The 144179-nt window shown below is 40.9% G+C and overlaps 4 protein-coding genes across 7 annotated transcripts in view; 2 read left to right on the top strand and 2 right to left on the bottom strand.

The window, feature by feature from the left end:
- Mrpl39 (mitochondrial ribosomal protein L39) overlaps positions 1-19492 on the bottom strand; it is a 20405-nt gene extending 913 nt beyond the window's left edge. Inside the window, exons 1-9 of the mRNA XM_038346595.2 lie at positions 19379-19492; positions 18644-18850; positions 16983-17122; positions 15564-15663; positions 14715-14782; positions 11622-11734; positions 9019-9084; positions 6942-7095; positions 208-255 (exon numbers count right to left, since the gene is read on the bottom strand). Of these exons, the coding sequence (XP_038202523.1) occupies positions 208-255; positions 6942-7095; positions 9019-9084; positions 11622-11734; positions 14715-14782; positions 15564-15663; positions 16983-17122; positions 18644-18850; positions 19379-19442 (960 nt within the window). The 5' untranslated portion in view covers positions 19443-19492. The remainder of the gene's footprint in view (positions 1-207; positions 256-6941; positions 7096-9018; positions 9085-11621; positions 11735-14714; positions 14783-15563; positions 15664-16982; positions 17123-18643; positions 18851-19378) is intronic.
- Positions 19493-49353: 29861 nt separating this feature from the next.
- Positions 49354-100270, top strand: Jam2 (junctional adhesion molecule 2). The gene is made up of 10 exons (XM_038346235.1): positions 49354-49613; positions 78543-78608; positions 83551-83658; positions 86263-86415; positions 90911-91107; positions 93126-93225; positions 94220-94327; positions 96604-96619; positions 98066-98108; positions 99488-100270. Exons 1-10 carry the CDS (start codon positions 49547-49549, stop codon positions 99518-99520), a joined length of 891 nt encoding a protein of 296 aa, XP_038202163.1. The 5' UTR covers positions 49354-49546; the 3' UTR covers positions 99521-100270.
- Positions 100271-106213: 5943 nt separating this feature from the next.
- On the bottom strand, positions 106214-111735 carry Atp5pf (ATP synthase peripheral stalk subunit F6). Its single transcript, XM_038345074.1, has 4 exons — positions 111561-111735; positions 108020-108198; positions 106867-106991; positions 106214-106334 (listed from the first exon to the last, which is right to left on the bottom strand). The coding sequence occupies exons 2-4, from the start codon at positions 108181-108183 to the stop codon at positions 106297-106299; spliced, it is 327 nt and encodes a 108-aa protein (XP_038201002.1). The 5' UTR covers positions 108184-108198; positions 111561-111735; the 3' UTR covers positions 106214-106296.
- On the top strand, positions 111677-141534 carry Gabpa (GA binding protein transcription factor subunit alpha). Of its 4 annotated transcripts, none has more exons than XM_038345070.1 (10): positions 111677-111775; positions 114447-114549; positions 116151-116295; positions 119294-119378; positions 121418-121663; positions 128571-128765; positions 132146-132199; positions 133338-133478; positions 133693-133885; positions 138317-141533. In XM_038345070.1, exons 2-10 carry the CDS (start codon positions 114473-114475, stop codon positions 138543-138545), a joined length of 1365 nt encoding a protein of 454 aa, XP_038200998.1. In that variant the 5' UTR covers positions 111677-111775; positions 114447-114472; the 3' UTR covers positions 138546-141533. The 4 variants fall into 4 exon arrangements, with proteins under 4 accessions (XP_038200998.1, XP_038201001.1, XP_038200997.1 ...); XM_038345069.1 differs by lacking the exon at positions 111677-111775 and adding an exon at positions 111830-112270; XM_038345072.1 differs by lacking the exon at positions 111677-111775 and adding an exon at positions 112685-112873.
- The last annotated feature ends 2645 nt before the right edge of the window (positions 141535-144179 follow it).

Raw genomic sequence — 144179 nt, 5'->3', positions numbered from 1 at the left:
CACTACTAATAGGACAAGTCAGTACTGTTTTTATTTTGCTTCTCTCCACAGCCACTCGGCCACTACCTCTATTTCGTTGGGGTTTGTTTGTTTGTTTGTTTGTTGGGTTTTTGGTGTTTTGTTTTCTTATTTTTGTTTGGTTTTCGGTTGTTACTTAATTTCTAAGACATCCCTTCACAGAAGAAAATTTTTGCAGTGAAAACTTACCATTTTCCGTGATCTTTCCAATAGCTTGTCCCATATTGTAAAGTGTGCCTGAGAAGAGAGGATCTGCTATGAATGCACACAGGAGGAAGCTGGAGTTTTTAGATTTATTTGTATGTGTTAAGTGCTTCCCCTGCATGTATGTACGTGCACCACATCTGCGCCTGGTGCCCGTGGAGGTCTCAGAGGGCCACCAAATCCCAGGGTTTGTTATGAGCCATCTTATGGGTGCTGTGAGTTGACCCCAGGTCCTCTGCAAGAACAAGTGCTCTTAACCTGAGCATCTCTCCAGGCACTCCCCACACTCACTGTCAAGAAAGTTTGTCAAAGTCCAAATCTTTACATATAGCTTTTTAAAATCATATCTATGTGTCTATCTGTATGCAGGTGTGTGCATGTGGACAGTGTCCATTTGAAATCACATCTATGTGTCTGTACTCAGGCATGTGCATGTGGAAGGTGTCCATTTGAAATCACATCTATGTGTCTGTCTGTACACAGGTGTGTGCATGTGGAAGGTGTCCAAGAAAGCTAGATCTCTCAGACACACTGGAGCTGGAGTTGTGGGTGCCATGACCCCAACTCCGGTCCTCTGCGAGAGCAGTACGTACTATTACCTGTGGAGACATCTCCAGTCCCTTTTATGCAGCTTTTTAAACCAAGTAGGAAGATGTGTAGAACTAGAGTGTGATTATAAAGGTGAACAGAGCCTCCTGTAACAACCCCTCACCCCACCCCCAACCCACGAAAAGGTAACAGCCTAGACAGGAAGCCGTCAGAGAGAACTCTTAAAAAAATGTGACAAGGCCAGGAGGAGGAGGAGGAGAAAATGAAACTCTCTTATAATCACAGGCAGGAGCCTAGCATCAGCATCATCAGAAAGGCTTCTTCCAGCAACTGATGGAAACAGATGCAAAAACCCTCAGCATAACATTAAGAGTTCAGGGAATCCAGTAGAAGAGCAAGAGGGGGGACTGTAGGAGCTGGAGGGGTCAAGGGCACAAGAAATCCCACAGAGTCAACTAACCTCATAGGAGCTCATAGAGACTAAACTGACAACCAGGGAATCTGAATGGGTCTGACACATGCATGTGACGGCTGTATAGTTTTCCTCTAGTGGGACTCCTAACAGTGTGGACTGGGACAGTCTCACCCACTTTTTGAACCCTTTTCCTCTTACTGGGCTGCCTTGCCCACCCTTAATATGAGGAGAGGTGCCTAATCTTATAGCAACTTGATATGTTATGTATGCTTGATATCCCTGGGAGGCCTGCCCTTTCTAAAGGGAAACAGAAGCAGAGAGAATGGGGGACTGAGAGGAGAGGAGGGACAGGAAACTGTGGTCAGGATGGAATATAGGAGAAGAATAAATGTGATAAAGATATTAAAGCGTAGCTCCCCACAACTGATGGATTCTGGTGGGGTACAGGTGGGGAAGGACTCAGTTTTCTTTAAGAAGATGGCCAGTGGGAGTTTGGCCATGCGCCAGTGAATATATGGGCAATACAAATTGGACTTTTTTCTTCCTTCCTTCCTTTCTTTCCTACCTCTCTTTTTATTAGGGGTGGGGGGTCACAAGGTAGGGGATCGACCTGGGAGGACTGGGAAGTATGATCAGGGTGCATTATGTGAAATTCCCAGATAATCAACAAAATATTATGTAGGGAATAAATAAACAAAAGTGACCAGAGGAAGGAAGTACACAGACCTCTCACCTCATGTGGCTGGGATATGCCGTTCTCCCATCTTTGTCCTGCTACTTCATGTATATCACGTCCATCATCGAAATCATTCTCCCTAATGGGAAGTAAAACTGTGCCCCACTTCCCAAAGACTACGGCTCTTTCCCTGACGAGCCCATTTCACCCTCTAGAGGTCATCCTTCCTGTCAGACCACGGCACTCACAGGGCACGTCATTAGGAACCACCTGCACCGCTGGGACACTGAAATGGCAGAGCCGTGGCTCAGAAAATTACACCCCAAAGAATGAGCAGAGAGCTCACTGATGGTGGCAGTGAGGTACGGGGTGGTCAGTGACCATTTCACACAAAAACGAGCTCAGTCTGCAACAAAAGGCAAAACTATTAACTATCTACATGCAAACCCTTCTATAGACAGCATAGTATGCCAAAGAGGAAAACTTAACCCTCCTGAGGCAGAAGGGACAACTGGTGAGAGAACTTAGCCTGTAACCAGGACAGAGCAGACGGAGGAAGGAGTGGCCTGCAGTGAGGTCAGAAGGCAAGCAGGGGAGACACTGCAGGACTTAGCGACACAGAACAGAGTCAGGTTTGTTTCAGGCACACCACTAGAGAGTTGGGGCATGAAGAATTAGATAATCTGTAGATGAAGAATTAGACAATCTGTAGACGAAGAATTAGACAATCTGTAGACGAAGAATTAGACAATCTGTAGATAAAGAATTAGACAATCTGTAGATAAAGAATTAGACAATCTGTAGATGAAGAATTAGACAATCTGTAGATGAAGAATTAGACAATCTGTAGATGAAGAATTAGACAATCTGTAGATGAAGAATTAGACAATCTGTAGATGAAGAATTAGACAATCTGTAGATGGCGCACACCTGTAATCCCAGCCTTAGGTTTGTTTCAGGCAGACCACTGGAAAGTTGGGGCACGAAGAATTAGGCAATTTGTATATGGCTCACACCTGTAATCCCAGCTTTAGGAAGCAAAGGCAGGAGGGTCAGAAGATCAAGGTCACCTAATCTATACAGTGACTTCAAGGTCACTCTGGACTACAGGAGATCCTGTCTCAAAAGAAGGAAACAAACAGTGGGCCATGTCAGTGGCTAGGGGGTGAAAAGCACTAGCTGTTCTAAAGGAGCCAGGTTCAATTCCTAGCACCTACATGCTGGCTCATAGCCATTCTAGTTCCATAGGACCTGATGCCATCTTCTGGCCTCCATTGACCATGTAGTACATAGACATACTTACAGACAAAACACTCATACACATAAAAATAATAATGTATTTAAGTGAACAGTCAGGCAGTGGTGCACACACCTTTAATCCTAGCACTTGGGAGGCAGAGGCAAGCAGATCTCTGAGAATAAGGCCAGCCTGATCTACAGAGCTAGAACCAGGACAGCCAGGGATACACAGAGAAACCCTGTCTCAAAAAACAACAACAACAACAAAAAGTAAGCAAACATGGTTCTGACTACAAATTCAAGGCTACACTATAGAAGGTAAGGAGGTAGAAGGTAAGAAGGCAGGAGGTAGGATGGTGTTATGCAGCAGATGGGTTAGAATCAGACTGTGTTGAGCTAGGAGTCCAAAGGATTTGCTAATAAATGGGAAGAAAAAGAACAAACCAAAGACTATCTATAATAAGTAGAAATGGGACAACTAGGGAAAGAAGCATGTGTGCAGGAAATCCAACATGCAAACATGGGTGTCATCAGACTTGTGAGAGTGGATTCCTGATTCTGTCCTACTGTCTATCCCTTTCAATGCCACAGTCTTGATTGCTGCAGCTATAAACAGGCTGAAGTCAAGACGATGCCTCCCATGTTACAATCTACCAAAATTCTTTGAGCTATTGCAATTCCTCTGTCCTTCATTTCAACTTTAGGCTATGTGCGCTAAAAAATTTTAAATGAAAAAAATATTTAAATAAATGAAAATATTCCGTATTAATTTATTAGAAAACCAAACATATTAAAGGTAACAATTCTTTTGAAACTACAACAGAGGTTAAGAGAAATTCGTTATTTAGTGTAAAAAAGGTTTACACTAAAGTTAAATGAAGCATAAAGGGCCCATCAAAATTCCAGCAAAATTCTTCAAAGACCTCGAAAGAACAGTACTCAATTTCATTTGGAAAAGCAAAAAACCCAGGATAGCCAAAACAATCCTGGGCAATAAAAGAACTTCTGGAGGCATCACAATCCCTAATTTCAAACTCTACTACAGAGCTACAGTACTGAAAACAGCCTGGTACTGGCATAAGAACATACAGGAGGACCAATGGAACCAAATAGAAGACCCGGATATCAATCCACACATCTTCAAAGACCTGATATTTGATAAAGAAGCAAAAAATATCAAATGGAAAAAAGAAAGCATATTTAACAAGTGGTGATGGCATAACTGGATATCAACATGTAAAAAAATGAAAATAGACCCATTTCTATCACCATGCACAAAACTCAAGTCCAAATGGATCAAAGACCTCAACATAAAGCCAGCCACACTGGCTTTGGCACAGGGAACCACTTCCTAAATATAACCCCAGTAGCACAGACACTGAGAGAAACAATTAATAAATGGAACCTCCTGAAACTGAAAAGCTTCTGTAAAGCAAAGGACACGGTCAACAAGACAAAACGACAGCCTACAGAATGGGAAAAGATCTTCACCAACCCCACATCAGACAGAGGTCTGATCTCTAAAATATACAAAGAACTCAAGAAATTGGACACCAAAACATCACATAATCCATAACATAATCCAATAAAAATGGAGTACAGACCTAAACAGAGAACTCTCAACAGAGGAATCTAAAATGGCTGAAAGACACTTAAGGAAATGCTCAACATCCTTAGCCATCAGAGAAATGCAAATCAAAACAACTCTGAGATTCCATCTTACACCTGTAAGAATGGCCAAGATCAAAAACACTGATGACAACTTATGCTGGAAAGGTTGTGCAAAAAAGGGAATACTTCTGCATTGCTGGTGGGAATGCAAGCTGGTACAACCCCTTTAGATGTCAGTATGGCGATTTCTCAGAAAATTAGGAAACAACCTTCCTCAAGACTCAATAATACCACTTTTGGGTATATATCCAAAGGATGCTCAATCGTGCCACAAAGACATGTGCTCAATTATGTTCATAGCAGCATTGTTTGTCATAACGAGAACCTGGAAACAACCTAAATGCCCCTCGAAGAATGGATAAGAAAAATGTGGAAATTTACATAATGGAGTAGTACACAGCAGAAAAAAATAACGACAGCTTGAATTTTGCAGGAAAATGGATGGAACTAGAAAACATTATTTTGAGTGAGGTAACCCAGACCCAGAAAGACAGTTATCACATGTACTCACTCATAAGGTGTTAAACATAAAGCAAAGAAAGCCAGCCTTCAAACCACAGTCCCAGAAAACTTAGGCAACAATACGAACACCAAGAGAGACTTACATAGCTATAATCTACATGGGAAGTAGAAAGTATAAAAAGACAAGATCTCCTGAGTAAATCGGGAACATGGGAACCCTGGGGGAAGACTGAAGGAGGGAGAGGAGAGGCAGGGAGGGGAGCAGAGAAAAATGTAGAGCTAAATAAATATCAATAAAAAAAATAAAACAAAAAAATGAAGCACAAAGGAATTAGAGTAGTTAACTTTTCATATGGATACAATATATATACATAGGAAGTTTATAAAATAATTCCATGTGGCTCTTCCAGATGTCCACAGTTAAGCTGTTCCTCCTCCACTCTACACTCCCATTCCTGTCCCTACTTAACCTACCCTTCCCATTATCTCCTCCTCCTTCCTATCATGTGTTTACAATCCCTGTTCCTTTAAGATCTTGCTTCCCCTCCCACCACTGTCCCCCACTCCTAGCTGAGAGCTGACAGCTGAAGGGGAGGGAGAGTCCGTTTTCTTTAAGGGGGGGGGGGGGTCTCTGGCACTTCCACACACTCTAGTGGATGACCTCACATCCATGAGCACATGGGCACCACAAACTGGACTCCGTGGGAATATAAAAAAGGATGACACAAACTTAGAAAGGAGGAGAAAATAATGGATCTGAGAGGAGTTAGGGGAGAAGGGAGTAAATATGACTAAGATACACTGTATACATGAACTGTTCAGTTACTAAAATTAATTAATAAAAACATATTGGCCAGGCATCATGGCACATGCCTTTAATACCAACACTTTGGAGGCAGAAGTGGGTGGATACCTCTGAGATCAAGGTCAATCTGGTCTACATAGAGAGTTCCAGGATATCTAGGGGTATGTAGAGAGACCCTGTCTCAAACAAATATATTGAAAAAATAAAAATAAAAATGCAATTTTGACAAAGAACAATAAAACGGAGTAAATTATTTACCCTATTCAGTGCCCTATTTATAGCCACAGTAACTAACACCGTGGGATGCAGAGAGAAGGTGACAGATGGAACAGAACTGAAACCCAGAAGCCACCCCACCCACCGGATTCTTCCTATCGCCGCGTCCATACCCCGACAGCCACACTGTATCTGTTTTCTAAGGTATTACCACTGAAGAAACCAGACACGGGTTTCTTGTGTGTCTGCATGACACGTATTATTTCTTATAACTATAATTACCACGAAAACCAATGTTTAAAAAAAGAAGTGAAAGGAAGAGCATTAGTAGGAGGTGGAGGCAATGTGGGAAACAAGAGTCTCCTTGATTTATAAGCGATCCTAACAGTAGAGGAGAGGGCGACTCCCAAGGCCCAGGGCGTTCCAGAGGCCTCACTCACTAGCAGCCACCCCAGGGCCCCTCAATTCGTCATTACCTGTTTCTCCTAGGCTACTTCGGAAAATTAAAAACACTATCTCAATTTGATTCCTTGAATGAACCTTCTGTTTTATATTATGAAAGAGCTTGCAAAATTATTAGTGGACCCCAAGGAAATGAAAATGCTTATTCTTCCAATTTCTATAAAATCAAGTCTAGAATCAGTGCATCCCCGTGCTAGAAGCTGTGGAGCTTAGCTTTTACTTACTCTCAAGTGGGTGGGTAAAGACAGGCCCTGAAACCTCCTTGTGAGGCTCGGCTGAGTGGAGTGGAGATTGTGGACCGCTGACACTTCGTACTGGAAACAAATGCTTGTTCTTGGGATGAGAGGGCCTTCACTCACATCGATGAAGTCACCAATTCTGGTGTGATGTTAGAAAATAAGCAAGGAAAACATTAATATCAAATCACAGTAGTGTGAAAAATCAACTTATTTCTGCTAGATCGCAAGGCAAAAAAAATCTGCCCAATTACCTTTAATAAACCTGATATTCAATGCCCAGAGAACAATCCACCTGTAACAACCCTGACATACAATGCCAAGAGAATAATCCACCCAATCCACCTGTAACAACCCTGACATACAATGCCAAGAATAATCCACCCAATCCACCTGTAACAATTCTGACATACAATGCCCAGAGAACAATCCACCTGTAACAACCCTGATATACAATGCCAAGAGAATAATCCACCCAATACACCTGTAACAACCCTGACATACAATGCCAAGAGAATAATCCACCCAATCCACCTGTAACAACCCTAACATACAATGCCAAGAATAATCCACCCAATCCACCTGTGACAACCCTGGCATACAATGCCAAGAGAATAACTTAGAAATTGTAAAAGAACTCATTTTTTAATTAGGATTCACATAACTATAAAGGATTTTGAGAGTCATGGGACCCATCATATTATCAAACACATCCAACTTGTCTACGATTGACAACCTACAACCATGCAATAACTCACAGTAGCCAAGTCTTCAATTTGGTATGCAGAATAAAAGAACTGTTTCTAGAAGAAAACACCCTGGAACTTTGGAGCTGGGAAAAGCTCAGAGTTATAAGAGGACTTGATGTACAAGCATAAAGACCTGAGTTTGATGCTCAGCAATCACACAAAAGCCAAGCATAGCTAAGTATGCCTGGAACTGCTGTTAAATGAGGGACAGGGACAGATCAATCCCAGAACTTCACTGACTAGCCAGTATAGCTGATGTTATGAGTTTCCTGTTTAGTGAGAGCCTTTTCTCAAGGGATAAGGCAGAGAGCAACAGAGGATACTCAGTATCCGCCTCTGAAAGAGTATGAGCCCATGAGCTCTTGTTCTCTCTCTTTTCCCTCCTTTCCTCCCCCCACCCCCATGCCTGGAACCTGCTCTCTATGGGAAACCATCAATATAAGCAGTGGATTTTCTCCATTTTTGCCTAGAGTACATTCCAATTTAATTTACATGAATAATAAATAACAAATTAACACACATGGTTCTATACTACCATGTCCAATTCCTAACTAAATGTTTTGTCCAATTTCAGAATCAACTCTCAAAAATTTCATTTTTAACATTCTAAAATCTTCAACTGAATAAAAATAAATCATAAGATCACATGTGGTAGCACATGCCTGTAAATGCTGTGGAATAATCCTCTTGTACATTGTTACAATTGGTTTAATAAAACACCGATTAGCCAGGCAGGAAATAAAGGTAGGGCAACCAAACTAAGGATGATGGGAAGGAGAAGGGAAGAGTCAGGAGATGCCTGCCAGACACAAAGAAGGCAAGATGGGCACACCATACTGAGAAAAGGTACTGTCACATGGCAGAGTGTAAATAAGGAATATGGGTTAACTTAAAATGAAAGCGTTAGTAATAAGCCTGAGCTATTAGTCAAGCATTTATAAGTAATATTAAGCCTCTGTGCGGTAATTTGGGAAGCAACTGCCAGGTATTTGGGACTGAGCAGTTCTGAGACAGGAAACTTCTGCCTACATGTAATCCCAACACTCAGGAAGCTGAAGCAGGAGCATCACATATTTGAGGCCAGTTTATAAGAAGCCCTGTCTCAAACAAACACAGAAAGGTAGAAAATACATTAAATGAAAAACGAAAAACACAACTGTCCCTAGAGATCATGTGAAACTCCCGGTTGCCACATAAACACTAACAAAGCAACAGAGGAAGGTAGTGACAGCACAATACTGTACACATGGATCTACTGCTCTAGGGGAACACAGCCAGGCTTCCTATAGCATAGCCACCCAATTTCAGATGCTTACCTGTGTAACTTGACTATTCTCTCAGGATTCTGAGATGCCTTCTCCTCTATAAAGTCCACCTTATACCTGAAAAGCAGCACCAAAAAAGAAAAAAAAAAATCAAACTCCAACTATCCAGAAACATCTGAAGATGCCGTTTCCACTTCAACTGCAGTGGTTGCATCAACTGGAGCTTCCTAATCCTCACTTCCCTCTTCTCAGGCTCCGGTCCCACAACCCCACTAAACGCCTCTCACTAAATTCACAGCACGGTGGTTGCCAACTGAGTGGACATTTGTGTGTGTGGGGTGGGGGGGAGGGGGGCTCGAGACAGGGTTTCTCTATAGCTTTGGAGCCTGTCCTGAAACTAGCTCTTGCAGACTAGCTGGCCTTGAACTCACAGAGACCCCACCTGCCTCTGCCTCCCGAGTGCTGGGATTAAAGGACACTTTGCTCCTCTCGTCTTCTCGCAGCATCCTTTCCGCGGCCTCAGTGACATGCCAGCTGCCTGCTAACCCAGCTCCTTAGCCACCCTTCACTTCCCTTCCTTTAAACGCCAGTCTATCCTAGACCCTCATTTTCACTTAAGCATCTGCTTTAAAATCACTTCTTGACTTACAAGTATTAGCTTCCACTGACACAGTTAGTTCTCCCACACCCTGCCCCCAGCCATGTCTGTCCTCTGTGCTGGAAGTCCAAAACTTCCTGACAACCCATAAACACCTTAACCCACCAGTCACCGAATGGAACAACAAAAACGTCTCCTCCTTTTCTCGTGAATTTCCTATCTTAATATGGTAAGAAAACTGTTCATGTGTCTCAGTGAAAAACCAGAGATTTCTTTGATTCTTCTAACACCACACCCTGTATCACTACCACCAAATCCTACCAATGTCAGTGCCTGAAGTCCCTGAGTTTACCCAGCTGTCACTAGAACTAATTAGTACACATGCAGAACGTGAAGCCCAGATAAACGCTAAGAATTTGTTCATTTATCCTCAAGTCCCAAGTAGACATACAGTGGGCACAAACACGAGGTCGCGAACTGTGGATGCAGTGGGATGCACCGATTTACACCCAAGGCAGATGGAGGTCCAGTTCCCTTGGATGCCCTAAATGTAAATGCACACTGGACTCTGAACACTTCAGAATGGAGAGAATATAAATACTTAGCAGCTTTGATACTGATAGTATGTTAAATTAACATTTTAGTATCACAGATTTTCTTTTAACATTTTTATATAGCCACAGGAAAATTTAATAAAATTAGATAAATGGCTTAATCATATTTCTATATGTGTGCCTTGACTTTTGTCAGAAAGGAAGCTGACAAGCTCTGATAACCCAGGAATTGTCTTACGGCATCAATGCTACAGGATGGTTTGGCCTATGGCACTAGTTACTACCTATTCTCTCGTTCAGTTAAGCATGCGTTAGTATTAGGTGCACTGAACTAGGATATGTCACAAACACTTCAGAGGAAAGGGCTTCCCAGCCAGTCCTTTAGAGAACGCTGTCTTCTACCTCCCGGGAGGCCTTGCTTTGCAAGTGTGCTAAGTGTGGGCTTATCACTTCAGCAGCAATGTCTCTGGAAGGTACTTGCAAAGAGGTATGCTGCTTTACAAGATGCCAAGCTAGACAGTAAGTTGAAGAGTGTCTTGATACATTTATGACAAAATATTCCTTAAGAGTCTGAGTTCATGGCTACACAAAGGAAATTGTCATCCATGCCCTTCACTAATTCCAAGGTGTACACTGCAGCTTTAGGCCACAATGTTTTCTGTTTTCAACACAGATCTCCCTTTAAAGTCTCTGTAATGTTTTCTAGTACATGAATTCTCAAATTCAGTTTGCTCTTAACAACACAAGTAGGAGGGAAACTACAAATTTTAAGGGAGAAAGAAACTTGAGAAGCCAAGCAGGATTTGAAATGTTGGCAAATCTATCATATGGCTATTTCACACAGAGAAAAGTATGACCTAAATACATAAACATTGTCCAAACTACTTGCATTTTTAGTTTTAACCTTTTGAGACTGGAAGAGCACAAGGGAAAGGCTGCTGTGTGCACAAAAGAACACCGTCTTAAACACAGGTCATCACTTCAGAGTGGAAACAAGGAAACACACTATCTTGATAAAAAGAGAAGGGCTGGCCCAAAAACAGACACTAAAACCCAGTGAGGAAATTATTGAGGGAATAGGGACCACTTTCCTCAGGGAATCAACAATGAGGTGAACACAGACAATACAGAAAGAGAAATGTGATAAAGAAAAATAAATCTTAAAGCAAAAAATTTAAAATGATGCCTTATGTAAACCAAAGATAAACATTCCTGTTGAGTATGGAAGTGTAAACGCCCCACAACCCAGGTTCCCAAACCCTAAGACAGGAAGATGAGGACAGCAAAATCGGCCTGCACAACTTAGTGACACTGTGTCTCACACTCAACAGGAAAGGAGGGCTGGAAATACAACCCAACAAGCAGAAGGCTTGCCTAGCGTGCAAGCCCAAGGCTCGACCAGCAGTACTTGATATATATACATATATATACTAAATAAAAAGACAGAACTACTTAAAAGCTGAGATTTCATCATTATATGCTATTCTTAAGCCAACACTTACTTGTTATGTTGAAAGATTTCTAAGGCTACTTTTGCATCAACTTCCAGAGTTTCAAAGGGAAGGTCCCGAAACATTAAAGCATGGGCATCTTTTGTGAAAGAACGCAGGTTCTCCTGGAGGGAAAAAAACAAACAAACTGCTAGAAACCATTCACCCGAAATCTTTTCTCCATAAGTCACAAAGACAAAACCACATACTTAGTGCTGCAGATCTTCGCTTAAAAGAAGGAAAAACTCATTTACTAAGACCCTTTTCATTTCACAATATTTTTTTCAATCTTTTCAAATTCACAAACTAAAAATCTTACAAGATAGTAAAACTGTTAAAGATAAATCTGCAGAGAAAATCTTAACATTTCACCCAAAATATACAAACAAATGTTTACTAAAATTATAACACAAGTAGAAACATTAATAAGCAGTGAGGCATAAAAGACTGCATACTGTGTACACATGACTAAAACTATGTTCAATAAATGCAAGAAACGACTCTGAGATTCCATCTTACACCTGTAAGAACGGCCAAGACCAAAAACACTGATGACAACTTATGCTGGAGAGGATGTGGGGAATAGGGAACACTTCTGCATTGCTGGTGGGAATGCAAGCTGGTACAGCCCCTTTGGATATTTCTCAGAAATATAATAATATAAGTATAAATATAAGTATGGTGATTTCTCAGAAAATTAGGAAACAACCTCCTCAAGACCCAGCAATACCACTTTTGGGTATATATCCAAAGGATGTTCAATTGCACCACAAGGACATGTGCTCAACTATATTCATAGCTGCATTGTTTGTCACAGCCAGAACCTGGAAACAACCTAAATGCCCCTCGACCGAAGAATGGAAAAGGAAAATGTAGTACATTTACACAATGGAGTAGTATACAGCAGAAAAAAATGACATCTTGAATTTTTCAGACACACGGATGGATCTAAAAAACATTATATTGAGTGAGGTAACCCAGACTCAAAAAGACAAATATCACATGTACTCACTCATAAATGGCTTTTAGACAAAATAAATAAATAAAATTTTAGCAAAAAAATAAATAAAGCAAGCCCACAATTCATAAACCCAGAGAACCTAGACAACAATGAGGACCCTAAGAGAGAGACATACATCACACATGGGAAGTAGAAAAAGACAAGATCCCCTTAGTAAATTGGGAACATGGGAGAGGACTGAAGGGGAGGGGAGGGGAACAGAAAAGAAGGAAGGGGGGCAGAGAAAAATGTATAGCTCAAAAAAAAAAATAACAAATAAATAAATAAATGCAGGAGAAAAAGTATCATTGTTTTTACCCCTCAGTTTCGCTGGTCATGTAATGTTAGCATATGCCAGATCAATCAGGACCGACATTTTTTAATGAGGCAGAAAATACACAATTAGTTAAGGTTTTACATATGTCGTTGCTATTTGGGACACTTTTTCATGTTTGAATCTTAGTTAAACTCACTTCTTTAAAAAAAAGTTTATTTATTTTATTTGAATGTCTGTGTGTGTGCAAGTGCCCACAGGAGCCAGGAGAGGGTGTCCGATGGACCGGAACTGGAGTTACAGTCAGTCATGAGCTGCCTGACGTAGGTGATAAGAACAGAATCCAGGGCCTCAGTCAGGACAGCAAGTGCTCTTTTCATTGCCGATCATCTCTGCAGCCTCATCTGGCTCTTGATGACTCCTGCATATACAGAACGCTCACCGTACGCACAATGCTAAAACAGGGTAAGTTGACAGTTTTCAAACTCTACTCTGGGGATCCAAGTAAGTATGGCTCCAGGTCCCCTAACACAACATTAACCAACAAAATAAGCTCATGCATACACATGCATATGTATATGGTGTGTGTGTATGTGTATGATATATGTGTATTCGGTGTGCGTGTCTGTGTAGCGGGTGATGTATGTGAACCTGCTGGGGTGAGGGATACGTGCTGAGGCCAGAAGAGAACATCAGGTATCAGGTGTCCTGCTCTGTCACTTGTCACCATATTCCCATCAGTGTCGGTCACAGGACCTGAAGCCAGGCTGATGCTTGGCAAACCCCCGTGACCCCATCTCTGCTCCAGCACCCAGTACAAGGGGCGACAAGTAGGTACAATCCCACTCAGCTTTTTGCAGGGATACTGGAGATCTGCACTGAGAACCGCATGCTGTCACAGCATCTGAGGATTCTTACTGCTGTGAAGACACCGTGACCACAAGCGCGGTCATGGAGGAGAGTTTACTTCACTCACACTTCCACATCACAACCCATCATCAAAGGAGGGCAGGGCAGGAACCAAAAGCAGGAGCTGACGCAGAGGCCATGGAGTAGTACTGCTTAATACTCTGCCCCACTGCTTGCTCAGTCTGCCTTCTTATACAAACCAAGCACACCAGCCCAGGGATAGCACCACCCACAACGGACTGGGCCCTCCTACATCAATCACTAACTGGGAAAACGCTATAGAGTTGTCCACAGGCCAATCTGGTAGGAACACTTCTCAGCTGAAGTCATTCTTCCCCTAGGACTCCAGCATCTGTCAAGTTAACAAAAAGCTAGACCGCACACAGCAAGCTTCTTACTGAGCCACTTCTCCAGTCCAGCTTCTGTATCTTATATTCTGGATGTCCTAAAACTACTACCTTAAGAAAGGCACCTTGAAAGCTAGGTGTGGTGGTGCACACCTTTAACCCCAGCACTCAGGAGGAAAAGGCAGGCAGACCTCTGTGAGTCTGAGGTCAACCAACTTTGTAAGTTAGTTCCACGGCAGCCAGGGCTATACTGTAAGGCTCTCGTCTCATGCAAAAACAAAGAAAAGAATAAATAGACAAACAAAAAAGAGGTCAAGCAAGGCAAAGAATATCCTAATCCAAATAAATATACAAATCACCAACAGATGTGTTTACAATATAGAGTAATAGAAAAAAGATGAATGGGTGAGTGAGAGATTAGTGACTGACAGGCACACAGATAACAGGGAGATATTACTCTTGGAGAGAGAGTCTCTAGCTGTCCTCAATGTGCAAAACCATTCAGCAGTACTGACAGCACCATTTTAGCAGAGTATAACACACTCAGAAAACAATGCTCCTAAGAGTAGACTTACTTTTGTTGGCATCCATTCATCCAGCCTCTTATCCAAAACTACATCATAGCAGAAGGCCCCAGCAATTACTGTGAATCCACCAGCAAGAAAAAAGAAAAAAGCAAGCCAAATCTGTTAGAGCAAGAAGTTTCTAATCTGCAACAATCGATTAGTTAGATCACAGAATGAAAAGTTAGCAATCACCCCTAACTCTACAAATGGATACAAATATAACTCTACAGGAAATGCCCAAATTCTTATCTCTTAGAAAACTTCACTTTTTAATTTTTTGTTCTTAGACTCATCTGAGCTTCTTTCATTCATTTTGTCTTTCTGTCTTCTGTCTGTCTATTTGTCTGTCTCTCTCTCTCTCTCTCTCTCTCTCTCTCTCTCTCTCTCACACACACACACACACACACACACACACACATTAATTTTATACATTGCTGCTATACCTAATGACGAGAACTTCTGGAGTAAACAAAGTTATAGACTCTTACCCTTGCACTTCATCACCAAGCTGCCCCTCTGGTCTGCTTCTGAAGAACAGAATTCCCCCTAAAGCACAGCTCTTCTCAGCATCCTACCCATCTGCCCATTCTTGCCCCCTCCCACAAATTCAGTTTAGAAATAGTCTTAATATGGAAAAGAACACTATAACAGTGTAATTCCATAACATTTGTATGTAAGAGTAACTAATTTCATTGTGTTAATTACTGACATCTGATTACTTCACATTTCATCCTAACATAGTAACTGTATTACCTACAATACATGAACCACATGCATAGTCTTATACTAGATAAAATCAAAAATCAATACCAAAACATTCACAGATCTTAAAAGTATAAATATTGATGTATATATTACCAGGAACTTCTGGTGCTCTCACCAAGCTGACTGCATAATCGTCTTTGAAGGCCCTTTCTACTACACAACCCATGATCATGGCACAAGAACGCCAGTAGGCCTAAAGAAAGAAATACACACATAAATGTAACATACTAAGATTCACTAAAGTTTCTACAGTATTAAAACTTAAATCAACTCTTGGTTTAGCACATAATTTTCCAATACCTGCCCATTCATCAGGGCAATTGTGCCATTAATACAATCAAAAATCAATTATGCTTTTGCCAAAATACCCAGGTTCACATCCAGACTTACTACTTTGTAACTAGTAACCTTAGTCAAGGTGTGGAAGTTCTCTTTATCATTTATTCATGGAAAATAGGAAGAAAATCACCTACTTTCTAGAGTTTATATGAGATCAAATGAACATCTGTCAATTACTTAAACCAGCACCTCAGTGTTATTACTACTAACTGCTCTTAACATCTTCTTGTTTAAGTGTGCTATTTCAACAGATGTTTACTGAACATTTCCTGAAGTGAAAGACTAGATCTAAAAAGGAAACTATCTCTGTATTCACAGAAGGAGTCTAATGCACCCAGCAATAAGATGAAAATACTGTATTTAGAGACTCTAGCCAAGTGTTGCTCGAGCCTAAAGAATTTTGACAGGAAGAAACCTAGTAGATTCCACAGCACAAATGGCATTTTAACTAAAACATAACACATAAACGGCGCTAAAGGGGAAAGACGGTGATCTGCACTGAAGGAAGAGCATCAGCAAAAGCAGGGAGGATAATAACGTATAAATCATTCGCCACCATGTACTCTCATGTGGCCAGAGCAAGAAAGGGGCGGGGGGGTAGAGATCCAATAGAGGGTAAGATTAAAACAGCAGGCTGGAGGCACATCATGCAAACCCAGAAACCTATGTCCACTTTACCATGCAGGCAAATTTTTCGGTAACAAGTGACAAGACCCCCAGAAAGCTATGTCCACTTTACCATGCATGCAAGTTATTCAGGGATCAATGACAAAACCCCCAAAAAGTCATTCATAAAATGTAACAGAACTGCAAAGGATGATGTTCTAAGGGGTAACTGGAGTGGAACAGAGTCAGAAAGTTACTAAAATCATCCACAGACAATGGTTTGATTTCAGACCAAATTCAAGTTATATCAGTAGAAGTGGAACTCCCAAATATATACAGGGTTACCAAAGCTTATGAGCATAAATGACATGCCCTATAGGCTTATCAATCCGAAATACAAACAAGTTGATACCACTAGTATTTTGAGCTACAAAAATACTTAAGTTGACATAAAACACTAGTAGAATACCACAGAGGAGTCTGGCCTTATTTTTAGATTTTATACTTCATAGAACATAGGTTTGATTTTTAAAAAGAAGAAAAAAGCTGGAGGAGCCAAGAAAATACCTTATTCACTTCTCTTGGGTCAGGGTCTTTGAAAGTAAGAAATTTAATCTCACAGGACTTGGTCAAAGGCTTATACATGTCCCACGGCTGTCCGTCCACAAGCGCCAGAATGGACTTCCTGCAGTACCACTCACTTAAATCTGTGAATGCAAACTGGATTGATGATCTAAATCTAACAAAATCCAACGTAAAAAGTTACATGTTTAACTGATATGTTCTGAAACAAAATAATGGAGAGCAAAATTCTACCAACTATTTTTGCAGAAATATATTTTACCTATGATGAATTTAAAAAGAAAACAACACACAAAAGCATTACCAACAAACTACCAAAACCTTTAACAAAATCTATTACAGCTAAGTGTAGTCTTAAATTAATTTGCCAACTAATAAAATAATCTTCAAAGAGCTATAATTAAATAGTCAAAGGGAAACAATGTGGATACATGGATTCATTCACACACAAGTCAGAAGAAAAGGAAAATATATCTATATATTCACATAAATTTGTTTAAATTATCCTTGAGTCTTGCTCCCAAACCACCTCTTTCTTACTATTGCATTACAGACATTTCAAATAAAATAATGTAGCTACCACTGTAAAATTATAAATGTGAATTCACACGTAAACCAATCACCTCTAATCTGTTCCATTACCCTACCCTAAGATTCTAACCCTAAATACACATTTTACACATATTCACAAAAATGGTCAAACTACAGAGTCTAACATATAAACTAGTATTAAGTTCCATAGCAAAGGTCTTAAAGGTCAAGATGAGGATGGCTCAGAAACTTCATCTCTGCAGACAGTATGTATAGAGAGCTCCATTAGAGCCTTCGGTTTGTCTTACTCTCCTCTGTAATCTCCTGTACCACACAGCAAGGCTAAGCAATACGTGAATATCAAATGAGTAATTACCACCAGTGCTTGTTTAACTGTCAAGAGTAGAGGAAGGCTGAGAATGCATGCCTTAAACCAGTTTCAGCTGGCAACTAATCCTGTCACTTACTGAAATGGTATTACTACTGAGTCTCTTAAAAGCTTAAACAACACAGCCAATCGTTTCTATCTACTGTTTGGAGATATGCAATTTAAATATAATGTGTATCAAAGTCTTATCCAAATGTCTTTAATGCCTTCATTTACACACCAAATCATATATAAGCCCAAGGCTCTCTCAAACAATATAAACAAAACAATTAACTTTTAACCCTCACTATACTTAACATGTCCATTCATACACTGAGTACCTATACTGAACAAAACCATAACACAAGGGGCAGGTAGCAAGCAGATGAGAGTTATATTCAGTTAGGAAAAAAAGCTAAAAAGGAAAAGGTAGGAAAAAACAAAAACTCAAAATACTTTTAATGAGACCTGCAGGATAAAGGCTCCCAGTACATGAAACGGGACAGTCTCGAGAGCACCAAGCACCCTAGGCTTAGTCACATTCAAGCAAACTTGGAGACAACCTGCATGCCACAGAAACGCTGCAATATCGGCAGTTCCCACAAAGTAAAAGGGACTGTGAAGGACAACCAAGTGCCAAATAAAGAAATCCCTCAGCCTCACAAAGCAATTACAGAACTTTCCCTCCGCAGTGTTCTGTGTAGCACGCGACAAATGGCCAGGGCCACACACTGATTCTGCTACTCACGCATGGCACAACTGTAGGGAGTTGAAATGTTTCTGTTCATCAAGAAGACGACTCCAGGATCAGTTTTCCCAACATGCTTAACTTCGATCTTTTCTGTTCGGGGAGTTAACGATAACTGTCTACTTTTCTCTTTATTAAAAAGTTCGTTCCTCATTTCCGTCAGTTCGGTGGGTGACAGCTGCGCAGCTGGCGATGTTGCTATAAATCCTATGAGGAAATGAAAGACTGAATAAATGAATAGCTTACTATAGGCCTGTAACAAGTAGAGAAAGCAACAGAATTTTTTGCAAGAATATAGGTGAAAAATTCGACCGGGGCATACTTATACCACTTTATAGCATTAACAATTTTGCTTAGCATAGGCCCACACCTCTGGTTTTCTCTCACATCCACCTATTTTCTCAGTGGCGTCCCAAAAGAAAGTGGGAGGAAACCAGGCTCGGTGGAAAGGAAGCAATGTTGGAGTTGGAAAGGGTCTGGGAGAGGACAAGAAAGTTCCATGAGAGCGGATAGCCCATGCCCAAACTATCAACATCTGGCACGAGAAACGCAGGACTTTTCTTCCAAACCCCAAAGCAAGGGATTTGGCCAGGCAAGCACAAGTATGGGGACGTTTGCAGGAGGCTAGGGCTGCTTCCTAAAAGCCCCACAAGCGCCTCCTGTGCGCGCGTCCCTTCTCTTTCCCCGATTCTGCACAGCAGATTGTCTTCCCAGGCTGGGAACGCGAAAACTCACTCCAGCGGGCCCCGCCGCCCGGGCTGGGCCGGCAAAACAGCAGCCTTCCGACAGTAGTAGCCATGACCGCCAAGGAAGCCAAGGGAGCTTCTTCGCCCGGCTCCTTCTCGTCCCTCTTCCCCCGGAAACCAGAACCGCACGTCGGAGGTTCCGTAGGACCGCTCAGTTCCGGACCCGACGCTGGGGCTGCGTGGCGCCACGAGGGGGCGCAATCGCCCTTCTCTGAGGATTGATCTGATCAATCCTTGGTTGCAGAACAGGGAATGTTCTCCAAGGTGCAGCAGGGACGACTCGGTGCGAGGCTGCTTTGCTGAGCAGCAGAGATGTCTCCTGTACAGGGGACACGCGCGAGTCACACACGCGCCTTTGTCTTCCGAGGGTTCCAGTTTCCGGGCAGAATAGTTATGGGAGGACTTTTCCGCCTTTGCTTTTTTGACAGTCTGGCCAGCCTGCCGGGATACAACTCTAGGTGATGGCATAAAAAAAGGAGTTTTGCAAGGGTGAGTGTTTAGGTCGGCTGCAATGGATCTGTGCCACGTTTCTGTGGTCTTGGAAAAACATCATGTTGATTTTGGAGAGAACATCCTAGAACTCTTTGTGAATGGTCTACGAAAGTTTGCATGGAGCCTTTAACCAGAGCACAGTAAAGTGGAATTTGAGTCTCATCCGTGGATAAATCCCAAAAGAGCAACTGTTCTGCACGGTTGGCGCTCAACAAATCTTTGTTATGACTGTTCGTGTAAAGTACTGCTGCAGAGTGTTACAGCTGAAGCAGCATACAGTTCGATACTTATGCAAAGCTGGACCAATATAGTTCAATAAGTTTAGCCTGGGACTTTCACATGACCTCTTCTTTTAACTTGCGGTGGAGTACACCGCCACCAGGTGTCAGCTGGGACACAGATACTTACACACAACAAATGTGCTGGCTCCTGGGCCCTAATAATACATATTTACAACTGCATAGGGAAAGTGTCAAGACCTGTCCTCAACCTTAAGGTAAGAAATGTAAGTTTGGATTCAGCCATTTTACTGATCTATATCTCAGAAAATACCCTGATTTGGACGAGGAGGGTGATGCACCTCCGCCATCCTTCCTCAAAGAATCTTAGGCGGGAGGATCAGAGCTGGAGGAGCTGGAGCTGTCGGACAGACCTTTTCTGATCAACGACGAAAATTCTAATTCAAACCTGGAAAAGTATAGGCCTCCTTGCGTGCGTGCGTGCGTGCGTGTTACTTCTTTAAATGTACTACGATCCCCTGAAAGCTTTCAGTTTCACCAGCCTTTTAGAGACTGTATTCATTTAACTCCACCTAGAAACGCTATGGTTTGAACTCAGAGGTCCACTTGTCTCTGCCTCCTCAGGGCTGGGACTAAAGGCATGTACCACCGCATCCATTACAGAGGCTCTTGTTGCCCAAATTTAAGAACTGCTTCTCCCAGCTGTGGTAATTTGAATGTAATCCCCCCACCCTCCATAGGCTCTTAGAGAATAGCACTATTAGAAGGTGTGGCCTTGTTGGAGGAGGTGTATCAGTGTGCCTTAGGGTTTTGAGGTCTCATATATGACCGAATTACGCCCAGTATCTTAGTTCACTTCCTGTTGCCTGCTCAGCTCCTTTTCCAGTACCACGTCTGCCTGTACACTGCTGTGTCCCACCATGATGATAATGGGTTGAACCGCTGAACTGTAAGCCACCCAATTAAATATTTTCCTGTATATTAGTTGCCATGACATAGTGTCTCTTCACAGCAATAAAAACCCTAAGATACTCCCTTTCATTATTTTTTAATTTAGTATACAGCGTATTGGGTTTGTTCCAGAAATTTCATGTCATTAAACATTTCCAATTGTTCCCCAGCCCCTCCTGTGCCACACTTACTGATTCCTTCCCTCAGACTGCCCACTGTTTGTTAACACTGGGTTTCCAATCTGTGTGTTAGTGGAGACCTCTGAGGAGCAGACACAAAGGCAGAGTTCAGTAGGCAGAATTCAGTATGCAGGGATTTTAGTAACAAAAAGAATTATGATAAGGAATTAAGGTATACATACTAAAAAGCACCAAATCCGTAGTCGCGTTCAGAATTAAATGGTAGTAGGGAATGAAGGAAGAGATTTCTTTTTTTTTTTTCTTTCTTTTTTTTTTTTTTCAAGACAGGGTTTCTCTGCAGCTTTTTTAGAGCCTGTCCTGGACCTAGCTCTTGTAGACCAGGCTGGCCTCGAATTCACAGAGATCCGCCTGCCTCTGCCTCCCGAGTGCTGGGATTAAAGGCGTGCGCCACCACCGCCCGGCTGGAAGAGATTTCTTTACCAAGAAAAAGTGCTGGATAATGGCTGGAAAGGAATCAACGTTCTGCAGCTGTGGGTCTCATAACTGGTTCAGGTGAAAGAAATCATGGAACGCTAAAGTGAGGGAGGTTGGCAAGCATTTTATCACATGCCTTTAATCCCACCGTTCAGGATATAGAGGCAGGAGGATCTCTGTGAGACTGAGGCCAGCCTGGTCTACATAGCAAGCCCCAGGCCTGCCAGTTATCTAGTGAGGTCCATAGCATCAAAAAGGAATGAATGACTTTTTTTTTTTTTTTTGGTTTTTCTTTTTTTTTTTATTTATTTATTATGTATACAATATTCTGTCTGTGTGTATGCCTGCAGGCCAGAAGAGGGCACCAGACCCCATTACAGATGGTTGTCAGCCACCATGTGGTTGCTGGGAATTGAACTCAGGACCTTTGGAAGAGCAGGCAGTGCTCTTAACCTCTGAGCCATCTCTCCAGCCCTTTTTTTTTTTTGGTTTTTCGAGACAGGGTTTCTCTGTGGCTTTGGAGCCTGTCCTGGAACTAGCTCTTGTAGACCAGGCTGGTCTCAAACTCACAGAGATCCACCTGCCTCTGCCTCCCGAGTGCTGGGATTAAAGGCATGCGCCACCACCGCCCGGCAGGAATGAATGACTTTAACAAGAAGAACAGTGGCACTTAACAATGAGCAAGCTCACAGAAAGCCATTTTTACTATTCAAAGCACCGCCTAGCAGCTGGTAGCTTTACTCATCTGGACACACACACACACTTCTTTTTCTTTTTGCACCAAGAATCTATTTCCACCTGATTTCAATAATGCATGGTGCTGTGGAATAACCCAGGATAAAAGCAAATTAAAAAATTGTTTTCCTCTCTGTTGATGCATGACCCCATGAAGTTAAATGGTAGGGTTCTTCTACTAGCCTTATCAACTCCTTTGTGAACTGACTTGGCTGTGAACCTGTCTGTGTGTGTTGGATGTCCCTGGAAGATGAAAGGCTGTTGATTGTAAAAATGTACACAAAGCCAGGGATATGGCTGAGTAGTAGAATGTTTGCCTAGCACGCACATAGCCCTGGGTTTGATCCCGGCACTGCAAAAGGATTTTTAAAAAAGTAGAACAAAGATGTACAATACAATTTACCTCTTCAATTATCATTCCTATTTATACCACCCCGTCTGTCCTTAAGCTATAAGAAAATCTTATCAGTTCTTTCCTAAAATTAAAGAGGGAATCAAGGATATAGACCATGAACCCATAGCAATTTTTTCAGATAATACTTTTCTGTTTCATTTTACAAAAATACAGGTAATAATGTATATACGTGTATACATGTTAAGTGTTTTTACCTTCACTCATAAACATAAATAATGTTTACTTAAAACGATGATTCAGTAAGTGCTGAAAATTCCAAATAAAATCACAAGTTGAAAAGATAGTACAGATAATTTATTGCACTCCTCCCCCTCAGTTAGTAGCCAGAGAAAGTGAATCATAAAGAGACTGGTATTTGGCTCGAGGTCATCTGGAATGCTAGTTCGGCGGCTGGGTTTCTTGGAAACACTAGAGTATGCCAAAAATGCCAAGACTCCTGGAGCATGTGGCATGTGGTCTTTAAACCATTCAGATTTATCCCAGTGTGGGACAGCCACATAAAAATCCCTCGCTTCATAGTTTGGAGGGAACATCACAAGAATTCCCACATCCATTTGTTGAAGATTTCAAAGTGACAAACATATGTTCATAAAAATTTTCTTTGAATGAAAGAGGCAAGTATGTTCTGTTTAGATGGGAACCGACACCCTTCTTCAGATTGAGAGCACCTATCAGACCAATCAGAATACAAGCTCACATAAAGTTTTAAAATGGAAGTGCATGGATCCTGGAGAATAGAGTAAAAATTGGTTAGAGTTTCTTTATCTTTTCTTTTTCATGTGTGAGTATTGTAATATTTTATTTATGTTTTAATAAATAATGCTTGCCTAAAGATCAGAAGTGCAAAGCTAAGCCATTAGGGGTCAGGCATTGGCGGTGCACACCTTTAATCCCAGGATTTGGGAGACAGCAGCAGTTGGATCTTTGTGAGTTCAAGGCCACTCTGGGCTACACAAGATCAAAGCAGAAACAGTGCTTCACACCTTCAGTCCCAGCACTAGAGGGAATATAAAATGAGAGGAGAGAAAGGTTTACTCTGCTTAGTCTACAGTCACCCAGCCTTGGTAGAGGTAAGACTTCTCTAGTGGCTTGGCTGTTTTGCTTTTCTGGTTTTCGGGTTGAACCCCAATATCTGTCTCTGAGTTTTTATTATTCGTGCTACAAATGCACATGCATGTGTGTGCGTGTGCATGTCTTCTGAATCCCTTTATCTTAGTTTCACGAGCTACCTCTTGTCAATTGTTCTTAATACTTCTGGATCCTATTTAGGAAGCCTGTTTCTGTGTAAGTAAACTGAATTGTACTCCTTAAGAACACCTTTTTCTTCATTATGAATAACTACACCTCTATTTTCTTGTTTCAAATTCTTGGACCACCTTTCCCTGTTCCTAATCCCTTGACTGCAACTTTCCTGCTTTCACTCTCTCCCCACCCTGAACTTTTATGGAGATTGGGGTAGAGAAAGAGACATCTATCTACAAAAGAAGACAGTTGCAGGAAGAATGTAAACCAACTACATTTAAGTAATAGAGAATGTGTAAGAAAAGCCCACATTCTCCAAATGCAGAAGCTGGACACTGTGTCAATCACTCATAAAAGGTGAAGACTCCTGGGTCAGTGCCTTTGAACTCTAACCTTTCCCAGTTCTCCATTTCACCTCCAACCTTGGAAATGTTAGGAAAAAAAAAGAACTGTCTCTCTAGAAGGAGAAATAGTCTTCCCTTGAGATGAGCCTCCAGTTGGTTATCCAGTACAAAGCCTTGAAAACATATACATACAAACAATACTCAAAGGACTCAGCAGTCTTTTGTTTGTACGATATATATATATAATCTTTGTGTCTGTTTCTCTCTGCTCCTGTAGTATATTTGAGATTGAGAATTTTGCTGCAGTAAGCATCTGTCTGTCCTTCTGTCTGTTCTTTTTTCTGGAAAGGTATGTGGAAGTGCTTGCCCAAGAGTATATGAACTTACTATTTTGATAGAACTGCCAAGGAGACCACTAGAGCCACTAACACACAAAAACAAAGTAGATACACGTATTCGCAACTATATTTCAGATAATTGTGAATAATTATCCTTGTGAAGGAGGGCTACACTTGCTGCATCTTTGAGTTTGTAGCTGAGGTCCAAGACCACACTTTCCCAGTCTTCCACCATTGTTTTCAAGCCCAGGTTGGTACCGACCCACTGGGTCATCACAGAACCTACAAACTCAGCCTCAATCTGTTTCTAAGGCCTGTGGGCTATCTCTGAATCTTCTGTTACATTTTTGCACCACACAGTTATACACTTTGACTAGAATAAATACGTCCAGCCCGACTTGCGTGATCCTTTTTCTATAATCTTTCTCGGTAAAGCTTTTGAGAGGTTTTCTCATTGTTTCACTTCGCACAACAGCTGCCCTATAAAAATGCACACATTAAGAACACAGCACACACAGACAGAAAGTATGAAACCTATACTTTCCAGTCTCCATTCTGTTGCTGTAGGTGACCCTCAATCCAAGTTTTAGAATCTAACCACTGCACCATACATTATTTATATTATTCAAATAAATCTCCAGGAAGTGGCAAGACAAGGAGTTTGTAAGGACATCGAGAATAAAGAATCAGTAACCCCCAGAACAGTTCGCTCTGTGACAACTGTGGGAGTGTTTTGATAAGTGTTGGCAGCAGGGCAAGGCATGTGATGTAGGATAGGAAACGTTGGCATTCAAACAAGCAAATGGTTTGGCGACAGTTTCTTAAATTTCTGCCGTGTTTGCAAATGCCAGTAGCAATTTCTCAGGCTGCAGAATTGCTACACGTGACAAGTTCGAGAATGCTTTAAACAATTTTCACCAAGTAACTCATCCTTCCAAATTAATAATTCCATGAACCCTTTGAATAATTGGAACTGCTAAAGCTAAAGCCATGCTGGGACTTTCTATATTTAACGTGTGCGTTTTGATGTTCGGCTGTAGAATCTGAAGTGAGTCAGGAATCGAAGTGGAATCTTACATAACTCTGTTTTTATGTGACTGGGGGGCGGTGTGTGCACACAGGGGTGTGTCTGGGTGCCGACAGGAGTAAGTAAATGGGAGGGTCTGGTGCCTGTCTCTCTCAACCTTATGGTAGGGTCTTTCGCTGAACCTGAAGCTTGCTACTTAAGCTAGGTTTTCTGGTCACTGTGCTCCCAAGAACTCACCTGTCTCTACCCCAAAAACACTGGAGTTACAGACACATATGACCATGCCCAGATATTTACCTGAGTGTTGAAATTTGAGTCCTAGTCCTCTTACTTTCAAAGCACATGCTCTTAGCTCCAAAGCCATCTCGCCATCCCCAATTCAATCTCTTTTTTACATGCATGCAGTTAGTAAGCGGGTCGCATGCCATGATATGCACGTGCATGTCAGGCAACTGATGGGAGATACTTTTTTCCTTCCACCAAATCGGTTCTATGGAGCAAGCTCAGGCTTGGTGGCAAGTGTCCTTACCCACTGAACCATCTTACTGGCCCCTAATTCAGTCTTCATAGGTTTCTATCGTATTATTAACTCTCCAGGCTAAAATAGTACCTGTTCCTTCCTAAATGTGTATAGATTTAACTGCCTGCACTGTAAGAATAGGCAAATTGAATGGATATGTGGTGAGAATCCTGACCCTTGTAAATCCTTACTATTGGCACTCATTTCTGCAGTTTCTTCAGAACTGTGGTGTGCTTTGAGCTTGTTTCCAAGGAAAAGTCAATTCTAGTGAATTCAATTTAGACTTTCCCATGCCCTCACTGCAAAGGTCATAAAATCAATGTAGGGTGTCTGCATGCTATCAAGTAGATCCAGTCCAATAATACATTTTGAAACTGAGGAAATAGCTACAGGATAGATTAGGAAACCTACAAGGCTCACTGCAAAATGCACTTAAGCTAAAATTCTATTGATCTCCTGACACCATAAGTTCCTGTTCTAACCTCAGGAGGCCAAGTGTCCATGTGGAGCTGGTGACCAAATCCATTAGTTCCTCAAATGTCTGGTGACTTATTCTTTTCCAATGCTAAATTCCCTAGTTTTTTTAAAAAAAAAAAGAATCGTTAGTTTAAAAAAAATTTAAAACTTGTGGGAAAACTAATGGAAAGATTAACAGTATTAAGTTTCAGTGTTAGAGTCCTTTATCAAATGTCCCTCCTGCTCACTGAAAGGGTATGGACCTATTGATTGGCTCAAATCTGAAAGTGGCTGGAAGCTGTGTATTGATTGTTTTTCTCTTAGCTGTAAAAAAAAAAAAAAAAAAAAAACACTTGACTGAGGAGAGGAAAGATTTATCTTGGCTCACAGGTTCAGAGGTTTCAGTCCATCCTGATGGAGAAGGCATGACGGCAAGCAGAGTAATCCATATAGGAGGAAATATGAGCTGGCCTCTCTTCACATCTTGGATCTGAAAGCAGAGAACACAAACAAGAATTAGCAGTGGGTAAAACCTTCAAGTCCCATCCTGGGAATTTAGCATTGGAAAAGAATAAGTCACCAGACATTTGAGGAACTAGTGGGCTCAGGCCCCCACTGGGAACAAAGTGTTCAAACTACATGAGCCTATGGAGGACATTTCACAGTCTATCCAGACCATGTTATGACTGTTTTAGGATTTGCATTAGGCCAAGAAAGAAGGTATACAGATTATCTGTTTCATTTCCACAAACACCATGATCAACCAGCAACACTGGAGGATTGAACAAGGCAGCTCATTCGGATTGTTGCTGTGACCCTACTGCCCGTCATACCATTGCATCCACTACCTGTGGTGATTGAGAGCATCCTCTTTTTATCTTTATTATACTGGGTTTCCACTATTAAATCTTCTCTACAGACAGAAGCCATGAGCTTTACAAAGTTTCCAGGGCTCCCCTCACCATCATTGTGAAATGTGTCATCTTTGAGAAGTCAGGTGTAATTCTGATAGGTCTGCCTCTATATGTTACTTGACATTTTTCCTTTGCATTTCTTAATATTCTGTCTTTATTCTGCATGTTTTGCATTTTGATTATTATATGGCAAGGGGACTTTCTTCTGGTTCAGTCTAGTTGGTGTTCTGTAAGCTTCTTTTACCTTCATAGGGATATCCTTCTATGATTTTGTTGAATATATTTTCTGTGTCTTTGAGCTGGATTTCTTCTCTTTCTTCTATCCCTATTATTCTTAGGTTTGGTACTCTCATAGTGTTCCATATTTCCCGGATGGTTTATGTTAAGAATTTGTTGGATTTAATGTTTTCTTTGACCGATGAATCTATTTCCTCTACAGTATCTTCAACACCTGAGATGCTCGCCTCCATCTCTTGTATTCTGTTAGTTATGCTTGCCTCTGTAGTTCCCATTCACCCAGGTTTTCCATTTCCAGAATTCCCTTGGTTTGTGTTTCCTTTATTGCCTCATTTCAGACTTCAAGTCTTGAACTGTTTAAACTGTTTGCTTCACAAACTGTAAAGAGAAACATATATAGATCCCCCTGGGAAGGGGAAATAGACAAGATATCCTGACAAAATTGGAAGAATGGGAGTGGGGCAAGAAGGGAGGGCTGAAGGGAAGGAGAAGAGGAGAGGGGGAGAGGGGAGGAGAACTTGAGGGTACAGGATAGTTGAAATGGGGGAATGACAGAGGCGGAGAGCAAGGAAAAAGATATTTTGATTGAGGGAACCATTATGGGGTTAGCAAGAAACCTGGCCCTAGAGAAAGTTCCAGGAATCCACAAGAATGGCCCGAGCTAAGACCCTAAGCAATAATGTAGAGGGTGCCTGAACTGGCCTTGCCTTGTAGTCAGATCTATGAATAGCTTAAATCTCACCTTAGAACCTTCATCCAGCAACTGTTGGAGGCAGGGCCAGTGACCCACAGTAGAGCATTGGGCTGAACTCCCAAAGATCAGTTGAAGAGTGGGAGGAGTAAGAATATGAACAAAGAGGTCAAGACCATGATGGGACACCCATTGAAACAGCTTACATGAGCTAATGGGAGCTCACCAACTCTGGCCAGACAGGGAAAGAGCCAGCATAGGACTCTATGAATGTGGTTGACAGTTATATGGCTGGGGCAGAATGTGGAGCCACTGGCAATGGGACCAGGATTTGTGTCTGCTGCATGTACTGGCTTTTTGGAATGCATTCTCTTTGGATGGATACCTTGCTCAGCCTGGATATAGTGGGGAGTGTCTTCGTGGTCCTTCCTTGGAGCAATGTGCCTTACCTTCTCTGAGGAATGGGTGGAGAGAAGGAGGTGAAGGGGATGGGAGGAGGGGAAGGAGTGGGAACTGGGATTGGTATGTAACATGACAAAAGATAGTTTGTTTTCTTTTTAAAAGGATAAATTTTTTAAAAAGAATATTATCCTAAGTGAAACAAAGAAAGACATGTGTCATCTTGACCCTCTCGGTGTGGGGGAGTAGATCTGAACTGAATGATTCATTCTAACAGTTCAGTCTTCCTAGGCCTTGGCATTCCTCACTCGGCACTAAACAGGGGGAGTTTGATTGTCTGCTACTCAGTGGAACACCTGTAGTCCATGTTTCTGGCAGACAACCAAGCTGCTAGAGCCCTATTTATTCATATGTTTATTCATTTGCTTTCTGTGTAAAATGCTTTATATTTATTCCCTAATTGGCAAGCAATAACTATACTTTCTATAGAATAGAATATGTCTTAATAGATTTGCAATGGTCAACATAGGATGTTTAGATTAGTTCGCTTACTTCAGCCACATCGTTTCTTTGTATGAGAACGCTGAAGATCCTCTCTTATGGTTATGTGAGTTGTGTGGTACACCACTGTTACCTGTGATCACCCTTCTGGGTAGTAACACACCAGAGCACATTCCTCCTCTCTGGCTGGGATTCTGTACTGTTAACTAATCTCTCCCTCATCCCATACCTACCCCACCCCCAGCATCCACGCTTCTACTTTCAGCTCCTATGCACTCAGCTTCCTTAGATTTAATATGAGCGAATCAAGCAGTGTTTGTCCATCTGTGCCTGACTCTTTATGGCTGCCAGGACTATCCATGCTGCTGTGAATGGCAGGATTTCATCCTCGGTATTCTAGCATTCTGTAGATGCACATTTTGTCTATCTAGTCATCTGCTGATGGACATTTAAGTAGAATGTGTGTCTCGGCTACTGTGAATAGTGCCGCATTAAACCTGGGAAGGCAGATACCTTTTTGGCACACCTGTTTCAAATCCTCCAGCTGTATATCCAGCAATAGGATTGTTGGATCATACGGTAAAGCTCTACTTTTAACATTTTTCAGATCATACATGCTTTTCTTACTCTCTTCATTGATTTATATTTCCATCACAATGTACAAGACCTCCTCCTTCTTTGCATTCTGACCAGCATTTGCTATTTATTTCTCCATTTGATTGGCACCAGAGATTCTAATTTGGGTAAATGCTGCGTTGTAGATGATTTGCATCTTGATGAGGACTAATGATATATGTGGAGCAGTTTGACATAAGTGCTGGCTAGTCCGTGTGTTAGAGTCCCTTTGGACAGCCAGAGCGGTAACAGTGTCCTAGAGAGCTCATATCAATAGATTTCCGTTCTTCTCACACTATCCCATGCCCTCAATGTCCACCCTTGCACATGCTCCCCACATTTCTGTCTGTGTCAATTAGAAACCTCAATTTTTTTGAAGTGCAGTACATATGGGCCATATTTTGAACCTAACTTTCCAGGAATCTGCTGGGAGTTAAGTACAGTTATAAGACTAGAAGCAAAAATAATGGGGATGGTGGCTTGGAGGAGAGTCAGCATTGTCAGACAGTCAACTGTCTCAGACAGAGGCTATTGCAATTCCCACAGGCACTGCAGGGCTAATTGTAGTAAGAGGCCGTTTGTTCGTTCTCAGCTGCTCAGCCCTGAAATTATCACACAGAAACCATATTACTTAGAATATTGTTTGGCCAATAGTTTAAATGTATTTCTGGCTAACTCATATCTTAAATTAACCCATCTCCATTAATCTGTGTAGCTCTACAAGTCTGTGGCTTACCAGGTAAAGTTCCGGTGTCTGTCTCCCACGGGGCTATATGGCTTCCCTCTTTGACTCTACCTTCTTTCTCCCAGCATTCAGTTTAGTTTTCCCTGCCTAGCTCTATTCTGCTAAGCCACTGGCCAAAACAACTTCTTTATTCATAAACCAATAAAAGCAACACATATACAGAAGGACCTCCCACACCAGCTAATCTTCTTAGGTGGAGATATCCATGGCATTGAGAGGGCAGTAAATGTATAAACATTGAAATTATAGCCTTTTAACTTTGCACTTAGTTGTAACTTGATCATTTGTATGTGCTGCAATTCCCTATTTGACATAAATCATCTAGGTGGTCATGATATATTTTATTTTTCTCTCTTTTCTTTGCAATCTACAATATTCAGGTACAAAATTTAATCATTTCTTCTTACATTAATAATAAATTCTTATTATGTTTGTCAATGAGATTTTGAGAATCTACATGATGATATATAGCTTGCATCCCCAGTATTAGTAATTGATTATTTAATATTGAAACAGCCTTGTAGATTGGCTTTTTATTTCTCCAAGTTTTATAAGATTTTATGATAGTTTGAAGCAGTCTCTCTCAAACTTTTTCTCACTTTACTGCTCCCCAAAGTTGCCTTTTTTGTGTAGATGCAGGTATCTGATGCTGCATATGTTTGAGAGTACGTGTGTGTGAGTGCGTGCGTGTGTGTGTGTGTGTGTGTGTGTGTGTGTGTGTGTGTGTGTAAAACCCAAAGGACAACTTCAGGTATCATCCTCGTGCTGTCACATTCTTGGAGACAAGATCTTTAATTGTTGTGGAGTACTTCAAGTAGGCTAGACTGGTCAGTGAACACCAGGGCTCTGCCTGTGTCTACCCAGCTCAGTGCAGAGGTCACAGCAATTTCTTATGTTGTTCTGGGAAAGGGTTTTACATCACTGTAGAAAGCAAGATAAAATGAAGAAGTGGAGCGTCTGTTTTTCTCCCCCAGTTAATTTGACTTTCAAGGCCTCCACAATAAATAAAGTTGCTTTGGCAGTGGTTATTTGCCTTGGATCAAGTAAATAAGTAGAGCCAGAGATCAGAAAAAGAGTTTGCCTATTTTACTAGTAAAAACAGGAAACAATCTATTCAGAACCAAGTATGAATATGAGTAACCCTGACCCAGGGAAAAGATTTAAATTACCTGGATTGACGTGGTCCAGTGTGGGAAACATTGCAGGAATTTTATAGCCAAAGAGAGAGGTCATCCATCAGCACATATAAACAATATACTGATGGAGCATTAGGTAAATAGGATATAGCAGACTTGGAAGTCTCTTCTATGAGCTTTAGTTGCCATAGCATTTTTATTGCAGCTTTAAGAGTAGAGATCCGCTATTCTTAGAAGATATAAGTTTGCCTATAAACTCATAAAGTAAGCTAAGACATGAAAGTTAATGTGAAGACTATTAAAGGGCCTGCAATAGTTCTAGAACTATTATATCCACCCCTCCACAATCACAGTGTTCCAGGCCAAGGACATCCTGCAGGATCTTTAACATAGTTGTGATTTAGTCAGAGAACTGCATCCCGCCGCCCAGCTCCCAGCCACCAGCTAGCTTTACCCAAAATAATTACATGGAAACTGCCTTTAAACACTGCCTGGTCCATTAGTTTCAGCCTCTTATTGGCTGATTCTCACATCTTGCTTTAACACATATTTAGTAATCTGTGTAGCACCACGAGGTAGTGGCTTACCGGGAAAGATCCTAACCTGCGTCTGTCTCAGAGAAGAGAGTCATGGTGACTGCCTCACTGCCTTCTTCCTCCCAGCATCCTGTTCTGTCTACTCTGCCTATCTAAGCTGCTGTCCTATCAAAAAGCCAAGGCAGTCTCTTTATTAACCAATGAGAGTAACACATAGACAGATGACCCTCCTCCATCACTTGGCAAGACAGCAAATTAACTTAAGGAAGGAAAGGGCACAGGGTAATCCAGTATACTAAGGTTCCTTTTTGGTAATGATGGGATTAATTAATTAATTATGTGTGTTAAATATTTTAGATCTACAGGAAAAAAGGAACAAATAGCATTACCATTGCCATGTAGCTACCTGTGGTGCTACTGTCTGGATGCTGATTCCTCATAATCACCATACTGAGCCTGATCCCAAATGTGATAGCATCAGGGACAGGACCAGTGGGAAGCGATTAGGTCATTAGGTAACATCCTCAAGAATGGAACTAATGCTTTTATAAAAGATGTCTTGGGCAGCTGCCTTTCTCCTCCCACAATCCAAAGATGCAATGAAAGAGATTCATCTATACCTCAGAGTGTGGAGCCTTAATAGATACTGAAGCTGCCCTTGCCTAGACCGTGAAGGTCCCTGCCTCTACAACTGCAAGCAACACAGCTCTGTTGTTTATAAGCTCTCTAGCTTATGGCATTTTGCTGCAACAGTCTCAACAAAGTAAGATACCTGGGTTAATAATCAGTCACATTGCTGCCACTTTATTTTTATGAAGTATTTTATCATAATCCGTAGGTAGTATATTATTTTTCTTCAGTGTATATCTTTTATAAACATACTATTTTCCTTTTTTTTGGTTTTTCGAGACAGGGTTTCCCTGTAGTTTCTAGAGCCTGTCCTGGAACTAGCTGTTGTGGACCAGGCTGGCCTCAAACTCAGAGATCTGCCTGCCTCTGCCTCCCGAGTGCTGGGATTAAAGGCGTGCGCCACCACCGCCCGGCTTAAACATACTATTTTCTTATATAAAAGTGAATTTTACTTCTGAAATCTTTACGATTAAAAGAAGGCATTTCTGGTATTAAAAAGCATCCATTATCATTCTCACCACTGTATCTTCTACTAGCAAAGGAAAAGAAAAAACTACTTGGACTTCTTAGAATAGGTCCAAGGAGCAGCTGAGACTTTCTATTTTGGTGTTTACAGAAAGGCCCTGACAGGAGGAAGCCAAGTTCTTTTTCATCTTGAACTATTGGTGATGACTGTGTTCAAGTCAGGCCAAAAGCTAAAAGCTCCTCTCATTGGAAAGTGTTATACAAAGACTTCGCTAAATACTGGATGCTTTTGCTCAAGAATTTAGTCAAGGGAGCTGGGAAGATGGGCCAGTCAATGAAGTGCTTTCCACCCAAGCATGAGTTTACTTTGGTTTTGTTTGTTTTTAGAGACAAGGCCTCTCTGTGTAGCCCAGAGTGTGCTGGAACTCACTCTGTAGACCTGGCAGGCCTCAAACTCAGTGATCCACCTGCCTCTGCCTCCCGCGTGCTGGGGGGCATGCACCACCAGGGCCTGAAGGGACCTGGGTTTAATACTCAGTACTCCTGCTAGAAAAAAGTCGGGGGGATTAAAAGTGCAAAGATCTAAGTGGTGATGAGGATCACTGAGATGAGGGAGAGGCAGAGATGAAGGGAGGGGATCAAAACTAGACGTGTACAAAAATGCCTTAAGGGAACCCACTTGTGAAACTAGTTTTAAAACAAAATTATAGATAGATATTGATATAAACAGCTGGGGGTTATCATCTCAGATAGGAAAGCAGAGGAGAAAGCATCTGCGAGGCGTACTGCCCAGTAATTTAATCAAATCCAGCAGCTCCAGGTTTAGTGAGAAACCCTACATCAAAGGATGAAGAACTATTGGAGAAACTGACACACACCTCTGGTTTCCACGTGCACAATGGTCATGTGTGCTTGTGACCACACACACATGTGCGTGTGCACACACAGAGAGAATCTCAGTCAATATATTGAAATTTTGAAGGCATAAAGGAGAGAATATAGAAAAGGACAAAAGAAATATTTGAAGAGAAAAGGAGGGGGAAGATGATCCTATAAACCCAAGTAATATACCACCGTCAAACCTTCCTTTCTTCTCTCTGCTTGTATCCCCTTCCTCTTTGGACATTAAAAACTTAAGATTTCCCTTTTTTTATTTTATAAGTGTCTTGCTTGCATGATTTGTTCAAGGTCAGAAGAGGGCATCAGATCACCTGGAAATGGACTCAGGGATGGCTGTGAGCCATAATGTGGGTACAGGAAATCAAACCGGGGCTTTCTGCAAGAGCGACAAGTGTTCTTAACCACCGAGACATCTCTCTAGCCCACTTCCTGGTACTGAAAGTCTGGTCAAAAAAATACAGCTGGCAAAGTCATAGGTTCTAGGAGAGAACTCGCTGATTTATTAGTTAAATTGGCACAGAGTTAAAACACCTTCTAAATATTTATGTTTATTCACAGAGACAAATGCTTCTCTCGGACTTAACCAGAAAAAAAAAAATCCTGTTTCCTTGAGTGATGGCAAACACAGAGATTCACATCTTCTCAAGGTGCTCATAATGAGTGACAGTTGATTACTTAGCCATAAACAAGTCGTTTATATCACCCCCCCCCACACACACCGCTAAGGTTCAGGGAACTCAGAGAAAGAGAGGACAGAAAAAATATTTAAGAGCCAAAAGATGGGGAGAAGGGCCTGAAATATGCTTTTCTGGGAGTGACACAGTCATTGTGATTACAAATTAACAGCAGCTGCCCCTCTCTGTACCTGTCAACTCCAGAAACTCCTGGGGCCCTACTCCTGCTTGTTGAACTGTTGACTACTGAAATATTCTGGGGAGAAGAGTCGTTGCCTTCGGCTTTGGTCCCACTGGTGAGCCACCGAGCTCCAATGGCTAGTTCCAAACCCATAGCCACACAGACAGCCGTGATTAAACTCGGAGCACCACAAAATCAAACCAAAAGACATGATTGAGAGAAAGGGATTGTAGGGAGTTAGCAAGAGTGGAATGGAGATAAGAGAAGGTGGGGTGGGAGCAATTAGGCTGCATTATACAGTTTTATGAAATGTACATGTCAAAGAACATATCAATTAATAAAAATACAGTTTTGTTATGAGAATTTAATTCTAAATTCTAAGACTATAATATATGGTGGTTTAGTTTTACTCTTAAAAATGTCTTTAAAATTCCATCTCTTGGTCCTGTTTCTGACATTAAAAAAAAAACAGTTTTACAGACATATAAATGTATAAGGTGTCAACTTATAGGGTGTCAAGAAAAAATTAACATTGATTCTGGAGTGGCCTGTGAATCTTGAAAATCCTTGATTTTCAGTACTCTAGAATGGTTAGGACTTATTCTACAAAGGGGTGACAGGGACCACAACTTCTGCCCAGACTGTAACCCTGTGTCATCTACCCCATAGTACAGCTTCAGTCTTCTTAAGTGCAGACAAGCATTTGGATTTCTGTCTCTGATCTTAGCACCTTAAGAACCAACAGACAGTCTTTTTTCATGTTGTCACGCCGGGAAAGAGAGCACGGCAGAAAACTGTCCTAATTCCGAGCATTCACATCTGGAAAGTTCAAGGCAAGCTTTCAAATCAAAGACATGAATAAGGAAGTGCTCCATGAGTAAACATCCCCCCTCTATGAAAATACTTTTTATTCTTTGAGAATTTTGCACCATGTATTTTGTACATGTTCTCTGCCCTTCCCACCCTTCTCAAGCTTCTGATCTCTTCCCATTCATCTTTGAGATCAGTTCTTTTATTTTTCTTCTCTCCCCATCAAGTCCATTGTGTGCTTCCCATGTAGTCTTGGGATTATGGCCTGCTCTGGTATGTGGTCAGTTTGCCAGAGGTCACATCCTGGGAATGAGTTTACTTCTATTTGAGTGGTTGGCCAATGGTATCACAGAGATCCCCAAACATTGCAGGTTACTGCCAGTACTCCTGGTCACCCTCCAGAGCTTGCCAGTAAGGCCTTATTGCTGAAGACACCACATACTTGAACCACAGAACATGAAAACATCAAGCTGATACTTACCTGCTGGCTAGCATCCATCATACTGGAAGGTGCCAGAAGGAGAAAAATAAATCTCAGTTGCATCCAGCTGTGAACCCTGGAAGTTACAACAGTGAGTGGCCCAACAAGATAAGCTCACTACAAATGCTATGAAAGTATCTGACCCCTTCCAGATTGGGTCGAGGGCCCACTCTATGAAATGGAATCTATACCTGACACTGTTACTAAAAGGGGCCAAGACCTTGTAGCTAAATAGGTCATGGGCCCTAGGAGAGAACACATCCCTATTACTTTGCTAAACAGAATTCAAATAAATCCTAATACCCCCTCCCTTTAATTCCCCCAAGGATAAAACATTTTGGCCCATGGGGAGGAGAACATTTTCACACTGTTATCCATCATGAAACTAAGTGATAATCTTCTGCTGCTATTCTAGTCTAAAATGTTTTCATCAGCCAAAAAGAGCATTCCAGAAAGACTAAAATCATCCACCTGTTAGAGTGGACAGATCTAAGAACACAGAATTCCTGAATCTTTGTGAAGGAGAAGACATCAGTCTGTTTCCTGTCTATGACACTCAATTCACACATAGATCCTATTTGTTCATGCTCTCTGTTGCCTTCCAGAGGATCACTCTTTTAAGGTGAAAATGTGAATCTGGGATGCTGGTAAGCAACGTTGCTTCAAATGTATGTGTATACCTTTGTGGAGATAAATTAGAGACACAAATAAACCATAAACCACCTATATTTGCTACATTTACCCTTATTTATCTACTTATTTAAGGTGAACAAATTAAATTCAATCCTCCAAAAGAGTGCCTTGAAAAGAAGTTACACAAGGAAAGGAATCCAAAGGAATCTATCATTTCTTTTCTTTTTTCTTTTACAGATTTTTTTGGGGGGTGAGGGGGTTATAGTGGCAGAAATATCCTCTCAGCAAATAGGCAAGGTAATAGAATCCATTGCTAAAATCCAGGTATTTATATTGTTAGTTTAGCCACATGCATCAAAACAACAATAACAACAACAACAAAACCTTTTAAAACTAGCTTTTCAACTTCTTGCTGTGGTTTAAATAGAATTAAATGTTCTTCCCAAAATTCAATTTGGGAGCTGGGGGATTGTCTTGGTTGGTAAAACACTTGCTGTACTAGCATGGGGACCTGATCCCCAGGATTCGCATGAAAAGCCTGGCATGCTATGGAGTATACCTGTAATGCTAGGAAAGGGGAGACCGAGATAAGACCCCTTGGGCTCGCTAGCCAGTCGCTTATAATATAAATTACACTCATAAATTGTCGTGTGCTATTTGTGACTGTCAAGAACCGACCCCAAGGACAAGACAGGCTACCTTGTCTTAGACCTCAGGTACGTTTAATGCAATGTCCTCACAAACTTTCCTTCATGGGATAGGCTAGTCACCTGCCCCTGCAACAGAGAGAACGGAAAACAGCAAAACATCCCAGGAGTTAACACAAAGTGCCCTTGAAAACAGAAAGAGAGTAAATCATTTGAGAAAAAAAGAAACAAAGAAACCAGTGTGTCCTTTAGAACATCTAGAGGAAAAATCCTTTTCAACAGAGATTACTATTGTTCGTGGAATGGTAGAAAAACTTAGTGGGAAAGAGAAGGTGGAAGGTCCTCTGTGGAGAGATGGCTCTGCCCTGCCTGGACATCACTACTGATAACTTCAGTATAGGAGCGGGAGGGGTGGTTCAGTGGTTAAGAGCACTGGTTGACCTCACAGAGGACCCACTTGCATTCCCAGCATCCACACGACAGATAACTCTCAGCTGTCTATAAGTCCAGTTCTCGTCTGGCCTCTGTTGGCACTACATGCCAAACACACATATATGCAGACATACATGCAGTCCAAACACCATCCACATAAAATAAAATGGAAAAAAATTTTAAAAGAAGAACTGCAGCACAGCCATTTCAGAAGGGCCTCCCCAGTCGTTTTCACTGTATGCTGGAAGCATCTGATATGATGATATTTTGCTATCTTATATTGTTTCTATCTACTACTTGCTATTTGTTTCCTTTAACTTTTGGTTGCTATGTGCTTAATAAACTCACACATTCCAAACTTAGAAGTACAGTTCTAAAGATCATTCCCCATACAGAGTACCAGTTTAGCTGAATCGCAAAAATAAAGTGGAGAATGAGCAAAGATACTGGCATGACCCTTGGTCTATGCTTACAGCTGTGCACACACACACACACACACACACACACACACACACACAGAGGTTGAAATGTAATCTTTATTGTGAAGTAGTAACCTATAGGAAGTGATTGGGCCATGGAGGATCTACCCTAGTAATAGATTAATCCATTTCCATCTGTTTATTTATGGTGTGAGGCCAGAAAAGAATCCATTTTTGTGCTGGGACCTTGTCAGACTTCGAACTTCACCCCCACCTTTGGGGAAATCAGGGGGTCGCTAGCCCATTTTTAGGGGAAGTATTAGCTAATGGGGAAAACTCAAGCTACACAAAACTGCTTACAAGATGCTGACCACCTAGCTTCCCCTATCAGTTGAGTAACAAGGGACCAATCAGATAAGTTTCCAAGCAGCCCCTGTGGTTAGTAAAGGGTCAGCAGATGTCCCAAAGACATGACCAGGGGCCAGTTGCTATGAGTGAACAAATGCACCCCTAGGCAATGACAGCCTATCAGATAATAACAGCTGAGCTTTACCTAACCTTTAGCCAATTGTGATATAGGATAAATAATTCTGTATTTTGAGACTGAAGTCTTGTGACTGCTTTGTGGTTTTTCTATTTATAAACCCCTTACAATAATAGGCAGGGTCCTTCTCCCTCCTTCTGCTGTGTCAGACTGTGAGGCAAAGGACCCGTGCTAGCCCATACTTAATAAACAAAACCTTGCTTTTGCATTTGGAATTTGCATTGTGGCTCCATGGTGGTCTTCTTGGGGGTTTTAGGATTCAAACACAACAGTGGATTATCTCCAGACTGGATGTATTACAAAAGTCACTTGGGCTGGAGATGCAGCTTTGTGGTAGATAACATGCCTAGAGTGTGCAAAATTCTGGGTTTGATTCCCAATACTATAAATGGGGGGGGGTGCTAACTTGACTCTCTTATTTGTGCCCCTCTAAACATGTGCCATGATGCTGTACCTCAGGACCCATCAGAGTCCTCACCAGCAAGAAGGTCCTCACAAGAGGTTTTTCAAGACAGGGATTCTCGATGTCATCCTGGCTATTCTAGAGCTCATTCTGTAGATTAGGGTAGCCTTGAACTCAGATAACTGCCTGCTTCTGCTTCCTGAGTGCTGGGAATAAAGGCTTGCATCACTGCCCAGCTAAGATTATTCTTAAATTGACTGCTATTCTAGCAAGATAGTAGGTCATAAGACTAATTGCTATTTCTGCTTTTGTCATTGAGCTTGCTTACTCTACCCTATGGCTAGGGCAACTGCAAGACATATATGTTAAATTTAGATCCTGCTTACACATAGATGGAAAGTATATAATCTTATAGATTTTCACTTTATAATATGGCCAGGTTCTACATCTTGTTTGCAGTCCTGGTGCTGTGAGGATCCAGCTCCAGTATTTAATAAAGCCTCTTCTTATTAAATTTTATTTATGGTCATGGTGCATCTCAGAGTGATCCCAGACCCATATCACCAGCCATAGAACCGTAATCAAAAACTCCTTTATAAGTTGCCTGCAGTAGTCAGTTTAAGCAACAGAAAGAGGGCTGAGACATGTATCCAGTACCCTGAAGAAAGATATTAAAGCTCAAATTTTTGTTGACCTAAAATGACCTTGATATGTTAAAAATACTACATTCTTGTTACATCTATATAGTCATCCAGTAGCCAAATATTCTCTGCATGTTCACTAACTGATACGCAAATTATTAGACAATAAGAATAGAAAAATGGTCCAAAACTACATAGACTGCCTTCATGGAATCATTCTATTAGCTTTTGAAAAACCATGAAGTGTTAAATGTAAAAGCCCAGCTCTGATATAAGGGAGGCAGTGGAACAAGAATTTTGAATACCAGCATTTGATTCCACAGGGAGGGAAGGGTTTCTCCTAAGAAAATAGCTATTGAGCAGAGGCAGGAGGATGAGTAGGCACTGATCAGATGTAATGCTGTGAGGGGTCCCTAGAGAAAAAGAACTGCCAGAGGATCTATGTGTGTTTAAAGGGATATTTATTAGATCAGCTCACACAGGAGGGGCTGAGAAATCCAACAATGGCTCTCTGTACTCTCTTAGGCCGAGAAGCCAATAGCTGCCCAGTCCAAAAAGCTGGGTGCCTTAGTAATCACAACCTGCCAGTGAGGCCGGAAAGATTCCTAGTTCATGTGAGAAGACCAGGGAGCCTGAAGTCTGTCGCCAACAAAGGATGAGGGCAGCAGTAATGAAGTAGATGCACTGACCCACAAGAAATGTAGTCGGGGAAGCACGCAGCCCAGCATTTCCCTCAGGTATCTTTATATCTGGGCCGACCCTGGAAGACGCCACGGGCTGTAGGAGAGTCTGACATCCTTCCGAGATGTCCTCACAGACCCACAAAGAGGAGTATCTCTTGGCTGACTCGAGATCCAACCAATCACAAAGGGGCAGGCTCTTGAAGCCATTCCACTGTGAGGTTAAACACAGAGATCCAGCCAAACGTGGTTCAGACCTCCCTCTGGGTGGCTTCAGTCCATTCAGGCCACTTTAGCAGAAAGCCACTGATGGAGGCATAAGCAACAAGACCTCATCTCTCACAGGTTTGGCAACTGAGAAGCCCAGGGTTGTTTAGTAAGGGTTTACTTCCTGGCTTGCTGAGTGACATTTTCCAAGACCCTGTGTCTCCTGCTCTAAAGGAGCTAATCCTGTCTGTGTGGGCTCTCTCATCACTGTGTAACTACAGTCCAAAGACTACAGCTTCTAACACTATCGCTTTGGCCGTCAGGACTTCCACAGACGAATTTGGAGGAGGTGTAAGCATTCATCCACAAGCACTCAGAAACCATGATGACTCTGGCATGTTGTTTAACCCTTCTGTTCCACACAGCTCACCTATAAAACAAAAATCAAGTTATTTTCACTGATTTAATATGGTTGTTATGAAGATAAAGTTCAAGAGCATGACAAGACTTGAACATCATATCTCCCATAACATGTTTAATAGCTGCCAAAATTTAATAATCTTAAGTAAGAGTAAAGAATCAAGAGGAGGACCAGCGTGTGCAGAGGTTCTGTGGGAACTTGATGAAAATGAAGAAGGATGAGAGTTTGGTTTCATTTCTGCGTTTATTCTAAAAGCCACTGGGAGCTCCTGAGGATTTCAAGAGGAGGTTTTTTGTAGGTTCCATCCTCCTCTTGATTTAACGCTGCAGCCTCACGGGACTCCTTTCCTTCTCCAGTATGGGTCATGTCTGTGTATTTTCTTTCTGCCCGTCGTCTACACAAAGAGGCCTCCCTAACCTCTCAGAGCAGCCCTCTGCCTCCTATCCACTGAGATAGTTTCACTTGATGGCCCACACTATCCTGGAAGTCACGATCTTTCTACTTCAGCATGCTGAGATTACAATCACAGATGTGCACTGAGTGCTGGGATTACAATCACGGGTGTGCACTGCTGTATCCTGCTACCTGTCCCACCATTTACATTTTGATTTGTTTATCTATTGGGAGGAGGCCTTCACATGAGCCATGGTATACATGTAAAGATCAAAGGGCAGGATTTCTGAAGTCCCTTCCACCTTTCACCGATTTTGAAGCAGAGTAACTTTCATTTCTGTTACTTCAGTGCATACTCCAGGTTGTCTGGCCCGTGCTTTTCTGTCTTTGCTTCCCATATCCCAGCAGGAGTGTAGGAATTACAAATGCATGCCGCCACATCTAACCTTTTACATGGGTTTCAGGGGCTGAACTCAGGTCTTTGGGCTTGCATGGCTAGCGCTTTTACAGACTGAGCCAATTTTCACAGCTCAGTGTTCATACTTTGTAGGGAGTGGGGAAATCCCTGAATGAAGTCCTGAGTGAATGTGTGTCGTTGACAAGGCTATGGCAATGTTGAGGACTCTGATGCCACCACCCCACTGGAGTGACAAAGTCCTGCCCACGTGAAGTTCAAGGGGCATAACAAAGCTTCCCTCAGAAGCCCGACTGTGAGTGTTTATGAAAGATTTACCAGGGCATACAAAAACTAGCAACTGCAGCTTCCTCCTCCAGGATGTTTACAGCCAGAGACGCTTACCTACAGAGAACTCCTAGCCAACACCGGCCAGCCCCTCCCCCTGTGCTGCACCCACAAACATGCTAAGGTTCTCAGCTGCTGCTACACCATGTTACTAATGAAGACTCCAACTACTCAGATGATAATAAATATGCTTTTTGATAAAGAAAAAATGTAATACCTTTATAGATAAATTGATAACGAACTTCACTTAAATTGGAAGGCAGAATTCACTCAGTGATAATCGCTAATTTAGGAATAAAACATGCAGAGGAAGGAACATTCCTGATTGCAGTAATTAGAACCAAGCAATGCAATTAAATAGTTCCACTTGCCTCTTGGGACTAAGTTTTGAGCAGCATGTTGTTACAAGAAACTGGAGAAAGGCATCATGCTAGGAGAATAACTTAGGCCTCAGATAGCATGAGGTCCTCTAAAGAAGCGTATTTGCCTGGATATGTGCATGAATTAGTTTCATGTTACTATTATAAAATATGAAGGCAGATGAACCATAAAGAGAAAAGGGTTCTTTTGGCTTACAGTTTTGGAAGCTAAAAGTCCATACAGTATGGCGCTGTTTTGGTGGCCCCTGTTTGGCTGAATCATGTTTCAGAGGGCAGGAGCATGGGGGGTATACCTGGAGCAAGCTAATGATTACATATTGAATCAGGAGGAAGAGATGGGGAGGAGTGAATAATATCAGAGGGCCACCAAACCCTCTGAGGATTATCCTTGTCCTAGTCAAAGTTCTACTGCGCCAAAGAGACACCATGGCCACGACTGCCCTTATAAAGGAAAACATTTAACTGGAGCTGGTTTACAGCTTCGTAAGTTTAGTCCATTACAGGCATGGTGAGTAGCATGGAGGCACACAGGCAGACATGGTGCCGGGGAAGAGGCTGAGTTCTACATCTGGATCCCCAGGCAGCTGAGAAAGACACACACACACACACACACACACACACACACACAGAGAGAAAGAGAGAGAGAGAGAGAGACAGAGAGAGAGAGAGAGAGAGAGAGAGAGACAGAGAGAGAGAGAGAGACAGAGACAGAGACAGAGACAGAGAGACAGAGAGAGAGAGAGACAGAGAGAGAGACAGAGAGAGAGGTGGGGGGAGACTGGGCCTGACTTAGGCCTTTGAAACCTTAAAGCCTACTCCCAGTGACACTTCCTACAACAAAGACACACCTACTCCAACAAGGCCACTCCCTTTTAATGCACTCCACCTCCTAAACATCCATAGCACCTTCCAGGATCACCCCACCCCCACCCCTTGCAGGACCAAACATTTAGATGAGGACTTGCGGAGGAAACACCAGGCCATCGAAGGGCAACGGGAGCAGGAGTGAGTACCTGCGGGCACCGCAGGGTGAAATGTTGAAATCAGGCACACTTCGGAAAATGGCCTTAAGAGATGATGTGAGATAGGACAGCTGGGCAATGGGGGGACTTATCGAAGACCTTGACTTTTTTTTTCCCATACAAAGTTAAATTTTATCTGTGAGATAACTGAGAATTCACGTGGTCCTGGAAATGGAGACTTGTTTTGTGCTCTTGTCTCTAAATGACAGCGTGGGCACACTTCCCAGCACCTTCTCCACACCCAGAGGAAAAATAACCCATGCAACACAGAAACACCATATCTGAGACACTGTGCGAAGTCACTCAGTTTAAACCCAGCCCTTTTCTTCATTGCTGCTTTTAGGAAATGTGCCTCCACACCTCCTCATCGTTTCTTGAATTCAGAATTAGATTGGGTGGGAAGGATTAAAAAAAAAATGGTGACGAGCCCCAAAATACCAAACCTCCATGTGTGGTTACCTGAAAAACCCTGTTCTTAAGGCTAAGGGAAAGTGAGTCTGGCAGGTGGGGTGCATGTGGAGATTAAAGTGGAGGGGCTGGGACGGCTACCGGTGTTGGTGTTTCTTATTGAGGAGCACTGTAGCTCTGCTCCCACTCGCCTGCCGTCTCCTCTCTCTCCCCCTTTCTTACCTAAACTAGTCCTGCTCTTCAGGCTTGCCACATACCTACTGAGTTTTCACACTTCTCACTTACTGTGCTCTGACCACTCACTTCGCACCCCTGTCCCTTCCACAGGCCGTAATAACGGCTTCAGACTTCGCTAACGCTTTCGTTTCTCTTGTCTCCGACCCATTCTGGGAGGACAGAAAAATTATGTTATTCTATATTGCAGCTCCTTCCTCGAGGCACCTATTGAGAATGACAGCTATGGCAAGTGGGGCTGAGGAACTGAATTTTAAATAGAATTAAATTCAAACCTGTGCCATCATTTGCGTATAGAGGCTGCCACACTGGACGATGATGCAGTTCTAAAATACGGATCTTGAGCTGATCACAGTAACAGAGATAGGGGATGGAAGGCAAGAGAAGCCATGAGAGTAAATGTTGTCAGTAGGAGGGGAAAGTAGCGTAAATAGCGACAGTTAAAAGTAGATGAGAGCCAGGTGTGGTGGCAGCTCCCCTCTTTAACTCCAACACGTGGAAGCTGAGGCAGGCGTATCTCTGAATCTCTGATTTCAAGGCCAGTCTGGTCTGCAGAGTGGGTTCCAGGGCAGCCAGGGCTACACAGAAAAAAAAGAAAAAAAAAAAAACCTTGCTTGTCTCAAAAAACAGCAACAAAGAAGCAGGATGAAAATACAGAGAAAGCACACAGAAAGATAATCCTAAACTGTAAGAAAGGAATTAGCATGGACTATATGGCAAGACTTTGCTTTAATTAGCTAATGTGAATCATTTCCTCCCATACCACTTTGCCTTCAAAGCACTCATTTCTTGTATCGTAACGTCCAGAGCCAGTGGTATGGTGTTGAATGGCATTTGTAACCCAATCTTTTGCTTTCCACCACTAATGTCCTCTGTCCAACTACAATTAGAGGCCAATGCCGCAGAGCCTTCCCTGCTTTTCCTAAGCAAAACCCAGTTTTAGATCTCCCAGGCATCAACCCTGCTCTTTGCTCTGATGAAAATGCCTATCTTTTGTTTCTTTCCTTTCTAATGTTCCATATTTCAAGGCCTAATAATAAAGCGCTAACCTCATCCTCATCGGGGAAACCATCATCTTCTCCTTGATCTTCGGTGAGCCTTGTGGCATCCTTGATCTTCGGTGAGCCTTGTGGCATCTCTCAGCCTAGTTTTCCTCATCTATAAAATGGGAGTGATAGGATTAAGTATTGTAACTTTTAGACTCTACCACCGAGAAAGATGAGCTAAAACCAGCTGCTATTGCCCTACCCCAACAGTTATCAATGGGATGTTAGAAATGTGTCCAAACGGAACTCTCTCTCTCCTAGAGACTGAATTTCTTAACAGCAAGGATTGGTTTTATGCAGTGCTCTCCCTGGAGATACAATGTAGCCACTGGACAGATGCCTCTAATAAATGAGTCAATAATAGAATAAGTTCTGAGTATGCCTTTTTTTGAGATAAGGTTTCTTTGTGTAGCCTTGGCTATCCTAGAACTAGCTCTGTGGACCAAGCTGGCTTCTTACAGAGATCCACCTGCCTCTGCCAACAGAGTGCTGGGACTAAAGCCTTGCATCACCTCTGCCCCCTAACAGTTTTGTCTTGTAAAAATGTATTAAAATTTGGGCCAGGTGTGGTGATGCATGGTAGGGCAGCCTGGTCTACATAGTAAGTTTCAGGACAGCCAGGGCTATGTAGACAGCCCCTGTTTGAAAAACCAACAACTGTGATGGTTAGTAATGGTGGCACACACCTTAAATCCCAGCACTCGGGAGGCAAAGGCACGTGGATCTCTGTGAGTTTGAGGCCAGCCTGGTCTACAAGAGCTAGTTCCAGGACAGGCTCGAAAACTACAGTGAAACCCTGTCTCGAAAAACAAACAAACAACGCCCCCCCCCCAAAAAAAGACTCATGATGCAAAATTCACTGTTTTCAGAGGACAATAGTGGGTCACGAGACTAACTGCTGTTTCTGTTTTTGTAATCAAACTTGCTTGCTCTGCTCAAAAAGATGACTAAGAGAATGACAAGACATCCATGTTAAAACTAGTCCCTGCCTAAACATAGACAGAACTCATAAAATCTTGTCGGTTTTGCCTTCATAATAAGCCTTGGGCTGATATGACTAGGGGCTGCCCCTTGGGAGAGCTCTCAGGTGCAGTCCTGGCCCCACATTGGGTGCCAGTACCTAAATAAAAAGCCTCTTCGTATTAAAATTTATTCATGGTCAAGGTGAATCTCTGAGTGATCCCTGACTCATAACATAACAAAAAAAAAAAAAAAAAAAAAAACTGGCACTTTGCAGAAAGGTTAAGCAGTCTAAGCAGCTTTTTGACTTCTGCATCCTTTAAATGCCAAAGGAATAGGAATTTCCCCAGGAATCCCATGCTGGGAAAAGGAAAAGACACCATCCAGAGGGGCCATTTGTCTCCGGGAAAGAGACTTCATACAGTTGTAACAATGTGTCATGCCATACTATACTATACCATACTATACTATACCATACTATACCATACCATACTATACCATACCATACTATACCATACCATACTATACCATACCATACTATACCATACCATACTATACCATACCATACTATACCATACCATACTATACCATACCATACTATACCATACCATACTATACCATACCATACTATACCATACCATACTATACCATACCATACCATACCATACCATACCATACCATACCATACCATACTATACCATACCATACCATACTATACTATACCATACCATACTATACCATACCATACTATACTATACCATACTATACCATACCATACTATACCATACCATACTATACCATACCATACTATACTATACCATACTATACCATACCATACTATACCATACCATATAATACCATACCATACTATACTATACTATACCATACTATACTATACCATACTATACTATACCATACTATACTATACCATACTATAGGATGAGACAATGAAGCCCAGACAATGACTTCGAGGTGGAGTGCTTAGCTTTTCATATCTTTGGCTCTGGACCCAAAGACAGATTAGGAGGTTCAGCGGACCTCTATTCATTCTCTCTCTCTCTCTCTCTCTCTCTCTCTCTCTCTCTCTCTCTCTCTCTCTCTCTCTCTCTCCCACTGCTAATTTGACTCTTTTAATTGGCTTGCTGAGGATGAGTGACCTACCTTGCCTCGGAGCACAGGTCGTGACCCTTAAGCAAAATGACACTCCTGCTTGTGTGCTTGGACTACCAGCGCCAACATTTTTGCCACTTTTTTTTTTTTTACTTTCCTTTTCTTGCCCCCAGGGGTCCTCTGTCCCCTCCCCTTCCCTATGGGGACAAAGCTTCCATCACTGTTACCAAGGCAACAAAGGGGATGCCTCATTCTTCAGAGCTCTGCATATCTAAGTATATCTTAGCCTTTGTCCACTGAGCTGGCTCAGTTCTTTGTAAGGGGTCTGCCACTAAATCAACTATCTTCTACACAAAACTTTATTCAGTATTTTACCTTATTTAAACCTATCTACACACACTCTCTCTCACACACACAAACACACACGTATATATATAAATGTCTTCGCCTGGAAATGGCCTTTGCTCTGACGGGTCTTTCTTGAATGCCCCAGACATCAGTTCTGGAGAGCAAATGTGAAGATTTCCTTTGCAAGTGCGCTCTTCCGAAGAGCGGGTCAATTTTACAGCACGTACTACAGCATTCATAATGGATTTCCCTTTTAAAAGCACAGAAGACCAAAAATAAACCTGACAAAAGGGCAGCTGTAGAGTTTTAACATGTGGAAAACTCCACAGGCGGCACTTACATAACGGGAAAGAAACAAAATAAATATTTCACACGGCCAGATGAACTTCCAAATGACGACGGAAAGGGTCAAGAACCCAGAACACACCTTAACTCTTTAGGGGGGCAGGAGGGGCCCCTGATAAAATCTGGAACCTGACTTGCAGCAGGAATGAAAGCTGGTTTTTCTCCTCCTATCTAGAGTCTGAGGCAGAACTAAGAGCGCTTGGATACTTAGGAGCGCTTTCCCAACGGTTTTGTCTGCTAGGTAGAAAATTTCCAAAATCTCCCACCCTAGACAAAACACTGAAAACGAAGTTTTCTACACAAGAGAAGAAAAGAAACGTGGCGAGACAGATCCAGCCACCCCCACCCCCAACAACACACACACACACACACACACACACACACACACACACGCACAACGGTGCCCATCCCACCCTCCCACCCGGCTGCGCTCTCCCGCCCCCATCTCCTCGCCCTGGGGACAGCTGGCAGCCCAGCGCGGGACCAGACACAAAGCGGATCAGCCTGGGGGTGGGGGCCGACCTGCAGGACTCTCCCTCCAGCACCCGCCTTCAGCCACCCCTCGCTTAAGACCCTACGGACACCACGCCCCGCGTCCACGCCCTCTCCCCAAGCCCCCCCCCCCCAAAAAAAGAAGAAAAGTCCCAGACCCGGCGTCCCAGAAGACCTGCCACAGGGCAGCCAGTGGAGACAACCCGACCACAGAGACTGACATCGCGACAGGACCCGCCCCTCTGCCTCCACCTCTCCGGGACCTCTGCTGCTCCGCCGCCCCGCCAAGTGCTGGGGGCCGGCCGCCTGTCACGCTCCAGCAGGGGGACCCTCGGCTACGCAGTCAGCTGGCGCCCGCGTAGATGGCGAGGAGCCCCCACGGCCTCCTGATGCTGCTGCTCCTGCACTACTTAATGGTCGCCCTGGACTGTAAGTCTCTGGGGTACCTCAACCCCGCCACCCTCCTACTCATTCTCGAGTCCCGCTATACTAGCCTTCTGGACGTTTGTCGGCAAGCGGGGACTCTCGGGGCTGGGAATCTGCCACGGGGCACCAGGTTTTGCACTCTGGGAGCATGAAGGGTAATCCGGATACAGAAAGGCTCTGGGCGGGGAGACTGAAGTCTTGAGTGTCTTGTAAATAGTTAGTGTCAGGTTTTGCCAGTTCATGTTGAAGAAAATTAAGGGTCCCTACTAGAAGATTCTCATCTTGTAAAGTTGGGGGAAGTTTTCAAATACACAAGGACGTGATCAGAATGCAAAACTCATAAAGTATTCAAGATGCAAAAAGCCCAAGAAAGATGGCATCCGGGATTGGCGCAGGGCACTCTTAAGTACCAGCGGCTAAGGGGTCAGTGGCGGAGTCCCGACTGTGCAGGGAAAGTGCTTGTAAAACACTTTAAGGGCCAGGGTGAGCAAAAGTTCGAGGCTGCTGAGCCCCAGTAGCTTTTAGCCTCTCCGCCTGCAAAATCTAGTTAGAGAAGTCTTGTCTGGCCACTCTAGCCAGCTGCCGTGTCCTCAAGGGACATCCGGCCAGCAGGACGATTGTTAGAAAGGCACAGGAGATGAATGATCGAGCTGGCAGCTGGTGTAGCCCGGAGATGTCCCAAAGCCAGTTTCTCTGGATGCTTTTAAAATGGATTTGCACGAATAGCGGGTTCATGTGATTTGAAATTTGATTTTGTTTTCTTCGTGTTAACTTTTTAGGAAAATGGAGAAAATAAGGATACATTTTAAGCGACACGGTCTTGGTGTTGTTTATTTTTTATTTTTTTACTTTTTCTTAGTTTTTTTAATACCCCACATGTTTCCTTTTGTTTTGTTTAGTTTCCTTTGAGTGGGGGGAGATGTGTTCTTGTTGACTTTCAAGTTCTAATCACAGTACTCACAATAAATTATTTTGCCTGATGAATGAATGTCTTAACGTTGCCACACTAAGGCTTTTTCTCAAACTCCCTTAACCCCAGCCCAAAGGGGTGGGAGCTCACAAAGCAGTGTGTCAATCAGGGTGCCTGCTGTCTCAGGGAAGAGACATGGCAAACCAGGAAGCTGAAGATTCACACTGAAACCTTTATGCATTTTGAAATATCAGCTGGTATCAAACGGAACACAGTGGGGTTGAGAGGTAATGTACTCACATGAAAATGAGCAAGGAAGCTGGAATCTGGAGGAAGTTAACAAAACCCCGCTGGCAAAGTTGTGTGTTTCTCTGAGCTCTTAAATCTCACTTTTACAGGAGTGTGAACTGTGGTGTAAAATTGCTCATTAAAAAAACAGAAATAGTTTTTCCTCTCTTATTCCCATCCAGTCATCAAAGTAGAAACAATAGGTGCTGTTTGAAATTGTCAAGACCTCAGAAGCAAGCAAAGGCTTACACAATGGGCAGAATGTTCTCTTTGACTTCTCAGTTCTTTGTGGACTCTACTAATCTGAATATTTTTAAGAAACGTTTGGGAACCTTTTCCACACTATTTCCATACCGAAAGTCTGGTATTTCACGGGTGTTCCTTTCCTTTTAATAGGTTTGCAACTTTTAAAATTTCAAATTTAAAGAAAAACTACGTTAGCATAGAAAGTTCCCATCTATTCCGTACCCAGTTGCCACCATTGCTGTCCTATTATAATGTCGTCTGGAACACTTTGCTCAAGTTTTTCTCATTTCTGCGGACTGTTCTTTTCTGTTCTGGTCTGGTATTCCACGTTGTGCTTAATAGTCATGTCTCTTTACATTCCTCTTGGCTGAGGCGGTATTTCAGACACCTCTTGTGGCTTTTTTTTATTACCTTGACAGGTATTGGTGTATTGGGGTGCTGGTTAAGTATTCTGTTAAATTTCCTTCAACAGGTATATCTCAGACGCTTCCTTTGTGGTTAGATGAGGCTATGGGACTTTTGGAGGAAGAGCACAGAGGCAAGTGTCTTTTCCATCCAATCATAACCCAGGGAGCATGTTGACAGGGTCTGTCGCTGTTGAGATTAACCTTCATTGCCTGGTGAGGGCAATGTGTATTCTCCATCTGTTGTCCTCATTCCCATGCTATGCTCTTTAGAGGGAGGCTAATATTTGACTATAATCTTAGCACCCAGTTACCCAGACGGGAGGCAGGAGGCTCATTCAAGGCTGTAAAAGATTCAAGGCCAGCCTGTGATTATGGTGTGACTATCTCCAAAAACAATCCAGAAATCAGGTGGGGGTGGAGCTCAGAGGTAGAAAAAATGGATTGGAAATAAGCACTTGTAGAACATGAACATATACACACATATGAACATACCCGTGCACGCACATGTACACACACAGGAAGGAGCGTGGATTTCACTTCCTTCAGGGTGATATTTCTTCATACATTACTTGGGATTTGTATCCATCACAGATATGTCTTCTTGAATTTCTTTACACACTTACCTAATCACTTATTTTAATATTACCATGAGCTTATTAACAAGTATGTAAATAATATAGATTTAGTTGATAATACAATAGCATTTTTATTAAATAACTAGAGCATCTCTTATCTGTAATTTTTAAATATTCCTCTCAAATTTAGCTGTACTGCTCCTTTGTCCCAATCTAACCATGTATAATTACAATATCATGCTTATCAATTCTTTCTACTATCAGTCAATTGCTACTATACTTCACAGTAATCTAGGGAACTTTTGTTATGACTTTTTAAAGCATGAATTCAATATCATTTATTAATGTATGGACATTCACTATTAGTACCCTATCAGCTACTGTAACAAAGCACCTAGAATAATTATACTAGGAAGATCAAAGGTTTGTTTTGCCTACCAGTTTCAGAGGTTTCAATCTATGCCTGGCCTCTGCTTTTGCAGCAGTGTTGACATAACACATGGGGAACAAGAGAAACAGAGTTCTGCCCAAGAAAGAACCAAAGGAGAGGAAAAAGGAAGGTTCCTGTTTCCTAAGGCCACACCACCCATGATAGAACATCCAGGAGGCCTCATCTCATGAAAGGTTTACCACATCCCAATATTACCACAGGCCAAGACCAAGTCTTTAGAGAATATGTATCCAAACTCTAAACAGTAAGACTATCTTTCCTTCTCCAGTGGGACAGAATACCTTTGATCTTTGAGTGCAATTCTTATGCCCATTACTGAACAAAGTACCTGGTTCATCGTTCATGTGAGCATGTATCTGTTGATCAGATGATGCCTTAGTCCATTCAGACTGCTATGACAAAGTACCATATACTGACTGGGTTGCTTATAAACAAATATTTTCTCTCTCACACAACTACAGAAGCTGGGAAGTCTACAAATAAGGCAAGAGTATTTCCAGTGTCTGATGAAGGCCCAGTGTTTGGCTCATATGTATTCCTCATGGCATCCTCATGAGGTAGAAGGGACAGGGAAGCTCTCTGGGGACCTGTTTTATAATCTCCTTTGCAAAGGCTCCCTCTCTGACCTAATCCCCTTCCAACAGTTCCTTGTCCTAATGCCATTTATCATGTTGGTAATCAGGTTTCCACAAATGACTCTGTAGACACCAGCATTAAGACCACAGTTTGGGATGGAGATGAGGTTTGGGAGATAGACAAAATGTGTATGTGTATCCACATAATATGTATATGCTTAGTGTATATATACAAAGTGAATAGAGTAAATTAATGATCATACTATAATCATGAAGCACCAACTTCGTGTTGAGTGAGCAGAGTGTCATATGCTTCTAAGTGTTAGGCTGTTATTTCTAAACACAGGAGGAATGGAATGGGTGTTTGGCATTGGGAATGGGGCTCTCATGAGTATTGGGATCTCTTGGAGAGCACTTCCTGCCACTTAACAGTCTGATTGCAGCTGAGTCTTCAGCTGTGCACTGGAACTCTAGCCAGCCACAGCCTAAGTCTGCAGTCTGTCCTAAAGTGATCAGCGCTACTGTAAGAAAGAGAGGTCTGGATATGTCATAGACTCCAGGGAACCAGTGACAGGAAACTTCTGCCAGGTGTAAACATTGTCAAGAACAAAACATCATGATGGACTGGATGAAGAGAATGGTTTGAAACTGGTACAGTTTCAATTACCTAAAAAACATGAAAGCCAAAATGGGAGTTTGCTGGTGGACCTGACCACCACTTAAAAACTTTGTCAGGGGGCTGTAGAGATGGCTCAGAGGTTAAGAGCATTGCCTGCTCTTCCAAAGGTCCTGAGTTCAATTCCCAGCAACCACATGGTGGCTCACAACCATCTGTAAAGGGGTCTGGTGCCCTCTTCTGGCCTGCAGGCATACACACATACAGAATATTCTTTACATAATAAAATAAATAAATATTTAAAAAAAAAAAAAAAAACTTTGTCAGATAATGCATTTCAAAAAGTCTCAAACAAAAGCTTCAGCCTTACAGCGAACATTGAGTTTTCCTTGGCCAAGAACGGTATTTATCCTTTTATCTGTGCATAAGGAATGGAGCCCATGGGAGACTGTGGATGTGGACCACCCACGACTTCCTTTCCTCTGGATTTTCCCCTAGGGACTTGTCAGTGGGCAATAGGCAAGAACTGACGTCTTTCCCCCCGCCCCCAAAATCAAAGACTACCAGGGTTCTGTTCAGGTTGTCATATCAGACACCTGTATTTGTGTGTGTGTGTGTGTGTGTGTGTGTGTGTGTGTGTGTCTGTCTAGGTATCTGTGTGTCTGTCTCATCACATGGTGTCAGTGGTAAATTTCTGAGCCCATTCTCCAGAACTTGTAGAGGAAGGTGAGGGTGGATTTAGAGAAGAGGAATTATTGCTGGGTCAAGTGTTTCCTTTGGGAAAGCTAGGAAAGGAAGTCTGAAAACTGAGTACTGCTTTCTAGGAAGGCCTTGCTGTGTTCACGTAGAAGACTCAGAAGAGTAACCCAAATGATGCGTCGTCTGTTGCTGTGCAAACAAATGGCCATACCAATGCAACACCAATTCATTATGTTAATGTACCGGAAGTCTCTAGTAGACTGCACTAGAATAAAACCAAGGAATCAACCAGCAAGAATCCTTCTGGGGGGTCCCAGCGGAGAACCTGTTTCTCAGCCTTGTCCAGCTTGTAACACAGGACAGGACCCATCCCTCTACCTTCAAAGCCAGCAATGCCAAGCTGCTTCTTTCTCTGTGACTCTCGCTCTTTTGCCTGTTTCATCTGAGTGATACAAGCTAATGTAACCAATAGGTCAATTGATTAGCAATATGAATAGCCATGATTTTTATTTACAGTATAAAGTAATGAATATGTAGGTTGGGAGAATAGGATACAGACATCTGTGGCCTTCTGGGGTGTGGTCAGTGTCACGGTCAAAAACATCTTACAAAGGCAGCATATAGGCTGTCATTCATGGTTATATAAAACTATATTCTTGCTTTGCATTTGGCTGTATGGTTCAGTAGTAAAGAACATGTACTGTGGACCAGTGTGATGACTCAGACCATAAAGGCATCTGCTGCCAAGTCTGATTTCTTGGGTTTGATCTCTAGGACCTAAAGTTGTAGGGAAAACTAGCCCCCAAAGTTGGCATCTGACCGCCACATGCATGTGCACCCTGCACAATAATAAATTGATGTTTAAAAATTGCACCACAAAATGTTCTGTGATGCTAAACTCTGTTCTTAGTCCCGAGCTGGGCAACAATTATTTAATTTCTGTCTCGGTTTACTCATCTGTGGCAGTGATAATCCCTACAATGATGCTGACCTTATAGCAGTTAAGTGTGTAGATGCAGAATTAAGTGAGCTATCAGTCAGACCTATTCTATTATACACATATGATCAGTTAAGGTTACATTTGGAAGAGGACCTACTAGGTGGTTTGTGGAGAATGTACAAGTGAGGGGGACTGTCATGTTGGCAATTGATTCTATAGTCATTTCTAAATAGTTGTCTTATATTTGAAAAGCAGTTAAATTTAATGAGAGACTTGATAAATTATACTTGGATCTCTATGATTCTCCTCCCTCCATCTCCATCTCTCTTCCTCTCTCTCCCTCTCCCTGTCTTGGGATTAAACCCAGCACCTGGCACAAGCTAAGCTTTCACTCCACCGCTGAGCTATTTCTCAAGACCCTAAGTAATTTAGAAAAAAAATGTCTTCAATCAGTATATCCAACTTCTTGTTCAGATTCAAAGCATTCTCTCTTTGGTTACTATTTACCTTCCTCCAGTTTTGTTCCATTTCTCTTCAGCATTTGTTTGTTTCTGAATTTCCCTGAGTTGCCACCCTCAGTTATTTTAGTTTATATTATATATTTAATAGTTGCCTTTGTCTTTCTTTGTCTCTCTTTTCCTCCCTCCCTCCCTCTCTCTCTCTCCCCCCTCTCTCTCTCATACATACACTCTTAGTTTGCTGCTTTGCATCCTCCAACAAGCGTAGTGTGCTAGAATACATGTAGCGTTCTCTCTACTGAAAGTTCATTTGCTAGTAAAGACATCCCTATACACCATCAGGTCTTACACTTGTGACTCAGGATAACGACATAGAGAAGCCTTGAGAGGTTCTATGCCAAAATGCAAATCATACAAACAGGAGGGAGGAGAGAGAGAGAGAGAGAGAGAGAGAGAGAGAGAGAGAGAGAGAGAGAGAGAGAGAGAGAGAGAGAGAGAGAGAGGAGAATATGAAAGTCCACACATTTAAAGTCATAAATACATGTCTCCTCCACTCAGCTGGCAAGCCTACTATACTCCAGCCTTTGGATGGGCCAGTGAGTGGGTTAGAAGTGTTCTCTGCTCTGAATTGTCCTACAGTTTATGAGAAACAAAACAAAGGATGGCCCTGACCCAGTCCTGTGAAATGTTCAAGAGTACACTCTTAGCTGTTCACTGTCTTGGCTCCAAAAGTCTGAGCAAGAATCCTTGTGACCTCAACTGACAGGAAATTTGGCTCTTTATTGGAATCTCTCTCCCACCTCCCTCTCCCTCTTTTCATTCTTCCATCATTAGCACCCAGTTTTGAATTAGTTGTATAAGGTTTTGCTCTGCTTTAGTTGTCAACATTTCCCTTCTCCAGAGGGACAACTTATCTTTTAGAAACTGAACTCCTCCTTTTTATGAAATTCACTGCTCAAAACTCAGAAACTTTCTGAGTACTGACATAACCCCAGAAGTAGAAGATTCTTCCATGGACACCGTTACAAGGAAAATATTGTATAAATTACCTTCAGGTTACAAGAGCCATATAGAAACAGATTTTATATTGAGACTTGGACCCTTTCCCTAGAATATCGTATTATGTCTGTACACATATGCTAGAATCCAAAACAGTGGTGGTGCCAAGCCATCCAGACATTCAGCCTGTAGAGAGGGAAGACACCACTTCTCGTGCCCTCTGGCTTGGCGTGTCCAGTGTGCTTGCTCTCAAGTCTGCCAAAATGTTTTCTCTGTTCTCAGGACCTTTTCACATCACTAGGACCTGTGGAATATTTTACCACAGACAGAACCAAACATAAAAAAGTAAGACTCAAAGACTTAGATAATAAATATGTAAAATGACAGACACATGGTAAAGCCACATAGTATGGTAAGGGTACAGAAGGAAGCCAGGCCCCCTTTGCAGCCCTTAACTCCTGTTGTGTGACCCACCAGTAATTGCTTGTGTGTGCTTAATGGCATACAGTTCCAGAAAATAGAAAACAACCATTCCTGTAAAATATAACTATATCTGTGTAGTTTCTTTACAAATGAGGGAGACAAGCATGGTGCCATACACAGAGACAGACAGATTGCCATCAGTTCTAGGTCATTTTGGGTCACATAAGGAGTTCCATGCCAACTGGGCTCTCTATTGAGACCATCTCTCAAAACAAAAAGTTAAAAATCAAAATTTGCTGCTTTGCATCCTGCAACAAGCGTAGTGTGCTAGAATACATGTAGCGTTCTCTCTACTGAAAGTTCATTTGCTAGTAAAGACATCCCTATACACCGTCAGGTCTTACACTTGCGACTCAGGATAACGACATAGAGAAGCCTTGAGAGATTCTATGCCAAAATGCAACAATTTCCTAACAAACCAAGAAGCAGTCTCGTAACAAAAGCAAATGGAACAGAGTAATTAACAAAACTGAGGAAAATAGACTTCCAAACCACTGACCAAGGCTATGGAGGGAAAAATGCCAACCTAGATCTAATTAGAAAGTCCAGAGAAGGTGTGCGCCAGACCCACAGAGAACACCAGCTACAGCTAGGATTCACAGACAAGGGCAAATGGCTGCTATTTAAAGAGGCCTGAGAAGAAGTAATGACCACAGATAAAAAGGGAACGTGGGGAGCCACTGGGAAAGTGCTAATTTCGAAAGCGAGAGTGGTGTTTATGTTTTCCAAGCTGCTTTAGAGGTATTTAAAAATAGGGATGGGATCTGATCTGAGTGGCAGGCAGCAGAAATGACTTAATGGAATGAACCATGACTCAAGTGTCTTTTTTTTTTTTTCAGTAAACCTAAACCTACAGCCCTTTATATCACAAAAAAAATGAGTAACATATCGGATAAATTTATTGGAGCTGGGAGATTATTGCAGTTGGATTCATATAATGGTTTAGTTTCAGAACAAATGAGATGTGTTGTATGAGTGAGTGTGAGTGTGTGTGAAAGAGAGAGAACGAGAGAGAGAGAGAGAGAGAGAGAGAGAGAGAGAGAGAGCTGCATGCACACAATTTTAACACTTCCTGTCTACCTCCATCTCCATTGTCTTACACAGTCTACTCTGCATTGACTGGTTTAAAAGGTAAAAGAAACTGCCAGAGTGAGCACTGTGGTCTAAGGCCCCATCCACCTTCCCATGCCCCTCCCCCATACTTAAATTGATTGTTAATCCCAGAGCAGCAGTGTTAAGAGAGGCGGGCCTTTGGGACGTAATTAGGTTGTGTGTGAGGGCACAGCCTTTGGGAAGGAGATTAGTGCCCTCATATAAAAGGCCTGGGGAGAACAGGAGAGGAGAGGGAAGGGAGAAAGAACAAAAAGAGATGGAAAGAAGGTGAAGGAAGAAAAGAAAAGAGTACTGGAGAAGTAGTTCTCTCTTCCTCTTTCTGTTGAATGACAATTTAGAGATGTGCCTTCTAAGCCCGTCTATAAGGAGCTGGCCCTCTCAGCCAACTCTGCCTGTCTCCTCAGTCTTGGACGTCCCAGCTTCCAGACTGAGCAATAAATTTCTATTGTGTATAAACTCCCCAGCCTAAGGTTATTTATCATACCAGCAGGAAGGAACTAACATTGAGCCTGCTGGAAATATATGAAATATCTGTACTCTTAAATTCTAGCTTCACCAGGGTGGTCTACATTAAAACAAACAAAACAAGCAAACAAAACCCACACATGGATTATCTTTAAGTAGCACTTCTTTTTATTATTCGATCTATTGCAGACTAACAGGAAAATAAAACTCTTTAAAAATACCCAGAATAACACTGTCATCAATGAGAACTTAAAGATCCTGAGTTTAGAACAGAGACCATTAGTGCTCACTGCAGACCAGCTTTTTGTTGTTGTTGATAACGATGTCATCATGCTTTTCATGGCATCGCCTTCCAAAGGGGCTCCCACATCTTATCTTCAGAGCAGAAAAATATGCATCAGACTGTGCGCCTGGCAGGCACAGGCTGATGGTGAACAAAGTTGAATATTAGGGAGCTGATTTATTCCTAAAAAAAAAAAAAAAAAACTAAAACTAAAAATGTTCCCTCAATTGGCAAAAGGGAGACAGTTTAACAAAGCCTCTAGTTGGTCTGATCAACAAAAGAAAATACTCATAGTGGTCTACAGAGCCAGAATACACCCAATATTTGACATAAACTCAAGCACCTTTCAAAATTCCTCATACTTCCTAAAATAATCCATTTAACATTCAAACTCATTAATACTCAAAGCCTTAATGTTGAGTTCCATATGGACACTTTCTTTGCTCTCTGTCTCTCTGTCTCTCTGTTTCTCTGTCTCTCTGTCTCTCTGTCTCCCCACCCCTCTCTCTGTGTGTGTGTTCCTATGAAGGCACGTATGTATAGAGTACATGTGGAAGTCTGAGGTCAGCTTCCGACATTGGTCACCAAGAGCTTTTACCCTCATTTATGAGAAAGGATCTTACTGAGCTCACCTAGTAGGACAGTCTGGCTACTGACTACACGCCCCTAGCATCCTCCTGTCCCATATCCTCAGTCTTGACATTACACGTTTACCAGCACGCCTGGTTTTTCACACAGGCCTGGGGAATGACCTCAAGTTCTCATGCTTGCACAGCCAGCAATTCACTGAGAATGAGAACCGCACACACACACACACACACCCTGTGCCAGCTCTGTGGGGGCTCTTTATATAACGTGAACACTTCCTTTAACCTTGAAGACACACAAGGTCCTAGGAAAGCTCTTGGGGCAGGCAGGGGTGGGGAATGGAAAAAGTAGAGGCATTTAGCTGCCAAATGAAAAGCAGCCTAGACCCTGTGTCAGCAGCATGCACACATTCCCCAGTCATTTATGCCACAAGCTCTTTCCACGCTAGGGACCACGTTCCTCAAATACACTGTGAATTCCTGAGCAAGGGATGTGAAGGGAGGAGGACGTTTCTCTCCACTGTCTCCTCCATTACCTCTCATATTTAGAATGAAAAAAGAAGATTGTACCAACATTTTCATAGATTCAGAGTCTTCATGATTTGAATAAACAGTCTTATTTCTCTTGATTTCACAATTCTTCTCCTTCTCCTTCCTCTTTTTTTTTTTTTTTTTTTTTTTTTTTGGTAGGGTAGGGGTTGAGACAGGGCCACCCTGTATAGACCTGGCTATCCTGGAACTCACTCTGTAGACCAGGCTGATGGCGAACTCACAGAGACCCTCCTGCCTCGGCCTCCCAGGTGCTAGGATTGAAGGCATGCACCACTGCCACCCGGTTACGTTCACCATTTCTTGTTCAAGTACTCATCTTTGGTTGGAAAATGCTAAAATCTTCTAAGTAACAACAAGAGCACATGTGAACAGACTTTTTTATTCTATGGACCTGCATGCCTGAGGAAATGTTTCTAAATATTAGAAACGCAACAACAGTTTTGGAAGCGTACAGAGAAACAGTGCCTATAAAGAACAAAGCCATTTCAGGGATAGGTTGACATCCACTTGTCTCTGCAGAACGCTGTGAGCCTGGTTACTAAGAGGAACACTGGTCCTACCATCTCTGACATGGCTCTCTGAGAGTCATGGGTGGTAGGCAGAATCACCTTCCCTTTTTCAGCTCACTGATTTCATGAATTATATTTGTAATCTATACATGCCCATTTATTATATCTTACTAAATGAATAAAACCTAAGTGGCTTGTGGAATATCTCCACTGTATATCCAAAGGACCTCTTTATAACTTAATCATAAATGTGGAATTTGTTCAAAAAGAAACAAAAAGCATAACATCAATAAAATGGAACTAGCATTCTAAAATTGAATTAGCTCTGCTCCTAGTGATTCCATATATGGCCTTAGAAAAGTTACCCTATTTCATTTCGGTTTTGTTTTCCTTATTTGTTCAATAAGAGAGGTTGATTTAATGGTGATTAATGGCTTCTAACATTTAACTTAGGTTTTCTGAGTGGGGAAACGAACTATAATTCATCTGTGGTAAGTTTATTTCATGTATAGTTGAGAACACATTTTATTTTTAAATTCTAAACTCTCTCCTTCAGAATTCTTATGGATTAGAACACAGGCTTTTTGAAAGGAAGCAAAAAAAGTCAGGAAGGGATCTCTAAAACTTATTTGGTTTTTGTGGAGTTGGGTGCATACTATGCTGTAAAGTCTTTGGTACAATAGGCAACATGAAGTTGCTAGGCATTCAGAAGAATGAAGCAATGTGTGATACGTAGTCTTTAGAGTAAATAATCTCTTTGGGGAGAAGGAAATTAGTACCAAAGCTAAATGAACTATTAGGTAATGGAATCCAGGATTAAAGTGACAACTATCCAAATCGGTTTAGCACAAGTTAAAATGGCCAGGTATTGTGCTGCATGATTAAAGTCCCTGCTGTTGGAAGAATCACAAGTTTGATGTCAGCCTGGAGCTGTGTGGTGAGGTCCCCATATCAATATCAATAGTAATTAATTCCAAAAGCTATTGAAAATAGAAATGCGGGTTTAGTGATTGGTCAGATTCAGTAGGGGGGACACAGATAAAATAAAGCTAGTAGTTCTCGGGCTGTGAATGTGTAGAGCCAGAGAAAACATGGAGAGCGTTGAATGGACGAGGAACGAGCGCTTTTCTGTTTCAGGAACTGGTGAGTCAGTGGAAATGAGACAGGCTAGAAAGAGAGAAAATTAAGAAGGCATGGGGGAAGGAAAGGCGCTCCTGGCCCCAGGGGTCTGAAGCCTTAAAAGCTGAAAGTCAGGAGGCCAGCTGAACACTGGCTGCGAAGGTTGACGACAGTCACAGGATTTCTCTTATACAGAGATATTTCCAATATAATGTCAGAGCAGCAATGATCGCTGAAGGCATAAGTGTATCCGACCCCTTTCTCCCTTCCCAGATGTAAACCTGTGATTTTTCCAGAAATCTCGCGAGAAACATCTACAGTAAGGGACACTTCAGAGCCCTTGTGAAATTCTTGGGACTCGTGATTTTACCTTATCAGGCTGCAACCCTAGCCAGCCTACCTCTGGATCTCATTTGTGACAAAGGGAGAGTGAGGGGTCTTAGCAATCCTTCAAGATGTAACATGAGAAACACCAAAATAGTATGTATAGCTATGGCTGAGACACTTTTAAGCGCCATTCTTTTCGAGAAGACCACACCTATCTGTGGCTATGTCTATTTTGTACTGGGGCACCTCTCTTATAGGAAGCTTGAGCTTAAATCTCGGTCAAAATCTCCTCATAAACTCCAACTCTTCTTAGTATTGGCTTGCCTGGACATTCTTTTCCACAGTGAAGCCCAGAACCCTAACTCTACCTGAGAGCTCTAAAATGAATTCCCCAAGCTGCTGCAAAAGGCAGCATGGAACAGTGTCTTTGGGGCTCCAGCCCCACTGCCTGGGACGCAAGAGGACGGAGTGGTTATCCATGCGCACCATGGAACTAGAAATGTGTAAACAGTGCTGTGTGAGGCATGGATGAGTAGCAGGGACAAATTAGCTGGGGGATGTGTTAGGCAGGCCGGAAAAGGCACAGAGAAAAAAGATACCAGCAGTGTACTGGTCCCCAGGGAGGAATTCTGTCTGCAGGCCAGGAAGAGTGAAGGAAAAGGTTGAAGGAAGTGAGGGGCACCCAGAGAAGAAACTTAGCATCTGCCCTTCTGTTCAGAACACTCTTCTGGGGTCTTCATCCTCCGTCCTCACATCAGCATGTTGTGGGGCACAGGGAACTATGTGTATCACTGCTTCACGACTGAGAAACCACACACTCTCCTTTAAACCAGATATGAAGAATATTCTGGAAAGCTAAGGAAAGGGAGGAAGCTGAGGCGATTGCAGAGGAAGTGAAAGTGTTCATCTCCGGTGTTCCATTCCTTTCTCAGTGCTAAAGCGGTGGGCCAGGCTCAGGAGTGATTGTCTTTCTGCAGACACAGGAGTCAGCATGAGTATCCCGCAGGGGCGCTGTGAGCATGACTCTTGTCTGTCCTGGTAATGGAGGACTCGGCTTAGTGATATAGTGAACAGCTTAAATATCCGAATGCATCCTTAACATACTTTTCAACACTATTTGGACTGTAGCTATCTCTTACCATATATAAATGCCTTCCCCATTCCCATCTCAAACCAATCTCAAAGCAATATGAAAATCAAGCATAAGCCTACAATAAATATTTTATTATAGAAAATACTAAACTAAATGGGATATCCAGATATAAGCCCATCCAATATTCTGAAAGATTTATTATTCAATTATGCAATCTAACAGGGTCACAGATTATTTTAAAAAGGAGGTAGAAAAAGATCCCATTATGTTCTTTTCTAAAGATAAGGATATCTTACTTTATAAAGATAAAAATGTTAATATTTTCTTAAACAAAATTGAATGTTTTTTTTTTGATATAGATTTCCTGGATTTTCTTTTTCCCTGTGTGTGTGTGTGTTTGTGCACGTGCGCGTGTGCATGCGTGTGTACATGTGTGTGTGTTTGTGTGTGCGTGTGTGTGAACGAACGTACATGGCTTTCATTCTTCACTTCTCTTCTTGCACTGTGTGGGTTCTTAGGACTAAACTCAGGTGCAGCAAGTGCCCCTAACCCAAGAGCCCTCCAGCGTGTTCTTGAGTCTACGTATATGCAAATTTGTACAGACCGACACAAGCTGTGTTGTGAAACAAAGGAGAACTCTTTTCTCTAATCCCCTCGGTCCTATTTCACAATGTCTTTTGTCTTTTACCACTTCCCAACTTTAGTTTCTATGGCAACAAGGCAAATCAGAAAGTATTTGGAACTATTTTAAAGTGTTGTGTCTAGGATTTGTAACTTGGATCCAGACAACTGTAGTTTAATTAGCATGAGTCTCTGTTAGCATCTTTTAAAGTAGAGGAACTCAGGCTATGATTTTATAATATGTTTACATTTTCAAATATTTCCTTAAAGATTTGTATCAAGGAGCCTTAACGTAATTTTAAAATGTGATAGCATAACTTGAAAATTAAATATTGAAAGGTACAGTAATTATCCTAAATAAATAGATGAACATTTTATTTTTTCCTTTTCTTTTTTTTCTCTCTTTTTGTTTTTTTGTTTTGGTTTGGTTTGGTTTGGTTTGGTTTTTTGAGACAGGATTTTGCTGTAGCTATCAAGCCTGTCCTGGAACTAGATCTTGTAGACCAGACTGGCCTCAAACGCCTCAAACTCACAGAGATCCACCTGCGTCTGCCTTCCGAGTGCTGGGATTAAAGGCATGCACCACCACCGACTGGCTTTAATAAAAGTATGAACCCTTATCACACGTTGTTAGCAGGAAAAATTATATTGACTTAGATTTGGAGCAGTGAGTAACTAAAAGTCTAGAAAGGTCAGATAAAATAAGTGTCAAAGGCCTCAAACTGTACAAAAAGTGACCATGAATAAATCATGTGTCCTCTACACTACATCTTTTATAGTTGTGAAAACAAGTAGTGTCCATGGAGCATAGGGAAGAGGATAGGTTTTAAATTTTTTTTAAAAAAAATTCATTTTAGGGCTGGAGAGATGGCTGAGAGGTTAAGAGCACTGGCAATTCTTCCAGAAGTCCTGAGTTCAACTCCCAGTCAATCACATGGGGACTCACAACCATCTGTAATGAGATCTGGCGCCCTCTTGTGACAAGCAGGCATACATGCAGGCAGAATGTTGTATACATAATAAATTAAATAAATAAATAAATCTTTTTAAAAATAACTTTGAAGTCATGTTATATTACCACATAAGTGAAAAAATGTTCACAAAACAAAAACTTTCCAGGTGTTCTAGGTGAAAGTGTGTTCAGGAAGCAAATCAGGAGCTATCAACGAGAGAGATGCCAATGTGGACAGGGAAATCCCATACCATTTCACTCCTAGATGAGGAGCTATATAGGTGTCAGTGACTGCAGAAGAGGGAGAGTCAGGCTCCTCCAGGGACAAGCTCCCATACAGATTGCCCAATCCCAAGGGGTCACTCCTGGACATAGGTATGTACATCATATGGACTCAATAGGTTGTATATGTGTGTGTGCATGCATACGCACACATATTGGTATAGTATACACATATGTGCATATAAATGGTGTATATCTATCTAAGGATGATAGTTGAAGAGGAGATCATTAGTTTGGGGGAGGCATAGGAGCAGCTGGATGGGGCCGAGACAGGAGTGATGTGGATTCGGTGCTCATGTATGAGGTTCTCAAATAAAATAAGTTTAGGGGCTAGAGATAGGGCTCAGCAGTTAACTGCTCTGCCCTTGCAGAGGATGGCGGATTAGTTCCTAACATCCACATGGGGGCTTACAACCAAGAGTAACTCCAGTTCCAGGGGATCTGTGTCCTTGGACAATAGGCAGAACTTCATACACTACATACACGTGGGCAAACTCATACCCATAAAATGAAAATAAATATGCCATGAGAATATTCAACAATCTTAAAAATCAATTTTTTTTAAAAAAGAGGGTGTTGTGCTTTTTAGGAGAACTATTTGATTGTCACCATGATAAGTAGATGCTGTGAATTTACTGGCCAGGGGCCAGAGTTGTTAATTAGCATTTAGTGGATTGATCTATCAAAATGAAGACTTCTCTGCACATGCTCTTCAGTCTTCATAATTTCCCAAAATTTTATTGCTTGCCCATATAATTGAAAAGTGTGCAATTATCTAAGCATATATTTACACTATTTAACCTATAAACAATTTTGTGCAGTCTTATCTAAATAAATATACAAAGTTCTATTCTAATATCTGCAGTAATGAGGTTCTTCTTTTTCTCTATTTTATTTGGAAGGATTTTATCCTCTTGATCAAATCTAGGTACAACTTTCTAAGTGTGTTCCAATGTACTCATAAGTGATCACTTATGCACATATTTATTAAAATATGTACCATTTTGTTTTCTTTCTATTTCTACTTAACATTAAGAAAGTTCACATGTAGTTTTCTGAATACATATAGTTATTAACATACTTCATTTGAAAGGAGGCAGTCAGCATTTTTTTATAGAGGTTCTGGACTGAGGAGATGGCTCAGCTACATACAAGCGTGAGGACTTGAATTCGATTCCCAGTGGCCACATAAGTCAGGGTGGGTGATGCACACTGTAATCTTAGTCCTGGTAAAGCAGACAAAGGAAGATCTCTTGGACTTACTGTTGGTCATTCTAGCTGAATCGGTGAGCTCCAGGTTCCAGGTTTTTAGAGAGAGGCCCTTTCTCTAAAAACAAGGTCGACAGCTCTCCAGGAACAGCACCTGAGGTTAACCTCTGGCCTCTACACTCATATGCACACATGTGCACACACCAGTACCCTCCTCCCTTAACACCCAAAAGTTCTGATAGAGTTAAGATCCAATGAATTAAAATAAATATGTGCAAGTTATACGTATTTCATCACTGCATCATTGCTTTAGGTTTGTGGTGATGGAAGACAGGAGGTTTATTGTATACTGTATTTTACAAAAACTCTCTTTCCAAGTTTCGTTCTTAGTTGATGTGGGAAACAAACTCAGCGAGAGAGGTGCCTGAAGTAATGCCTACAGAACATGTTGTGCAGTCTCTGGATACATCCACTGTTAAAAATGGGTCAGTAGAAGGACTTTTTTTTTTTTTTTTTTGGTTTTTCGAGACTTTTATCAGCAAAGCCTTCCATGGTGCGACTTAGCATCAGAAAGGGCAACTCCAGCCAGGGTGCTGAGATGAGAGGAGGAGCAGAATGCCAGGCCCAGGCCTCACAATGGTCTCTGCGCGGGGTCTCTGTGCCCAATTCTTAGTGGTAGGGGCGGGAGCAGTAGGAAGCATTCAGAGTTTAGATGCATCGTGAAAGTGGACTCTAAGAGCAACTGCAGCAGTTGGGTTGCCACTGTCTGAGATGAGAAAGGTAGAGTAGGCTTAAAATGATAATATTTAGATACGGGGTTTGGAATGTCTCTTAAATCTTCAAGTGGCAAAGCTGAACAGACATTTGTATCTAAGCCCGGAGTTCAGCAAAGATGTCTAGACCAGAGATAAATATTTACAAGTTGTTGGCATTTATTGGTGCTTAATGCCAGGAGTCTGGATCACAACATCGTGAAAAGAAACATGGGTAGAGGGAGCCATATGATCAGAAGGAAGGAAGACCAGGAAAGGGTTGCCCTGGGTGCTAAGAGCAGAAAGTGTGTAAAGAAAAGTGGGACGAGCTGGCTCGATAACGGTGGTGTGGAAGCTGTCGTTGTCACAAATTCTCTTTCACGGGTGCTGGAACAGTCCAAGGAGCCCGTAACTGTTCAAGACATGTCATAATAAGAATGAAAGAAGACGCAGAATTTAAGCACGGACCTCCCCCGCTCTGAGTAGCCACTGGAAGGAAGTTGTTCTAATCGTTCTTAGAAGAAAAACATAAGCCTAATGATTCGATGCTTTGATAGTCCATCCTAGTGTGTGATATTGTTGAGTCGCTTTGGAACACTTAATTTGCATGACCACTTTGTACAAGAAGCATCAAGCAATGAGAAGGGAAGAAACAAGAAGCATTCATAAAGGATTTATTGTGTTCTAATAACTAGGCTAAGCAATTATGGCCTTTAGTTGAATCTTCACAACCAGTGAAGGAAGACATTAGCTTCATTTTACCTGGAAGGAAACCAACACTGTATCTTACATAAAGTGAAACGGATCACACTTGATCTTGTTTCTTCTCCTAAAGACCAAAGCTGGCTCTAATAAGCCAATAGCGTACCTCTAGCCCTAGTTCAAGAGGCCGAAGCAGCAGGATTCAGAGCCCAGGAAACAGAAAGATTCTACTTCGAAAACTAAATAAACGAGTTTTGTTTAAGGATTCCATTTTGGCCTAGCAAGATGGCTCAGCAAGTAAAAATCACACCAAACCTAATTTGTGCTTCCATTATGTGCGTGGGTGTGGAGTCATTCACTTTTGAAATGTGTTCTCACTATTTTACTCAAGCTGGTCTCAAACTTCTGTGATAAAACAAACCTTTCACACACACACACACACACACACACACACACACACACACACATGAAACAGGGTTCTATGTAGCCCAGGATGGCTTTGAAGTGACTGTGTAGCTAAGAATGACTAACATCTGATCCCTCTGCCTCCATTTCCTAAGACAGCTAAGTTCTTTTCATTTTTTGTCCATTGTGTACGGTACTGCAACGAACAGTGGGTGTCTCTTTGACATGGCTGTTTCAGTTCTGTTGGATATGTATCCAGTACTGAAGATCAGTTTCAATATGTTAACATACAGGTAGTTGCTCTTGACAGCTAAATATTTATTTCTTTGGTTTTAAGGATCATCTTTAGGTATCGAATGTCTCTTAATTCCATTTACTTAAAACATTGCTTGCAAATGAAATTTAAAAAAATTAAATTCATGGCCACTGAGACTGAACTTGTTTAAACAGCAAGTTCTTAGTCTAATCTGAAAACGTATAAATTACTGTAAATGTTTAAATACTCTAATACTTCTGCCTTACTTCTTCTCCCCAGACTCCACGCTTTAGAATTTGTGCTTAATAACTCTTAATACCAAGACAAAATGTTGGATTCACCTCAGCATTCCACTAACAGATGTCAGGAGCAGTCTCTGTTGACTTCTTTACTTTTTCAGAATTAAGTTAGTAGGAAAATAAATTACTATGTGGTTGAGGTCAATGGCTATTTTAAAGTTAGCAACAAACATCTTTAATTCTTGTGGATGTACTCCAAAACTACTGGCAGAAGTTCACAAAATGAGGCAGAGATGATTATTTCCATAACAGCAAACAGCTCCTGCTGAAGTCTTTCCTCCCTAATGAAACCCTTCTTTCTCTCCACCCCTCACCCTGCTAACTGAAAAATCAAAGTTCTCGTGTTTTCTGTTACTCATTTAAGATAATCCGCTGGGGCTAAGAATAAATATTTACTTTATACTACAATCATTTTGCAACTTCTATAAGATATTAGCTAAATTATGGACTTCACTGAAAACATGATTCAAAATATGAAGTATGGTAAGGGTTTTTATTTCAAAAGTAAAGTAAGGTAATATCTTGCATAAACTTATTATCAAATTGGGAATAAATTATCTTATGTTTTAAAATAAATATTTAAATCATTATGTATTTTTAGAATAACTGATAATGATTACACTAACTGATAGGGCAAATTGGACAGAATTATCAAGAGGAACGTGAAACTGTAGAATTTATTATGAACACACTTTATATGGCTAGAAAGCAGCCCAGTGAGTTAGGGCTTAGAATTAGACAACATGGGTCATCTCTCTCATTCACCCATACTATAAGTAGACAGAAGGATAGAAAAGAGAAGAGAGGGGGCTGGAGGGCCAGGTGGCTCAGCAGTTTAGAGCACTGACTGCTCTTCCAGTGGTCCTGAGTTCAATTCCCAGCAACCACATAGTGACTCCAAACCATCTGTAATGAGATCTGGTGCTCTCTTTGGCCTGCAAGGACATATGCAGGCAGAATGCTGTATACATACATACATACATACTAAATAAATAAATATTTTTAAGAAAAAAGAGAGGAGAGAAGGCATGAAGGAGAAGGAAGAAGAGAGAGAAAGACAGAAAGAGAGACACACAGAGAGAGGAGGAGCAGGGAGAGAGAGCACAAAGAAACATCTGTCCAGAAGTTCTTATGCTCTCAGACTTTTACATTCTGACCCTTACTTCAAAGAAGACTGATATTTTTCTTTTTGAGAGCAAGAAGCCACATTAAAATGTGAGAAGACAGAAAACATACACTTGTCTAATCTACATGGGAAGTAGAAAAAGGCAAGATCTCCTGAGTAAATTGGGGACGTGGGGATCATGGGAGATGGTAGAAGGGGAGAAACAAGGAAGGGAGGGGAGCAGAAGAAAACATATAGCTCAATAAAAAAATTTAAAAAAAAAAAGAAAGCATGCACTTGATTTTGTAATTGCTGAGGGCTGACATTCTGCCTTTCTATGTTCTGCTTGACTCCTCCTAAGATAAAATCAGTAGCAAACAATGGAATTATTTAAATATCAGATATCAAGGATACACCATTCTTCATGATGACATGGAAGAGGGACAAGCCTGAGTGTCCTCTTCAGCGATGACTGGTGTTCTGGAGTGTACCTCAATAGGAGAAATGGTCCATCTGGCTTTGACTGCAATTTTAATTATCTAATTACTATACATTGATATAGCTTTTAAAGTCCAAAAGTCCAAAACCCATGTCAAAATTTGGTAGTTATTTTCTGCATAGAAATGAACTTAACAATAGAATTGTCAGGAGGAGAATAAAGAATATATAGTATAAGAAAATATATTATATGAAAAAATTAAAATAAAACAACCAAGGAAACAGAATTACCAAACCAATCGTGTTTGAGTCGACTATTGCACATCACTTCTCCAGTTTGACTAGCTCTGGGAAAATGCCTAAAGCCTAGTTCTTGAGCTTGAGTCCAAGAACAGAACTTTGGTTCTGAGTCACCAATGCTGTCTCTGAAAATCTGAAGACCAGCATGAAATGTCTTAAACACACAGATTCAGAAATTGTTCAGTGATTGTTTTGGTCAGGAGACAGAAAAATGGTTAGTCCATGACTTTTTTTAATATTTATAAAATAACTTAAGCAGGAGCTAGAGAAATGGGCTAGCAGTAAGAGCAATCACTGCTCTGGCTGAGGACCAGGGTTCAGTTCCCAGGACACAATCATCTGATTGTCCAGTTCCGAGGAATCTGATGTCTTCTGACCTCCACTGGACCAGGTGCATACACAGTACACGTACTTACATACAGGAAAACCACTCATATGAAAAAAATCCTAAACGAACAATCACTTAAGCATCAGATTCAAGCTAGCACTTGTACCTCCTACTGAACTCTCCCTGCCCACACCCATGCTTAGTATTGTTTTAAACTTTTTGTGACCTTTGAGTTCTACTTCTGTGCTTTTTTTTAAAGTAAATTCAGGGTCACTAATAACAACTCAATGTTCCAATATTTTCAACTTGTTTAAAGCAGTTAAGAATACCAATTGTGTAGCATAAAGATATATCAAAAGAATTCTCTAATGTCACTGCACTGTCAGATTTATAATCTTTGAGTGAGCATATATCTTGCATTAACTTTGCTAATGTTTTAAGTGTTTTTCTGAAGCAGAAGACTTATAAGGTAGAATAAATGGACTTATTAAGCAAGACCCATTTTGGCCAACCTTGGCCTGGGTATTACCCAAGGCCCTGGACATTGGGTAGGGAGAACCTGTCAATAAGCACATTTTTGTAAAATTTTCAAGAATAGCAGTTTTTTTTTCTTTTTTGTTTTTAATAGTACTAGGAATTGAACAAGGGCCTTTTTTATGCTAGGCAGGTACTCTCTCACTAACCTACACCTCTAGCTTAAAAAGGACTATTTATTTATTTATTTATTTATTTATTTATTTATTTATTTATTTTGAGATAGGGTTTCTCTGTATGGCTTTTAAGGCCTTGAACTCACAAAAATCCACCTGCCTCTGCCTCCCGAGTGCTGGGATCAAAGGCATGTGCCACCACCATCCAGCTGAAGGACACTTTCTTCTACTGTCTTTCATAGAGCATACAAGGGTGGGGTTCTTGTTCATGAATTCATCTAGCTCCTCAGTTTGACTCCATAGCACTTGGATACAGGAAGTGGTCTCCAAGGACTGTGGTCTGCTAATTCCACCTTTGAAACACCGACGAGCTCACAGGACCAGTGGCTTTATGAACACATTCATGTGCTCCGTCAAACCCCAATCCTTAAAACAGAGGGTTTTATAGATATTATTTTCCAAGTCTCTGGTGAGAGATGACTCATAGCATCTGAGCCGTTCCATTTCACACACGCGTTACCAATTATATTCTACTGACATAAACGCTAACAGAAGGACTCTGAAAGCCAAGGGAAACCTCCCCGCTTATTGTTGCTTCAGGTTTCCTTTGATTAGTGTTTCAGGAAGCCAAAAGAATAAGAACCATTTATTTTAAAGTACAGAACATGGAAACAATGACCTGGCAGCGTTGTCTGACTGTCATGTTTGTGATTGGCAGGCGAAGATTACTTACATTTAGCTACGCTCATTTCTTGTAAATCCAAGGATTATAATTTCCTTTTTCTTTTGGCAAAAGCGATTCTCTAACTTACTCTTCTTGCTCCAAAGCTGTCCCTGCACTCCTAGCTGTGAGCTCACACAAACACACAGTAGTTTGAGTCAGCCACCCAACATTTTAAAAATGGCTGGATGAATTTCTGTTCACATTTGAATCTCTGGGGCCCATGGAGCTTTGTCCTGAAACAGTCATAGGCCATCAGGGTAGTGTGTGCAACTAGAAGAGGTCCAATTTTTGAAATTCACTCAAATCAAATATTAAAAGACAGAAACAAAGGGTTTTTGGCCAAATATGGAGTGTGAACGTCTACTTGTCATAGTTCAGGTGAGATGGCTGTTTAAGATGCGCATGACTAGATCTGTGATAGAATCGAAGCGACAATTTAGAATCTGGAAGATGCTGGCCTCAGCACTCTACTTCATGGTGAGGCCATGAACTCATTTTCTATCCATTAGGACAGAGAACTGAGTGGGTTTCCACTGTCACCATTGTAATTACTTCTCTATTTTATTCATTATTACCTCATCAAAATTATAAGGAAGTCCAAATCAGTGGGATGAGTAACAAATATAAAACACAAGCCAAGTATGGACCAAAATGAAGCTTTTGTAGTGTGTGTGTGTGTGTGTGTGTGTGTGTGTGTGTGTTCTTCTACTGTGTGGTTTCAGGGGTCAAACTCAGGTCACCAGTATATACATACATACATACATACATACATACATACATACACAGAACATGAAATTGGGAGGGGAGGGATGTGTTTTGGGGATACAGGAAGAGTTAGAGAGTGGTGAATGAAGATGGAATAAAGATGGATGATCATATTTCATTTTATATTTGTATGCAATCCTTTTTAATGCATGCAATTCTTAAGAGTAAATAAAAGTCATAATTAAAAATGAAAGTGTTAATAAATAAATAAAGTTTTAAACTTTGAAATACATGTATGTGAAATTTCTGGACGAGTGAGTACAACTCGTGAAGAAGTTGTTTTCCGTAGAACTTTTAGTGGTCTTTGAAATTTAAAAATATTTTTTTTTTCAAAAGAAGTTTTAGTAAGTAGAAAATTGAAATTGACAAAAAGGGGAAAAAAATCACCTTCCAGTCTCAGACTGTATTGCTGAGTTCTGGGATAAATGGGAGCCTTTGAGCCAGATGAAGAAAATAAACACTCGGTGGGCGTGTGGTGTTTGGAGAGTTGAAAGGCAGGGCAATGTGAAGGGAGCAAAGATTATCTCTTCCTCTTTTGCTCATGTTTCCCCTTAGCTGGTTTCCAGAGAATGTTAGTCTTCATTGTTTTGTCTGAAAAGTCCACTAAAGTACCTCAAAAAAAAAAAAAAAATCACAGGACTTGTTGGTCCTAACCAAGAGCTGCTGTGGGCACTAATGCAGAGGTTTCAAAGTGTCCTTGGAAAGGTTAAAAACCTTCCACGTTTGATCCAGAGATTTTATCATTTGATGTAGGATGAGAAAAGAAGGCTACATTTTCCTAAGCCCACCTGTGAGAATCTCGTTTAGCTGTAGTCTTGACCCCTCTTCTGTTCGCTGAAGGTACAGGCTCTGTCTTCGAACGCTAGAGAGTAAAATGGGGAAGGAGAGAAGACGACGGTAGAGGAGTAGCTCTGGAGAAGGGAGAGGTGAGCGGTTTCAGAGGAATGTGGAAGGGAGAGAAACAGCTGGCAGGTGAAGGAAGTCTATGGGAAAAGCAGAAAGGAGATTTGACTCCCTGGACCGTTTTCATGGTTCTTGAAACACAGAAGCCAAAAGTGTTTTGAAGTGACTCTTTGGTGGCCCTAACGCCTCTCTATCACTGAGCCCAGTGGCCTCATGCCTTGGACAGCCATTTGCATTTCTGATTCTTGGGGACCGGGGTCAGTGTAGGTCTACACTCTTCACCCACAGCAGGTTGTAATTTAGAACCAAAACCCAGATTGAGGAGCCGGATGCTTAAGTCTTGGAGAGCCTGGGGAGTTTTAACTTACCGTGCGGCGTGCTACTATGCTTCAAAGAGGTGAAAAGGGAAATAAAAACTTTGCCTTGATGGCTACAGATAAATAAGCCAAAGAGAAGATGCCATCTCACGTGAAAGATTTTTCCCCTTCCAGAAACATGATAAATCCTCTTTCATCATTATAAAAATGTCTGTTTCCCAAGAACTTTAAAATCCTGGAGCTCCCAGTTATCTGTTCTCCTTAAGCCGACTGCTGTATTTCTGTACCTGGCTCTTAAGCTAGTCCAAGTGGAGCAGGGTTTTCAACCACGAGTGATTTCCACACCACACTTTCTCTTTTTCCACACCACACTCTCAAGGCACATTTATTTGTCCATCTCTACAGTTTTAGATGTCAGGATATGGACAAGGTACTACCTGCATCTAGTAGATAGAAGCCAGAGATAGTGTAACTACATGATTGTGTACAGGACAGCCTCCTACAAGAAAGTACCTGATCCCCAAAGGTCATAATATCAGTATTGAGAAAGCCTGGTCAAGAGCCTTTTGAGATTCCCACAGTGTCCCTTATCACTTCTGCTCAGAGCCAGACCTTTGTCTTCATCAATACCACTTTCTCATCTCCCCAGTCCTGCCTTAGAATAGATCTAGGTCCTTTCCACGTGACATCTGTATTAACTATCAGTCCTTGCTCATAGTTCAACTAAAGGGAAATGGGGCACTGTGCCTGGCATAGCACAGTATAATATAGACTAGAATAGATAGTAGAGTATAAGCAACAATGTGGGAGTTGGGTACTGTATTAGTTATGTATGAATAGCTGTAACTAAGATGCATGAGAAAAACATTAAGATGGGAACATTTTAGTTTGGCTCCTGTTTCATGGTTGGTTGGTCTAAAGAGCCTAGGAAGAACATCATGGCAGTATTATAATGGGGTGAATGACCTTCTTCACCCCATGGTGGACAGGAAGCAGAAAGCAGGAGACAGGAAAGGGTCAAGGTCAGGTTAGCTCCAATACCCCACCCACCCCAGTGACTTATTTCCTGCAGCAAGACCACACCTTGTAAAGTTTCCAAAATGTCCCAAAATAAAACCAAGAGCTGGAGGAACATTTCATATTCAAGACATAACCACAGATAATTCTTACAATGGTTAAATGGGTACATACTTTAGAAGCACTGGCAATGCTGTCTGACATCTAAGAACTCAATACATGTTGAGCTGTAATAGGAGGCCACTTGTTTCCCAACCGTCCAGCAGCTCAGACCTGAAATAACCACATAGAAACTGTATTAATAAAATCACTGCTTGGTCCATTAGATCTAGCTTGTTGTTGTTGTTGTTGGTGGTGGTGGTGGTGGTGGTGGTTGTTTTTTTTTTTTTTCAAGACAGGGTTTCTCTGTGGCTTTGGAGACTGTCCTGGAACTAGCTCTTCTAGAACAGGCTGGTCTCGAACTCACAGAGATCCACCTGTCTCTGCCTCCCAAGTGCTGGAATTAAAGGCATGTGGCACCACTGCCCAGCTTAGATCTAGCTTTTTATTGGCTAACTTTTATATCTTAATTTAAGCCATCTCAATTAATCTGTGCATACCACAAAGTCGTGGCCTACCACAAAGTTTCAGCATGTCTGTCTGGCGGATGGGGCTCCATGGCTTCTCCCTGATTCTGCCTCCTTGCTCCCAACATTCAGTTTAGTTTTCCCCTCCTAGCTCTGCTCTACACTATCACAGGCCCAAAACAGCTTCTTTATTAACCAGTGGTATTCACAGCATATGGGGGAGGGGAGATACCACATAACCTCCCCTTTTTTAAAAAAATAAAAGGAAGGTTTTAACTTTAACATAGAAAAATTACATAGAACAAAACAGATATCAAGCAAGAATTACAGTTGCAATATTTATATCTACTTTATCTTTTATTATAACTAAGGAAAACTATAACTATAAATTCTTTAACTCCACCTAAGTAAACAAGAAGTGCATTATAAGCAATTTTGGAAACTCTAGAATTGACAGAGACATCTCACTGCCTGGACAGTCACCCAAAGTTTTTCTGTACCATTGGGGCATCAGTCTTCAGCCTACAGGACCATAGTATCCAGTAGGCTTTTCCATGAAGCAGGAACTTTCAAAGTCAGTTCAGCCTATATTGGCAGTTTGTCAGTCACTTTCTTTTGTGTTCTACAGAATGTCTAGCAGACTCTTTCTATTCTTTCATGAAGTAGGAACCCCAAAGGACTGTCTCACCTTTAGGCAAGTTCAGCAGTCATTTTTCTGTGGGTCCTGCATGTCCAGTTCACATGTCCAGTTCACACAGTAATCAAGCAGTCCAGGCAAGAGCAGTTTCTTGCCCAAATGAATAACCAACTCCGTAAAGAGCCTCTTCAGTGCGCATCTTCCACTTGAAGTAGATTGGTGCTGACAGGAGCAGATGTGTCTCACTATCATGAAAAGTCCTAAATTTTTAAAACATTTTAAATGCCATATTCTGTAGCTCTTTGAAAGATTTGAAGAATACCTAACTAACTGAAATGTATCTCTATACACCTAGAAAATCTAACATAACCACAAGCTTGACTATTATAGATGATTATCTATTAACATGTATTTTTAATAATACATTACATTTTTAAATGAGCTGCACAAACACAGTACCTCAATCAAGAGCAGAAATACATATACACAGTAAAACAAAATTGACCTTAAATTTGTATAAACCAAAATCCATACCAATGCAAATCTCTATAGCATATGCCCCTTTAAATGTAAACAAGCATTTATAAACAATCATTTAGGGAATTTGGGCATAGTTTTCTTCAAATTGTGTCCTGCTTTTAGTTGGGCAAAGTAATTTTGGGAAGTTGTTTACAGTGACCTTTTGGGGGATCTTTGTCCATCAAACCACGTTAGTTTGGAAGGATTTTACAGGTTCTCATCCTCTATGGAAACAAAAGAAGAACCTCTTTTCCCAAGTAATTTATCCTTAGACCCAAATTATGAAATCAAGATGCCTTTAAAATATATATGGTGGTTTAGCTTAGCATACAGAGGGGAATCCCACATCACTGAGCATTATTATTATTGGTGCTTTCTGTACCAAGATCCTTGTTGGCCAACTCACTTCCTCTTTTACAAGTCTGGGAAGCAGGTGTATTTTAGTAATGGTGGCTTCTCTCAAATGCTTGCCTAAGCTATCTATTTTTTTTTACATCTGTCCTTACCAGTGTTTATTTTAAGGTGATGAGGCAAGGTGTGCCCTATTTTTCTCTTGCTTGATTTTGGGTATTTCCATACTTTCTTGAGACAAGGAACACAGATGAATGTAAGAGCAAAAAGGACAAATACTCAAAGCACTTGAGTGGATGGTAGAATTCTAAGCCTGTATGGGTGTACCCTGGGCAAAGTGTGAGATTTTAGTATGAATAACCCTGTGCATTGTGATGTATTTCACTGAGATGAAATTTGTAGAAATAAAAGAAAGTTTGTAACCAAGCTGGTTATTGCTTTTGCCCATGAATGTGTGGTGGGAGTAGAGAAAGGAGATAAAGGTGTCTAGTAGAAAGGGAGGCTTTCAAGTTTCATCTCAAAAGAGATAGCAGAACTATTAATAAGTATTTGTGAAGGTTTTTGTTTGGTTTTGGTTGTTTTGCAAAAGAATGGTAATTGAGTCAATGAGAGAGTAAAAGACTATATAAAAAGAATATAGTTGAGTCTTCTCTGAGAAGCTGTCTCTGAATGAATGGATTTGTGGGTGGGTGGGTAGGTAGGTGGATGGATGGGGTGAATAGGTGGATGAATATGTGGCTGGGTGGATAAGTGGATAGATATGTGGGGGGCAGGTGGATAGATGGACGAATATGTGGATGGTTGGTTGGATGGATGGATGGTTGGTTGGATGGTTGGGTAGACAGACATTACATTACATAATAAGGTAAATTAAAGGCGTGCTCGTTTTCAGGGGTGCTGAGGAGAGTGTACTTCCAGCTATTGATTCTGCTTGGGAAATGCTAAAAGCCCAAATCACCATACAGAAAATAAAAGTGATATGTGTGGTATGGTTTCCCTAATTTGATAATTTGTTTTATGTGTTCTGAATTATGCAACAATCGTTACTCAGGTTATGCTGGCTTATTGACTGCTGTGTCCCACTCAAACATTTGAAAACAGACTTCCATATTAACTATCTGTCTGTTTTACTCTTTCAGATCATAAGGCGAATGGACTTTCTGCATCAAAAGACCACCAAGAAGTTACAGTAATAGAGTACCAAGGTATGGCCATCTTAAAGGTTTGATTGGATTGCTTTGTTTACATACTGCCCCCCTCCCCCATGCACGCACACGTGTGTGTGTGTGTGTGTGTGTGTGTGTGTGTGTGTGTGTTTGTGTTGGGAGAGAGCATCCACGGTTGGAGGACAACTTTGTGGACTCAGTTTTCTCCTTCTACCTTATGTGGATTTCAGGAATCAAACTCAGCCCTTGAACTGCTGAGCCATTTAACTTGCTGTCTGCTCACATCTTATTTTCTGCTTCTATGGTCTGTTTGGTTCTTGTGATGGCATTTATTATCAGTCATGATGCTGGCAGTGGATGCTACTGATCACATACTTGGAGCTTCTGTAGTGGCCACTCTGGTAGCTGTCTTATAGCCAGCCAGGTGTTGGTCTGTTCACCTGAAGAGGAACTTTTGGCTCATCTTCAAAGATGAGCAAGTTAAGGGTGGGGTAGAAACTCCATTAGGTCACCTAGGCAGTACACAATTAGAGTGGTAAAACAAAAAGCACTCAGATGATTCCATTAAGGCCTTGAAGTTGTAATATCCTACATGGTGAGGCTAATAGGGCATACTGGATTGCGGGACAATTTCAAATGAGGGAAGATGGCCAAGAGGATATAAATGCCTGAAAGTGAGTTGGACTCTGGAGTACTTACAGGAGGCCAAACAGAGCTGGCAACATGCAAGAAGGGAGGCTGGGAAGGTTCAGAGTGTGGACAGCAGGAGAGGGTGTCCTGACCTGAAGAGTCAATGAAATTCAGCCTTCTGCTCACATCCTCAGAGGCGCTTACCTAGGTCCAGGCAGATGCGGTGGGTGTGCATGCCTCAGCTCTAATATCGCTGTTAAAATGTCACTGTTATGTGCTTTTGTCTTACATTACTTTTAAAACACTGTGGCAAAATTCACATGACTTTAAAATCTGACATCTTATAACGTAAACACTTCAGTGGTACTGAGTATATCCATAAAGATGTTCTTAAACCACAACCCTCCCTAGACCCAGAACATTTTCTCTACCCCAAAGTGAAATCCTGTCCCCACTCAGCTTTTTTTTTTTTAAAGACATGCTTTATTTTTAACATGGAAAATCCTTCTATAATTTATCGCAATCAAATGTTAATCTCAGGGGTGAAGTTACTGTGCTCAGTGAGAAAGTACTTCATGGCAAGACCAGTGCTTACCCGTGTGCAAGGTGCTGGGTTAATGCAGTGAGTGTGAACAGAGAGAGAGAGAGAGAGAGAGAGAGAGAGAGAGAGAGAGAGAGAGAGAGAGAGAGAGAGAGAGAGCGCCAATCTGAGCAGAGTAAATGTTTACCATTTTTTTCTTTCACTTTCTCTTAATTGGCGAATGCTTTAGTTCTGTCTTATCTGCTTCTAATGGGGCCCTCCATTAAGCAAAAAATCAATTCGTAGTTTCTCCCACAGTTCTATCTTGTTGGTGGTCGTTTATTATTTTGTTTGTTTTGGGGTTTTTTTTTTTTTTTGCAGCCACTTTAAGTCTGTGACATTTTGTGATTTGTGTCCATGAAACACATTTCATTCAGGTTTTTTTTTCCCCTCATATTTCTCTGATGTCAAAAGTTATGAATTAATCTCTGGTTCTCAGAGCTGCTGGTCTGCCCCATTTCCCATGGTGCTGCCAAAAGCAGATTAAGCCTGAAATCAGGGCAGCTCTGCCAGCTTGTACATCACATGAGCAGCTCTCTGCGGTGTTCAAACCTGAAAGTTATTATCAGAGCTTAGAGCGACCATTTTCCTGAACAATGGTCTTTTTTTTAATCAAGATTAAACAGATGTTTTGACAACATAATCCACCTTAATAGAAAAGGCTGGTACCTTTTGAGTATTAATGCGTCTTGTGTGAAGACATATGATTTATGTCAATACTACTTGTTTTACTATTCAAAGCAGAGGTAACATTTTAGTCCAGATTTGGGCAATGAACATAGACTTTTGATATCATGTGGAGGTGACCTCACTGCTTTTCCCCATGGATGAAAAAAGCAGGCCACTTACGGAACACATGTTACATTCAAGGATAACGTATATCAAACACACGCACACACATATTTTTATATACATAATTTTGACAAGAATTATTATTTTATCATTCCACTGATATGAGTATGATGCCCCTATTATCTCAGTCCTAATATGTGATCAAGGTCTAACCCAATGCCTGTGCTGTGACTACCATGTCACCATAACCCACAAGCCAGATATGGAAAATTATGCCAGCTGGGAGTTTTGAATTTTGGCTGGAGAAAAGGAAGACTTAACATCTAGATTCTTTATCCTGAAATGTTAGCCTTATAAATCTGGCACTTTCATTATCCGTATTAATATCCTAGTACTGGCTTAACAAACTACTACAAACTCTAAAACAACAGCCTTGTTCTCTGACAGTTCTAGAGGACGGTAGCTCAAGATCAAGGTGTTGATGTCTTAGAACGGTGGTTGTCAACCTGTGCCTCCTGGCGGGGTGGAACAACACTCTAACAGGGGTCACCTAAGACCACCTGAAAACACAGATAATTTACATTAGGATTCATAACAGTAGCAAACAAAAGTAGCAACAAAATATATTTTTTTCGTGAAGTAGCAACAAAAATAACTTTATGGTTGGGGTCACCACAAGATGAGGAACTGTATTAAAGGGTCACAGCATGAGGAAGGTTGAGAACCACTGTGTTGGGTTTCTTGGCCTTGACTTCCCTGTGCAGGACCCTTTCTCAAAGACTCTTAGAACTAAGTTTCCTAGCTTCTAAATCTTTGATCAGATGTTACCTTCTGAAAGAGATCAACTATGCTATGTACATTGTGATCTTGTCCAAGCAATCCTCCATCTCCCCTGCTGCTTCTCTCTTCCCCACCTCTGACCTTCTGGGTTGCGTGTTGGCCTGACTTTTCTTGCTATATTGCAGATCCCAAAAGCCAAAGGATCCTTGCTCTGCCCCAGTACAAGAACAATGCTGGCTCCACAGCATTATTGGACATATTTTGGGCAGTTGGATAGATTACTTCTTCACATTACATATGTTCAGTAAGAAGGAGACAAAAGTGAAGTCAGTAGTGTAGGGGAAGTCATTGATTACATTTTCTAATAGAATTTCCTCGGGTTTTTTCCACAGGACAGTGTACATGTTTAGTTAAATATGTGAAATAGTGTGGTGCGGTGTCAAATTATCTCTCAAGATGTAGGAGTAAGACAGGGAAACAGGGAAAAGGAGTGTGGGTGTGTGCACAACTGTTGGAAAACTCAACAAAATACGGAAAGGAAACCTATCTAAAACTCAAGACTCCGGAAGTTACCGCCCTTTCTCCTTAATCAACAGCACAGACTGTTTCCTCAGACAGGTCCCTTAGCACACATTTGTCTTTGCAGCAGAGCTGTAAACACCTCTAAGACGATCGCTCCATGTGGCGTGAAAGCTTAAAGCTTTAAGCATTGAAACATATGCCTATAGACTTTTTGTCCATGATTATGCAGATGAGATATGGGGCTCCTTAAAAACGACATTAAATATTCTTAAACATCAAAATCAGACATATGGAAAAGATTTTAAATTTTTATTCAGTGAAAGTTCCTGTGCTTTCTTTTTAGGTCAAACCGCATGCCTTATGGTTAAAAATACTCAGAAATATGAAGTATTTCCGAAATATAAAGGAGCCTAATTGAAACATACTTGTTTTTTTTGTTGTTGTTGTTTTGTTTTTGCTTTTTTGTTTTTTCAAGACAGGGTTTCTCTGTGGTTTTGGAGCCTGTCCTGAAACTAGCTCTTGTAGACCAGGCTGGCCTCGAACTCACAGAGATCTGCCTGCCTCTGCCTCCTGAGTGCTGGGATTAAAGGCGTGCACCACCACTGCCCAGCAATACATTCTTTTAAACTACTTCTAGCTGGAGCTTCTGCTTGGCAGCTTGGAGAACTACTGAGACCAGTGTTGAGTGACTCTCCCTAGTCATTTTGTTTGGACAGTCAAAAGAGGTGACTCCCTCAGAGGCTCCAGGAATTCCTTAATGATCCAACTGTGGTCAATTTGCTGTTACAAAACTGATCATCTGCCGGGCGGTGGTGGCAGGCGGATCTCTGAGTTCGAGGCCAGCCTGGTCTATAAGAGCTAGTTCCAGGACAGGCTCTAGAAACTACAGTGAAACCCTGTCTCGAAAAAACCAAAAAAAAAAAAAAAAAAACCAAAACTGGTCATTTTTGCGACACTGAAATAATATCGGTGCAGAGACTCGTCTTTGAATAGTTTCTCCAGATTCAGGCAAAGTTATAAGCAGTCCTTATGCAGTAGGAATCTACAATTAGTATAAGGCTATATTAGGTGTATATTAGTGAGTCACCAGGAGGAATGTAGCCTGTGAGGAATTTCTGTGCATTTTCCCAGCATGCCTGGGATGGACTAAGGGTCTTTCTTAGGTGAAAATGTTAAGTACTTTCCTTGGCCGCCTTCTTGATGCCCATCATCTTTGCCCGAAATGACATGGTCTTGCCTGCATCTGCCATCAAACTTTAGACTCGTTAGATGCCAAGACTTAGACTAACAGTAAATAATTAGCCACAGTGGCAGTTTATTAAGTACTAACAATTTTTAGGCTTGCATGTTTCACATAAATTGCTGCTTTTGAAGACTCACAATTGTGTGAGTCACTATCCCATTTATCAATGGAAACTCAGATTCCAGAACTTGAATTATGTCACACAATTATTACAGAGAACAGTTGTCATGTTCCAAATTCATCTTTGAGTGAAGCCAACATGGCCCCTTTTGATGTGATGTATTTATGTCTCTGCGTATGACTGGATGGAGATGAATGGATGGATGGAAATGCAAAGGAAATTATAAAAAGTCATTTAAAGATGTTTTTAAAGCTTTTTAAATTAAGTAACATGTAGGATCAATTAAAAGACATATTTTCCCTATTGTTTCTAGAGGCTATTTTAGCTTGTAAAACCCCAAAGAAGACGACCTCCTCCAGATTAGAGTGGAAGAAACTGGGACAGGGTGTCTCCTTGGTTTACTACCAACAGGCTCTCCAAGGTAAGACACCATAGACTTGAAGAGGTCAGAGTGAGAGGTCATCAAGTGCAGCCCGTATTCCTTCATTTACAAATGGGAACAGGACATGACTGATTACTGAAAATGTGTTTCTGTAAGTGTGAGATGGAATGAATAGTATCTGAGACCTAAAATACAACAGTTACAAAAACCAGACAGAGCAAAAGTAGGCGAATTTCACCGAGTCCTGGGATCCTTGGTTGCTTAACACAAAATACAATTATTTCACTGGCCTGGTAAAATAAGCTGTTAGTAAGGAGCAAAACGCTGATCTGACTTTGGACCCATATGGCGCTGCATTCTTTTAGTCTTGGCACTCTAGAGGCAGAGGCAAGCAGATCTCTGCGTGTTTAAGGCCAGTGTGAGTTACATAGCAGGACAGTCAGGACTACAAAATGAGACCCTATCTCAAACAAAACAAAACAAAAAGAAGATGAGATTGGGATTAGGGTTGCTGCCCAGTAATAGCAGTCTTACTGTTCTTCCCTGTTTCCCTCTAGAAAACAAGCTTACCATTGAGAAACCTGGAAACTTGGGATGTAAAGTGGTATATTATTTGTATTTTAATAAATAAATCTTGCCTGAAGACCAGAGGCAAAGCTAAAGCCACTAGAGGTCAGGTAATGGTGATACACACATTTAATACCAGGATTTGAGAGACAGAGGCAGATGGATTTCTGTGAGGTCAAGGCCACCCCGGACTACACAAGATAAATGCAGAAACAAATCCAGGTGGTGGTACCTCACACCTTTAATCCCAGACTAGAGGGAATATAAAATGAGAGGAGAGAGAGAGGCTTAGGCTGCTTGGTTGGCAGCCACCCAGCATTGGCAGAGGTAAGACTCCTCTAGTGCGCTAGGCTGCTTTGCTTTTCTGGTTTTGGGGTTGGACCCCAGTTTTTGTCTCTGGGTTTTTAGTCTTTGAACTACAGAGATGTGTAGACTGTTAGACACAATGGAGCCTGGAGAGTTGGAACACATAGAGCGCTAGTTACAATAACAGCATGTGTAGACTGTTAGATACAACGGAGCCTGGAGAGTCAGAACACATAGACCGCTAGTTACAATAACAGCATGTGTAGACTGTTAGATACTAATGAAGCTTGGAGAGTCGGAACATATAGACCGTCAGTTATAATAATAGCAAGTACTTTTCATTTGTTGTACATCTTTCACTCTCTACTCTTCCTTTGGATTCTATAATTTATTACTAATAAAATGTGATGATGGTGGCTGAACGCATTAGTTTGTATGTTGATAGCTTTTCTGTTGCTGTGAGAAAATACTATAACAATGGCAATGTAAGGAAGAAAGGGTTTATTTGGCTTATCACTCCAGAGGTAGAGAGTCTATCACAGCAGGAAAGTCATGGCAGCTGGGTCAGGAAGCTTGCTGATCACGTTTTCATTCATACACAGAAAGTAAAGATGTATCAAAGGAAGTCCAGAGATGCATCTCCTCCAGCAATGCTCTACCTCCTAAATGCTTGATAACCTCCCAAAACAGGACCACCAACTGGGGGGGGGGATGTTCAAAGTCATAAGCCCATGAGAGACATTTCTCATTAAACCACCACACTCACTGAAGGGCACATGTCTTTAATTCCAGGCACTCAGGAGGTAGAGGCAGACAGAGCTCTGTGGGTTCAAGGCTAGTCTGATCTATATAACGAGTCGTGGGCCACTCAAAGCTATGTGGTAAAACCCTATATTAAAAAATCAAATTAATAAAATATTCCATCTGATTCTACTCCAATAAGATAGGACTCAAGTTTCAAATGGCTAATAGAACAGGTATTTTCACATTCATTTACTACAGCTGCCAATTTAGGCACTTGCATATATACAACCCCATTTCTTTTATTTATTTTTAATTTTATTACATATACTTATTTGGGGGAGTGGGGGAATGCATGCCATGTGGAAGTCAGAGGACAATTAGCAGGAGTTTCTTCTTCCACCATGTGGAACTCTGGGATGAAACAAATTATTGGACTCTGCAGCAAGTACCTTTACCCACTAGGCCATCTCACTAGCTCAAAAAAAAAGCCCACTTTAATTCACTACTTGCAATTATCAAAATCTAATCAAGGTAACATTTTTAAGGTCCTTCCACCTACATAATCTTCTCTGGCATTACTTGGATGGCCACATATAAAATTCTGTTCTTACCTATTAAATCAAACTGTTTAGTTTTGAAAGCAGAAACAGATACTAGACAGGTGGCAAGGCAGGCATTCAGCTGAGTTCTTTAAAATCAAACATGGTGCCAGATGTAGTGGTACACACCTTAAATCCCTGTACTCAGGAAGCAGAGGTGGGTAGATCTCTGTGAGTTCAAGACCAACCTAGTCTACTTAGAGAGTTTCAGGCCAGTCAAGGCTACATAGAGAGATCCTGGGAGGATGGTGAAACTAAATAGTCTTTAATAGTCTAAAATGTCTATCAAAATACATAATATGCACGTGTAAATTCAAAGCTTAAAGTTTTACCAGGAAAATAAATGCCTTAATTTTGAATGAAGTAACTTGAGGAAGACATTACATGCATTGTTTCTAACATTATTATATTTTTCTCCCCTCAAAAGGTGACTTTAAAGATCGTGCTGAGATGATAGATTTCAATATACGAATCAAAAATGTTACAAGAAATGATGCTGGAAAGTATCGCTGTGAAGTCAGTGCTCCATCTGATCAAGGCCAAAACCTGCAGGAAGATACAGTCACCCTAGAAGTCTTGGGTAATACGCGCACACATGTGTAACTCCTGTCAGCCGCCCTACCGTCACCTCCAGCCCTGGGGGTGAGACACTAACCCAGCCCCAACCAGGACTGCCACACTCTACAAGTGCCTTCTCAGCAAGACCAGGCTATTCCCCTCAGCTCACTGGCTGCTGAAATCTCTAATTCATTTCCACAATCTCTCTGTTTAAGACTGAAGTAGCTCCTAATGGTTCCGCTCTGGATCATGAACATTTGCCCAAGATTCTGGGTTTTTGCTGTTGTGGTTTGTTTTCCAGTATTCTACATGGTATCCCATGAGTTAATGGAAAACCAACAAAAGAAACAGCAATTGCAGACTAGCAGAAAAATCAGAAAGTACTTGGTTCAAAAGAGTTAAGTGCTTTCACATACTATTTTACTTAATCTTCACTACAAAACTAAATTTGACAAATGAGGAAACAGAAGTCAAACTATTTGCCCAGTGTCACACAATTAGAACAAGTCCCAACCATGTTATCCAGATGTCATCCAGATCCAGATAAGGTTAACTCCAAGGCTAATATGATTAATCAGCATAAGAATGCGTGGTAGACACAACAGTTCATATATGGCAGTAGGTAGGACCATCTTTTCTATGATGTTAACATAAAAAAAAACAAGAAAAATAACCTTTTCTCTTTAAAAAATGTCATTAAGAATATTTCTGATGTAGTATTGTCTCTCAGCTTCTTGACTAAGGCCAAGTATAAAGTATATTTACATGCCTGGAAGGAGAAAATGTAATTCAGAAACCTTGCAGCCGATTTAGTTGGTATAATCATTTTCTATTGCTGCACAGTAAATAATCACAAGCTATCTTAAGAGAACAGTCCTTTATGAACTTCTTGTTCTATGGATGGAAAGTCCAGTAGCAAGGCTGGGTTCTTCTTAGTGTTCCACGAGGCTGAAATGGAAGTTTTACATGGACTGAATTCCTTTCTCTGAGCTCCGGAGAAAATCTGTTTCCAAGCTCATTCTAGGTGTTGGCAGAGTTTTATTTCCTTAGGATTGTAGGACTGAGATCTCATATCAAGCTACCTATCATCTAGAGTCACACTCATTTCTTCGAGGCTGCATATGGTCCCATGACCATATGCATATTTCATCTTCAGTATAACAAAGGCATGCTTGGTCCTTCTTATACTTTGAATTGCCGCATTTCCTTCAGAAGAATTCACCCTGCAACCTAAAAGCCTCATGGACTGGAGAGATGGGCCACGAGTGGTTAAGAGAACTTGTTGCTCCTCTAGATGATCCTAACTGGCCCAGGTTCATTTCCCAGCATCCACACGGGAAAATAACAAACCTGTTACTCTACCAGGTCCTGATGATCTGCTACCCTCTTCTGGCCTCTGTGGGCATTGCATGTACTTGGTGCATATACATACATACATTCGTATGCATTAAATATAAATAAGTAAATCTTTAAAAGGTCCATGTTGTGTGGCCAAATCCTCCTGTTTAATATTACAGACAATAGATTTGGAATCTTGTCTTTAAAAAAAAAACAGGGTTTCTTTGTGTATCTCTGGTTGTCGTGGATCTTACTTTGTAGATGAGGTTGGCCTCAAACTTTCCTGCCTCTGCCTCTCAAGTGCTGGAGTTAAAGGTGTGCACCAGCACCACCCCCTGGTGATTTCAAATCTTAATTCTATTTGCTGGATATCTTCATAGTGCTTTTATATTTTGAATATCTGAGAGACAATGTGTACATACTAAAGATGGGGATATTTTGGGACTGTCTTGGAATTCGGTCCACCATTGTCAGTCCCGAGTTTTCCAGATTATTAATATTTACCTACTAAATTCTTTTACGTTAAATCCCTAAAATCCACTTTTTCCAATCAGACTGCACTTCTCTTTTCAAGTTTAAAAATATTTTATAATAAAATATAATAAAAGACCACTCTTAAAGTGTCCACAAACTCTCCAAAAGTACCACCAGCTGGAGACTAAGTGTTCAAACACAGGATCATGTATCAGATCTTATCATTCTGCCATACATATTGTGGATATTTTCTAAGGGGAAGTACATCCAATCTAACTACAGAAACCACTAGGCTCATGGCCCAAACACTCTTCTAAAGGCTGAAGTCTTAAATCATTCAAAGCAATCGCTTAGCCATCAACCCCTATAAAACAAAATATACAGCGTTTCACAACAAACATTCCCATTCCTAAAGGGAATAATGGGGTCACGGAAAGGAAAGGCTGGGCCAAAGTTAGCCCAAGACAGAATGAAAAGTACCAAACTCGACAGCTTCATGTACACTATCTGGGTCCTTCGTGGTGTCACGTGGGCTCAATGACCTTGGGTAGCCCCGCTGTTCAGTTACCTAAGACACAGGTGGCTTCTCATTTGAGAGAGCTCCATTTGGTGTCTGAATGATTTCTCAGTGAAGGTCCCGTGCGTCTGACAATTCTAATACCCTGGGCTCTCACTTAACTTGGGCTTTACCCTCACAGTTTCACGTCCAGGCCACACCAGAGCTCCATGCAAAGAATCTGAAACTGTTACACAGCTGTTGGAACATATTTCTGGGCTCTTGGTATAACTGTCTTTCCCTTGAACCAGAATGCCTGAAAATAGACAGACAGACCAGCAGCACCGAGCTAATGCCAAGTACTGTGGCTGGCTAAGATGGGTCCTGACCCTCTTGGACCTCAGCTCTAACAGCCTCTGTGCGCCTTTGCTACTGAACTCGGGCAGAAGTCTTCCTTTGATGTCTGCTTTACAGAAAGACGCGTACGAGGCTGTGTTTTCAGGAAGGCTTTCTCTACAGGAATTTGAATATTCACACCGTGGAGCTCTTCTTGATGAGGGGTTTTCCGCTCATGGCCCCCTTTCTTCCTCCACGGTGCCAGTGTGTTTAACAGTTACAGCTGCTTTGTCTGGACTCACCTTGCCCGCAGCCCACAATAAACACTTCTGTGCACCTCTGCTGGTTACAAACTTCACTTGTACATTTTTCACTTCCTCCTTGTAAACATGACAGAAAGCAGTGACGAGGTGCCATGCACAGCCTGCACACTGTGCTGCCTTGAGATTTCCTCAGCCAAACAGCCCAGCCCACTGCCTTTAGATTTAGCCTTACCCCAGTTCTCAGGACACCAGCGGAACGAAGCCAGATTCTTTGTCTGAATGTCATAGTAATTGGCCTCTAATCCAATTTCTGATACAAGGCAAGTCCTTCATCCCCTTGAAAGCCTTGTAAGCAAGCACAGTCTTTATTGTTTGCCCGTATACTGGCGTTCTTATCTTCCCCACACCCACCAGAATAAACCATCAACTTCTGTGTATAGCAGTATAGGGCCTCTCCAGTCTACAGCTCCAAACTCTATTACAGTTCTGCAAATTAGTTCCTAAGGCTTATGAATTGTGTGGTCAGAGAGTCCCAGCAATATTTCCACTTCTTGGTGCCCATTTTTGCTATTACCAACTTTTCACAGTTCTGTGACCACCTACATGACAAGGAGCAACTTAAAGAATGTTCATGTTTTGAGTGTATGTAAGTCCAGCATGGTAGAGAAGTCATGGAGATGGGGCCAGCTCACCTGTGGCCTTGGGAGCATGAGGCTGCTTGTTCACATCTTGGCAGATCAGAGAGCAGAGGGGCCAGAAGCAGAACTAGGGTGTGAACCTCAAGGTCAGTGTTGGGACCAATTGAGGCCTGGCCTTCAGCTGCTCTTCCCTGTCTTGAGCTTTCTAATTTAAGTTACTAGAAGCTGTGCCTAGCCTAGAGGATCAGAGGATGGGATTTTCACCTGTTGGCCATTGACTGCAGGGTATTTAAGCCTCCATGGTACTATTAAAGAAGGGCTTTTGTACCAGCGATTGGAGGTCCGTGTGTTGGTCTGTCTCTGCGTGTGTTTCCTCAACCTCCAGCCCCTTGCCCGAAGCTCACGAACTGGGTTCTAGTGCTTAGAGCACAGACGGGAGGTGGGGCCTGCGGTGCGCAGCAGGCCAGACCTCAGCAGCACACTCGCTTACAAGTCATTCGCAACCTTCCCATTACCATCAGCAGCTGTGGGCCCAGTGTTCAAACCCATGAACCAGCCCAAGGGTAGGATAGTTCATATCCAAACCCCAACACCCTACTTTATGAAATTATGAGACTCAGAAAAATACTGGTCTGGCATCTTCTATACATGACTTTCTAAGCTCAAGTGTAATGGCAACTACTTGGTAATAGGTGAGGATAAGGTGAGCAAATGAAGCATACATGAAGTTTTAATAGGTTAGATGTAGAAATGGCTGTATCACTTTTACTTATATTCCTTTGGCCAAAACTAATGCATGTAACTCCCCTGGCAGCAAGAAGGGTAAAAAGTATGGTATATTGTATGCCCCGGAAGAAAGGAAATACATCTAGTGACTAGTGGCTCATCGGTAGCTTGGTGTCCCCTCAATACAGACTATTAGAACTCATGTTCAGCTAATGAACAACCTGTCCTCTGGCTTCCCTTGTCTAGTGGCCCCTGCAGTTCCTTCCTGTGAAGTGCCCACTTCTGTCATGAGTGGGAGTGTTGTAGAGCTGCGCTGTCAAGATAAAGAAGGAAACCCCGCTCCCGAATACACATGGTTTAAAGACGGCACCAGTTTACTAGGGAACCAAAAGCTTGGCAAACACAACAGCTCATACACAATGAATACAAAATCTGGGATTCTGGTAAGGCCATTTCAGGTATTAAACACTAACCGTCATTGTGATGAAATAAATGGTTATTAGAACCTAAAATTATATAGGATGACAGTTCAATATCATTACTTACTAAGTGGGGAGAGGAGGTGGGAGCAGGAGAGAGGATAGCGCATGTACTAATAAGTGATGGGACGGACATCAGGGGAGGTGGGAAAACGGTACAGGCAACCAGGGAGCTAAGGTGTGACCAGGAACTTGGGGCAGGCCAAACCTTGTTCATGATGGATCAGGCAATACTACTCTCTAGCTACCTCTTGGGCCTGGAAAGTCACTGACCTCAGCCTCAACTTATGCCACTGAGGAAATGCACAAAAAACTCAGCTGGGGATACATGGACCTCAGTGCTACCATGGAAACAGTGACCACAGGAAAACCACGTTAGGATGTTGGGGTCATTAAGCTTTCCCAAGGTTCCGGATCTTTCTTTCACTACAGTCTCTGTGACTCACTTATCTAGTACCTTAATTTGGATTGTTTTGATTGTTTGCTCCTTTCCTAGAGGGAACTGAGAAGGCTCCATAAATACTCTGTTCAAGCTTAGTGACATTTTTTATAAAGCATGTTTACTTTTTCATCTGTGACTTTTCAGAGTAGAGGTGGGCTGAAAAAAAAATCAGGTCATTTAATTTGAAGCCATTTGTTTCCAATCCAGATAATATCACATTGGGTTTTAAATGTTTTGTTTCCAGCAACTCAAAATCACTACTACAACTATTAAAACTCTCTTAGAGGTAACATTAAAATTCGTCTTAGGAATTCTGAGACAAAGGTATAGTCTTTCCTTTTATTCTCTCTACTAGTGCAGTGCCACATAGAAACCAGATCTTCTGATGCCCAGGAAAGCACACTAGTTTGTAGCTAAATGAGAGAGAGAGAGAGAGAGAGAGAGAGAGAGAGAGAGAGAGAGAGAGAGAGAGAGAGAGAGAGAGAGAGAGAGAGAGAGGGAGGGACGGAAGGAGGGACGGAGGGAGGGAGGGGGAGGGAGGGAGGGAGGGAGGGAGGGAGGGAGGGAGGGAGGGAGGGAGAGAGAAGAGGCTGCTGCACACAGATTGAGGCCACACTCTAGCCTTTTCCAGCCCTCAGGAGCAGTCAGCAGGTCCGAGCGATTTTACACCGTGACATTGGGCACAACACCTGCTGTCACACTCTGCTATATTTACTCTTGGATTTATTTTTTTCTGAGTGGGTGATAAAAGCCCCAAGGCAAGTCTGAAATGCTAGGATCCACTCTCCTCAGGGAACCTCAGCCCTCGGGGTATCTGGAAGGCCATCTCATGCCCATAGGCAGCACACACTGGAGTGGGCTCTTCGATCTCCCCCCCCCCCCATCCCACCCTTCCAGAACTCTCCAAGGTGATCAAATTACTACTACAAACTAGAAAGTCTTTTCTACCAAATTCTTACCTCTTGTGACTTGGCAGGGAGAAGTAGTAAGGGTTGAACTTTCATCTTTCCAGAATTTCCAAATACTCTGGAATTGCTATAATTTACAATCCTATAAACATCTGTTGAGGTTTCCTGGGTCCAGAGCCACTTCCTGGCCATAACTTTGACTCTTTGGAGAACGTCCTGATGATTGCTCCTGCAGGGAAGCCTCTGGGACTGAGAAAGTCCTATAAGAATGGCACTCCCCGAAACTAGAGGTATGGAGGAGGCATGTAGCTGCAATGCCAGCTGCCTGAGGGAGGATGAAGAGTTTGAAGCCAGCCTGGGCAACATAGTGGCATACTGTTGAAGGTAGCGGGGAATGGAGGAAGAGAGACAAACAGATTTCCTCAGAGTGTTGTCTTTTTCTGTCAAATTAAATAGGCCTAGCTATTTACTTCTCGAAGTCCTGGCAGATTCTAGTAGATACATACTCAGTTCACAAGAAAAATATCAAGTTCTGAGTCATTACAAAGGACAGACCCAGCTGATGACAAAATTTATGAGATTTTTTAGGATTTACAGTTTAAAGGTTAAAAAATATTTTTTTGTACAAATAGCAATTTAACATGATATCCAAGATGGACAGCGGAGAGTATTACTGCGAAGCCCGTAATTCCGTCGGACACCGCAGGTGCCCCGGGAAACGAATGCAAGTAGGTAAGCACGGGATCTTGAGAAGCAATGGCGTGGGAGCGGAGTGTGGAATAGTGATGACTAAGGGACTCGGGATGGAAGGGGCTGAGTGATTTGAAGGACAATTAGAAAAGATGTAAAATGAGCTTAATATAAAAAAAGCAGTATTGTTTTCAGTCTCTCTTCTAATCGAGACAAGACAGTTTGGCTGATACATAACCATGTTTTTAATTTTTCAAATAAATGTTTTAAAATGTGCTTCTAGAAAATCTGTGTTAAAAAAAATCACGGCCAAGTGTGCTACAGTATGTTCCAGGGAGCCCACAGAAACGTCTGCTGCCAGCTTGCTACGCATTTCAGTCCCTGCAGTCACAACACTGGGCAGGGGGTGTGCTCAATGTCACAATGTCTTTCTTCATAGGGTTCCATGAAAACAATACAGCAGTTTTTATGTGCTGTATCTATGTTAGCCATATGGGTTATTGTTATTAAGGTACTGGTGATGGTTGTGTCAATGCCCTGAAACACTAATACTAATTTCAAAGTAGGTTTTCCAAGAGACACATGAAATAGTTATGGATCTAGATTGTTCAAACTGTAGCTACAATATATTTCAAAAAGTGACTTTTAGAATCCAAGAGAATGACAGCTTACAAATCTTTCCTAGGAAATAGGAGTTTCAGAGAGCATAACTGCCAACCCCGCCCCCACCCATAGGGATCAAACCCAGGACATGAGTGGATGTCAGAGAAGGGTTCCAGGGATTGTGTTCTGGACAGACAGCAAGTGCCTTTACACACTGTGCCGTCTTGCCAGTCCTAACGCTTAAGATTTTGGCAAAACTTGGTTCTCTGAATATTTTCAATCAGCTTTGAGCCATGTCTTGAAATTAACTTAGTTAAATTAACTTAGTTAAATGTGTCCTTAACATTGCTACCAAGGGGAGCTTTTATAACTCTGTTGGGTTTAATGATGGTATGTGTCCATGAATTCATACATGCATTATTTCACATTCCAGATGTTCTCAACATAAGTGGCATCATAGCAGCTGTAGTAGTTGTGGCCTTTGTGATTTCTGTATGTGGCCTTAGTGTGTGCTATGCTCAGAGAAAAGGCTACTTTTCAAGTAAGTTGAATTCCTCTCTCAGATATGTGATTTCCTGTGAGTAGAGCGATTTCTTTTTAAGGTACACCGTTTCTCCTATGAAGTTCTACCCACTCTAGAGAGTAGTTTTACTGCCATTGTGCTACAGATAATGTCCACAATAACATGTATAAGGGTGGTGATGCACCTTGGCATCCAGAGCGGGGGTGGGGTGAGGTGGAGAATGCATCTGTTTTGAAAAGTTCTAGGCAATTCCATGGACTGTGTGAGGATTATCCTTGGACTATAACAACACAGACATTCAATGTAGACGAATGTTTATGGTGTATTAACATAGTGTGAGATCCTTATGTTTTAAGTTGGAATTACCTTTTTCAGGCTAGACACTGGTTTTTAATTTTACGACCACCAGTGAAATGTTTCTGTATAGAACTGTGGAATGTTGAATGTCTAATTTAGTACAACTATAAAGAAAATTGCCAACCAAAACTAGAAACCTAGTTGGGTATGGTGATATATGTCTGGGATCCCAGATCAGGAGGGCAGGGTGGTGTCATGAGAAGAGTCAGTTTGAGACCAGCCTGGGCTATACAGTGAGATCCTGTTTCAAATAAGCTACAAACAAAACCAATGAGCACACATAGACCCTACTGAATTAGAGATGCTTCCAGACAAGGTTTTTAGTGCCTCTTGGTTAAACTCTTGTAACTTCAAAATACATTTGACTATGCAATTAGTTTTCTACACATTTATGAGATTTAAACATATTTAATTCTTTTAATGTATTCACTTTCTCCTTGTGCTTAAATTTATGAAAGTGCCAGGGCTTTTACTGGCTGCATTGACAAAAGGGTGTGAAGTTGAATTTTTAAATAAAACAATAAATTCTAACATGCATGAATTTTAGACCCATTGCTTAATAATGGTTATTAGTTTTAGAACTTAGGTTAAAAATTATTCATATCAAAATAAAACAAAATCAAAAGGAGTTCCTGATAACATAAATAAACATGATGCATCAGATATATTTCCATGAAAACTAATTCAAGGTAATTCCTTATGCTTAGCTACTTCTGGGCACAGAGTTCATACATGTAATCACAACACTCCTAAGGTTGAGGCAGTAAGATTGTAAGTTCAAGGCCAACTTGGTCTACAAAGTAAAGCCCTGTGTCAAGAAAAAAAAGAGCGAGAACTGTTATGTGAATCAGAGTCGAGCCTAGCCTAGCCTATTTTATGAACAGAATATAGCTGTGCCCCCTGCTGGACAGCAGTGAATGTATGAACAAAACTATCATTCACAATTCCTGACATTTTTACCTACTTAAAAAAAAAAACCTGATGACTTTTAAATGAGGAATCAGTAAAGATACTTTTCTTAAAATACTGAGAACTGACATGGGACTTAAGAGTTCATTAACTAAGATTATTACTTCCATTTTGCTATGGCAAAAAACCTGTCAAGGCAACTGTATTTTCTGGTTTTTCGAGACAGGGTTTCTCTGTAGCTTTGGAGCCTGTCCTGGAACTAGCTCTTGTAGACCAGACTGGCCTCAAACTCACAGAGATCCGCCTGCCTCTGCCTCCTGAGGGCTGGGATTAAAGGCACGTGCCTGCAACTGTATTTTTAAACTTGTGTTTGGGATCCACATCAGCAAACTATAACCTCTGGCCAAGCCCAGTTTATATCTGTTTTTCATTTCTTTTTACTTTTTGTCTTCTGGAAGCAGAAAATGAACTCAAGACTTTGTAAACACTAGACAACTGATCTGCTGCTGAGCTTCTTTGACACACTAAACTGCCCTGCTGACCTTGAATTTATGATCGCTGCCTTAGTTTCCCAAGTATCTGGGATTACAGGTTTGCACCACCAGGCCCAGCTCCCTGACTCATTTTCTAGGGCCTGTAAGCTAGTTTTCACAGATGCAAATTTTAAATGATTTAATAAAAGTAACACTACCTTGAGACCACATTTCAAAGAAATGTTAGCCCTATCCCAAAAGAATCCTATTATTTTAATTAATAAGCGAATGAGATAATTATTATTTCTTTAAATTTTAATAACATTTTTGAAAAAACTTTATTTTCTTCTTGATTATATAATTCCAAAGTATTCTTGATTTTACCCCTGAGCCCTCAAAGCCCAAACATCTGTTGTACATATCATTTTATATGAAATTTTCATTTAGAAGGTACAGATGTTACAGCTGAGACTTAAAGGGAGTCAAGCCAGAGTCACTATAGATAGATCTGCATATTAATTCTTGCGCTAATGATCTACACTTGTTCTTTTGCAGAAGAATCTTCCTTCCAGTAAGTATCCTTTTGTAACAGTTTTCTTCATATCTTTTATTCTTTAATCATCTGTTTAATGTCAAAGTAGTTTATTTGTATAGAGTAATCCTGTTAGAAGTTAATTGCCTTCATCAAGAAATACATACTACCTCTGCACCTGCTTATAAACAGCAAGAGAAGAACATGGTCTCTAATTTTGTAGACATTTCCATAGTACAACATTAAAAACACATTTCTATGTTTCACTAAACATTTTAAAATAAGCTTTCACTTAGTAATTATTACACTTAGTTGAAATTTAATCAGATTTATGCCCCACACTGTTCTAGGCACTGCCATTATCAGTTTTTTAAAGGCCAAAACACCCACAAAATCACTACTGGAAATCACGTATCAAAATAATATCATTATGGAGCTCACATTCCAGTAGCAGAAAATAAGTAACCCTGTACACTCTCCAGCATTTCAGAGTGTGACATGAGCTTTGGAGGAAAATAAAACAAGTAAGAGAGTAGAGACTACAGAGTGTGGGACTGGAGACTGTCATTCAAACCGAGGGCCTAGCGGGGACATAGGTGATGTTTGGTGAAGACCGAGGACGAAAGCAAGTCTAGCAGAAATCCACAATTGGTGTTCTTGCAGAAGGGGGAGGAAAAAAATCCAAAATTGCTCAAGGTCAGGATGCCCGCATCAGAAGATATGAAGATGGGCATTGTGCTACCAGCAGTATGAGAAGAGAGGCAGCAAGCACATGAGAGTATTGGAGGTTGCTAAGCAGGTTTGAGGATTTTGAGGCATTTGGCTTTGGTTCTAAGGAACATAGAAAGTCCACGAAGGGCTGTAAGCAGCTTTAAAAAATTTAATTCTTTGATGTTCATTTTGGTTTCTCTGTTAAGAATAAACTTTAAGGGAAAAAAGGTGAAAGCAGGTAGATCAATTCGAAAACAAGTATTAACCAAGACAAGACAACATAGCTTATGGTAGCAACCTGATAGTGTTGGAGTACTGCAGGGTTTATAGCATAGTGGATATATTCTCAGCAACTACCTGATCTCGATTCAGGCAGTTAGGAGAAAACGGGAAAATGGGAGGTGGTTTCAAGGTTACAAGGACACACCCTCTACTTACTGAACCTGGAAGACTACGAGGGGTGTGGCCTTGGGAGAAAGGTCTCAGGGGCAGGGGTGTTATTATATCAGGTTGAAAGTAAGTCCCTTGTTTGTGTATTCCACAAAAACAATTTAACATGTTAGCCTTTGGCTACATTTTGTTGTTCAGGATTTCACACAAACCTGTACTTTGTTGCCTGGCTTCTCTGGGAACTGTCTATAAATATCAGGAACCAGGCTGGGCTGCTGGTTTTTCTTCCTGTCTGGCTAAGACAGTTCTGCTGAATAAGGATGGGTTCCATCCAGGAGTGGAAGTAATAATATAGTAAATACTGTCTTTATGTTCTACAAACAGGAAGGGCAGTCCTGCTTCTAAAGCCATGGCAATGAGTGAAAACGTAAGTACTAATAAAGCATGTTTATAGAATAGGCATATTTAGGGACTATGGTAGGGAAATGAAGCAAATGTATGGATATTGTGATGACATCCTTAATACTTTAGATTTGTGTCCACCACTCCTACACTAAAGGATCTAAGTAAATGTTCACATCCTTTCCATCTGGGTCAGCATGATAAAGATGTTTGACATTTACAGAACAATTACAGGAAGTGATTTTCATCATTTTCTGTTGGGGGTATCCAGCTCTAAGTCTACCTTCTTAATGTGACTGAGTCTGGCATTCTCAGCCAGTTTTGATAGATGAGGAAACTGAGTACAAGTTCTCATAGGCTAACACTGGTGGAGGTGGAGTCCAGGTACCCTGTGTCTTTGAAGCCTACCCAGTAGATGGCTATTACCATGCTCCGGTTCTAGAACTTGGTTATTCCAAGCATTTGAAAATGTTAGGGATATAAAACAGCATCTGCTACTGCAGTAAAAGGAAATTATCATCTAGCTGAATTCACTTAGAGAACATCATTTGAACCTGTTAGACTACTTGGTAATTTAACAAGAGAGGGAAACCCAACATTCTCAGAAGCTTAAATCCTTTCCTGAGAAAAGAGGATTCCCAGAACCCCTTAGAACTCTAGGGAAGGGATTCTAAACTTCTTCGAGCAGAATTCAGGCATCAGTAACGTAAACATTTAGGTTCTTGTAGAAGATGTATACAACACCCATTTATTGCTCTGTAAAGTTTTTTCCTGTAAAATTCTTTAAAATCTACTTACTTTAGGATCTACAACAAAAGTTACATTTTGTAGTTTATTTCACTAATCTTTAGGGAACAAATACCATGTCCTATTATCATCTATAATTTACAGTGAAAGTCTTTAAGATTGGAATAAAGTAATTTCATCCTGTCAAACAATAAAAAGGACTTTGTCTCCAAATTTCTCTCTCTCTCTCTCTCTCTCTCTCTCTCTCTCTCTCTCTCTCTCTCTCTCTCTCTCTCTCTCTTGTCTTCTTCTCAGTTACCCTCATCAGCTCCACAAGTCTCCAGTTGAGTTTTGCCTGCAGCAGGGTTTCCAACCTCACAGTGTTGGGCCACGTTGCCGTGTTGCCTTGTGCACTATTGGACTAGCAGCGACAGTGCCCCAGCACATGCCTAACAAGCCGCAGTCCTCGTGCGCTACCTCCTGCCCAAGTTCTTTATTCTCGGCAAAGTTCAAGCTTTTTGGCTTCTAGCTTTTACTTGTCCATAAAATTAGATTTAGTTACATATATACTGACTGTAACTCTAAAAATCTTATAGTTTGATATTCTTAAGATTTATATTAATGCATTTATATATGAAACAGTACATTATATTTAGGATTTTTTTCTTTCTTTTCTAGGATTTCAAGCACACAAAATCCTTTATAATTTAAAAGAATTCCACTTTCAAGATGCGCCAAAACCAGTTGTCACACAAGTCATTAAAATATTATAAAAATCTGCTTTGTCTTACATTTGCAAAGAGATGAACGAGGAAATTACATCATAATTTTTATGACCTCTAGTTTACCTGAAATTGTTATTTTAAGCAAAGAGTTCTTGTCACCACTTAAAATACAGTCTGGCATCCTGTGTCTGAACTAAAGAGAAGTGAAATACCTGGTAATATTCAGAGTTTTGTGAAATGCAAATGAACATTCAAAGTTTTAGAAAATTTAATATATCATTGACTGTGAAGCTAACCTAAGAGGCAAGTATACAATGCATGTGCTCTCTGTGCAACAGTGGCTTGTGTGTTCAGGAAATACTCTAATGAATGGAAACTCTGATCTCAAGATTCCCACCAGAACCTTCTTACCACAAAATACCCCTTATTCATGTGGTCCTTTGCTCTAAGCTATCCGCAAGGGAAGCCCAGGGCTCCGTCCTACGCCCAAGGATTTGCACTTCGTGTTTACTTTCACTTCTCAGAACCAAAGTCAACACGAATGGAGCTGCTTGCTACAATTTCCATTTCCTGAACCTCCTTTGGAGAGGCTCAGTATCAGAGTGTACTATTAGAACCTACACAACTTTGCAGACACCTTGCTCTGCCTGAGGTGATCTTATACCTATCTCTAAAAGCAATTCTGAGCTGGGCAGGTCCCCCACTGCTGAAGATAAGGGGTTGCCAATCTGCTTAAAATAAAAAAGGGACACGGGGGGAGGGAAGTGTTTGCCGCACCTGTAAAATGTAAACAAATGAGCTCATTTTGACGCCCACCTTGCTTGATACAGCAAGGGCACATGAGAAACCGTGGCTGAAAAGAGACATGGGTCTCATGTTTTCTGAGATGTTTAATCACAAAGGCCAGCCAGCAGCTGATGGCTGAATAGAAAATTCCCAGGGTTCAAGAGTAAAACCAGTCCATGTTGAAAGCAAACTTTAACTAGAGACATCTAGTTCTGGGTAATAGCATGGAAAGGTCCTTCACTCCTTGTGTCAGTTTTGAACGTGGTCAAGTTGGCTTCCAAAGAATTTGTTCTTTCTACCTGAAAGGCAAAGCTGGTTCTCAGGATTCACTGACCAATGGAGTAGGTGGTCACCGAGTACTTTTAATAGTGGTGAGGTCACTGGGGAGTTGTCCACTGCTGTGATGCTCCCCTTTAACTTTGTGGCCTTCAGTCCTTCTCAGTAGACTCCTTCCTAAAGGTCTAACTTCTATAATGTGGCTCTGCTCTCAAGGTCAGATTCACACTTAGTTGAGCCAGCAAACTCTACAAAGAACAAGACAGTAGATATTTTAACCCCCATGGTGCCTGCTGTGGTCACTCAGATCTGTCACACGATGTAGAGAACAAGTACGTGTGGTTCTGTTCCAAGAAAACATAATTGATAAAATCAGTGCCATAGGGGGGATTTGCCCACAGGTACAACCTCCTCATTCCTGGTAGCAAATGACAAACACCAAAAACGTGTGGTGGATAAGAAATCAGGGTAAATGTTGCCTATCCCCTGGCTATGAAACTTGCTTTGGTAGAAGGAATCCTGTCCTCTGCAGTGCCAAGTAGACATAGAACTCTCAAGGATGCCTCTTCAGGTCATATACCACCATCACAAGATCAACTGCTTCAACTTAAATGACACAAATCCAGTGTGAGAGGACAATTATGTAGTGCCTTAACTTCACTTAGATATGCAAAGCATCCTTTTAAGACACTGAAGCCTGAAGATTCTTTTTATGCAATGAAAAAACCTAACAAAGTCTGTGCCAAATATCTATTACACAGCATTAACTAAAATGCTGTAGAGCTAAGCAGAACACTGCCTAAAGAATACTTTCTTCTACACGAAGGCTGTAACTGGAGCACTAACCTTCTCGTTAGCTATCAGCGGTCACTGCCATGTCCATTTGCTCTTTGCTGAGACTCAGTGTATCAAAATTGAATTGTAGTTTATAGAGCGTTTTGATTTTGTTTTTCTACAGTGAACCTGTGATGGGGCTCTAGAAACTATAGTAACAACTTTTGTTTTAGTATTGTTGTTGTTGTAACTAGAGCCAATTTATTTTTAGTTAGGGTGGGAGTTAGCTTAACTAAGTCTGAGTATTTATTTTTCAATACAACTTTACAAAGAACTTCCTTTATTCTAAGGCTCACTTTTTGATTAAAGTCCACATTACAAAAATAGCTACAGGCAGCTAAACGTTTTAGCCCCATTCAACAGAGCAGGGGAAGTCACTCACCTATTGTTCAGTAAAGCCCAGGAAACCACTCCCTCTTACCACCTGCAGCTGTGAGTTAGCCTGCAGTTAAGATGAGGTTCTCAGAGCTCAGCTTAGACACCTGCCAACTCAAGTCAGAAAATAAAAAGGGAAAACTACTTACTGGATGTTTTATGTATGTAAGAGGTCGGGGATAAGGAAGTGCAAAGTCTCATTCCTCTTCTAAGAGGAATCAAGAGGAGCCTGTCGTTTTACACAGTTGGTGATTTTGGGTTTCAGTGCTGTTGCTTGAGGAGCTGGGTTCTTTGTGAACTCACACGTCCACCTGATTCACAGCTCACTTTTTCTTCATTTCAAATTCTCCAGTTCCCTATACTTTGTCTTCATCCTCAGTAACCTCTGGCTTGTACAACCCTCCGTGGCCCTCAAACCTACCTGTCTTCTATCCATTCTGTCATGGTGGGCAACCTTATGCATTCTGTCATCGTGGGCATGTTTATCCACTCTGGCTTCCACATCTCTGACCTGGTATTTTTAAATTCCTCTTAGAAAGTAACATTTCCAAGCATATTTCATTTTGGCTGATTATCAACCCCCATCTTCTCTCCCCCTTTCCTGCTGTAGGGCCCTCATGGCCCTGGGTATTCTTCCATTCCATCCTATTGTCTTCCTCCTACCTCCAACCTAGATGAGCGTACTCAGCAGCAAGAAGCTAGAACCCACTTAAGAACTATGACATTTATGTTTGAGTCCAATCCATATGAGTTCCATCCATTTTCTGGCAATTTCATTTGACTTCATGGCTGAATAAAACTGTTGTAACCTTTTGTTTTTAAATGCTAAAGTTAGTTAGAAACAATGCTACATGTAAATTCTAGCTACACAACCAACCCATCCCTAACTTTCTCCATCTTTAACCACCCCATGGTGCCATTAAAACTGGAATCTTAGGCTTTCAATAACCTCACCTTTTCTTTCTGGGGCCCACTCTCAAGAACCTCTGCCAGTCACCTAACAGCTCCTGCTCTAAGGCATTCCCTCCTCACCCCGACAGCCTTCTTACCTACTGTCAACAATAACAACTCACTTCTCTCTTCCTTTAGTCGGTCAAGTCTACATTCCACAGCTGGGGATGAAGAAGGCTCCTCCTGTCCTTACACATTCGCTCATATTATAACCCACCTGCTGGGCCACATCCCTGTCTTCAGTGGCTGCACCATTATTCACCAATCAACTGGACTGTTTGTCTTTACAATTTATTCTGCCCTTGTGAATACATTCATTTACAATACTTCTTTTGGAATGCTAGCCCTCCACAAGCTATGGAAATACTATCTACTCCTAACAAACAAGTCAAATTCAACTACTCTAGCAAGTTTCTTCTCTCAATTCCCAAGGTGTTTGATTCTTTTGTGATATTCATTTGTTTCTCTGTTATAGCACAGGTAGGTATGGACATGTCTGACACCCAGGTCTTCATAAACCCCAAGGTATAATGGTATCTAACATGAAAACAATTCCTCAAACTGCTGAATACCTGTGAAGCACAAACAATGACTAAATGTAAGCATCTACTTAGAGTATTAATAAAACAATATATTCTGATACAACTCGTTTGTCTTCTATGAATTGTTACTACATGAATTAGGTGCTCATTTCCACACAATTCTCTTTTTATGTAGGTGAGTAGTTGCCTACATATATGTCTGTGCACAAGTGGCATCGGATATCAGAAGGAATCAGAGCACCCAGAACTGGAGTTAGAGATGGTTGTAAGCTGCCATGTGAGTGCTGGAAATAAAAACTCACATCCTCTGGAACAGCAGACAACTCTCTTAACCACTGGGACATCCCTCCACAATTCTATATACACAATTCTTAAATCTTTTTCATCTCTTGTTTCTTATTCAATATGACTGGGAATATTTTAGTACTAATAACTGGTAAAGAAATCTAAGTGAACTATCATGTTTGATTTGCTGGTACCAATATGTGCCAATTTTTAATGTGTTGTATTTTTACTTTACCAAATTCAAATACAAGGACCTACTATAATGTCTTTTTACTTTCTATGAAGAAAATGCTCTCAAAATAATGAACAGTTTGTCAACAAAGGACCTATTTAGTTTAAGATTAAGATACTTTCTAATATCCATTTTATGATCATTTTCTGCTTCTAATATGCTACCTCTAATTAACATTCTAAAAGATGTAGAAGGAATGGTGGGCTGCATCCTGCCACCTGGCTAGCTTTACACCCGAAATAACACACAAATTGTATTCATTTAAACACTGCCTGGCCCATTAGTTTCAGCCTCTTATTGGCTAACTCTCACATCTTAACTAACCCATATTTAGTAATCTGTGTAGCACCACGAGGTGGTGGCTTACCAAGAGAGATCTTAACCTGCGTCTGACTCAGAGAGGCATGGCAACTGCCTCACTGCCTTCTTCCTCCCAACATTCTGTTCTGACTACTCCGCCTACCTAATTTCCTGTCCTATTAAAGGGCCAAGGCAGTTTCTTTATTAACCAATGAAAGTAACACATAGACAGATGACCCTCTCTATCAAAAAGATACACAAAAATTGAGCATGTTTCTATGATCCATAGTTGGATTTCTAAAGTAACTACTGCTCTCAATTTGTTTTGAGACAGGGTCTCAGTATGTAAGCCAGGCTGGCCTTGAACTCCCAATCTTTCTGTCTTCATTTCTCAATTATTGTATTTATCCCCATTTTTTGGTTGTTTTTGCTTTTGGAGACAGGGTTTCTCTGTGTAACAGCCCTGGCTGTGTGGATCCTAGCTCTTGTAGACCAGGCTAGCCTTGAAGTCACAGAGATCCACCTCTTTCTGTCTCCCAAGTGCTGGGATTAAAGGCATGCACCACCACTACCTGGCTTTATTATATCCATTTTATTAACTTGTAAACTGACTTTTCCTTCCAAAAAGTATTCCACTACCATTGAATTCCCTGAAGTAACTGAAGATGCAGAGAAAATAAAGGTTCTCTCATAAAGACATACTAATATAACAGTGTTAACAGGGCTGCTCTGCTGCTCAGACTCAGTGTTGCACTTCCTACAGGAAATGATTGCAATGACTTGAAGACAATGCTATCTTGAGATAGTCTATGTACCTAATTGTGTATGGATGTATTAGTGAGGAGAATGAATGAGGAGAGACAGGCATAGAAAACTGACAGGGAATGACTTGGTCAGAATCCATCAAAGTTAAGAGCAATCTTACTCTCCAATTGTCCCCAAGGTAGCTAAAGGTTTAATGGACCCATATAATGGCACGTCAGAGAGACAGTCAATGTGAAATGACAGGGCTATTTCCCTTTAAAGGCTTACTTCCTTTAGGTCCACCTACAGTTTCTGAAACTTTGATGGAAATCAAGTTCCTGACCTGCAACATCCCCAGGAAATAACTGCCGGCTCTTTTATGGCTGGGCCAATGAACATTACATACAGTTACATCTTGTAGAGCCTTTTGCTGGATGCTACTGTCCCTTCCTGAATCCATACATACTATAACCTGCAGGCAAAAATGAAGACATCAGTTTGAGCAGACAGTGGTTAAGACACAACAGACATTTCTGTGCACAGTAAGTTACACAGAGTTTCCTAAGAAAGCCATGACAAAGGATATAGGACCACTCCTTCAAAAATGTACATATAAACTGAGTGGTGGTGGCACATGCCTTTAATCTCAGTACTTGGGAGGCAGAGGCAAGTGAATTTATTGTGAGTTTGAGGCCAGCCTGGTCTACAGAGTGAGACCCAGGGCAGCCAAGTCTATACAGAGAACCCCCCCCCACACACACAAAGGTAAATAAATACAGTGATATCTCATTTATATTTTAATACATAAAGGTTGCCTGAAGTTCAGAGAGTAAAAAAGCTGCACTGATCAGCCTTACAGACTGGGCAGTGGTGACACATACTTTAATCCCAAAAGTCACACTAGTTGCTATAGAAACCGGATGGTAGTGGTGCACGCCTTCAATCCCAGCACTAAAGAGGAATATAAAACAGGAGGAGACAGTTCTCACACACAGTCTCATTCTGAGATTCCTGGAGCAGGACAGTCATTTCAAACTGAGGCAGAGGTAAGAGCCAGTGGCTATCTGCTTTGTTTTTCGGGTCTTCAGGTTGAACCCCATTCTGTCTCTGGGTTTTTATTAATCGTGCTACAGGTAACTATAACATCCTTCCCTTCAGAGCAAACATTCCCTTAGGTGATGGTCTCCACTATTAAAGATGACAGCACTGACAATGGGAAGAGTCTGGTAGGGACAAGGCAATTTTACCCGATTTATCCAAAATCTCCATCTGCTTCATTATAACAAAATGAAACAATGCAGAGACAAATCAACGCCAGGCACATCCTCCATATCGTCAAAGAATTTAAAGGACATTTGAAACTGTGAAATGAAAGTTTATTTGAATTTTTTAAATTAGTTGTACAACTAAATTACCAGATGGATTTTATAGTATTCTTCAGGACTGGGGTTTGTCGAAGACTTCAAATTTGGGATCTAAAAAAAGGGAAAAGTTTCAGGCTTAGACACACTACAATAACAAGATTAGCTAGTGCTTGAAGTTTACCAGTTTTAAGAAAACATCTGCTTTTAAACATGTATGGAGAAACATAACAACCGCCAAACTTTCAACAGCTTCTTAGAGCAGGGCTCGCTATTAGTGCATGCTATACTAATAAAACGGTGTTGTGTATCTAGACCAATCAGATGAGAAAGGAATAATTCACGTGTGCTGTGGGATAATGCTCTGTATACTGTAGAGATTTGTCACTTGTACTGGTATTGAAGTAAAACAGTGGCATGAATGCTTCCTGGTGAACACATCATGGCTGTATGAAATTCCCACGTAATTGTCATTTAACTTCCCAACAATCCAAAAACCTCTCAAGAATGAAGTATACATCAGTGACAGCATTTGCATATCAGAGGCAAGGTCCTAAGCCGGACCCTCGCATGAACGCCCCCAAAAATGTACATGAATATTCTCCACCTACCATAATCCTCAGACTTAATTTGGGATCAGACTTACCTTCAAATTTGAAGGTAGGAAATGTATTCATATCTCCTTTACCAAACATTTGTTTAAGCTTAAAAAGCTCTTTGTCCAGATCTTGCTGATACTCTGGGCCAGCATCAACAGGTCCTCCAGATGTCCTATTGTATAGTGAACAAATAAAACTGATTTTATGCACTAATTAAAAAAACAAAACAGAAATTACCCTTTACCATCACGCTTAAAGATATTTGTAAAGGGACACATATGGTGGGGAAAGGAAACCTTTTTAGTTGAATGAGAACAAGCTCTAAGCAAAATCATGAGGAAATTCTTTCTTCTTTCCCTTTTCACAATGGGAAGATGATTACAGCTGCCCAGGAGACAGACATCAAAAGGGTGAAAGGACCCCAAGCACGGCCTTCAAAGCCAAACGTGAACTTCTCAAAGATGTCTTTCTAGATGCTTCCAGTTAGGAAGAGTGGTTTTCCTTTCTAATCTCCAAACATTAGGTGTCAGCTAGCAACTAACCATTTAATTCTATTTACTTGTTTATAAGCTTTCTACTTCCATCAGGTTTTAAGAATCTGCATTTTGTAAAAACAACACAGCCCATATCAGTTAGCCCTCATGTTCTTTGTAAATGATAGATGACCAAAGAAATACATGCCTGTTTATCATTTTCCTAAGATTTAGGGGTTGAACCAAATGATGAATAAATTGGATATTCATCTTATATGTGGGTTTGAAATCCTATTTTTCCAGGTCTTAATTCATGTCATTTTGAGTCTTTTGTCCTTTGATATTTCCAGAGATACATCAACATGACAACATCCTTAAAGAGAAAATGCTGTTTACGTACATCCCCAAATCACGTCATAGAAAAGGCCAAACATGACAGCTGGAATGCTCTGATTGTATGTCTTGCCCAATCATTCTTAGTTTTATGATGTTAAGGTAATCAATGTCTACAGGACACAATTTTCTTAAATAGCTACCAAATTACTTCAGGATGCTGTGTACATCTATGACCTGACTTATTTTACTGTAATGACATTATTGTGCCTACACTTCTAATGGTAACAGACTTACTGGAACTGTCCTTGGAGCCTTTATAAAGACGATACAGTTAAGACTTACATCCTGAAATTTACATACTTTGAATGTGCTTCATAATCTGCCCACTTACTGTCGCTTTGATTTGTACTCTCTTATCTTGTCCACGAAGAGTTTCTGTACCGGATCAAGTTCCTTATTAAACGCCACCGCTGTAACACCAATGTTCCTCCTCAAGTTCACAGAGACTGCCGACCGAAGGAGAGACGACAGCCTGAAGATCCTCTGAAGAATCATGGTGAGTCTCTGGTACTAGACAAGCATCAGAAGATTATGTACTTTTCATAAAACACCTGAACTACATCACATGGTGAGACCTAATTCTATGGATTAAGTTACAGAACTACTGTATAGTGGACCCAGGCTGTGATTGGCCCCAGTCACAGTTATATGGAATGACCCTTCCATTACAAGACCTTTGCTTTTTACTGAAAAGCTCAAGGACATAGGAACAGTTGAGAGGTCTACTAGGGTTAAAGCAGAAAGAAAACACAAAATCTGGGGTGGTGCTTTGTCACCCATGAACTTAATCTTGGACCTGAGGAAACAGTGAGGTGAGGCTGTTCAAGAACACTGCTTGTCTCCAGGAGGAAAGGGCGATGTGCTTATAATGTGCCTGTTTCCATGACCCCGCAAAGGGCAAAAAAAGGGAGCTGGACAAAGAGAGCAAAGACAGTTGCCTTAGCCAGGAATGAGAGGCTGAAAATTTCCACTTCACAGGCCCACAGGAAGGAAACAGTTTTGTCTGCTAACAACGGCAGGATCCTAGCCACTTAACACTGTAACAACCAAATCAACTTCCAAGAGAAATAGCAAAGAAAAACAGCATCCACGCCAAGTAAGCCCTGTAGTAACAGAGATTAGATGATACAAGCTCATCAGAGAGTTTGCAGGAGGTCAAAGTCAAAAGTTTAAAAATCAGAGCTTAAAACCTTTCAAGTCCTTAGACCTGCTAAAGCTAAAACAAATTAATTTTCTAGGTAAAAATGTTGCTAGATACATTAAAGAACAGGATAATTCTTAAGACCTGACTTAACAATCTAAAGATCAAATGTAAAAATATTCCAAATGACAACAAATACACTCAAGCAGTAAGCCCAAAAGGAAAAGACAGAGAGGCTGAAACTTAGCAGAAGGAAAATTTCTCCCGATCTAGACTTAGCTTATAACAAACAATAGTGAAATGGCAATAGAAGGTATGCACACTTTAATGGACATCTTCATAACATTTCTTTACAATAAATGTGCCCTGGGAAATAAAACCAGCCCTCTGCCACTTCACATCTGTTTAACAATGATTGTGCCATAGTCTGCTGTCAAACAGTTAATGACTCTCGAACTGTCAGTGATAAAGAGCGCTTCAAACCCCTGAGGAAAACCTGCTATGCCAACATGCTTCTCGTGCTCTCCTCTAGATTTATTGTTTCTGAACCTGCCTGATGAAACGTGACACGCACTGAATTGTGAGAGGACCACTAGCAGTGGGCACACCGCTACTGGTTTATGTTAGTGGAGCAGCTAGAGCAAGGATTTAAAATTCTTTACAGCAATTTGACTAATCTGACTCTTGGATTTAGTAATGACAACAATTCCAAAAGTGGTGGTAGAGAGACAGCATTTGATCCCCAGAACCTGTGAGTTTTGCTTTGCTTTGTTTGTTTTTAAAGTCAGGATTGGCAGTAAGCTTATAATGCCAACACTGGGGAGGCAGAGACGGGCAGATGTTTGGGGCTCAGTTGATAACCTAGTCTTCTTGGCTAGATCTTAGATACTGACCCTGTCTCAAAAACACGATACACAGTATCTGAAGAGTAACAGCTGAAGTTGGCCTCTGGCTGGTAGAGAAACACGTGCAGACGTACCCACATACACCTAAATAAACACACACAGATGTATAGACAGGCACAAAGACAGACAGACAGACAGACTTGCATGGAGGGGTTGAAGTACCCCTTTATCGCTGAAAATTTGAGAAACATTAACTGTAAACCAGCAGCCTAGCACAGTGGTTACTAAGTGTAGGTGAAAGCAGCAATTTTTTTCTCCCAGGGCGTATTTGTTGTGTGAAGATAATTTTAATTGTTCTGAATAGGGTGGATGCAAGTGGCCTCTCATGGGTAGAGATCAGGCACAAGTCTATGCTCCCTACAACATGAAAAATAACCCTCCCCACTTCAAAGAGTTATCCAGTCCAAAGTGTCAATAATACCAACTTCAACAAAGCCTGGATAACATTTAGTACTCCTTAAAGAAATCAAGCAAGCAGGTAAGAGAAATATCATTCATTGGCCTGGATAAAAACATTTGAAAGAATTAAAGTCTTGATTACTGTGTCACTCATAATCTACCAGAGGATTATACAGGTGAAAGGACTACAAGCCAACAAATAACCAAAAAGATCTTATAATAAGAAAATATTGCCCAACTCAATATCTGTTCTCTTTTCTGGAAATTTAGGAAGACACAACATCAGTAAGGCAACAATACTTGTTTGGCCCTAGGAAATTTGGAAACTATATTGCTCAGTGAAGGAAAACACCCTTTAAAGAGTTATTAGGGAAAGGTGTTCCTAGTCTTGCTTACAGATGATAAAAATTATGTCTACAGAAGGTTACTCTTTACCAAACATCCTACAGCCAACCTGCTCCCAAGCTGACTACAAAGACTGTCACTTCTTCTACAAAATAGGCAAAATACAGCTTCCCTTCTCAATAATGAATCATCAAAGTACTGATTCTCAATTCACACTTCTAATATACCTACTTCCTGAGCCCCAACCATACATGTATGTGTATATTCACCTCCTAAATCCTACACAATCGTCCACTACATGAGCACATACTCTCTTACCAAAGCTACTCGGTGCTGCTTTTTTATTGCCTTCCACTGTTTCAGATTCAACGGTGTCTACGGACTGTTCACTATTCCATAGAAGGCAAACGCCACCGTAAGCGCAAAGCATCATCTGTGACAAATTCTGTACTGATATACTATCAGGAGCTAGCTGCCTGTTAGGTCTCTAATATTAAAATACTGGGGAAGGAATCGGGGGTAAAAAAAAAAAAAATCAAAGAAAGTTCAAACCCAGAGGCGTAGCGTCAGGAAGGAGCATGGCTCTTCTATTTATAGCGATGACCCACCAGCCTGGCAAAGGCTAGTCCGTTTCCTGCCTGTTAGTATCTACTCATGAAGTCAACCCACAAAGCTGTTTTAGCACCAACGTCGCTAGACCAGAGGCAAACTTCTGGGATATGACTGGTGCCCTTTCTAGCCTTAAGGGACACGACCTGCTCGCGTCTAATTCACAAGCTTCTTCTGACCTTGGGTTGCCCCAGGAGGGCTGCAGACCCACCGCCCCGCCTTTCTGCCTTTCGTGCCGGACTGTTCCGCTCCCAAAAGGGTATTAACGGTCGTATTTATTGTGCCTAAGGCAAACTTGAATACCCAGCAGGGCCGAGGTCTCCTGTGACCTCAGGCCAGGCCGTGAAGGTGCCAAGGGCACAGGGCTACGCTCTCCTACTAGAGCAGAGGTGATGGGCAGCCCTGGACTCGTGCAGAAACCCAGAATCGCTGTCCCCAGAGGCCACGCTAGCCTAGTTTACCCTCCCAGTCACCTTGCACTCAGTCCCGAGCTGCCAGAGTCACCGCCGCCGCCACCGTTCTACTTCCGGCCCTGGCTCCGCCTACACACGCCTACCCGCCATCGCAATGCATTATGGGCCACCGCTTCAGTCGTTCGACGCTCACCGGACAGGAAGCGCCTCGGAGACAGTCCGCGACCGGACGCCTCTAGGTGAGACAAAAGCCAAACAGGAGGAGGAAGTGGAGGGTAAGTGCTTCCGGGTCCCTTAGCTAAGCCTCCGCCATCTTTCCTTCCCTTAAGTTCACCCCTCTTTCCCTCTTGGAAACAGTGCCCTGTACGCATGCGTACTTTGTTCTCTCTCCTAGTTCAAGCTCCCTTCGGAGTCAGCGTCTTGTTCCTTGGGGTTGGGGAGGCGGATGCAGTGTGGGGGTAAAGCGAGCGCGTCAGACCAAGCGGCTTGGGGCGTTTGTGCCTCGTGAGCCTCCGTTGCCGCGGGCGTTCGTGTCGCGCACCCTGCTGGGAGTTGTAGTTCCAGGCCCAGGGGTGCCTGGGAGGCGGGAGAGGGGCTGGGGTTCCTTAGCGCCGATTCCGCGGGAAGGGCCCCAGGGCCTCACTCTGCGAATCGCGGGCGCGGCGCGGCGCGGCTTACCCGGAGGGGCGCTGCACGTGGAGCCCGCGCCGCCGCCGTTCCCAGCCGGCTCTGGAGCGCGGCCGAGGGCCACGGGGCGGATTCCGGAGCTGGTGAGTGCGGCCGCGGGCTGGCGGGGGAGCGCGGGCCCGCGCGGCCGGCCTGGTTCCGGGGCTTTTCCCCCCGCAGCGGCCCCCCCGCGGCCGCCTCTGTGTTTTGTTTCCGCTGGTCCCCGGCGTTGTGACTCCCATTTCCGTTCGTGGAGACTTGAGGGAGCCGGGTGGGGAGGGGCGGGAGAGGCTGTGCGGGGAGCCGAGGGGAGGGGCGCGGGAAGCGGCCAGGTCCGGGGCCGCGCGGCGGGACGCTGAGGACGCGCTCGTCTCCCGGCGCGATCCGGGCCCCGCGCCCTGACTCTCCACGTAGTCGCGGCGCTCCCGAGTCTCTGTCACCCGACTCAGCGATTCCCGCACTCCACCCCTAGTTTTCCTTCTAGAACTGTCTCAAAGTCGCACCAGTGCCACCGCACTGATCTTTATGCTGACTTTCTATTTTTCGAAGAGATCTTAATTAAGTAGCTTGCCAGCTCCCCTTCCCCACCATTGCTGTAGTGCATCGAACACGACGGAGTATATGGATTCCACCCTGAGGTTAACAGCACAGAGGATAGTGCCATTACCTCACTTCACGAGGACGAGTAGTCTTTTGAAAATCCATAGGTAGGCCAGTGAGATGGCTCGATAGGTAAAACCATCTGCTGCCTGGGCACAGCCCCTGGAACTGAACTGCCAGCAGAGACGTGACAGCCACGAGCAGCCCTCTGACCTCCACACGTGCGCACACGCAGACACACAAGCCTATCTCACTGTCTAGCCCTGGCTGACCGGAGACTTGCTATTTAGTCTAGGCCGGCCTAGAATGCGGAGGTCTGTTTGCCTCTCTGCCTTCTGAGCACTGGCATTAAAGGAGTGCACCATCATGCTTAGCAGTTAGTAAATGCAGGTTTTAAAAACCCATAGGGAGTTTGGACTAACGATAGGCCTGAGTGCTGGCAAGAGCAAAGGATTTGAACAGATTCACTGTCGTTCTGTTCTTAGGTCCCCCACAGCCTTTAACTCCACAAGATACTGGCCACCTCTTTAGCACCTTTTTCTTTTATTTTCATGCATACCCAGGTGAGCCCAAGTCCATTTTACCTGTACTACAAGTACAGAAGTGGATCTTGGGTGAAGTAGTGAATTAAGTACTGAGATGTTAAATTGGGAAAGTCAAGAGAGCAGACAGAAGCCAAGTACTGAATTAGCATGGTTCACCAGCTACTTCTGGCACCTAAAAAACCTTGAATCTACAGGACTGGAAAGAAAAAGGGTAGTTTTGAAAACGCATGTGCTCTTCACCAGAAGGGAGATCTTCAGTCTTTAACTTCTAATCAGATTTAATTTTTTTTGTTGTTGTTTTTCGAGACAGGGTTTCTCTGTGGCTTTGGAGCCTGTCCTGGAACTAGCTCTAGACCAGGCTGGCCTTGAACTCACAGAGATCCGCCTGCCTCTGCCTCCCAAGTGCTGGGATTAAAGGCATGTGCCACCACCGCCCAGCCAGATTTGATTTTTGCTCTTTACACACACATCAGAGATGTACATGCTGTCCTTTTTCCTAATGCTGACTGCATTTTCTAGGAAAAGCACAATATAATGTAAATTTCATTTTGGAATGATCTGTACTTGTGCATTTCTTCATACCCCGAGTTATTTTAGTTTGCTTTGGTGTGGATTTCCTGTTTCTGTGCTCTGCTTTGCCAATTTTTGTAGTTTGTCCCAGCTTTTTCTCTTTTTGGTTATTAATTAACTGAAGGTTTGGTCTGTTCCATGCAATAGCTATTGTCATGTGTTGTAGGTATCTTTTCTGTTCTGTAACTTGCTCATTGGACAATTTTAATCTTATGTGATCAGATTTTTAGCTAGACATTGATAATCCATCTCCATGTTAAGCTTCAGGTTGGAAACCAAGTTGCTTTAATATAGTTGCTATAACTTTCATTTGTTTTTGTAGTGTCTTGAATTAACTTAATGACTTAGACTGGGCCAACAAGTTCCAGTAAATAATGGAATCGCCATAGCAGGCTAATAAATGGCAATTTAAACCAAAACCAGTTTATAAATGCTGTGTGTGAGCTTTCACATCTATAAAGAGCACGTCTGTTTTCTCCCTCTTTCATTCAGATTTGGTCTTTTTCTTGCAAAGCATTTTTATGCCAAAGATGTTTAAAAATCTCTTAAAATTTAACTCTTCCAGGACTGAACATTAGAAATATTTCAGCCATGACTAAGAGAGAAGCAGAAGAACTGATAGAAATTGAGATTGACGGAACTGAGAAACCTGAGTGCACAGAAGAAAGGTTGGCATTTCTAAACTGATTAGGTTTACTTTTACTGGTATACGGGTTACCGTCAAGGAGCAGGCCAATACGTTTATTTTTGTTTTCCCTCTGACTTAATAGGTTTGTAGCTCAGAGAGAAAGGCATTTCTGAAATAGAAGCAGTAGTAAACTTAGTTGATAATGATCACACAGTTATAATAAACCAGCCCCACCCCCATCTAAAAGGCATTTCTTTGATTTTTTTTTTTAATTCTTTTACTAAGTGCTGGTCACTTTTATTTCAAAGACAGTTTAATTCAACCTGAATTTAACAATAGTTATTTATTAATAATTGCTGTATATTGGTAACTGTCAGGAATAAAATAAGTAAAATAAGGCATATTGAAATGACCTTATGAAAGTCTCATAGTATTTGAGGAGACATACTCAAGCCCAGTAAACGTATTGCTTCTCGGAATAACAAAGGAGGTTGTGATGAATTCAGAGTCAAGGGAGAGACTGATAGAGACAGTCTGGAGTCAGTAAGAAGGTTGTGGGAGGTGGTAGCTGAGGTGCTCTTTTCCTCTAAAGCTGGAGACAAGACAGGGGAACTGAAAGGCTATAGTGGACTTCTGTAGCGTAGCAAAAGGCCGATGGGAAGTCTTAGATCTAGAGGGTGCTGAGCTGAGAAGATAGCTAAAATTTAAACATCAGTGCTGAAAAGAGCATTCCATTTATTTGTCCTTTCTGCAGCAGAAGAACCGAATGAGTGATTCTCTTATTTTATTACTGATGAGTGTTTTAGAGAGTCAGGAACTGGGGATCAGCCTAGCTGGGTGGCTTTGACTCAGGTAGTTTAAGAGCACATAGTTAAGTTGTCAGTATGGTCTGCAGTCACCTGAGAATGATCTGAAGCTATAGTATATGCTTGGTCTCCATGAATTGTAGGCCAGCTTGGTATATATAGTGAGTTCAGGACAGCTAAAGCTATGAAGAGACTGTGTCTCAAAAACCCAATAACTGGTTGGTATTCAGATCAAATTGGAAACATTTATATTGTCACACCTTAACAATTTATATTTACTAGATCATATCAGGAAGGAAATTGATTAGTAGAAATGATGTGCAAAGTTTTGATTTTATTGTCGTTTCATTTTGTTTTGGGTTTTGACATAAGGTCTCATATAGCCCGGGTTGGTTTATATTTCTCTGTAGAACTAAGGCTGGAGAATGGCCTTGAACTGATTTTCTTTCCTCTACTTCCTAAGTGCTATGATTACAGGATTGTGCCACCTTCCCAATAAGCTTTACAGATTTTAAGGACATAGTGTATTAAATCTTGAAAATAACTTGAGATGTAATATAAAGGTGCACACTTCCTACTACTTATGTGCTGGCACATATTTGTATGCATGACTAAGCCTGTTTTCAAGAGTGCTTTAAGATTCAAATTAGCTATGAGATTAGTGTTCACATCAGCAACATGAGTCTAACACAGCATCAAAGAGGAAACTAGTACACAACATAGACAAGAATTTTTAAAGATCATGTGTGTTTTGGTATTAATTTTGTTTTGAGCATAGTGTTACTTTTACATCAGGATAATGTAATTATTAACCTTCATCTCCATTAATATTTAGCATTGTGGAACAGACCTACACACCAGCTGAATGTATAAGTCAGGCAATAGACATCAATGAACCAATAGGCAATTTAAAGAAACTACTAGAACCGAGACTGCAGTGTTCTTTGGATGCTCATGAAATTTGCCTGCAAGATATTCAGGTAAGGTTCATCTCTATGGATATTGATTAAGTAGACTAAATCTATGATTTTATATTTTTGAGCATTTAGAAATGAAAGTTCTTTCATAAAATTTCCTGTATCTAAAATTTAAAGGATTGAGTAATAAAATTGAATTGAATAATTAGTCACTTGTTCCTTTTTACTTTCATGAGTCTGAAATAAAATCGATATAAAAATGGAGTAATGGGAAGCACTGCAGTCTGTGCTGGCTGACTTGACTTCTATGTGTGAGTTTTCTTACCTCTAGGAGGAGGTCCATTGACTAAATTGTTGGTATTTCTGATAGTAGGAAGGCCTCTTGTTTGTTTCCTGACTGCTCAGCCCCGAAATAATCGCTCAGAAACCATATTATTTGCAATACTGTTTGGCCAGTAGCTTAAGCGTATCTCTGACTAGCTCATTTCTTAAATTAACCTATCTCCATTAATCTGTGTATCTCTACGAGGCTGTGGCTTACGGGGTAAAGTTCTGGCATCTGTCTCTGGCAGGGCTACATGGCTTCTCTTGACTTTGCCTTCTTTTTCCCACCATTCAGTTTAGTTTTCCCCACCTAGCTCTGTTCTACCCTATCAACAGGCCAAGCCAGTTCCTTTACTAACCAATGGTATTCACAGCATACAGAAGGGAATCCCACATCGTCTCTGGTACTAAGTTTGAAATGTTTCCCTTGTAGAATTACAGTATGTTTCAATCATCCTCACAGACTTGTTTCACCTTTTCCCAGGTGATACTACTTTAATTATAAGAAGTAATAACCTGAGTAAGATTACAGAAATAGTTTTCCAAGACTTTTCTTAAACTCACTACTCGCATCTGTACACTTTTCTCACATTAACATGAATGTATATTTTGTCTTTGAATTGTTTGCTTCACTTTAATCTTTACTGTCTGTAATCATCATGCCTGTCTTGTAATACCATTTTTCCATATATCATAGAACTTTGACTTGATATGTTAAAAATTCAGGTCCTCTGCAATTACTATTAAACAAGATTCTGTTGTAAATTGAAATGTGTTAATAGAATTTATGCATTAGTTGCTATTAACAATATTTTAACCTTTTTCTTTTAATATGTGTATAGTAAATGTTAATGGTTATTGGATATTGCTCTTCTAAAATTAGGGACAATGATTGTATGCACTTAAAAGAACATGTTAAATTTTCTTCTAAGTAATGAGAAGATAAATGAATATGATATTTTGAAAGCAGTTGACATTTAGTATCTTATTAGAAGTATGAAATGCCCAACAGTTCTACTTTAAGAAATTGTTCCTACATAACACTCCCCTGTATGAGTGTATGTTTATAAGTATCCTAAAAGTAAATGTTTTAAAATAGAGTTTTCAATACATAAATTCAGAATTCAAAGTAGTCACTAAAAGTCTGAGCAAGAGCTATAAGGATAGAACACATTGAGTTAAACACTTGCAAACACTTCTAAATGATCCCATCTATCATTAAAAATCACCATTTTATTAATTATATCTGCAATGATAGATAGAATACCTGCCTCATAATGAAATATGGCCTACAAAGTACCTATTTTATCGTAGTTTCCCAGTAAGCATTTTCTGGATGAATGGAAGTATGTGTGAATTATATCATTAACTTGAGCTGCTTGGGTCTGTAGGCTTTCACACCCTCCTAACACGCTTCTTCAGCTGAACAAAGAATGTGAGCCTGGCAGCTTCTATTCCCCTTCAGTACAAACATGCATTTGGCATTAGTACCTGCTGCTTCTGGGAAAGCCTTGGCATCGTCAGATAAATGCCGACTTAAAAGCTACAGGAACAATCACTGAGGTGTACTTCTTTGAGGAATATGTTACTCAAGCAACCATGCTGGAGCTGTGTCCCTATTTGTCCAGGGCTAACTTCAAGATACATAGACCATAGCTTCTGGGGGATAATGCTAGTGTCCTCTAGACCTGGAGGACAATCTTGATGTCCAGACAAGACTTCAATGTCTAGCAAAGATTTACATTAAGGAGTAGAAACTGCCATATGTAGCCAATCCAATGTGTTATATGTTTGTTTTCCTGTTAAAATTGGATATAAAGTCCACTTAATACTGTAGGTTTTATGTATAAGATAGTGTAAATAATTAAAATTGTGATTGTAACATGACTGAATTCTTGATATTAAGAGTGAAAGGACAATTTGTGTGTTCAGGAACGTATGTGCAGACACATCTAGACACATAAGGTACTTATGATGGAAGTCTGTTTCAAGATAGTGATACAATATCAGAGGTCAAGATTATTTTTATTTTCTTAATATGCCATGGTAGGAAATGCATTCATTAGAAGGAGATATAAAGGGAAAAGAGTGCCAGTGTTCCAAGGATAAGGAATTATGACCAGAGTAGATCCAGTATTCGGTCGTGAATCCTTTAAATTTTATTAACTTTGTGGTCAGAGACTTCAGAGTGAATCTAAGTTTTAATATGTGGCATTGGTTACAAGGTATATATGGCATGAATATGTTAGTAAACTTAGGTAAATTGTTAGCCGCTAATTAACATCCTTCCTTTTCTGATAAATATTGCATTATCTTGTACTTTAAATGCATTTGCAGAATGAAGAATTGCCTGTTGGTGTTATTTAAGATCCCAGCTGAGATTGCAGCTCCCATAAAAAACTGCCACTTAAAATAATTTTGCAGCAGTAGGGAATGGCTGCAGAATGCCTGCTTTGCTCATGAGGCCCTCCCTGACTGTAGTTAGTCTTCAGCACCACCAGAATAGAAAATTAATTTGGTGGGTTTTTGGTGGCTTCCACTTCTTCAGAGGTGAAAATATTTTTAGTATTAGCAAATAAATGGTATGACATCTTTGATAATTAAAATGCATTCTTATAATTTGATTAGTATGCTCATAAATTATTGTTTGGTACACTGCTTTATACTAAACCATAGATAGTAACTTATCTAATGATTAAGCCAAAATAATCTTGCTTGCTCTCTTATCCGTGTTTAGCTGGATCCAGAGCGAAGTTTATTTGACCAAGGCGTCAAAACAGATGGAACTGTACAGCTTAGTGTACAGGTAATTTCTTACCAAGGTGAGTTACTTTATTGACAGGTATTTACAAATTGAGCCCATGTTTCTCTGATGGCTTAATAAAAGATCCGTCTGCCTTTGCCTCCCGAGTGCTGGGCTTAAAGGCGTGCGCCACCACTTCCTGACTTCTTCTAACATTTTTATTCTTCGAGAATTTCATTTTATTTTTATCATATTCACCCCACTCCTGCCCTTAACATTTCATTTTATTTTTAATAAATACTATTTATCTCACGTACAGTTAGTTGTATACCATTGTTCTTAGGGTATAATTTCTAAACATAATTCTGATTTCTGAAATAGCTTTAAGTTTTTTGCCTTACTAAATCTCCACTGGAGGAGTCTCCATAGTGATAATCACTTCAACTTTTTGTCCTTTCCACAAGAACTACAGTTCTTAATAGGGTTTGAATGTCTTTAGGATTTGGGTTAATTGATGTGGATTTAATTGGACAAAGTCAGCAAGTGTTTAGGATGGAAGACAAGGGCTGAGGGCTCAGTCTGTAAAGTGCTTGTGAGTGAGCATGAAGAACTGAGTCAGGATACCAGCACCGTCTAAAAGTGGGCACAGTGGTTCTTACCTGTGATGGCAGTGTTGGGGAACAGAAAAAGGAAAACCTTTGCGGCTGGCTGATTTTTCCAGTCGAAATGAATTGGTGAGGTGTAGACTTGTAGTGAGGAGCAGCAGGGCCGCAGGGCTGTGTTCCAGCCGCCCAGCTCCCGGCCGCCTGGCTAGCTTATGCCCCGAAATAACAACACATAAATTGTATTCATTTAAATACTGCTTGGCCCATTAGCTCTAGCCTCTTACTGGCTAACTCTCACAACTTGCTTTAACCCATATTTAGTAATCTGTGTAGCACCACGAGGTGGTGGCTTACCAGGAAAGATTCAGCATGTCTGACCTGGCAGCTGACTCCATGGCATCTGTCTAAAGTGCCTGCCTCACTGCCTTCTTCCCAGCATTCTGTTCTGTTTATTCCGCCTACCTAATTTTCTGTCCTATCAAAGGGCCAAGGCAGTTTCTTTATTAAACAATGAAAGTAACACATAGACACTCCTCCATCAGTGAGGGTCAGGCTCACTGAAATATCCTGACTCAAAAAATAAGGTGGAGAAAGAGAAGACGCCCCACATCAACTCTGCCTTTCCTGTGCATACACATACCTGTACTTAAACACCTGTACACACACCACCCCATGAGCAGTAAAGTCAAAAGAAGGCAGATGACCAAGCATAGTCAATTTGTTGTCCAGACAGTTGAAAGGCGGAAGCAAGGGACAGGAATTTGAACTTCTCGTAAACTTTGTAGTGAATTTGTTGCTAGGCTGGGCTTTATGAGGTCCTGCTTAAGAGAGAAAGAGGACAGAGTCTCTGATTTTTAACTCTCTTAGAAAGTTTGTAAAATCTTTAAGAATATGTAGCTCCTCATTTTCACACTCTAGTTTCTAATTTTTTTTTAAAATTCTTGTCAGTACCTTCATTTTTTTATTACTCTTGTAAGAAGTGGTGTATGTTGCCATGTGGTGTATGTTGGTAACATTTGTCAAGTGTGTGTGCTTAGGTGTGAATTATTACTAAGCCTTAGAACACTAGATGTTAAATTTTATTACATTTGCTCTTTTTTTTTTCTTCAAGCACACTTTTTTATTTTTCAACATTTCAGAATAAATTTTGGACATGATTATTTTCGATCTCTAAATATATTATCAGCTTCTAGGTTTCCTTAAAAAAAACAAGGATCCTAGACTGGGGACACAACTCAGTGTCAGAGTACTTCCCTCTTATGTGTGAGACCCTGTGTTTGGTCCCCAGCATAGCAGTAAAACAGTGCTCAAGCATTCTTCTGTGTAATCACATTATAATTACTAAAATGGTACTGTTTCTGTTGAATTGTATTTAGAAACAAGGATCTTCTCAGTTTCTCATTATTTCAGGAACATCATTTTTATTCTAATTTGGAAAAATAAACTTTACTTTTAGCTCTATGTGTCTTGAGGTTTTATTTAAATTTGTATTTTTGTTTCTATCCACTGTTAGGAATTGAGCCAAAGCTAAACATTCTTGAGATTGTGAAAACTGCGGAAACGGTTGAAGTGGTCATTGACCCAGATGCCCACCATGCAGAAGCAGAGGCGCATCTCGTTGAAGAAGCTCAAGTGATAACCCTAGATGGCACCAAGCATATCACAACTATTTCTGATGAGACCTCGGAGCAAGTGACAAGATGGGCTGCTGCGCTGGAAGGCTACAGAAAAGAGCAGGAACGCCTTGGGATCCCCTATGGTAATGAGACAGCTGTTGGTTGGGTGCGGCAACAGTTCAATAAGATGCAGAAAATACCACTCGGGTAAAATAGAATATTCTGTAATGTAGATCTTTTACAAAGATTATTGATTTCTATTTATCTATTTAATTTAGAACTGTAACATACTGAACAAATACATGGTGAACAAATGCTGTACTGATTGCTTGGAATACAAAGAATTATTAGAAGAAATTCTGCTTATAGCATGTTCACAGTGTAGTGAAGAGAAAGAAGATAAATATCTTTAAAAGAGGTGACTGCCATAGAAAGTTTAACCTGTCAGTGACTAATAGAAACACAGCGTGTGTTTAGAGCCTCAAAGGAATAACCTGGCTGTTTGGAGGAATGACAGATGGAGTTGAAGCAGTTCACGGATTCAGGGCGAGCTCAGGCTTACATAGCATGCCCTTTCTCAGAAAGCAAACAAGAATGTCACAGGGATCAGAGTGCTCTGAAGAAAATGGGAGGGAGTGTATTCTGAGAAACTATACAAACAGGAAACATTCAAAACAAAGCTTAGACCAGGATGAACGCAGGGTACATAGGCCATATCGTATCAAGAGTTATTTCTTACATCGTAGAACTGGTTTTGGTCAGTGAAAGGGATAACTAAAAAAACAAATATTGCCCAGATGTCCCATAAGGCACATTGTGACTGAGAGAAAACAAGAACGTATTTTTGTCATTTATACAGTAGTAATGTTGTTTAGATTAGCATAGACTATGTGGTTTCTTTTGTAGTAAAAAGGAAGAGTTACACAAATTACTTAAATCTTCATTACAATGGAATGATACTGTTTACCAGGCACTGTGGTAAATTCTGGGCTGATGATGATATGCAAGAACAGAGCATGCCTTTGACACCCCGAACCCTGTATAGGACTGGCCTCAGTGCCTTATTCTAGCCAGGCAAGCACTTGACATTTAAACTAGATTCCTAACAGCTAGGCATACATTGAAAGTCTTTCGGAGGAAGTAAAGATGTCTGATACAATGATGTCTTGGGTGGGGGGGGTGTTGATAGCACTTGATTTTGAAATAAAATATGTAATCAGTTTAAGGTAGCCTTAACATAGTTTTAAGAGCACAAACTCTCGGGGTGGGTTTGTTTTTAAAAACATAAAAATGAAAGTCTTTTGAGAGAAACAGTATGGACAAAAACACATTATTATTGGTTCCAAGACAACCTGTAGGGCAGAGGAAGGATAAGGGAAACATTAATGATGCCAGGTACAATAACACACATCTTTAATCTTAGCACTCTAGTGGCAGAGGCAGGCAGATCTCTTTGAGTTCTGGGCCAGCCAGGCCTGCCTAGCAAGATCCTGTCTCCAAAATAAACCCTTATCAATGGTACAGCTGGAGACAGGGAAATAACTATATAATATCACTGCTATTTAGGGAGAGTTATTAGGTGTTAACACCCTTGAGATTTTTTTGAAAAAGTCAAAACTATGGAGTAGCATCAGTTTGATAATCATAGAATTATTGTTCAGATGGGTTTAAGTTAGATAAACAACTGAGAAATAGAGAACATTGATTAGAATTTTTTAAGGCAATATAGAAGAAAAACATGGGGAGGCAAATTATATAGTTAGTACAATTGGAGAGTTGGTAGTGTGCCCTTATCACTGTTCCCTGTTCCCTCAATAATATAACAACTTAACAGTATTCACATTGCATTAGGTGTTTTATTTAGACATGATTGAAGTTACATGTGTTCGTGTACATCCTTTATAAGTAAATGCTGCACAATTTTGTAGGGGACTTAGAGTCTGGGGAATTTGATATCCCTGAGGAGTGGAGGTAGTTCCTTACTGTGACATGTAGAAATTTACTTTTGGCGTGTGTAAGCTAGTGTGGATTTTTTTTTTTTTTTTTTTTTTTTGACCTTTTTGATAGCAAGTTAGGAATCACCTGAGAAGAAATGCTGAGAAGGGAAGAATGGGACATGAAAACTCTGAATAGTGTTTTTCTGTGGCATTTGCTGTATTTTACACCAGACATCTTCAGTTACAGGAAGTAATACATATGAAGATGACCATAGGTAGCATGATGATTGATTCGCCGTGGCGCAAGTCCCACCAAGAATATCATTTACTTAATTGAAAGTACATTTAAAATACTTATCATCTTTGATAAGATTCTTTGTCATGAAATTTTTACCTACTAGGCAAGTGTCTTAGGGTTTCTTTTGCTGTGAAGAGACACCTGACCACGGCAACTCTTAAAAGAAAAACACTTAATTGAGGTGGCAGATTATAGTTCAGAGGTTCAGTCCATGGCAACCCAGGCTTCAACTTCACAGCTTCACGTACTGGCTTCTCTGTTCCATTCAGGGATACCGCTGACACACACACACACACACATTCAGTTACATTCAAAATACCACAGCAATCTTACAAAATGAGTAGCATTTTCTCAGAAAACTACCATTTCAAACTTCTCTTTCTTTATCTACATGCAGTTCTCTGACAAATTTATTAATTCTAATCATCAGTGGAATATAATTAACTACAGCTACTTTAAATCTCTTTGAATGACTGACCCACATTGGGAAATCCCTTAAAGTTCACATTAATATAAAGCAGTTTTTTATCTTGACAGCAGCTTAGACACTTCTTCATTCAGGTGGTTGTATATGTGAGTATTTCTTAGAATTGTCCATTGAGCTAATCTGAAGATGAAATTAATAATTGTATACAAGTTAGAAATCTGTCAAAGAGATGGGCTATATAAAATGTTAAAATAATTAAAAACAAATTCAGTCAAATATGTATTTTCCTTTATGAAATATGGATATTGAAATGATAGCTAGGTTTGTATTTTTAAAAACTACATGTTTTTGCCTGATACTAACATTCAAAAACATGTAAATTCTTGAGTATAAATAATATTAACAGAAGAAAAGTATTAAAGATTGTATCTAACTGGCTGGCTGTCCAGTTCCATAGCTCTGTCTTCTCCACACTTGTAAACTCCTTTGTTTAACTTCTCTCACAGGTCTGATTGATAGATAGATAGATAGATAGATAGATAGATAGATAGATAGATAGATAGATAGGGAGGGAGAAAGGAAGGAAGGAAGAAAGAAAGAAAGAAAGAAAGAAAGAAAGCAAGCAAGCTTCTCAGAAGTCAGTTCTGTCCAGCTTTCCTGTCGGTAATCCTGCTCTGTACTTGTTTTTCTTCGTCACTAATGCACCTTGTAGTGAATGAGAATTGTCTGGCTTCTGTGTACAGCAGAGTCTGCTCTTTCATTTTGGTGACTTGGCTGGTGTGTGGGGTGTGTATATGGTTTGCTTTATTGTGTTCTCTGAGATAAAGTCTTCCTATGTCGCCCATATGCACTTTAGCTTGTGGTCATCCAGCCTTAAGCCTATCCATTTACTGGAATTTCAGGCACTTGGCTTCACTTTCTGCTTTTACAAACTGCTTTGTAACTTTCGTCTAAGTTAGTCTAGTTATCTTAGAACTGCTCATTTGTTGTAGAACCATGTTAGACAGCTAAGGGTACCTAAGTTCGGGATTGATTGTTTGTTTATAAGACAGTCTCACTCTAGCCCAGGCTATCCTAGAATTCACCATCTAGCCTAGCTTGTCCTTGTCCTTGAAGCGGCCTTCCTGCTCAGCCTCCTAAGTTAAGTCTTTTTAGTTACATAAGCTTGTATACACATCAAGACAGTCTTTCTCCTACTTTGAGTGATTAGCCATTAGTTCTTTCTCATGTGTGTCAGGAAGCAGTCTCCATATCTTCAGAGCTGTTGTCTTAGCCTTTATTCCACTGTAGTGCTGAGTCCTCCACTTCCTGTTTTTGTAGCTTCAGCCTATTTTACTCCCATCTCATTCTGTTTATAGATTATCTAGAAAGGGTTCCTTAAGAAGACTTTTGGCTTTACACTTTCAAACAATTTCTTATTTTACTCAGATCTGCTTATGGTAGTGCATAGTACATTAATGTTGACAATTTCACTTTTCTTTTGTGTTTGATGACCCCATTCCGTCATTGTTGCCATATAAAGCATTCAGAGGCCCCTTGATTCAAGTTCTTGATCATTGTATCTTTTTTATCTGCTCTTTGTGTCTGGTGTTTATCTTGGTTTGATTATGGTGAGAGTCTTTTCCTTCATTGTGGTATGCATTAGTATGTATTTGTTGTAATGTCTGTCTGTCTTTCTTCCTTCCTTCCTTCCTTTCTTTCTCTTTCTTTCTTTTTCGAGGCAGGGTTTCTCTGTAGCTTTGGAGCCTGTCCTAGAACTAGCTCTTGTAGACCAGGCTGGCCTCGAGCTCACAAAGATCCGCCTGTCTCTGCCTCCCAAGTGCTGGGATTAAAGGTGTATGCCACCACCGCCGGGCTGTAAATGAGTTCCCTCCTCTATCCTTCTGCCTTTCTTGCTGCCTGGAGTTAGCACAACCTGAGCAGTACAAGTTTTGAAGGGAGGAATTCTCACTTTATCCTGGCGGACACCTGGGCAGCCACGTTTGATCACAGTTTCTCTTTACTGAGTCGGTTGGTTATTGCCCAGTTTACTGTTTCTAAGACCTAACCTCCCTCCCGCTCTCTGGCTCTGATTCTGGGTTGCTATGCTTGTGCTTCTTTAAAAATGGCTTCTCTTGGGCTGGAGAGATGGCTCAACGGTTAAGAGCATTGCCTGCTCTTCCAAAGGTCCTGAGTTCAATTCCCAGCAACCACATGGTGGCTCACAACCATCTGTAATGAGGTCTGGTGCCCTCTTCTGGCCTTCAGGCATACACAGAAACAGAATATTGTATACAGAATAAATAAATATTTTTAAAAAATAGCTTCTCTCTCACTTCACTGTTACCGTTGAGAAAAAAGACAAATAGACAGCCAGTTCAGTAGATGAAACCAGGTGTCCTGATAGTGTTTGAGGAAAACAAGAGAGACTGTTTACTTTGCCTTACTTATCTTGATAGTTTCCTGTAAAATTTTATATAAAATGAGCTTGCTTTCTTAAATATTTTAAAGGGAGGTGTGGTTAAGGTAACTTGGCTAACTCAGCCATCTTATGTTGTTGTGAGGTAATATTCCAGGGCTGAACATTTGCTCTCTCAGCTCATTTGTTGCCTTATTCTTATATATCCCATTCCTTCATTGTCCCTCATCCCAGCTCCCTCCCTTTCTTTCCTTCCCTTCTCTTTTTTGACAATAATGGAGCTTGAACTCACAGATTCCTGGATGCTTGACAAGCACTCTACCTTTGAGCTGTGTCCTCAGTCCTCCTTAAATTGCCCACGCTGGCCTTGAACTGTGACTGATCCTCCTACCTTAAGCTCCCAGGTAACCAGGTTTATAGGTCTGCACCACCAGGTTCATTGTCTGTTTTGTTCTTTTTTTTTTTTTCTTTTATTGCTTCCTTCCTAATCTCCTTTCACCTGGGCCTTCTCTGTGCATTTCCTTGTTTTCTTGGCCCTGTGTTGTGGCCCTGTGCTTCTCACTTTTGTTCTCATTCCCTCCCTGGACCCTGCATTCTGAAAACTATTCTTTAGCCTTTGTTTTTGTTTTTTATTTTTTGGCCTACTGTGCTTCCAGTGACTGCTTCTTGTCTGAATTCAGACTTCCGGTGCTCAGAATGAGTCATGCCATTTTGCTTCCCTCTGCATTCTTTTCCATGATTTTTTTCTGCATTTTTCTGAATTTTTTTTTTCAGCCTGAGATGAGAGCTGACTGTTGGCTCAGCTGCCCTCAAGTCTCCGTAACAGTTGGGTTTACAAGAGTGTTCCACCACACCAGTATCTTATAAAAATGGATTTGTCTTCATCTGTGTATATTATGGACTTTGTGGTAGATATTTGTCTCCTGGGTATTGCTGTTTGGTTTTTGTGAGGATTTATTTATAGGCTTCTGGTTTTACCCTGAGTTGCTTTCTGTCTCTCTTTGTATATTCAGGGAAATCAAACTTTATTCCCATCTTTCTATACTTCTCTTCTTGCTTTCATTCCTGTGTTTATATTTACTATAGATTGTTCCTTGAAAAAAATCTGATTTTTACTTCTTCACATATTTTCTTACTGAATAACACCCATTTATTGGGTGATCACTGTTATTTGAGTAGATAGTCATCTTCAAACATGAATGCCAGTGTCAAAGTCAATTCAGCATCAAGTTCTCACAGATAACATTTTCTGTTAGGTCCAGAGATATGACATAGTCTTTGCATGTACTGGCAATCTTTTTCTTCTGTTTGTAAATTCAGTTAGCTTATAAATACAAAAGTAGCAGAAAAGATTAAATAATTTGGGTATTCTTTGTGTAAAGTCATCAAATATCTATTCGAGGCACTGGATAGACACTGGAGTCAGATTTACCAGACACAGTCTTTGGGGTTACAGCCTTGTTGCCAGTGGGGAAACAACTGAGTGGACAGGTGGTTAGGATGTCATATCACAAGTGCCACCAAGGTAGCGAACCTTTCATTGGAAGGGATGGAGAAAGGGTGCATTGTGCACAATTTGAAGAGTGACACCAGCTCCTTAGGATCCCATTTAGTTTTTTTTAAGGCACCAAACTATATAGTCCTACAAAGTAATATTTTGAGCTTGGTCAGTACCCTCCATTATCTCCAAGATAATATACTTCAGTTGTCATCTGGCCCACCAGAGAACGATTTTATAGTTTGTCTTTTGTGATAAAATTCCAGACTGACTGATACAGAACCAAGTGAGTCCTTTGGAAACAGACTGAGAGCTTGAGAAAAAGTTGAGTAGAAAATGCAGCATCAGCATAAAAGTTGGTCTTCATAGAATCCGTTTGCTTCACTGGAGAACATCTGTCTGGGTTTCATGTGTGTGTATGTGTGTACTGAGAAATGAACTGTAAATTTATCTAAGATGGGATTAGGCTAAAGGTAATATTTTTCTTTCTAGATCCTATACAGTGGTCCACAGACCAAGTCCTGCATTGGGTGGTTTGGGTAATGAAGGAGTTCAGCATGACTGATATAGACCTCACCACACTCAACATTTCGGGAAGAGAATTATGTAGTCTCAACCAAGAAGATTTTTTTCAGCGGGTCCCTCGGGGAGAAATTCTTTGGAGTCATCTGGAGCTTCTTCGTAAATGTATAAAATTAGACTTATTATCTATTTGCATTGTAACTAAAGCTTAATTTTATTTTTTGTAACTATGTTTTTACTTTATTGTTAATAAGCAAACATGTGCTATAGTAATTGACATTGTTGCAAGTAGTGTGAAGAGTTTATCTCAATTCCTATAGTAACACCATAAAGTATTACTTTCCTGGTTTTTTTAGTTTTTCTGTGAGAGACAGAGTGTTGAACCTAGGGGGTGTCCAAACTAAGATTCTAACTCAGGCTTATACCTTATTCCAAGGTCTCTCTCTCTCTCTTTTTTTTTTTTTTTTTTTTTTTTTTGAGACAGGTGTTACTGTGTGCTAATCCTAATTATTAGGCTAGCCCTAATGCAGGAACCTCTTGTTGCAGTTTCCCAAGAGGCTGAGATTGCAGGTGCAAGCCTGGCTAGAATGCAAGTTTTTACATCTCACCTGTTGCTCCACCCTTAGTCCTTTTCATAAACTCTAATCATCACCTCCCCTTTACCTAGTCATTGCCTGTACTTGATCATAGATTTTCCTCCTAGACTCTGATTTGTGAAAGTAGGCATTTATTCTTCTCTAGTTGAATAAATAGGATTTTTTTTTTTTTTTTTTTTTTTTTTTTTTTTGGTTTTTCGAGACAGGGTTTCTCTGCAGCTTTGGAGCCTGTCCTGGAGCTAGCTCTTGTAGACCAGGCTGGTCTCGAACTCACAGAAATCCGCCTGCCTCTGCCTCCCGAGTGCTGGGATTAAAGGCGTGCGCCACCACCGCCCGGCATAAATAGGATTTTTTAAGAGAGCCACAGAGGTTCTGATTAAGGGACTGTGAGGAAAACTTGGAAACTGCCTGGCTGACTAAAGAGTTCAAATAAATGTAAACTTTTTGTTTAATCCATCCATTATGTTAATGGCTTTTATGGTATCTTTTAAACATTCTTAGCAGCCCACCCCCTCACTGTTTTTTCTATCAGTAATATTAGCCAGACTGCCATAGTTTTCAGTTTATAAGTGGATACATGCTGTTCTTTTTGTTGACATTAGGATGGAAATGCCACGACTCCTACTTTGTTCTGCTATACTGGTAGGGAAAGAGAGTCTTACACAGCAGTTTGGTTAGCGTTTTCACCCAAGGGTCACTCTGATATTGAGTAAGAGATGAGCTTAGAAAGAGCCTCTGCTTGTTGCCTCGTAAATGGATTCTCGTAGATGGTTTTTAAGTGCTATTAAGAGATTGTATATCCACTGAGTGTACAGGGTTATTACCACCTTCAGTCCCTACACACGAGTAAGTTGAATGTTTTGGTTGCGCTTTCATAGTCTCACCAGAATCATGTTCATTCAAACATTTTCGTGTTGGAATTCTTGAAGTCGTCTCTTCTGAAGTCGTGGTTTTCATAGTCTCTCCCAGATAGCATTCTTTACTTGTCACATTTTGATTCACCTGCTGTTTCTCAAACTGTAAAGTTAATACTCATTTGCTTTTCCTAGTCAGGAGGCAAGAGTCTTTTTATCCTTCTTTTTGTGTGCAGTAGAATGAGTTTTCTCAGAGAAGCTCTGCACTAGAGTTGTACAGCCTCTGTAAATATCTCATAGAATTGCTTGCTTGTCCAGCATGGATCTTTGCTCTGCTCTAGTAAGGAAATGGCATTTGGGTTTTGAATCTAAGGCCCATTTACAGAATGGGCACGATGATCTGTAAGGCTGTTTCTGACAGATTATCTGTAGTTTTTAAATGTTCTTGGATTACTTCCCAAGTGAGCAGAAAGAAGAAAGGCCTATAATTTATTCGGAAAGGTACTGCTTCCTGGGACAGAACTGCTGCTGAGCAGCCTGCCGCCTCGTCAGCCTTAGAAATCTCTTTTGACGCTGTCTAAAGAGAAAAGACTCCTTTTGAACCTTGGTCACCACTTGGCCCTCTTGAATGCAGTTCCTAAGTTAGAATTTCTTTCAGATTCTGTTATATTTGGTGAAGATAGAAAAATGTTTCAGGATACAAATTCTTCAGCATGCTTTTGGTGTGAACATCTGTCTTGTCGCCAAAGACCATGGTCTTAAAGGGAAAGGAACTGCTTCAGCTTTATACCCTTAGGGTCTAATATTTCCTCATAAGCCCCCCATGTCCCCAAGGACTTTGCTTCTAAACATTCTATTTCCTTCATGCATGGCCAAGATTTGGGGAACTTTAGAGGAAGTATTGTATTCATACTTCTTTATTTTATTAGGTTAAGCATTCAAAAACCTGTCCCTTTGTGTATTCTGCTTTCTGATTAAGAGTCTCTTAAAAACAATATCAAACTCAAGTCTGAGAAGGAAGGTTTTAGAAGCAGGTTTCCAGGCTGTCTAATGGCTCCTTTAAGGCTAAGCCACTTCTGTTCATTTAGTAGCAGATGGAATAATTTCAGTTTTAATAGCTCTTTTCTTCATTGAGTCTTTTAAAGTACTGAGGAAAATCTACCACAAACAAAGCTTTTGAGAGAGAATAGTTCTGAGGTAGAATGTTCAGAACTAGAATTCTGAAAAAAATACTCAGTTTTCTAAAAAGTTAACTTTGTAGTGTGCTTCTTGAAAAGTTTTCTTTAACATTAACTACATCTTGTGCACTGTGTGAGATCTCACTTAGCTAGGAAGAATATCGGGGTCGAAATGCTACCTAAGCAGTGGTGATTACTAAGATCTAAACCCCTATCTCTGAAACTAGTCCTAAATAATTAAGCCCTGAAACTTAGGAGTCCCAAAGAAAATTCCACCTGGTGAGTAGGCTCCAGACCTTGTCTTAATTTCCCAGCCCTTCTCTGTTCTTGTATCTCAAATTCTACCCAGGCAGTAATTTTTTAGAATCTTCTTGGGGACCCAATCTTATAACTCACTCAGTCTCAGAATGATCACTGACAGGTTTAGTTTCAGCAGCAGACAGGCATAATTATGATTGGCATAGTTGTCTGAAGTGCTAGAAACTGGGATATGCTTATGTCACAGGGTAAGAATGGCATTTGATCTGCTAAGAGTGACAGACTAATGAATGGTTTTGTAGAGTATTATGTTCAGGTTGTTAGTTCGAATTCTCTAAGGAACTGAACTGATAAACTGAACTCATGGTTAATTTGTAGCATTTGGGACAATTATGGTTTTATTGAAAATTTAACTTCAGAAATGTTATAAATTTAAGGAAGGTTTATTCAACAGTGAATGTTATAATTAAAACATCTCAAGGGTTTGGTATTTGTTATCCTGCTAAGTTTCAGTTGTTTAATTATCTTGATTGTCTTCCTGGTTTTGGTTTTATTATGGAGATTAAAATAAAACATTGTGTTTGCTAAACTCAGTTTTACTGGATTGGTATTATATTTTTGGTTTTAAATGAAAATGAATTTGTTTTTGTGTTCTTCAGATGTTTTGGCAAGCCAAGAACAACAGATGAATGAGATAGTTACAATTGACCAGCGTGAGTACTCATTCTTTAATTTCCCCACTTATCAATAGGAATGCTTCTTTATTAGCTAACTCAAGGTAAAGATCTCAACATAGCTTTCTGACCAACCTTTAGGTTCACAGAGGAATGAAGCATCATAGCTAACTTTTCAGTTATACATTCACTTTGGAATAAACCTGCCTTAAATTTATAATATTCGTGAAGTTAAATTTTCAGTAAAACCTTAGTTCCCAAGTGCTACGAATTAACCATGTTTAAAATACTGCTTGACTTTGGTTACAGCCATGAGTTCAAGTAGACCAGGAATAGATGTGGGTGTTGGGTTTGCCTACTGGAGATCCTGTTGTTCCCTCTTTAAGTGAGAACTGATATCCACAGCTGTACTTTCAGAGGTTTTTCTCTATACCAGCGATGCTACCCTAAATCTTCGGTAGTCATTATTCTGTGCATTCTCAGGGCTTGTGGATCTTTGATAAGCTGAGTTACTGTTGACATTGTAAGAATGGCTTTGTTGATACTTGTTTCATTTATTTTCAGTGCTGAATAGCATATCTAAAATTCCACAGATGTTACCAGATTAGTAAGTTTAAGAAAAATCAGCAGCTTCTATTTCTACCTTTTCAGTCCCAAAGAGTGCCAACTTTTCTCACACTGCTTGTTAATTTATAGTCTTCTCATAGATTAATGTGAATTTTCAGTAGTCTACATTTGCACCGTCTTTGAAACCATTTTTTAAAAATATTTATTTATTATGTATACAGCGTTCTGTATGCCAGAAAAGGGCACCAGATCTCATTATAGGTACCTGGGAGGCACCATGTGGTTGCTGGGAATTGAGCTCATGACCTCTGGAAGAATAGCTAGTGCTCTTAGCCTCTGAGCCATTTCTCTAGTCCTGAAACCATTTTTATAAACAAATGTATTATGACTTTGAGAATGATTTTGCCATTTTAAGTTGTTATTTTGGATCAAGGCAGACTAGCTGTTCCTAAGTTAAGATTCCTGCAGTAGAGACTGTATGACTATTTTCTGCCGATGTCTGAAGTCTTTTCTTGACATAGTTAGAGGGACATTAATTTTATTGATTGCATTTACTTTTATTTCCTATAGTAGAATGAAAATATGTTTTCCTTTTTGCTTTTCCTTTTAGCTGTGCAAATTATCCCAGCATCAGTGCAGTCTGCTACACCAACTACGATCAAAGTTATAAACAGTAGTGCAAAGGCAGCCAAAGTGCAGAGGTCCCCGAGGATTTCGGGAGAAGATAGAAGCTCACCTGGAAATAGAACAGGTATTTTTGCATGGATTGAAATTATAAAACTTGTCAAGGTAGACATATGAAAGTGTAAATATGGACTATCTCTGGCAAGTGTATATGTAGTTAATATTTCTAAATGAGAAGTTTGTGTTTGCCTTGGCTCAGAGTGAACCGGAGGACTTGTGCACTTCCTCTGACTTGTGTTAGATTCTAATGTGATGACCTGTGCTTATGCTTATGGATTTAGGAAACAATGGTCAGATCCAACTGTGGCAGTTTTTGTTAGAACTTCTCACTGACAAGGATGCTCGAGACTGTATTTCTTGGGTTGGTGATGAAGGCGAATTTAAGCTAAATCAACCTGAATTGGTTGCACAAAAATGGGGACAGCGTAAAAACAAGCCTACAATGAACTATGAGAAACTCAGCCGTGCGTTACGGTAAGCATTTATGTTATTTGTTTTCCCCCAGTACCAGACTTACCTAAAATGGAGCTTCTTGTTCTTGATATAAAACCTGTTACATAATAAAAATAAAATCCTTTTTCTTAAGATAGTGGCTTTGAACCAAGAGGTGGCGGTGCACTCCTTTAGTCCTAGCCCTCGGGAGGCAGAAGTAGGCATATCTGTGAATTCAAGGCCAGCCCAGTCTGCAGAGTTCTAGGACAGCCAGGACTACACATAGAAAGAAACACTTCTTGAAAAACCAAAAAGAAAGAAAAAAGGGGCGGGATTGGGGTGCGTGCACGTGCACACGTGCCTGCATGCATGCTTGCTTGGTTAATGGATAGCTCTGTGGATAAAGGTGTTCACCACAGCCTGCCCAGCCAAGTTCTCTCTGAATCTACACAGTAGGAGAAAAGAGCCAGCTTCTGACACACATACACATGCACATACAGAACTGTCGCAGGTGTCTCCTCAGAAGATACACTTGGAATCAGCAGTCGGGGTCTCACTCAGACATTGTTGTCAGTGTACCTAGTCAGATTCCTTGTTGGTAACCCACATAGCACAGAACAGTAGTATTAATATCCTGTCCTATAAAACTAGATCGTTGAAGCATATACAACTTGTTACAGTAATTTTGGGTAGTAATATTGACTATGAATAGCCATATTTGAGAGATTATATTTAATAGGCACTGAATTCTGTTTCCCATGCAAGTAGAATTCCTTGTATTACCACAGTATAATTGTTAATCACTCTTCTCTTTTCCATTGGCTGAGCAGGACCTCAGTTGTCATAAGGACCAGGTTGCCAAGAAGATTCATTAACCACTAGAGGAATATCCATTATCTCCCCAACTCACTGCTAGGTTAATTGGAGGATTGGGGATAAAGACCCAGTAATTATATTCTTTTACCTGCACTGTTACCATGGAAAGCATAGCAAGAAATAAGTTTGTAGAATTTAGAGGCTTGTGAGTCATGCCAAGTATCGCCTCTCTTTTGTCACACAAGTTCTTAAGCTGTCCCCAGGTGGGAGGATTAGTTGTTTGATCCTAAGGTCTCCTGTGTCTCATCTTTCACAGAGGCATCTGCATCTGCAGCATCTGGGAGATATCTCAATTTTTTAAAACTAAAACTTTTATGCATTATGTTAAAAATGATTTTTAAAGAGTTTACTGGTAATTTTAAGGCACATAAAGATTTTAATTATAAGATAATTTGTTTTATGTAATTTAAAAGCATAAAGATTTTTTTAGTTATAAGATAATTTGTTTTATGTAATTTAAAAGCATATAGTTTCCTGTTCAAAACTAACCTGCTTATTAATCTTTAATATTTTTATACTTTGTACTACAGAGATGCTATTTACATACTAAATTGAGTGTATATTGTATCAAATATGTGAATACTATCTTCTGTTATGTGCATAGTTTTATCTTTTTACATCTGCATAAATCTGAATATCTAAAAGTGAAAATTGGAATGATTTTCCTTAAATACTATGAATACTCTAAATGGAAAGACCTCAACTACCTTGGGTTAGTGAGACTATGGGAGTGCTTCCACCCTTGGCCAGAGATGTGCCCTGTTAAGTTACTAAGTAAGTTTTCTTAGTAGATGACAAACAGAAATGTCTGAATGTTCACACACATATTCTAAGTCAGAATTCACCCATGTATCCACCTCAGAAGAATGAGTAAGCTAGTTGTGATACATTTGAGTATTAAAGATGAATGGCTGCCACAAATGATGATACCCTGATGTTCAGGAAGGGGTCTGGGTCCGAAGGACCATATAGAAAATATACGTGCGTGCGTGCGTGCGTGCGTGCGTGCGTGCGTGTGTGTGTGTGTGTGCCTTCACTTAATACAGTTTGATAAACTAGGAAAAGCAAACACAGCATTTATGAATCTGCTTTTCAGGAACCAAATACAAAGCAGAGCAATGAAATTAGTGTCTTGGAGCAAGCTTGAGGTTAATCTTTAGAGTATGGATGGTTGGGAAGGAACAGAGGAGGCTCTAGGTATTGACAGACTCTATTATTAGACCTGAGTGATACTTTTCTAATCACTTTTGTGTTGTCTCTTTCATGTGATATAGTTCAAAATTTAAAGAGATATAAAAACTGGTTTCATGAAGGTAAGGGGGATAGCTATGAAGCCATGAGTAGGGAGAGAGCAGATGCAGCCTTGTGATGATACACTAGATTATTAGATGCAATAAAGGCTCACGTGTGTACTTTTTTCTTTTAACACGAAACGATGATTGTACCCATTCTAATTATATTCTAGAAGGAGGGAACAACTTTATTTTTTCCTTTTCCCAAGTGTCTGTCATAAACCTGTATTTTTAAACTGCATGACAAGCAATTTGGTAGTTTATAAGCTGAGACTCAAATTTTTTGTTGATATAAACTCTGCTGTACAAATTAGCCATAAACTCAGCTGCTTCTGTCTCCATAGAAAGTATAGTAAACCAGCCTACTAGAATGGACTCGGGTCTGCCCTGCAATTGTAGACTGGGCAGCTATGGTTCTTTATGATGCCCTTTGCCTCCTTCCTTGTAACCTGTTTGTATTTATTCTTTTGGGGCCCATCTTAGTTAGGGTTTCTGTTACTGTGAAGGGACATGGTGACCATGGCAATTTTTTATTTCTTATTTATTTATTTATTTATGTATTTATTTATGTATTTATTTATTTATTTATTTATTTATTTGGTTTTTCGAGACAGGGTTTCCCTGTAGTTTCTAGAGCCTGTCCTGGAACTAGCTCTTGTAGACCAGGCTGGCCTCGAACTCAGAGATCCGCCTGCCTCTGCCTCCCAAGTGCTGGGATTAAAGGCGTGCGCCACCGCCGCCCGGCCATGGCAATTTTTTAAAATCTATTTTAACTAATTAACATTTTTTTCATTTATTTTACATACTGACCATTTTCCTCTCCCTCTTCTCCCTCCCCACACCCAGTCCACCCTCCCCTCCCTACTTCCAGTCCCCCCTCCCCTCCCCATTCCCAATCTCCTACCCACCCTGCCCCACTCCTGCCCCACCCTACCCCATCCACTCTTTCACTCATGGGCTTGAACAAAAGCATGGCACATCAAGTTGATCTTGGCCCTCCCTCTGCATCAAGGCTGGGTGAGGTAGTCTAGTATGAGGAACAGATTCCTAAAAGGACCGTGGCAATTTTTATAAAGGAAAACATTTAATTGAGGTGGCTAATTTATAGTTAAGGGTTCAGCCCATTATCATCATGGTGAGAATGGCATCGTGCAGACAGACATGGTGCTGGAGAGGGAGCTGAGACTGCTACATCTTTCAGGCAACAGAAAGTAGTCTCAAATACTGAATGGCATCTTAAGCATATATGAGATCTCAAAGCCCACCCCCACAGTGACACTTTTCATTCAATAAGACCACACCTACTCCAACAAGGCCACATCTCCTAATAGTGCCATTATCTTTGGGGAACCTTTATGTGTGAATGAATGAAAATTCAAATTTCATGTCTGTATTATATTAGATATATTAGATTTTATATAAAACTTGCAAGGAGGGGCTGCTTATTTGTCCCAGCCACCTGGCTAGCTTAGCACTGAAATAACCACACAGAAACTGTATTAATTGAATCACTGCTTGGCCCATTAGCTCTAACTTCTTACTGGCTAATTCTTACATATTAATTTAACCCATTTCTATTAATCTGTATATCACCACGAGGTCGTGGCCTACCAGCAAAGTCTCAACACGTCTTTCTCCAGCGGCGGGTCCTTGGCGTCTCCCTGATTCTGCCTTCTTCCCAGCATTCATTTAATTTTTCCCACCTACCTAAGTTCTGCCCTATCAACAGGCCCAAAGCAGTTTCTTTATTAACCAATAAAAGCAACACAAAGACAGAAGGACCTCCTACGCCATAAAACAAAAGTGGATTTTTCAACCTATAAATTTGTTATCTGGATTCTTACTAGCATAACTTTTATTAAGAGTTAACTGTGGTAGTTATTGTGTGCTAAGCACTTTATAAAGATCATTCCTTAACAATGCGGTGAGGGTAAGTACTGTTTTAACTTCATTTTATAGATGAGGAATGAAGGATTAAAGGAAATAGGATGTTCCTGTGGTCACAGAGGCAGCAGGTCCAGGTGCGAGGCTTTGCAACATGGTTTCAGGCTTAAAAGCTCTTGGTTAGATTCTTTTGCCATTTCCAAAGCTTATTTTTTTGTTTGTTTTTGTCTTCTCTTTAGTAATTATGCTGGTTTCTAAATCAATGTGTAACACAGTCATTAAAATTGTGTTTTAAAGTTTCATACTGTTAACTATTGTGGTGGGCACAGAACTCGGTAGACTTCTTGTAGAAAAGTCTAAAATATGAGACTTACAAACTCTTCATTTTCACAAGGTCCTAATGTGGTTTCTCCTTTTAAAGGTATTATTATGACGGGGACATGATTTGTAAAGTTCAAGGCAAGAGATTTGTATACAAATTTGTTTGTGACTTGAAGACTCTTATTGGATACAGTGCAGCAGAACTGAACCGCTTAGTCACAGAATGTGAACAGAAGAAACTTGCAAAGATGCAGCTCCATGGAATCGCCCAACCAGTCACAGCCGTAGCGCTGGCTGCTGCCTCTCTACAAACAGAAAAGGACAATTGAGACCTAGGGACCTTCTAAGAATCTAAGGCTTTCTTAAATATTTAGAGCAAGCTTTGCTCTGACATTTATTACTGAATTTGAATCTTATTTCTAGACTGTACAATCTGATGCATGATTTTTTTTATAAATATTTCATACTCTTGTGAATTTGGATCTTTTTACTTTGAACATATATTTTAGAAAATGTGTGTTAAAGGATCTCCACGATGCCTGAAGTCTGAGAGCAGGTTCATCGTGGGGTAGTGTGCTAACAGTCAGGAAAGCTAAACTGGTCAGTATTAATGTCTAGCCCTACCAAAAACAGCCAGTAGCGTCTGAAGATGACAGTAAGAAAGTGTCTCTAGGAAACAGCCTGGTGTAACCATTGCCTGAGTGAAGCTGTTTCCCTCTGCTGCTTTACATAGAGCCGCCAAAAGGAAGTTCTCAGCTAAAGCATGTGTGCCTGTTTCATCTAATCAAGCAGAGCTAAGTGTTCATATCAAATAAAATTATATTGATAATTACTGAACTATCAGGTTATTAATTTATATATTTACAAGTAAAGAATAAGTTAACTGGCAGAAGAGCGTGTTGTATGAGACCGGTTTAAAGCCGGCTTAACTCAAGCCTTTACTAATGGTTGTCTGTATAGTTTATTCATTATGTCAGGCCAAGGACTTAAATTATTTGGAGAAAGGCGTTTAATTCTAATAAACCAGCTATTGCAAAAAAAATTCCAAAATGATACCATTCTTTGGATTTTAAAAAGTATACCTCAGTAAGAAAATAAAAATTTGGTTTAGACTTTTTTTTTTTAAAACTATAGTATCAGATTATTGTGCAACACCATTTATGTATTCATTTCTGTGTTTCTGATAAAATGAAGACATTAGAGCAGACAAAAGTACTTAACTTTGAAAATGTTAGTAAATTACTTTTGAATAGTTATAAAGATTTGGCTTGGCACTGTAGGAGATCTTTAAATAAACTTCCCCACTTGTTTCATTTGTTTTCCTTTTGAATATTTCATATGTGTCTCTAAAATATTATATATATTTATATATATATATATAGCCAGCTAATCACTTTCTGCATGTATGAAGACATAAAGATATTCAAAAGGGATACTATTTCTAAAATCTTTAAATAGATCTTATATGAGATGCCTTACTGCTTGCTAACACTAAGAAGAAAATGCTAGAAAAATCTTTTTTCTTTTGTTTTAAAGTATTGTACATAAATCATGATATGAGAGACTAGCAAATAAGTGTTGTTAGCAGAAAGGTGTTCCTCAGAACAGTACAAAGGCTGCCTTACACACCTCTCATTTTATTCTTTCAATTCATGCCCAGAAATGACTTTAGAAGAATTCATTTGATGTTGACTAGTAGGGAGAGCACCTGTGATTGCAGCCTGCTGGTATTGCTGAGACTAAGCAGTGGCTTGGAGTATAAGGGACAAGAAAGAAGGATCGTTTACCTCCTACATCTTAATTTCCACTGCTGTGCTGTCAGACTTCAGCAAGTATTGTTTGCTTATATTAAGTCCTTTAAGATTCTACAGTAAGTACTTAAAAACAATTAAATTGTGTTTTTTGTTTTTGTTTTTAATAAACAGTAAGCTGACAAACAGCACAACTTGATCCCCATGATTTTAAGAGTATCTTGAGTATAAAAATTATCTCAAGACCCTTACTTCAGATAACAAATTAGCAGCTGTAAAGAAGGCTTTTCCCATCTTTTTAAAGCCCGGGGAGCCAGAAGTCACTTTCAAAACAGGCTATTTCCATAGTACATTGAGAGTTTGAGAATCTTACAGTTAAAATGTTTGAGAGACAGGATGTTAAGGACAGGCTTTAATGTTTCATTTGTATAAATGTATGTTTTTAAGTCAAGGAACATCTGTATGTCTAAGTCCCTAAAATCTAATTAAGCATTTTCAAGTGCTTTTCAAAACAAAACAAAAAAAGCTACATTATATAGATTTTCTTTGTGTGGTAGATTTTGTTTTGCTTATGATTTGAGCAGAGTTCTCAGTCGTAAGATGCTCATCTCCCCCTCTCTCCTATGCACTTTCACTTTGGAAATGAGAGGGTCTCTCCTTTACTCAAGCTTCACGTAGACAGAGAACATTTGTTGTCCTTATGAGGTCACAGTTTGCTAGTCTTTATTAAAAACAACTCATCTTGTGAAAGAAAATACTAATTTGTGGTATTCTTTGCTCAGTTTTGTTACACATTTTTCATAGGATTTAAGATAGTCAAACTAAAAGAACCATCTTTTAAAGATGGTTTGACCATCTTTTGTACCTTGTAAGTTCAAGAATAATGAAATGTTTTTGTTTTAAAATAATTTTTCAATATGTTTACATTGAGATCATTTTATACATGTGCTAGCGTGAAGTCTGAACATTTGTGCTGGCATTGGAAAAGTCCAGTTAGCTAGGCAGAATTGATGTGCGTGGTTGATCTCCACACAATGAATTAACTGATTACATTCATTTTGGTGTCAATCCATGTAAATAAATTAGGAAAAAATATAATTTTTCTCCCAGATAAAAGGTGATACTTGAGTATGGTTATTTCTTTTAAGGAGTGTACCTCCAAATATTTTTGGCAAGTTCTGTCGTTTTCATGCATTTGCCATTTATGCTACTGCCTTTTATAAAGAACCTAGTGTATCCTTGAGATAGCACAAAAGTGTTTTAAAATTTATAACTGCAAAACAAACCTGTGTCTGACTTAATGTCCTCGATCTAAAGGCTATAAAAATGTTGATATTTCAATACTTCACTTATTCCCAAGAAAATAATATTCTGTCTTTTGTAGAAGGGAGGAGAATTTTTGCATACATTTTTACTCTTTAAATAAAGACACTTATACTATCATAATAACAATTATGTATTTCTTTGGTTTTTTTGTAATTTTACATAAAGCAGTTATTTTCTATTTTTACTCAGATAAAAATATTTGTGCATAAAATGTAAAAATAGTAAATGAGAAAAATAAAACTTATACAATAAATTCTTATGTTGAAAGTTTTTTTGCTTTTTGTTTTCTTCTGAAAATTGAGATTCCTGGAATTTTTTTAGTTGGTTAAAAATCTTGAACAGTCCACTTCTGACAAGTATACACGTGTTCCTCTGTATTTCTTTTGATTACTTAAAACCTATCAAAGTAGTGATTTCCAGGACCACCCCTCCCATACACAAAACAGAATAGGAATTTGGGGAGAACAGTTTCTGGTGAACTGTAGTTAGCTGGTCGAGGTACTTGGTAAGAAGAGTAATGTGTTCCCATCTGCAGACGTAAGGCTTTAGAATAATAAAGTGACAGGTGAACCTGTAAGGTTGAACACAGGTCAACAAGGCAAGGTAAGGGCTGAAGAGAGGACTCCATGGTTAAAGGCACTGCTCTTGCAGAGGTCCCAGATTTGATTCCCAGCACCTGTGGCCTGCTCATGGCAGCCAAGCGATTGATAGAGCCTCTTCCTCTGTATGCATGCACATATAGCTATAAACACATACATGCCCATAGTTAAATCATAAACCTTTTTGAAAGTACTGTTCCTTAAAAATATAATTGTTAAAGCTATTATATTTAACTGCTCCCCTCTGGTTTTTATAGTCTCCCTGTGTAGCAGTCTGAGTTCCAGCTTGTGATATTCCTGCCTCTCTCTGTCCAAGTCCTGCAGTGACAGGATATTTCACGCAAGACCTAAAGGAGGGATCAGGTCTGGAAAGTGTCATTTGTGCCTTTGTAGCCCAACAATGCTTAAACTTAGACGTGCTTAAATAAGAAGCTAGTATTTAAGAACTTCATGGCTTTTATTTTTTTTCAAAATTTTGACTGTTTTTATTTTAATTATTTGTAATCTCTCTACAATTTTCTTTTTTTCTTTTTATTTATTTTTTCTTTTTTTCTTATTCCCTCTCCTCCTCCTCTCCCCCCTCCCTTCCACCCAAAACCCCCCTCCCTCCCTCTCCAGGCCAAGGAGCCATCGGGGTTCCCTACTCTATGTTAAGTCCAAGATCCTCCCAACTCCCCCCAGGTCCAGGAAGGTGATCAACCAAGCTGAGAAGGCTCCCACAGAGCCCGTCCATGCCGAAGAATCCAAGCCCATCGCCATTGTCCTTGGCTTCTCAGTCAGCCTCCACCGTCGGCCACATTCAGAGAGTCCGGTTTAGTCGCATGTTCCCCAGTCCCATTCCAACTGGAGTTGGTGATCTCCCATTAGAAGAACTTCGTGGCTTTTAAAATGCATTGTTTCCCTTTGGTTAGGAGCGAGTGATGAAACCATTTCATTCTAAACAGGGATCACTGCTGTATCTGCTTACAATAAATAAACAAAAGGGCCTGTGCTGAAAAGCACCAATCAAGAATACAATTTTCTATAATGGAAATTTGGTGCTCATTTCATATAATAGTAAAACAACATTCCAAAAACGTGCTGAATAAGTGGCTCAGTGATAATTCCATATTAAATGTATCGAGCATTTTATTTTTTTTTCCACTTATTTTTCTTAACCCTTTGATGTATCAGTACTATCCCGCTTACAAATGAATAAGTTGAGGCCTAGACTGATTAGGGCTGCATGAATTTGTGTGATGATACTGTAGGGCCTGGGGAAAATGCTGAAGGAAGACCCCAAACTCAAATAGTACATAAAAGCAAAGAGTGTTTATTCTGCAGAAACAGCGTATGCAAGGTCTTTGACTGTTTCGGGAGCTCCTTCCACTCCTTCAGCCAATAGCCACTGAGATACCAGCCCATTGGGGCGTGGTCTCTCTTTAAAAATGCAGCCACTTCCCTCCACTTGGGCTCTGGCTTCTGGCTCTGCTTCCAGTGACTAGGCTCCCTTCCTGATTGCGCAGAGGGCTGTTGGCTGGGACGGTGATCTGTAAGTTTTTCCTTTTTAAATAAATAACCATTCTATTAATTGTAATTCCAAACTGGCTTGGGATTGTTTGTGACATACGCCTTCATCTGGCGCCCAACGTGGGACCCGAACCCATGACCCTGAGATTAAGAGTCTCATGCTCTACCGGACGGCCAAGAGCCAGGCGGCAGGAATACAGCCTGCTGCTCATCACTTCAGAAGCATGCCTCTCCTCTCTGAGCCAGACACGATGAAGCTCTGGCCCAAGATGGACATACGCTAGAATCTTCCTGGTAAGGCACCACAGATTATTAGATATGGGTTTATTAAGATGTGAGTAAGAGGCTGGAGCTAATGGACTAGGCAGTGTTTGGATGAATGCAGTTTGTGTGTTGTTGTTTCCGGGTGTGGGCTGGCCAGGCGGCTGGGAGCCAGGTGGGAGTGCAGCCCGCAGCTCCTCACACTACAGTTCACTTGTACAAAATGGCAATAACCCTAAGAGGAGCTTGCAGTCTCCAGCTCAGAGGCGTTTCAGATACAGGTCACCTCAGACATGATTGGTTAAGCAAGCAGCACTTATACTGGTCAGTTTCAAGGGACTGCAGGAACTATCCTTGAGACATTGTGAACCTTACTTATGCTTACTCCCTAGTTCCTCAATGTAATGGTGTTTGTTTAATAGTTGTTTGTTTAAGAGATTGAAATTTAGACCCAGCTTATAAAATGGAGAAAGTTTAAACCTCTCAATGCCTAAATACATCCATCAGTTTTAACATG

This window comes from Arvicola amphibius, chromosome 10, assembly GCF_903992535.2.
Source record: "Arvicola amphibius chromosome 10, mArvAmp1.2, whole genome shotgun sequence".
Taxonomy (NCBI): domain Eukaryota; kingdom Metazoa; phylum Chordata; class Mammalia; order Rodentia; family Cricetidae; genus Arvicola; species Arvicola amphibius.
This window is presented reverse-complemented; position numbering and strand designations above follow the sequence as displayed.

Bases quoted from the DNA above. Each gene is read 5' to 3' on its own strand.
- Jam2 (XM_038346235.1), top strand. From the start codon at position 49,547: ATGGCGAGGAGCCCCCACGGCCTCCTGATGCTGCTGCTCCTGCACTAC. The intron at 49,614-78,542 runs GTAAGTCTCTGG...TTACTCTTTCAG, and splicing joins CTTAATGGTCGCCCTGGACT to ATCATAAGGCGAATGGACTT. The intron at 91,108-93,125 runs GTAAGGCCATTT...TTGTACAAATAG, and splicing joins ATACAAAATCTGGGATTCTG to CAATTTAACATGATATCCAA.
- Atp5pf (XM_038345074.1), bottom strand. From the start codon at position 108,183: ATGATTCTTCAGAGGATCTTCAGGCTGTCGTCTCTCCTTCGGTCGGCA. The intron at 106,992-108,019 runs GTAAGTGGGCAG...ACTATACAATAG, and splicing joins GAGTACAAATCAAAGCGACA to GACATCTGGAGGACCTGTTG. The intron at 106,335-106,866 runs GTAAGTCTGATC...CCCTTTTTTTAG, and splicing joins TCCTACCTTCAAATTTGAAG to ATCCCAAATTTGAAGTCTTC.
- Gabpa (XM_038345070.1), top strand. From the start codon at position 114,473: ATGACTAAGAGAGAAGCAGAAGAACTGATAGAAATTGAGATTGACGGA. The intron at 116,296-119,293 runs GTAAGGTTCATC...ATCCGTGTTTAG, and splicing joins TTTGCCTGCAAGATATTCAG to CTGGATCCAGAGCGAAGTTT. The intron at 128,766-132,145 runs GTATAAAATTAG...TGTGTTCTTCAG, and splicing joins TCTGGAGCTTCTTCGTAAAT to ATGTTTTGGCAAGCCAAGAA.